The sequence below is a fragment of the Ornithorhynchus anatinus genome, chromosome 1, assembly GCF_004115215.2.
Source record: "Ornithorhynchus anatinus isolate Pmale09 chromosome 1, mOrnAna1.pri.v4, whole genome shotgun sequence".
Lineage (NCBI taxonomy): Eukaryota > Metazoa > Chordata > Mammalia > Monotremata > Ornithorhynchidae > Ornithorhynchus > Ornithorhynchus anatinus.
In genome coordinates this window covers 125,110,939-125,255,117 of record NC_041728.1, presented here as the reverse complement: position 1 = coordinate 125,255,117, position 144,179 = coordinate 125,110,939, and the positions used below count along the sequence as shown (strand labels likewise).

Here is a 144,179-nt window from a genome sequence, read left to right as displayed (position 1 = left end):
GGAGGAAATGTGAAACTGCAGAGCGGGAGAGAGAGATCAGGGTTGTGGTGTTGATTTGGGAATCATCTGCATAAAGGTGGTAGTTGAAGCCATGTGAGAGAATGAGTTCTTCAAGGAAGTGTGTGTAGGTGGAGAATAGAAGGAGACCCAGAACTGAACTTTAGGGGACTCCCACATTTAGAGGGTGGGAGGTAGAGGAGGAGGCCTCAAAAGAGACTGAGGATGAGCAGCCAGATCGGTAGCAAAAAAACCAGTAGAGGACAGTCAGTGAAGCCAAGCTATGTAATGGTTTCTAGAAGAGAGAGATGGTTGACAGTGTCGAAGGCAGGAGGAGGATTAGGATGGAGGAGAGGCCACTGGATTTGGCGAGAAGAAGATCATTTGTGACCTTTGAGAGGGAGGTTTCTATGAAGTGAAGGGGACAGAAGCCAGATTGGAGGGGGTCAAGGAGAGAATTGGAGGAAAGGAACTTGAGGCAGTGGGTGTAGACAACTCACTCAGGGAGTTTGGAGACGAATGATAGGAGGGAGGTAGGCAATACCTGGAGTGAGCCACAGGGTCAAGAAAGGGGGTTTTTTAGGATAAGAGAAAAACAGGCATGTTTGATTTTAGTTTTGAGTCTGACATCTGGTTTTCAGTCATTAAAGGAAAATGCAAGACAGTAACATCTACCTTAATGGTGGTATCGATAGAGTTTCTATCTTAGCCAAATCCTGTTACTTCCACAGATGGTTAGCTGTACCCAGTGCAAAAGTAGGCTCGCCAACTATTATAATAATAATAATGGTATTTGTTAAGCACTTACTGTGTGCCAAGCAATGTTCTAAGCACTGGGGTAGATTCAAGGTAATCAGGTTGTCCCACGTGGGGCTTACAGTCTTAATCCCCATTTGACAGATGAGGTAACTGAGGTAACTTGTCCAAGGTCACACAGCAGACAAGTGGTGGAAGCAGAATTAGAACCCACATCCTCTGATTCCTAAGCCCATGTACTTGCTGTTAGGCCACACTGGTTCTCTATGTGAATTGGGCACTATATACAAACAGCTGGGACGTCTGAGATCTAAGCCCCTACATTTTTTCTCCATAGTCTGAGGAAGAAAAGTGATTTGTTGCTAATGCTGGCCTATATTAAATAGATTATTTCCATTGCATGGTCCTGGTTTCTGGCAGTTCGCTTCAAAAGCAAGTGGAGTCAAGTGGAAAGATTCCACAGATTCAATAATCTCAGTTAAATTACTTGGGTAATTTGGATCCAAGAAATTCCCTTTGGCATCAATTATCCATGACCAAAGAACCCAAGCAATTGAAGAATAATTAAGGCTTGTAACTAAGGACTGTTTGCCTGGAGCTGTAAGGAATTCTTCCTTCCAAATACTATTAATTGACTTTTCTCAACATATTTGTCTTGGTTTGTTGATTCTGTTATATAGATTGTTGTTAATTTATTGTTTTCATTCCCTCTATCTATCAACTCCACTTAGACTGTGTACCATGTGCAAGAGAATACAACATATTGCACGGTATGCCACTCAGAGCTAGCATCTTAAAAATAACATAACAGACCTGTTTTCCTCCTGGCACTCAAACTCTATGCCAAATTATTTGGTAAATTTTGAGAAAAAGACACTAATAGGTATGGCATAATACACAAACACAGCTCCTTCAACACCTGAGCCCTGAGGCCCTTCACTCTGGAGCAAGCCCATTTAGATTGTGAGTCCGTTACTGGGCAGATATTGTCTCTATCTGTTGCTGAATTGTACACTCCAAGCGCTTAGTACAGTGCTCTGCACATAGTAAGTGCTCAATAAATATTATTGAATGAATAGCCTCAACACCAACTGGGCTCCCAGAAGTCTTTTCTCCAGCTTGGCAGATGACGAATGAAGAGGCAGTAAGGTCTTTCCAACTTTTGGAGAAAGAGGAAACCCATGACTTGGGCTCTATCCTCCCCAGTACTGCAGGAAAACACCTGATAGAAGTCCCATTCCTTGCATGGAAGGGAATTCACAGATATTGAGTCTCTCAGGGCTCAGAGCTCCCTTAAGACCAGGAGTTCAAGATCTGCTCCTGCTTCCTGAACCAACCTGCCCCAGTAATAATAATGTTGGTATTTGTTAAGCGCTTACTATGTGCCGAGCACTGTTCTAAGCGCTGGGGTAGACACAGGGGAATCAGGTTGTCCCACGTGGGGCTCACAGTCTTAATCCCCATTTTACAGATGAGGGAACTGAGGCACAGAGAAGTTAAGTGACTTGCCCACAGTCACACAGCTGACAAGTGGCAGAGCTGGGATTTGAACTCATGAGCCCTGACTCCAAAGCCCGTGCTCTTTCCACTGCGCCACGCTGCTTCTCTGTATCACAGGTGAGGTGTGACAGAAGGCAACAGGGAAGCAGCATGGTCTAGTGGATAGAGGACAGGACTAGGAGTCAGAAGGAGCTGGATTCTAATCCCAACGCCTCCACTTGTCTGTTGTAAAATGGGGATTAAGACTGTGAGCCCCATGTGGGACAGGGACTGTGTCCAATCTGCTTAGCTTGTACCTACCCCAGCACTTAGAACAGTGCTTGACACATAATAAGTGCTTAACAAATACCATAATCATCATCATCAAGAAGTAGCATGGCGTAATGGTTAGAGCATCTGCCTGGGAGTCAGAGGTTATGGGTTCTAATCCTGGCTCCACTACTTGTCTGCTATGTGACCTTGGGAAAATCACTTAAGTTCTCTAGGCATCAGTTACCTCAACTGTAAAATGGGGAGTGAGACTGTGAGCTTCTTGTGAGACAGAGACTGTGTCCAACCTAATTTACTTGTATCCACCCCACTGCTTAGTACAGTGCCTGGCACATAGTAAGTGCTTAACAAATACCATAAGTATTATTATTACTATTAGAACCCTAATGATACCACTGAAGGTTGGTAACTAAGGACTGTTTCTTGGGAGTATTGGGGAGTCTAAGGCTCGCCTGATCCAGGTCCCATCATTTTATTTTTCTAGACAAGATCCTTTTGGTTTGTTGACTTTTTGCTTGCAATCAATTGTCACCATTTCCTTTATTTGTTTACCCCCAAATAGATTGTGAGCTCCATGTCAGTCATTTTGTCTGATCTGTTATGTTTGTGTCCACTCCAGTTAATGGTGTTTACTGAGTACCTACTGTATGAGAACTGTTCTAAGTGTGTGGGAGAGTACAATACAAGAGAGGTGGTAGAAATGGTCCCTGCCCACCAAGATCTTACAGTCTAGAAGGGGAGACAGATAGTTTAATAAATTATGGATATTTACCTAAGTGTTGTGAGGCTGCGGTAGGGTGAATATAAAGAGTTTATAGAGTAGAGTTCCAAGTGAATAGGTAATGAAGAGAGGAGGGCTTAGACTGTGAAGTGACAGCTTAGTTAGGAAAGTCCTCTTGGAGATGGGATTTGAAGGTGGGGAGAATGGTGTTCAGCAGTATATGAAAGAGGAAGGAGTTCCAAGTCAGAGGCAGAACAACAACAAAGGATCAGTGGTGAGGTAGACAGTATAAAGGAGCTGGGAGTAGGTAGGCATTAGAGGAGTGAAGGTTGCCAGGCCTAGGTGTTAGAAGGCCGATTAGAACCCGGTTAGAACCCCGATTAGACTGTAAGCCCGTCAAACGGCAGGGACTGTCTCTATCTGTTGCCGACTTGTTCATTCCAAGAGCTTAGTACAGTGCTCTGCACATAGTAAGCGCTCAATAAATACTATTGAATGAATGAATGAAAAGAAGGAAATTAACAAGGTAATTAGGAGGAGGTGAGATGTTTCACTGCTTTAAAGCCAATATTTGGGAGTTTCTGTCTGATGCAGAGGTAAATGAGCAACCTTTGGAGGTGTAGAGGAATAGGAAGACTGAAATGAACTTATTTTTTTTTTTAGAAAAATGATCCAGGCAGCCGAGTGAAGTATGGACTGGAGTTGGTAGAGACAGGAGGCAGGGAGAGGAGTGAGGAGGCCTAGGTCAAGGAGGGATATGATAAGGGCTTTGGTCAGAGTAGAAGCAGTTTGAATGGAGAGGAAAGGGCAGATTTTAATGATAGTAGATAGAACTGACAGGATTTGGTGACAGATTGAATATGTGGTTTTAATAGAAGAGATGAGTGGGGTAATGCCAAGGTTACAGGCTTGTGAGATGGGGAAGATAATGATGTTGTCTACAGTGATAGGAAAGACAAGACAGGGGAAGGACAGGGATTGGATGGGAGATTAGGAGCTCTGATTTGGACATATTAAGCTTGAATTATTGGTGGAACATCCAAGTAAAGATGTTCTGAAAGCAGCAAGAAAAGTGAGGCTGCAGAGAAGTCAGGGATAGACAGATAGAATTGGGAATCACTCACGTAGCTGGTAGTTAAATGTACAAAAGTGAATGAGTTCCCTAGGAGAATAGAAGAAGACCCAGAATTGAGCCTTGAGGGACTCCCACAGATAGAGAGTGGAAGGCAGAGGAGGAGGCTGTAAAGGAGACTGAGAAGGAGCATCCAAGAAATAAGAGGAGAATTAGGAGAAGACAACGTTAGTGAAGCCAACGATAAATAGTGTTTCCAGGAGGAGGAGGTGGTCTGCAGTGTTGAAAGCAGTTGAGAGGTCAAGGAGGATTAGGATGGAGTTGAGGCCACAAGATTTGTTAAGAAGGAGATCATTAGTGACTTTTGAGAGGGCAGTTTCCCTGGAGTGAAGGAGTGGAAGTCAGATTGGAGTGGGTCAAGCAGAGAATTAGAGGAGAGGATATGGAGGCAGTTGATGAAGACAATTTACTTTAGGATTTTGAAGAGGAATGGTAGTAGGGAGCTGGGGTGGTAATTGAAGGGGGATGCAGAATCAAGGAAGGGATTTTTAGGATAGAGATTCATGACCATTTTTGAAAGCAGTGGAGAAGAAACCACTGGAAAATGAACGGTTGAAGGTTGCGGTCAGGTAGGGCACAGGTGAAGCGGGTAAAATTTGAGAGAAGGCAGACCTCCGTTTGAGATACTGCTGGGAAAGACGTGAGAGTCAAAGATGGAACAGAAGGAAGAAATACCTGGAAAGAAGCAGGGGTGATTTTAGGGAAATCATGCTTTAGGGCTTAAGTTTTATCAGTAAGGTAGGCAACCAACTGGAGAGTTTCCAATACCCTACCAGTCTTGTTTATAGGCAGGAGAGCCAAGCAGAGGCATACCCACTCCATTCCTAGCTTGGGCTAGCTAGCTAGCTAGCGAGTGGAAGGCAATCTGCTACAAGTCAAAACTCACCTGTGCTGGGCAGCAGTGCCAAGGGAGAGAGTTGTGGGCAGAGACTCAAGCTTACTGCACGGAGGAAGGCAATGGTAAACCACTTCTGGACTTTTACCCAGAGAATTCTATGGATACACTACCAGAACGATTGCAGAAGGTTGGGGGGGCACTCTGGGAGAGATGTGTCCACGGAGTCACTATGGGTCTGAGCTGACTGGACAGCATAAGACAAGAGAAGGTAGCGAGGTCATTGGGAAAGAGGGTGGTTGGGTAGAGGGGGCTTAAGGACAGACTTAAACATATGAAATGGCTGGCATGGGTAATAGGCATGAGAGTCAATAAAGATGGAGAAATGGTGCTGCCAGCTAAAGGAGAAGGCAGAATTAGAGCAGTTGAGGAAAAATTGAAAATAGACCAGTTTGTCCAGTTATCTGGATTGCCGCCAGCAATGCCCTGCTTTAATATGCCATAACACAATTAATGAAAGTTTGCCTTGACATGAGTTTTGTCAAAAACCTAACCACCCTCAGTGCTGTTCTCTCTACCTCTTAGACTGTAAGACCCCTGTGGGACAAGGATAATCTGATTATCTTGTATCCACCCTATTCTCAGTACAGTGCTTGGAACAAAGGAAGCTCTTTACCTCAATTAATAATATTATTATTAATAAATTGAACCAGAACTCCATTAACTCCCTGACTCCTCTTCACAGCAGTGTGTCTAGTAGTCATTCAATACATATTTGACTAAGTCGATAAAAATATTAGAGTATTGAATTTATAAAGTTTGCCCCTCAAATAACACTGATGAGGTTGACAAAGCCAAAATAAACAGAAGGTTGAATAATTACCAGATAAATTCAGAGCAGAGGTAGCATACAATCTAAATAAATCAAACAGAAGTAAACCTTTAGTTGCCATTTAATCTGAAAAGGCTATGGTATCCAGCCTGAATCCATTGAATTATTTTCAATTATCAACTTCATCTTTAGGTTTGTCAACATGATCTGAATACAAAGAGATAGTTGGCTAATGTATTAATTTCTGAAAGTTAATATTTATTCATTCATTTCACTCATATTTATTGAGTGCTTACTATGTGCAGAGCACTGTACTAAGCACTTGGGAGAGTGCAGTGTAACAACAGACACATTCCCTGCCCACAACAAGCATACAGTCTATGTGATTTGCCTCACTCCTAATATAATTTAGAAAATAATAATAAGATTTTACCACAAAATTCACTCAAAATAATTTCAGTAAGTCTCAACCGAGTACAGATAGCCTGGTATGACACCAACAAAGTTTTTCTTTCAGTAAACAGATGTTTTTCTTATAAAAAATATTGGATTTTATTGTTTTAATTCTTCCGGCCAAAAAATTCTGGAGAAACAGAAAATGGTTAGACAAGATCAGAACATTAAAAATAGAAAATGAGACACCAATTGTGTAATTGACACACACAAAAAATGAGGCTCTAAGGTAGTGAGAGTCTGCCCACAAATTCTATAGTCCAGATTTATTAAGAATTGAAGGTTTTTCTCAGCTATTTAGTTGGAGTCAGCTGCATCAACAGAGTCAATCAAGACAAGTGTTTCCACAGAGAAGGAAAATCCAAGCATATTAAATAAGTCACTTCTTCTAGCACATTAACTGACACCCTAATGACCCTAACAAGTTAGTGCCCCTGTAGAGAGTGAACAAATTTACTGCGTTCACTTCGACAGGGATCTGATACTATAAAACACAATCTTTGCTTTACCTTGAGTAAATGTTATTTTCCAAGGCAGCCTGTCAGCCCTCTGAGATAATGCAGACTTTTTTCCTCTTCATCTCAGTGTTTGTTCAACACCCTTCTTCCTGTGGCATTTCAGCACTGGTTCTCTACAATGTTAGAGGTGTGTTCTTAATTAGCTCTCACCAAATGCTTATACATTTGCCCAGAGGCCAGGGGTTGGACACCTGAAGTTAAATTGATCCTGTTAATAGCCTAACTGTCCCTTTCAAGTTAAGTCTGGTTTGCCTGGATAATCTCATCTCTTAAAGATGCAAGTCATCTTACATGGCTCCTCAACTATATCTTAAAATTCTTGCTCCAAATGTGCTTCACGTTTGAGTTACCTCTTACAGAAGATGTGAATTTGTTCTGATGAACTGCTCAAAGAACAAAGAATAACTCATTCCTTTGAAGCTCAAATTGAATCATAGGATCACCAGTGTGAAAACACACACATGCCCCTCCCCCTCCCACATATGTAAATACACACCCTTGATTAATTGAATCCTAGGAACGGAATCTAATTCCATAGTATAGTGTTTATATGGCAATGATAGTTTTGTCTCTTTTAAAAGACTATCTGGTGCCTAAAAGAAGGGGTTGCATGGAAGTGGCAGGAAAAAGTATAGATGAATTATCAAAATAGTGAAAAGTTTACAAGCATAAGGGACCCATGCTTTATCAATGAATCAAGAGTTCCTGTAATAATAATAATAATGTTGGTATTTGTTAAGCACTTACTATGTGCAAAGCAGTGTTCTAAGCGCTGGGGGGATACAAGGTGATCAGGTTGTCCCTCATTGGACTCAGAGTCTTCATCTCCATTTTACAGATGAAGTAACTGAGGCCCAGAGAAGTTATGTGACTTGCTCAAAGTCACACAGTTGACAAGTGGTGGAGCCGGAATTAGAACCCATGATCTCTGACTCCCAAGGTCGTGCTCTTTCCACTGAGCCACGCTGCTTTTCATTTGTAAATCAGGTATAAAGCTATTTAGCTACTTGTGTTTCAGGCCATTTGTCTCCTAGGTGGCTACAGATAAAAGGCTTTTAGTGTCTGGGATTGGAGTGACCAGTCACCCATATTGATTTAGGCAACTCTCCTGAAGGCCAAAAGACAAGTATAGAGGGAGGAAATCTGGATCCTTAAATCACAGGCATGAAAAGAAAAATTTCAGTATCTCCCATCAGATTGGATTTTTTTTATTAAACCATGTTACAGCCACAAAAGTCATTAGTGCTCCGAATACTTTGCAATTAATCTCGAGGAGCCAATGAATCATTGATTTAACATTAAAAAAACTCTTTTTTTTTACTTTTACAGTGAATTCTCCTGCCCACTTATGTTTCAGTAACCATTCAACAAGTAATAAAACACTTAATAGATTTAGTCAACCTGTCTATTTGAAAATATCTACATCCTGCTCTTCATATAACGATAAGCATGTCTCGGCCAACTTGGCTATTTATTTGTCAGCTGGCATATAGCTTAATGATAGAATAAACTGTATATCTCTGGTCTACCTTAGGCCTGAATTATTCCCATGCTGCCCAAATAATTCAATCTGTGGTTTCAACTTCTGTGTCATTCATTTGTTGCCTTTATTTGTGGTCAGTGATTATGCATGTGTGAAATCACTCTCTCACCTGAAAAACATTAACTGGAGATTGAATTTATTGTTGGTGGATAAGGAGAAGCATTCTCGCCCACTCTCATCTTCCCAAAACACTGTGCCATGTCTTCTCCTTGAAACTTTCAGCAAAAGCAAAACAGATCTGATCTAAGAGCTCCAGGATTTGCTACAAAGGTTTCATCCCTGTCTTCAGATGCTGTTTCATTGATTGAATCTGCCCGCGGCAAAACAAACACTTGATTGAAAAAGTCACTTTGGTATCCTTGTTTCTCTTAGCAGAACAAATACTAGCAGGCTTCGTTCCTATGCAACAAATTGAGGATTTGCAACAGCCATTTTAGTTGATTTTTATATAGAACGGCTGAAAGCGTCAGTTGCTGGAGGTTCGCTCAGCTTTCCTTTATTTATCCTCTTTGTAAGTTTTAGGAAAACAGAAGATTAGATGGCTCTAGTGTAGATCTGAGTCAAAACCAACTATTTTCAGTGAGCTAATACCCTCCAAAAGTCTGCTTGCCTGGTATAGACATGGCCACTGATATATCCAAAGATTTCCTAGAGCATAAACTCTCTATATTTAGTCATCTAGAACAATTTCCCCACATCTGTAAACTCCTTGAGGGCAGGCATCATGTCTTCCAATTCTATTGTACTGTACTCTTCCAAGCACTTATTTTTATTATTATTATTATTATATTTGTCAAGCACTTACTATTTGTCAAGCACTAAGTGCTGGAATAGATACAAGTTAATTGAGGTGAACTCAGTCCCTGTCCTACCTGAGGCTCAATCTAAGTATGAAGGAGAACAAATACTGAACGCTCCCTTGACAGTGCTCTACCCAGTAACAACTCAGTAAATATTACTAATCTGGGTAAAGTCAGAAAAGGAAAGGATTGGGGGGGGGGGGGGGCTGGATCAGGATTATATCCACACTGACTCAGTTCCCTGGAAAACCATTCAACTCAGAGATACACTGAACATGGCTGAATAAATTCAAGCACTCAGGTCTCATTGTATTTCTCATTGTCTAGATCTGCATAGAATCAACATGTGCTTTAGAAAGAGATTTTCAGAAGAAAATTTCACAAAATTTGCGCAGAGAAAGTGTCTCACAATAAGTATCTAGCTAAGTTTAATGAGAAGCAGCATGGCTTAGTGGAAAGAGGGGCTTGGGAGTCAGAGGACCTAGGTTCTAATCCCTACTCTGCCATTCGTCTTCTGTGGTACCTTGGGCTTGTCACTTAACTTCTCTGAGCCTCAGTTACCTCATCTGTAAAATGGGGATGAAGACCATGAGCCCTGTGTGGGAAAGGGACTGTGTTTGACCTAATTATCTTGTATCTATCCCGGTGCTACTAAGCACTTTACTGTTAGTAAGCTCTTAAGCAAATATGATAATTATTATTATGATAGATTAGTTAATAATAATAATGTTGGTATTTGTTAAGTGCTTACTATGTGCAGAGCACTGTTCTAAGCACTGGGGTATACAGGGTAATCAGGTTGTCCCACGTGAGGCTTACAGTCTTAATCCCCATTGTACAGATGAGGAAACTGAGGCACAGAGAAGTTAAGTGACTTGTCCACAGTCACACAGCATTAGTTGAGGATAGTGCCAAGATTATGGGCTTTTGAAATAAGGAGTGTAGTCGTGTTTTCTACATTAGTGGGAAAGACAGAGCAAGGACAAGATTTAGGAGGGAAGATGAGGAGTTCTGTTTTGGACATGTTATTTTGAGGTGTTAGTGGGCATACAGGAAGAGATGTACTGAAGGGAAGAGGAAATATGAGACTGGAGAGAGGGAGAGAGATCAGGGAAGGGGATGTAGATTTGAGATTTCTCCACATAAAGATGGTAGTTGAAGTCATGGATGTGAATGGGTTCCACAAGAGTCCAGTGAGTATAGAGGGGAAAAAAAGGGGACGCAGAACAGAGCCTTGAGGGGGCCCTCCACTATAAGAGGAAGGCAGAGGAGGAGACTGAAAAAAGACAAAAAAGGAGTGGTGAGAGAGAAAGGAGGAAAACCAGGAAAGAACAGTGCTAGAAAAGTCAAGTTTGGCTAATATTTCAAGGAGAAGGTTGTGGCCCCCAGAGACAGATGCAACTGAGATGTGGAGGAAGAGGATTAAGATGGATTAAAACTGTCATATTTGGCAAGAAGAAGGTTATTGGTAACCATAGAGAGGGCAGTTTCCTTGGAGTGAATGGCACAAACCAGAATGCCAGGGGGTCTAGGAGAGAGTTGGAGTAGAGGAAGTGGAGTCAGTAAGAATAGATAATGTGCTCAAGATATTTGGAGAGGAATGGTAAGAAGGAGTTTGGGCGATAACTGTAGGGTTCTGTGGGGTAAAGGAAGGGGTTGTTTTTTTTAGCATAGGGGAGATATGAGTATGTTTGAAAGCAATGGGGAAGAAGCCAAGCAGTATGGCTTAGTGGAAAGATCATGGGCTTGGGAGTCAGAGGTCATGGGTTCTAAACTCAGCTCTGCCACTTGTCAGCTGTGTGACTTTGGGCAAGTCACTTAACTTCTCTGTACTTCAGTTGCCTCAACTGTAAATAGGGATTAAGACTGTGATCCCCAAGTGGGACAACCTGTTTACTTATATCTATCCTAGCACTTAGAAAAGTGCTTGGCATGTAGTAAGCACTTAACAAATAACATCATTATAAGCACTTAACAAATACCATCATTATTATTATTATTATAATTTTTAAGTGAGCTGCTGAAGATGGAGATCTGGGAGGGAAGACGGGAGGGGGAAATTGCTTTAATAAGGTGAGAAGGGATTGGGTAAAAAAGCACTGTTAGAAGGATAAAATTTGAGAGGAGATGGGAGATATCCCCTTAAAATACTGCTTGATAGAATAGACAAATCAAAGAGTGGGCAGGAGGAGGAAGAAAAACCCCAGCTACTATTATGTCGTACATTCCAGTATACAGCGTGGCTCAGTGGAGCACGGGCTGGGGAGTCAGAGGTCATGGGTTCAAATCTCGGCTCCACCACTTGTGAGCTGTGTGACTTTAGGCAAGTCACTTAACTTCTCTGGGCCTCAGCTACCTCAACTGTAAAATGGGGATTAAGACCGTGAGCCCCACGTGGGCCAACCTGATCACCTTGTATCCTCCCCAGCACTTATAGCTATGCTTTGCACAAAGTAAGCACTTAACAAATGCCATCATTATTTATTTATCATTTATTATTACTTTGTTCTTTTGCATCCTAGCAACAAAACTCAAAGGCAAATCAGGACACAATAGGAAAACCAATTAAGGTAACAATGAATCCCATTCTATTCTCCATCTACACTCACTCCCTTGGAGAACTCATTCACTCCCACAGCTTCAACCATCGTCTCTGTGCCTTTGTGACACCTAAATCTATATCTCTTCCCCTCTTCTCTCTTCCTCCCTCCAGGCTTGCATCTCCTCCTTCAGGACATCTCTATTTGGATATCCTCCCGCCACCTCAAACTCAAACATGTCCAAGACAGAGCTCCTTATCTACCCTCCCAACCCCGTCTTCTCCCTGACTTTCCTGTCACTGAGGATGGCACTATCATCCTTCCCGTCTCACAAATCCCGCAACTTTGAGGTCATCCTTGACTCCGTTCTCTCATTCACCCCACATATCCAATCCATCACCAAAGCCTGCTGGTCTCATCTTCACATCGCCAAGATCCGCCCTTTCCTCTCCATCCAAACCGCTTCCAAGTTAGTACAGTCACTCATCCTATCCCGGCTGGATTACTGCATCAGCATCCTTTCTGACCTCCCAACCTCCTGTCTCTCCCCACTTCAGTCCATACTTCACTTTGCTGCCAAGATTATCTTTCTACAGAAGCCTCCTGGAAATGTCACCCCTCTCTTCAAAAATCTCCAGTGGTTGCCTTTGCTCTACCACCCCCCCACCCCACAGCACTTATGTATATATGCATATATCTATACTTCTATTTATTTATATTGATGCCTGTTTATTTGTTTTGATGTGCATATATCTATAATTCTACTTATTTATATTGATGCCTGTTTACTTGTTTTTATATCTGTCTTCCCCCTTCTAGACTGTAAGCCAGGTGTGGGCAGGGATTGTCTCTATTGCTGAATTGTACTTTTCAAGTGCTTAGTACAGTGCTCTGTACACAGTAAGCGCTCCATAAATACAATTGAATGAATGGATGAATGAATGAATCAATCAGGTAATTGCACATGAAGTTGCATTTACCATTGGACCAAGCCTGTGGATGTTCCCGATAAGTTAGCTCTCCTTTCCTAACTTCATCCACCCAATAAACATAGACCTCACCTCATTTAAGATGGCTATTAAATGAGCTGAAAATCACTTTGAGATGTAAAATGTTCAACAAAATTACTGTCTTTTGCCAAAGAGAATTAAATGTGGCTCATAAAAAAGTACTTGAAAAATGACGGGATTCTTTTTTCCCTCCATAAAAATTAAAGTTCCAAAAGATATATAGCTTTAATTCTGAAAGATACTTTTTTTAAGGATATTGCATTTTCTAGGCCACCCATGAACTCAAAAAAAGGTAAAAAGGTAAAAAATTATTGTGAGAAGGAAGTAAAATTTATTTCTTCTTTCTCTGACTTTTCATTGGCCATCATGCTGAAACTAGAGGTCAACTAATAAGTAATACCTCAACTAAATTTGCCTCCTGGACCTATTTTGAGATCTGCCAGCCTCCACCAACCCTTCACTATGGGCCACTAGTGCAAAATTTTACAAATGAACTCTACACCTCCAATCCGGGTCATGTAAACTCGTACTCTAGCTTCCTTCACACTACTGACCTGAGAGATCAGTTCCTGCCTAAGAGGACCCAGGAAATATCTCCAGATTTGCAGCCTATGAGAAAAGATATGGGGTAGGAGACCTGCAGCTCTGATGTCCACATAAATTTATAATAATTATTATTATGGTATTAGTTAAGCACTTTCTATGTTTCAAGCACTGTTCTAAGCACTGGGGTAAATACTGTTAATCAGGTTGGAGAAGATCCCTGTCCCATATGGAGCCACGGTCTAAATAGGAGGAAGAACAGGTATTGAATCCCCATTTTAGAGTTGAGGAAATTGAAGCACAGAGAAGTGAAGTGACTTGTCCAAGGTCACCCAGCAAGCAAGTGGCAGAGCCAGAAGTAGAAGCTGGGTTCTCTGACTCCCAGGCCCGTGTTCTTTCCACTAGGCAACACTGCTTCTTAAATCTTAGATCTTAAACTGTCTCCTCACAAATAATTATTTAAAAAGGAAGCTGGGAAAGTCATTGTGTAAAGAGATCATGGATCTGCTTTATAATTCTAGCCTGATTTGTGACCTTGGACAATACACTTAAACTCAATGCCTGAGTTTCCTCCCTAATAATATGGATTTAAGATTCCTGCCACTATCCCCCAACCAAGATGGTTTGGAGGATAAAAATGTATTTATTTAATCCCCTTGTACCATGCTTTCACTAGCAAATTATACTATATTATGAAAAAGATAAATGGAATTTCAACAGACCTCTGATCACATCAATCAGATAGGTCAGTAGTATTTACAGAAATACCTACTTATTACAAACACTCTAACACTGCTTTGGACAGTACAAAAAATAGCACACATGATCCCTCCCCTAAAAGAGCTTAAATCTAGTGGGGGCAATAGATATTTAAGTAAATTACAAATAGGAGGAAGAGTTATAATATTCTCAGCTTTTTTTTCAAACTAACCAAAGTGGTGGTTGTAATTGATGTACACTCTGAAACTTTTGTTACGGATTTTGTTAAGCACTATGTGCCAGGCACTGTACTAAGTACTGGGGTAGATAAAAGCTAATTGGGTTGGACACAGTCCACATCCCACATTGGTTCACGACCTTAATCCCCATTTTACAGATGAGGTAACTGAGGCCCAGACAAGTGAAGTGACTTGTCCAAGGTCACACTATGGACAAGGGGAGGAGCTGGGATTAGAACCCAGGTCCTCTGGCATCCAGGCCTGTGCTCTTTCCATTAGGCCATGCTGCTTCTAGGTTAGAACTGAGTAGATAAAACGACAGAGTTGGGATATAGTAACTAGCTTGAGAATGCAAGTACACATGATTGACAATAGATTCCTAGGGGTGTTGTCAGTCCTGCCTTCTTCCTTTCACTCTCCTAACCAGCTAAAATAAGCATACTCATTCATTCATTCAATCATATTTATTGAGCACTTACTGTATGCAGAGCACTGTACTAAGCGCTTGGAAAGTACGATTCAGCAATAAAGAGAGACAATCCCTGCCCACACCAGGCTCTTAGGTAGCATCAATCTGATTTGGGAAAAGCCTTATTCAGGGGAAATACGTATGCAGATATCTTATATAGGAGAATTTCCAAGGTTTGGTTTTAGCCTCAGGAGTCTTGACAGAGTTAGTTTTGGAAAGGGTCTGATTTATCCAGATAATTGTTTTGACTTTTTACTCTGTCTGTGACAGCCTCAGAGACAGTGTTGCATTTGATGGTGTTCAAATGCATTTCTTTACTTTGTAATTTTAAATGATTGCAGATATAGATATATAGATAGACAATATATTTATACTTGTCCAGACTGTAAGCTCCTTGAGGGCAGGGAATGTGTCTGCCAACTCTATTGCAGTGTACTCTACCACTCAGCAAACACTCAATAAATGCTACTGATAGATCGATTGAGCTTCTGCAATTCCATTTCCTCAATTTAGAAAAGTTTAGAATCTTCAGAACCTGGGGTCCTAAAAGAAAAATAATTCCTGAAATCAACAGGTTAAATAACCCATTTCAGAATCATCAATTCATTTAAAATGATGCTGTCACCCACAGTCGAACTAAAATGTCAAACCTATAAAAATATCAAAAAATTGAAAACAGATATATATAGATAGATCTATAAATCCATATAAATAGAATCTGTGATGGATGAGTCCTTCATAATTTTGGTACCATATTTCTCCTGACTTATTGGAGGTAGCAACCCATTAGTCACTTGAGAAGCTACCTCTTATGAATTATAGTCCCCTCTGTCATTTAAAAACTATTTTATCTTTCACAGATGATCTCTAGCTACTCTAACCTAAGCCTGGCATTTTTCTATTTCCCCTTGATTTGCTTTAGAATACTTTGCACTACATGGAGCAGTGTTTCTCACTGGAGGTTTCCTCCTTGTTTGTTTAAAGTGGAAAATTCAGGCATGATGTAATAATGGTAATAATAATAATAATGTTACTTGTTTAGCCAAGCACCTTTCTAAGATCTGGGGTAGATACAAGGTTATCAGGTTGGACACAGTCTCTGGTCCACATGGGGCTCACAGTCTCAATTCCCATTTTACAGATAAGTAACTGAGGTCCAGAGAAGTAAAGTGATTTGCCCAAGGTCACACAGCAGATGTGTGGCAGAATCAGGATTGGAACTCAGGTCCAACGGACTCCCAGGCCAGTGTTCTATCCACTGAACCGCAATCACAACCTCCTATTATCTTTTCCATCCTTGGGCAGTCCCCCATCTCCCCAGATGATTGGCCCCGACAAGCACTCCACATTTCCATAAGCCCAGAACCCTGGAGAAGAGGACACAATGATGAAGTTCAACCACTGACAGATTCTTTTTTTGAAGAACTATATGCATTTCCATGCAGCCAGTTGAGAACATTAAACTAGTTATTACAGGGAAAACTCCCTAAACCTTCTACCTAAACAGATGTGCAATTCCCATGGAAGATATAAGGTTTTTTGAAATAGGAAGTAGTCCCATGAATGAGCAGCTAAATTCAGAAACTCTTGTTATTCCTTACAAGTTGACCCGTGACCTACTAGAAAATGTAAAATCATCAAGCGCTTAGTATAGTGCTCTGCACACAGTAAGTGCTCAAACAATACTATTGAATGAATATACTCCTCCAAGAGGCCTTCTTTTTCCCAACCCTCTCTCCCTTCTGCTTTGTCTATGCACTTAGATCTACACCCTTTAAACGCTTAATGTTCAGTCCATCCTCTGCCCCAGAGCACTTATATAATGTCGATATCTTCTCCCCCTCAGGACTCTAAGTTTGCTGTGGGTAGGGTCCATGTCTAATGGCACTTAATTTTTGCCCCACTAGATCGCGAATGCTCTCTCAGGGTCGTCCCGAGAAAGTTTCCAATACTCTACCAGTCTTGACTACAGGAGTCAAGCAGAGGCCTACCCATACCATTCCTAGCTGGGGCAGTGGCTAGCGAGTGGAAGGCAATGGCTACAAGTCAAAACTCACCTGTGCTGGGCAGCAGCGGCACAGGAGAGAGTCAAGGGCAGAGACTCAGGTTTGCTGCGTGGAAGGAGGCAGTGGTAAACCACATCCATATTTTTTAACATGAAAACTCTACGGTTACATTACCAGAATGACTACAGATGGAAGTGGGCGTTCTGGGAGAGATGTGTCCATGGCATCACAATGGGTCAGACATGACTCGAAGCATAAGACAACAGAGTGTGAACTCTGTGAGGGAAGGGATAATGTCTACCAACTCCTTGGCACTACACTCTCCCACATCCTTAGTATGGCATTCTATATAAAATAAGTGTGAAAGAAATAGGATTGGTCGATTATTTTGCTTGGGATGTCTCAGGCTCCTGGGCCTGAAACGAGCCTGAGAATTTCTGCTGAAGCTGTGGCATCTTCGAGCAGAAGTGTGGCTCAGTGGAAAGAGCACGGGCTTGGAAGCCAGAAGGTTCTAGGTTCGAATCCCAGCTCCGCCACTTGTCAGGTGTGTGACCTTGGGCAAGCCACTTCACTTCTCTGTGTCTCAGTGACCTCATCTGTAAAATGGGGATTAAGACTGTGAGCCCCACCTGGGACAAACTGATTACCTTTTAGGGAAGCAGCATGGCTCAGTGGAAAGAGGCCAGGCTTGGGAGTCAAAGGTCAGGGTTAGAATTCCGACTTTGCCACTTCTCAGCTGTGTGACTTTGGGCAAGTCACTTAACTTCTCTGTGCCTCATTACCTCATCTGTAAAATGGGGATGAAGACGTGAGCCTGTGGGACAACCTGATTACCCTGTATCTACCCCAGCGTTTAAAACAGTGCTCTGCACATAGTAAGCGCTTAACAAATATCAACATTATTATTATTATACTCAAGGAGAGGAAAAGCCACCACGACTTTTCCTCTTCCAGCAACTATCCAAGGGAGCTTATCTATCTTTATAAAAATCAGGTCGACTCTTGATTGAGGACAGGGAACATTCTACAGTGTGGGACACAGATCAGTGTCCCTTCAGTGGAGACGTTTCGATGCTACTCCACCCCTCCACCTCCTCGAACATTGTTTGTACAGTGTTATGCACACAGTAAGTACTCAGTAAACTCCATTGATGGTAGGCATAATGATGGAGTATCGGAGAAGTGCAGATTCATAGAGGCCACCAACAGCACCCAAGAATTCTGACATCTTTGCCAACTCCCCGATCCATTTTTTTCATTTAAATAGCGATGGTTTAACTTTTTTTTTACCATATTTATCTTGTTGGATGACTAGTTTTGTAGGTCTGTCCTTTCCTAGTGACATCCGTAATTGATTTTCTTTGAAACGAATGACAACTGCTCTCACAGTAATTGCAGGACAAACATGTTACATTAGCCCAGTAGGGCATCACAAGGACATTTTTATGAAAAGGTTCTTTGGGGGATTTTGCAGAACACATATAGTTACTGGAAATTTAGAAAAAAGGAAATTCTAATCATAAAAGAGCGGTGTTGCCTAGTGGAAAGAGCATGGGCCTGCGAGTCAGAGGACTCAAGTTCTAATCCATGCTCCGCTACTTACTTGTTGTGTGACCTTGAGTAAGTCACTTAAGTCACTTACTCCTCTGTGACTCAGTTTCCCTATCTATAAAGTGGGGATTCAATACCTGTTCTCCTTCCTACTTAAACTATGAGCCCCTTATGGGACAGGACCTGTGTCTGTCGTGATTAAATTGTTTCTATCCCAGTGCTTAGAACAGTGCTTGATGCATAGTAAATGCTGAACAAATGCCATACAAATAAAATTCATAATGGTGTCCAGTGTCAATCAAACAATCAATTGTATTTATTGAATGCTTATTAGGAGGTTGGCTTAGTGGCTAGAGCACTGGGATGGGAGTCAGAATGACCTGGATTCTAATCCCAGCTCTGCCACATGTCTGCTGTGTGACTTTGGACAAGTCACTTAACTCTTCTGGGCCTTAGTTACCTCATCTGTAAAATGGGGATGAAGACTGTGAGCCCGCATGTGGGGACAGAGACTGTGTCCAACCTGACTAACTTGTATCTATCCCAGTGCTTAGAACAGTGCCTGGCACAAAGTAAGTGCTTAACAAATACCATGATTATGATTATGATATGCAGAACACTGTACTAAGCTTTTGGGAGAGTACAATACAACAGATTTAGCAAACAGGTTTCCTGCCCATAATAAGCTTACAGTCTAGAGGGGATCTTACAGTGTGACCACCAGTATTAGACAAAAAAGGGAGCAGATGAAGAATGGACTGGCAGAAAACCAAATAAATGGCTGAGCTCCGGCCTGCATCACTTTGCCCAGTACCAGTTTGGGCATGGGTCTGTGGAAAAGAGCGGAAGAGGCAGTAACAAAGGGAAACAGAAATAGAGGCAAAGAAGGCTAATCCGAGCAGCACAGCCTAATGAATAGAGCATGGGCCTGGGAGTCAAAAGGACCCGGGTTCTAATCCCAGCTCCGCCTCCTGTCTGCTGTGTGACCTTGTGCAAGTCAGTTCACTTCTCTGGGCCTCAGTTACCTCATCTGGAAAATGGGGATTAAGACCGTGAACTCCACATGGGACAACCAGACAACCTTGTACCTACCCCAGTGCTTAGAACACACAGCAAGAACTTAATAAAAATAATAATAATAATAATGTTGGTATTTGTTAAGCACTTACCATGTGCAGAGCACTGTTCTAAGCACTGGGGGAGATACAGGGGAATCAGATTGTCCTACGTGAGGCTCACAGTTAATCCCCATTTTACAGATGAGGTAACTGAGGCACAGAGAAGTGAAGTGACTTGCCCATAGTCACACAGCTGACAAGTGGCAGAGCCGGGTGTCGAACTCATGACCTCTGACTCCGAAGCCCAGGCTCTTTCCACTGAGCCATGCTGCTTCCCTAACAAACTTAACAAATACTATAATTATTATTATGAATTATTATGAGGGACATGGACTGTACCCAAACTGATTAGCTTGTATCCACAGTGCCTGACACATAGTAAGGGCTTAATAAATAAAATGTTAAAAAAAAAACATATTTAGGCAGTCCATCATATATTTACATACACGCTCACAGAGCCTGGTAGGACTACCCATTCAAACTGGAGCAGCAAGTAACAGTGAAAGAACGTGAAAGAGCTAAGACTGAACCAGCTGCCCTTGATAATAATAATGATGGTATTTGTTAAGCGCTAGCTATGTGCCAATCACTGATCTAAGCACTGGGGGGATACAAGGTAAACAGGTTATCCCACATGGGGCTCACAATCTCAATCCCCATTTTCCAGATGAGGTAACTGAGACACAGAGAAGTGAAGTGAGTTGCCCAAAATCACACAGATGACAAGTGGCAGAGCCAGGATTAGAACCATGACTTCTGGCTCCCAAGCCTGGGCTCTTTCCACTGAGCCACAGTGCTTCTCCCATCCCTCAGTGCTCAGTGGAAAGAGCACAGGCTTGGAAGTCAGTGGTCATGGTTTCAAATCCTGACTCCGCCACTTGTCAGCTTTGTGACTGTGGGCAAGTCACTTAACTTCTTTGCATCCCAGTTCCCTCATCTGTAAAATGGGAATGAAGACTGTGAGCTTCGCATAGGACAAGCTGATTACCCTGTATCTCCCCGTGCTTAGAACAGTGCTTTGCACATAGTAAGTGCTTAACAAATACCAACATCATTAGTAGTAGTAGTAGTAGTAGTAGTATTATCCTTGCTACTATTTCTCTGTGCAGCAATTTCCTGCACCAGCTCAATCAATCAATAGTATTTACTGAGCTCTTATTATGTGCAAAACACCGTGCTAAGTGCTCGGAAGGGTACAACACAACATAGTTGGTCCACATGTCCCCTGCCCACATCAAAGTTACAGTCTAGAAGGGGAGAGAGTCCTTATTATTATTAATTATAATAATTATAGTTTGAAGCTCTATGTGCCAAGCACTGGGCTGAGCTCGAGGGTAAATACAAGATAATACAAGATAATCAGGTACTACATGGGGCTCGCAGTCCAAGTAGGAGGGGCTCCCAGTCTTCATTCCCATTTGACAGATGAGGCCCAGAGAAGTCAAGTGACTTAATAATAATAATGTTGGTATTTGTTAAGCGCTTACTATGTGCAGAGCACTGTACTGAGCGCTGGGGGAGATATAGGTTCATCAGGTGGTCCCACGGGAGGCTCCCAGTCTTCATCCCCATTTGGCAGATGAGGCCCAGAGAAGTGAAGTGACTTAATGATAATAATGTTGGTATTTGTTAAGCGCTTACTATGTGCAGAGCACTGTTCTAAGCGTTGGGGTAGATACAGGGTAATCAGGTTGTCCCACATGAGGCTCACAATTAATCCCCATTTTACAGACGAGGTAAGTGAGGCACAGAGAAGTTAAGTGACTTGTCCACAGTCACACAGCTGCCAAGTGACAGAGCAGGGATTCGAACCCATGACCTCTGACTCCCAAGCCCGGGCTCCTTCTACTGAGCCACACTGCTTCTCTAAATGAGGATACTGAATTCTCATTTTTGCAGACGAGGCCACTGAAGTGCAGAGAAGTTAAGTGACTTGCTCACATTCACGCGGCAGGCAGGTGGCCGAGCTGGGATTAGAACCCAAGTCCTCCCACTCCCACGGCTGTGCTCTTTCCAGTAGGCCACGCTGCTCCCAGATGGATTCCCAGGGAATACCATTAATAGTGGCAGCTAGGACAGTGGTAAGTTTTTTCACCTATCTTTTCCTGGGGCCACTGCCGCTCCAAGTTTCTCCTTGGAGGCTGCTGTTAGGTGGATAAGGTGATCAGCCTGTGTGAGTGGGTAAGAGCACTCAGAAACAGGAGCCAGGCAATCTTTCCATACTCATTCCTTCATTTATTCATTTAATTGTATTTATTGAGAGCTTACTAGGTGCAGAGCACTCTACTAAGCGTTTGGGATGGACAATTCGGCAGCAGATAAGAGACAATCCCTGCCCAACGACGGGTTCGCCGTCTAAACGGGGGAGACAGACAACAAAACAAAACTAAACAAAACAAGTAGCCTGGCGTCAATATTCATAGTACCCCACAATGTTGCACATATTGGAGCAGGTTCTAATAATAATAATAATAATAATAATAAATTTGGTATTCGTTAAGCGCTTACTTTGTACCAAGCTCTGTTCTAAGTACTGGGATAGGTAAGAGGTTTATTCATTCAATGGTATTTATTGAGTGCTTACTGTATGCAGAGCACTGTACTAAGCATTTGGAAAGTATAATTTGGCAACAAATAGAGACAATCCCTACCCAACAAAGGGCTTACAGTCTAGAAGGCGGGGAGACAGACAACAAAACAAAAAAAGTACAAGTAAACAGGCATCAGTAGCATCAATAGAAATAAATAGAATTATAGATAATAATAATAGTAATAATAATGGTATTTGTTAAGCGCTTACTACCTGCCAAGCACTGTTCTAAGCGCTGGGGTAGATACAAATTGATCAGGTTGTCCCATGTGGGTCTTACAGGCTCAATCCCCATTTTACAGATGAGGTAACTGAGGTCCAGAGAAGCTAAGCGACTTGCCCAAGGTCACACAGCAGACAAGTGGCAGAGGCGAGATTAGAACCCATGACCTCTGACTCCCAAGTCCGGGCTTTTGCCACTAGGCCATGCTGCACATAGATATATACACATCAGTAATAAAATAAATGAAATAATAAATATATACTCAAGTGCTGTGGGGTGGGGAGGGGAGTAGAGCAGAGGGGGGCTATCAGTTTGGACACGATCCCTGTGACACATGGGGTTCACATTCTTAATCCCCATTTTACAGATGAGGTGCTCTACTTGATCTTGCCTAGAATAGGTAGGCTTTCTGCAACTCCTGCCAACATTCTGTCCATTTGTTAGAGGTAAGTCAATTTCTCCCCTGTTCCTTTCTCCCCTCACCTGGACCCCTTGCAGCTCTCTCTTATTCCCAATGAGGTTTCTGCCTTCCTCCCACATTCCAAACGCAGGCCTTTTCCTCCTCTGGCTCCCTCGGGGCTCCAATATTGTATTTTCTTTTTACACATTATTGACACAACATGCCGCTGCCTCAAGATGCTACATACCACCCCCAATTTCCCTTCCTGCTTGAAGCCCTGGCAGTGAAATTAATCCAAAGTGTTTAACATAGAAAGAGTGTCATTTGCTGAGCTGTAGCACCTATATTTTGAATGAGTAAACTGAGTGACTGTTCCCAAGCATCTAGTACATCACTACAGGGGAATAAAACACAGTTTCCTGCCCTCAAAGATATTATAATAACAATAACATAATAATTATGGTACTTGTTAAACATTGTTCTAAGAGCTGGGGTAGATACAAGATAATCAGGTTGAACACAGTTCCTGTCCCACATAGAGCTCATGCTCTTAATCCCCATTCTATAGATGAGGTAATCTAAGCCAGAGAAGTGAAGTGACTTGCTCAAGGTTACACAGCATACATGTGACGGGGCCAGGATTAGAACCCATGACCTTCTGACTCCCAGGCCCTTGCTCTATCCATTGAGCCATGCTGCTTCTCTACATAGAAAATTGAATGTTGATGTAGTTCCTTGAATTTCCCATGAATGTGACATGCAGCAAAAGAGCTTATTGTTCTTGTCTGTCCGTCTCCCCCGATTAGACTGTAAGCCCATCAAACGGCAGGGACTGTCTCTATCTGTTGCCGACTTGTTCATTCCAAGCGCTTAGTACAGTGCTCTGCACATAGTAAGCGCTCAATAAATACTATTGAATGAATGAATGAATGAGCATATCTACTATTCAGGATTCTGATCCAAAGCCAGATTGGATTTCCAACAGATTGAAAGGTCTCTCTGCATTTCTCATGACTAAGTCTCATCCGTCATTCTCGAAGAGAGATAGCGTTACTCTATTTCATAGGCTCTCTTCCTGCTTCTTGTTCGCTGGAAAGAAAGGAATTAGTAATTATGTATTAGCTGTTCAGTAAACGCTCTGAGGAGGAAGAGCCCTCTGCCATTGAGTCTTCCAATCCCTTGGTGCCCTATAATTCCCTGCTATTTAGGATGACTAGGCAGTAGTTCATTCTTCCCACAGATTTTTGCCCATTAGCATCTGTAAAGGTTTCTGAACATTAGATAGTTACAAGACATCCTTATCATTACAAGAAGATTCCAGTTTTGATAGACAAGTGACCTTTATTTTGTAATTTCCCAAAGCAGAACATGTTGTGTTACTGATAAACCTAACTCTTTGTATGTCTAGGTAACTGACATGGTGTGTATTTTTCCCCATGCACTTTCTTTGGCCCTGCCAAGGCTGCCCCTTATTTTTTCAGTTTAAAGAAATGGACTGGACTTGAAGACTTCATTAAGGCAAACAAGGGAGGCCCAAGGAAAATAAAAGGAGAGATTTGTTGAAATCCAGAACCATGGAGTCAAGTATATAGAGTCCTAGTTAAAAAATATTTTATCTGTGCCTAATGAGTATTTTTTCCTCTGAAAGTCATATATTTTGGTGGCTTCTAAAGTTAATCAATCAAGCAATGAAATTTATTGAGCATTTGCTCTATGTAGAGCACTGTACTAAGTGCTTTTATCCTCTTATCTTCATCTTCCCATCCAAACCATTTCCTCCCCTTGACTTTCCCATCTCTGTAAATGGCAACACCATCCTTCCGGTCTCACAAGTCTGTTACCTTGCCATTAACCTTGACTCCTCTCTCTTATTCAACTCACATATTGGATCCATCACTAAATTCTGTCAGTTCCACCTTCATGACAACATTAAAATCCTCCCTTTTCCCTCCATCCCAAATGCTTCCTTGTTAAGACAATCACTTCTCCTATCCCTCCTGGATTACTGCATCAGCCTCCTTGCTGACATTCCAGCCTCCTGCCTCTCCCCACTCCAGTCCATACTTCATTCTGCTTTGATCATTTTTCTATAATAACGTTCAGGACATGCCACCCAACTCCCCAAAAAACTCCAGTGGTTGCCCATCCACCTCCACATCAAACAAAAACTCCTCGCTATTGGCTTTAAAGCAGTCCATCACCTTGCCCCATCCTACCTCACCTTGCTAATCTCCTACTACAACCCAACGTGACTCAGTGGAAAGAGCATGGGTTTGGGAGACAGAGTTCATATGTTCTAATCCCTGCTCTGCCACTTGACAGCTGTATAACTTTGGGCAAGTCACTTAACTTCTCTGTGCCTCCATTACCTCATCTGTCAAATGGGGATTAAGACTGTGGGCTCCACGTGGGACAATCTGATTGCCTTGTATCTACCCCAGCACTTAGGGCAGTACTTGGCACAAAATAAGAGCTTAACAAATACCATCATCATCATCACACACTTTGCTCCTCTAATGCTAATCTTCTCACTGTGCCTCGATCTCCCCTATCTCACCGCCAAACCCTCGCCCACGTCCTGAATCTGGCCTGGAACATCCTCCCTCCTCAAATCCAACAGACTATTACGATCCCCAACTTCAAAGCCTTATTGAAGGCACATCTCCTCCAGGAGGCTATTCCTGACTAAGCTCTCCCTTTCCTCTTCTCCCACTACCTTCTGCGTCACCCTGACTTGCTCCCTTTGCTCTTCCCTTCTCCCAGCCCCACAGCACTTATGAACATATCTGTAATTTAATTGTATTTATTTGTATTGACGTCTGTCTCAGCCCCTCTAGACTGTAAGCTCATTGTGGGCAGGGAATCTGTTTGTTGTTGTATTATACTCTCCTAAGTACTTAGTGCTCTGCCCACAGTAAGTGCTCAGTGAATACGATTGAATGAATGAATGAATGCTTGGGAGAGTACAACATTCATTCATTCATTCAATGGAGAAGCAGCGTGGCTCAGTGGAAAGAGCATGGGCTTTGGAGTCAGGGCTCATGAGTTCGAATCCCAGCTCTGCCACTTGTCGGCTGTGTGACTGTGGGCAAGTCACTTAACTTCTCTGTGCCTCAGTTCCCTCATCTGTAAAATGGGGATTAAGACTGTGAGCCCCACATGGGACAACCTGATTCCCCTATGTCTACCCCAGCGCTTAGAACAGTGCTTGGCACATAGTAAGCGCTTAACAAATACCAACATTATTATTATTAGTAGTAGTATTTATTGAGCGCTTACTATGTGCAGAGCACTGTACTAAGTGCTTGGAATGTACTTTTTGGCAACAGATAAAGACAATCCCTGCCCAATAATGGGCTCACAGTCTAAACGTACAGAGTTGGTAGACATGTGCCCTGCCCACAACAAGCTTCTACTCTACATTGCATTTAATAGAAAAAATTTGTAATATATGATTTACAGATATAGTGTTTCAAATTTCAACATGATTTCTCTTTAGTTAAATCCTAGATGTTTGTTTTTGTCCATAAATTAATATATATATGGATAGATGTGTGTATGTGTAAGAGTGTGTGTGTGTGTGTGTGTGTGTGTTCACACATAAGATACACACTGTAAAATAATAGCTATAGATCATGTTCAGAAGACCCAACTTGAACAGAATGGAAAAAAGTCAATCCATCGATAGTATCTGTTGAATGCTTACTGTGTGCAGAACACTCCACTAAGCACCTGGGAGAGATCAAAAGAATTAATAGACATGATCTTGGCCCTCAAGGGACATACAGTCTAGCGGAGGGAGACAGACTCTTTTGCAACATTAGCTGTATCCAGTTTCATCTGATTTCATTACCCTTCATGTTTTGCTTTTATTTTATTTTTTCCAGAGATAATTGATGAGAGAGATACCTATGAGAAGCAGTGGGGCTTAGTGGATAGAGTATGGGCCTGGGAGTCAGAAGGACATGGGTTCTAATCCAGACTCTGCAACTTGTCTGCTGCGTGACCTTGGGAAAATCCCTTAACTTCTCTGGGCCTCAGTTACCTCATTTGTTCAACGGGGATTAAGTGCGTGAGCCCCATGTGGGACAGAGATTTTGTCAAACCCAATTAACTTGTATCTACCCCACGGCTTAGAAGAGTGCTTGGCACATAGTAAACACTTAACAAATACCTTTATTATTGTTATTATTTTTATTATTATATAAATAACTATTAGCAGCAATAAGCAGCTGAACGGATTGCCCAATCAGTTGTGAATATCAAATCCGAAGCCTCTGCTTCTACTCCTCTTTCCCCAGAGAGCCAAGGCCTGTCGTTCTTTCTGATAACATTGGACATTCGATTATCCCTAGGTCCCTGATTGATCAGTGGATAAAAACAAATGGGTTGCTTCCTTTCTTAATAAGTAAAGCTTACTTTAAAGAGATCAATTCCAAAAAGAATTCTGGGGACATTTACACTTTAGCACAAAATGAATGAACAGTGAATAATGAAACTTGCCTTGTTGATGGATGACTTGCTACCTTGATACTCTACTTCCCTCTGTCATTGTCAGCCGAAGCATTTTCTTCCTCTATTTGGGCATCTTTTTTTTAACCAAATGTATTTACAGGTTATCTGAAGGCACTTCATATTAAAAAGGAACTTAGATACTAGAACAAACTTTTAAAAATGCCAGATTGGGACAGGAACCTGCTTGGTATACCTTGCTTTGCTTGCTCTATTTGTTAATGATGGAAGATCGTGGTTTAGAAAGTAGGGATGCTCACCTTTTTCTTTTTTTACTACATCATGAGGGTATGATGCTCAGATTGAAACACCTTGTTAATCAACTACAGCTGTCACCCTCATTAAAGACTATTTCACTGCTTGTGTGACTCTGAGTCCCACTGTGAAGCAAATGTTTATATTTTATCAGAAGATAATAATAATAATAATAGTAATAATGTTTTTTGTTAAGTACTTACTATGTGCCAGACACTGTACTAAGCACTGGGGTGGAAACCAGCAAATCAAGTTGAAAACAGTCCCTGTCTGACAAGAGGCTCACAGTTTCAATCCCCATTTTACAGTGAGGTAACTGAGGCCCAGAGAGGTTAAGGAATTTGCCCAAGGTCACAGAGCACACAAGTTGACAGAACTGGGATTAGAACCCAGGTCCTTCTGACTCCTGGGCCCATGCTCTATCCACTAGGCCATGCTGCTCTAATTCAAGTACCTCAGTGATGCTAGAATTGCATTTTCTTTAAAAAAAAAATGGTATTTGTTAAGCATTCATTATGTGCCATGCACCATTCTAAACCTGGGGTATTTATAAGATAATCAGGTTGGACACAGTCCAAGTCCTACATGGACTCACAGTCTTAATCCCCATTTTATAGATGAGGTATTGAGGCACAGAGAAGTGACTTGTCCAAGGTCATTCAGCTGATAAGTGATGGAGCTGAGACTAAAACGCTGGTCTTCTGACTCCCAAGCCAGTGGACTTTCCACTAGGCTATGTTGTTTCCCTTCTGAGAAGCAGCGTGGCTCAGTGGAAAGAGCCCGGGCTTGGGAGTCAGAGATCATGGGTTCAAATTCCAGCTCTGCCAATTGTCAGCTGTGTGTCTGTGGGCAAGTCACTGAACTTCTCTGGGTCTCAGTTACTTCATCTGTCAAATGGGGATTAAGACTGTGAGCTTCACGTGGGACAACCTGATTACCCTGTATCTACCCCAGTGCTTAGAACAGTGCTCTGCACATAGTAAGCACTTAACAAATACCAACATTATTATTATTATTCTGACAGTAATATTTCATAGTTAACAGCACAATTAAAGGAATTTGAGGCAAATATTCTTAAATTTTTGCCTCTGGCATGTAAGATCACCCTCATCAAGTCATTTTATTTTGCGGGGCTTCAACTTTTCACCTGTAACACTCGCTCACACTTAATTGATATAAACAAAATTATGGGCATTAATAGTCCAATTCTGAAAAAAGCAATTTGATCCTTCTCAGAAAAGGGACAGGGGGAGTAGGTGAATTCAACTTCCAGGTCCCAGATTTGAAAGACCAGAGGGAGGGCTTTCTCTATGAAGGAACCTTCATTCTTCCTTGCAGTGGTTGAACGGCCTATTAATTTTCAGATAGAGTCAGATTAGTTGTGCTCAACAAGTCAAGCCAATAGCCAAGATGCCAGACCCATGGGCAGAGTTTTCGTGGTGTGGTTGATCTCTGAGGTATGGGATTGGTGACCCAGAAATTGGGGAGCTCCCAAGTAACATCACTACAATAATAATAATTGTTATTGTATTTGTTAAGCACTTACTACGTGCCAAAATCAGCGGTATTTATTGAGTGCTTACTATGTGCAGATCACTCTTCTAAGCTCTTGGGAGAGTACAGCATGACAGAATTAGTAGACATATCACCTGATGAGCTTACTGCCTAGGGGTGATGACAGACATTAATATGAATAAATAATTTATATGATACGATTTAAAAATATGTACGTAAGTGCTGTGGGGTTGGAGTGGAGCAAATATCAAATGTCCAAGGGTCAGAGGTCCAAGTGCATAGACAAGGCAGAAGGGAGAGTGAGTTGGAGAAAAGAGGGCTTAATCGGGGAAGGTCTCTTGGAGGAGATGTGACCTAAATTAATCAGGTCAGACATAGTCCCTGTTCCCCAGGGAGCTCACTGAGTGGTTTAATGGAAAGTGCCTGGGCTTGAGAGTCAGAGGTCATGGGTTCTTATCCTGGCTCCACTACTTTGCTGTGTGACCTTGGGCAAGTCACTTCTCTTCTCTCTAACTGAGGCAGAGATATAGCTCATCTAACTGATATATTAGGCCTCATATTATATATATATATACAGTTATCTCATCTGTAAAATGGGGATTAAGAATGTGAGCCTCATGTGGGTCAACCTCATTACCTTGTATCTATCCCAGAGCTTAGGTCAGTTTTTGGCACATAGTAAGTGCTTAACAAATACTAACATTATTATTTTTATTATTATTATGACTAGAAAGTGGAGTGGGCTACCACAACTTAGCCAGCCCACTTTGCTCATCTAATGCTAAACTTCTCACAACCTCGATCTCATCTATCTCGCCAACAGCCCCTCACCCACATCCTACCTCTGACCTGTAACGACCTCCATCCTCATATCCGACAGACAATTACTCTCCCCGCCTTCAAAGCCTTACTGAAGGCACATCTCCTACAAGAGGCCTTCCCTGACTAAACCCTGTTTTTCTTCTCTCCAACTCCCTTCTGCATCACTCTGACTTGCTCCCTTTATTCATCCCCCTTCCCAGCCCCTCAGCACTTATGTTCAGATCTGTAATTTATTTATATTAATGTCTGTCTCTGCCTCTAGACTGTAAGCTCGTTGTAGCCAGGGAATGTGTCTGTCTTATTCTTATATTGTACTCGCCCAAGCACTTAGTACAGTGTTCTGCACGCAGTAAGTGCTCAGTAAATATGATTGACTGACTGACTAAAGGAAGAGAAAGGGTGAAGATCGGAGGCTGGTTGTTGTTAACTCCTCCCCCCAGCCCCCACAGTCTTCCTCTGGAATAAGTGTGAGCTAGCCCAAGGTCCAGTAGGGTCATCTATTATTGTCTTCCATGAGCTGACCTTAACTATTCATTCAGTGTCCAGAGGTTGCATAGGAATGTATGTGGAGGTTCAGACCATTGCAGAGCAAAGTGTCGCATCGAGTTGATCTCCAGCAGTTGAGATTATGGCACAGCAACAAACACCAAAAAGTAGAGAGAGGGCAAAGTAGTTGGACTAAGGAAATCTGTCAGCCTCTGTGAACAACCGAGCACAACTTAATCATTACTGAAAATCAATGGGATGAAAGCAGTCTGCTAGCAAAATCGACAAGGCACTGAACTGCTGCCAAATAGTATCCCGGGTCACATTCACAGCTAACATAGTAATAATGATAACAATAATAATAATAACTGTGTTTTTTGCTAAGTGCTTACTAGATGCCAGGCACTATACTGAGCACTGGGGTGGATACAAGTAAATTGGGTTGGGCACAGTCCCTATCCCACATAGAGCTCACAGTCTTAATCCCTTTTAAGCAGCGTGGCTCGGTGGAAAGAGCCCAGGCTTGGGAGTCAGAGGTCATGGGTTTGAGTTCCGGCTCTGCCACTTGTCAGTTGTGTGACTGTGGGCAAGTCACTTTACTTCTCTGGGCCTCAGTTACCTCATCTGTAAAATGGGGATTAACTGTGAGCCTCAAGTGGGACAACCTGATTACCCTGTATCTACCCCAGCACTTAGAACAGTGCTGAGCACGCTTAACAAATACCAACATTATTATGAGGTAACTGAGGCACAGAGAAATGAAGTGACTTGCCCAAAGTCACACAGCATATCACTGGTGGAGCCAGATTTATAATCCATGACCTTCTGATTTGCAGGCCTGTGGTCTTTCCACTAAACCATGCTGCTTCCCATAACCAGGTTCCCATGATTTGGCTGACCAGGATGGCCAAATCACCTTCCAAATATCTTTGCATTAATCAATCAATAGTATTTACTAGATGCTTACTGTGTGTAAAGTAGGACAGTATGCACTTGGGAGAGTACAATTTAACAGAGTTGGTAGACACTTTCCCTGCCCACAAGGACTTTACCGTCTAGAGGATGCTACCTGAACTGCTCTACCACGTTCGCCTTGATTGTTGTGAGCCTCTTGAGAGCTGGGAAGCTTGTCTAGTTTTAATCCATACACTTAATATGAGAAGCAGCGTGGCTTAGTGGAAAGAGCACAGGCTTGGAAGTCAGAAGTCGTGGGTTCTAATCTCAGCTCTGCCACTCGTCAGCTGTGTGACTTTGGCCAAGTCACTTAACTTCTCTGAGCCTCAGCAGCCTCATCTATAAAATGGGAATTAAGACTGTGAGCCCACATGAGACAACCTGATTACCTTGTATCTATACCAGTGCTTAGAACAGTGTTCGGCACCTATTTATTCATTCATTCATTCACTGTCATTTTTATTGAGTGCTTACTGTGTGCAGAACACTTTACTAAGCACTTGGAAAGTACAATTCAGCAATAAATAGAGACAATCCCTGCCCACACCAGGTTTACAAACGAGAAGGGGGAAGACAGACATCAAAACAAGTAAACAGGCATCAATATAAATATACTTATAGATATATACACATCAAAACAAATAGAATTATAGATATATACATATATGTATAAGTGCTGTAGGGTGGAAGGGAGAGCAAAGGAAGTGATTGGAGGTGACTTAGAAGGGAGGAGGAGCTGAGGAAAAGGGGGGCTTAGTCTGGGAAGGCATCTTGGAGGAGGTGAGCCTTCAACAAGGCTTTGAAGGGGGATAAGAGTGATTGTTTGGTGGAATTGAGAAGGAAGGGCATTCCAGGACAGAGGCAGGATGTGGACCAAGGGTCGACGGTGGGATAGGTGAGAATGAAGCACAATGAGAAGGTTAGCACTGGAGGAGTGGAGTGTGCGGGCTGGGATGTAGAAGGACACAATGGAGGTGAGGTAAGAAGGAGCAAGGTGATGGAGACCTTTGAAGCCAATAGTGAGAAATTTTTGTTTGCTATCGAGGTTGATAGGCAACCACTGTAGATTTGTAGCAGGGAGCGAGGGTGATGGACTCTAAACATTTCTATAGAAATGTTCTGTAGAAACATAGTAAGCACTTAGAAAATACTATCAATATTATTATTATTTGTTCCAGCACTTAATACAGTACTTTGCATGTAGTGTGCACTTACTAAATACTATTAATGAATTAATAGTATCATTCCATTTTTTTATGGCTTTTCTGAAGTGCTTTCTATGTGTCAGGCACTGTACTAAGAACTGGGGTAGATACAAGATAATCGAGTTGGACACAGTCCACGTTTCATCTGGGGATCATGGCATTTTTTATCCCCATTTTATAAATGAGGGAACTGAAGCCCAGAGAAGTTAAGCGACTTGGCCAAAGTTACACTGCAGTCAAGTGGGTGAGCCGGAATTAAAACCCACGTCCTCTGACTCCCAGGCCTGTGCTTCTTCCATTAGACCACGCTGCATCTAATAATATTCCGTTTCTGTTAATAATTTGAACATACTAATTTGAGCATACATCAGCAGCAGGAGGAGCAGCAGCAGGGTGAGCTTTTCCTGACTCCCCTTGTGCCCAGGTTTCAGAGCCCATCCCCATGCCTCAAACCTCTGCACTATTAGAACGCTGAGCAGATCATCATTGTAACCTCAGCTGGGATGTCTCCGACAGCTCACGCCTGGGCTGTGAGGAGCCTGAAGTCGTGCTGCATGTCCCAGTGGTAAAAGCACAGACTTGGGAGTCAAAGGCCGTGGATTCTAATCCCGACTCCGCCACTCGTCTGCTGTGTGACCTTGGGCAAGTCACGTAACTTCTCCGTGCCTCGGTTCTGTAAAATGGGTGTTGAGATTATGAGCCCTACATGGGACAGGGACTTTGTCCAACCTGATTACCTTATATCTACCCCACGCTGAGAAGAGTACTTGGCACATAGTAAGCGCTTAACAAATACCAAAATTATCTATATTATTTTTATTATGCTGCTTCTTTAATGTTTACTATCATCTTTTTCATTTCTGGTCCTTTGTCCTTCCAAGTCTGTCACCAACCACTGCCCCTTCTCTTCTAAGTCTCAGCTTGTGAACCTGTTTGGGGCCAGTGACCAGCAGCACGGTAGAGTGGTTAGAGCACGGGCCTGGAAGTCAGAAGGTCATGGGTTCGAATCCCAGCTCCTCCACCTGTCTGCTGTGTGACCTTGGGCAAGTCACTTCACTTCTCTGGGTCTCAGTTACCTCGTCTGCAAAGTGGGGATTGAGACTGTGAGTCCCAAATGGGACCAATGTGATTTGCTGGTATCCACCCCAGTGCTTAATAAGGTGCCTGGCATGTAGTAAGCACTTGACAAATACCAAAAGTATTATTATTATATCTCTAGCTCATCTGTGTATTGTTTCCTATTGTTTATTTCCGGGCTCTGCATCTAGTGTTTTCACATTTCTATCAATGAATCCATCAATCAGTGGTATTTTTTGAGTTCTTACTGGGTGCACAGTACTGTACAAGGATGTCACAGTGCAAAAGAGAAGGTAGACAATCCCTCCTTACAGTGAGTTTATGATCTAGACAGGGAGACAGATATTAAACTAAATTACAGATAGGTGAAGCAACAGAATGTAAGGCTATGTATGTAATGTGGGCCCAGGGGTGGGTTGAATATAAAGTGCGTAGAGGGTGGATTGACTATCAAGTGCTTAAGAGGTACAGATCCAAAGGCATAGACAAAATAGAAAGGAGGGCAAGTAGGGAAAATCTGTCTTTTTGCCTCAGAAACCCAACCACCTTTCCTGACTTTCCTACACTCCCACCTTCAACTCTGTCATCACCCAGAATTCCTTGTTCATCTTTCTGGCGCTTTCTTTGACCTGTAAAATGTCTTCAGGATCTCAAAAACTCTCTCTTGGCCATTCAATCATTTTCTTTCCTAAAGTAAACCTACCATAGTTCCATATTCTAATCATCATTTCTGCATTTTCCCTAACCTCTAAAGCCTACTCTACCCTAGCCAAAGATGTCAAATTGTCCTGAGAGGACTAAACATTCTAAGAAGGTGTGCAATAGCAAGTAATGAATAAACGAACAAAAGGAGCGAACATAGGAGGGACTAGTGAAAGGAATCTGGTCTAACCTTACCTTGCTAATTTTTGCTACTAATTGAGAAAAGGAATGGCATCTATTTTACTGAAGACTGAGTGGTGTTAGCCAGCAATTTTTGATAAGTGCATAATTGTTTATTGTCTAAAATCACAACTGACAGCATTCAAGGCTGTGCAGGCCTAGGTCTTCACAGGGCAAGATCCATCTTTTCCAACTTATCTAGAGTGGAAGCTCGTTGTGGGCAGACAATGTGCCTGCTTATCATTGTATTGTACTCCCACCAGCACTTAGTAAAGTGCTGAGCACACAGTAAGTACTCAATGAAAATGATGGAACTGCTTGTCCGGCTCTCTTGCTGAGGCCTGTTCTCCCTGTGGGGAATGGAAATGCAGGACAACCAACAACTACAATCTCACTACCCCATCTTAGCCAGGTTCAAGGAAGTTCCCGACATCTCTTTATGTGCTACCAGTGAGCCCTGCCTTTTCAGGTCTGGGATGGGAGCGGGTCTGAGAGGTAATAAAAATAATAATAATAGTAATAATAATAATATTGGTATTTGTTAAGCTCTTACTATGTGTTAATCTCTGTTCTAAGCACTAGGGTAGGTACAAGCTAATCAGGTCAGACACAGCCCCTGTCCCACCTGAAGCTCACAGTTGTATTGGAATGGCTATTAAAAAATCACTCCCACCATGGCAGCACCTTTCCAATCACTCCTTCTTCTTGGTCTTAGGCCAGACCCCTGCCTGCTTCAAATGCAGAATGAGGAAAGGGGCTTTGTGGCACCTTCCCAAGTGTCTCAGTAGGAGCATGCTCCCAGTGATTCTTAGAGATGACATTTACATTTTTTAAAGTACACATATGATTTGATTGCTGATTATTCCAGGTAAATCACCCATGATCCACTTATTCCTTCTACCTTTTGGACATTCTTCTGATCATTTGTTTCTCCACCAGAGAGTGAACAGAGGAAAAGTTACAAAACAGAAATCCCAATACGTCCATTCCAAGTGTCAACTCGTGGACTATATCCAGCTTATTATAACCCAAGACTGTACTGATACAGCCAGGAGTGTTTAGGAAAGTGTCTTGATATCCCCAGGAGAAAAATGATACCGAAATCAAATAAACCAATTTACCAATACATATTAAACTGATAAGGAAGATCCCTTAAGTCTGCCTATCTCTTGTGCTTATTATATATCTTAATGGTAGCTCAATCAATCATTCATAATTTTGAGCACTTACTGTGTGCAGAGCACTATACTAAGCACATTCCCTACTCACAGATTTTGCAAATAAGCACTTTATACATGTTCAAAGCTGTGTACCTTTAACAGAGCAAGGAAAAGAAGTAATTCAGGTATGCGTAATTTAAAGTAATTTAGCTTAAGTCCTCCCTTTTCTATCCTGATTAATTAAGTATGGACTATGTGTAATTTTTCATGTTTGTATATGTAACCTTGGGAAATACTAGACACATGTTTTTAAATTAGTTAAATAAATCAAGTGAACATAAAACATAATTACATATTTTCCATTTGGACCCTGAGCTGGTTAGATTCCCAACTTTCATTCCATGTGAGGCTTCAGTTTAATGTTGGCATTCAGGAATTTTTTTATACTTTTTCCACAAAATAGTGCCCAAACCTCTAGCCAGGGAAATGGCTGTTCCTTCAATTCTATTATATAAGTTAGATCTGGCTTATATTTTCATTGAATTTTCCGCAGTACTCTTCAAGTCAGTCAGACGAAACTGAGCACTCCATCTACTTTAATGGAGGAAGCTTCTAGAATTTCATATTCTTCTTATTTTGTAAAGCAGCTTTTCCTATGCTAATGAATCTCAGACAGGGAAAGAATGAGTGATTGATGTAGTTTTTTTTTTCTCTCCTTAAATGTGTCCTAAAATATAACTTCGCATATATAGTACTTTCTAATAGCCTTTCTTTCCTCATGCAGTTTATTGGTAGTGATTTTCATGCAAAGTAGCCAAGGTGTCCTCAATATCATTTTAATAGCTAAGGAATGCCAAACAGTTTTTTTCATAGAGATGTGGGTTGTAAATGTGAATGAATCAAGAAGTAAACAAAATGAAACCTATATATTAACCAGGATTTCTCCCACAATCTCAAAAGCATCCTATGCTGCAGGATCTAGAAATACATTTCAAGTCAGAGTCCCAGGAGCCAAAAATCTTTGAAACTATTTTATAGAGAAATGAACAGAGCAAGCAATTGAATGTCCAGCTGTTCTGGATTAGGACACTTCCTGTAACAACCTCCTATATGCATGTTAATCAGCTTTTTAAGGGAAAAGCTAAAGGTGAATTGTAGCAGAAGTTCACTGCTTTTCACCTCACTAATTGACACACCTGTCATTTCACCCATGATCTGGCCATTTCTTTCTACTCCTAGACCAAAGCCAAGACCCAACAGCAGGTAGTGATTGTGAAGGTCATATCAGAGTAACTTCAACAAAACAGGTCAGCTTCGCCTCTTCCACCCCAGCTACGGGAATTCTCAGAGGCCCTGAATGTTATAGGAATCCATTTACTCACCTCCTAAACCTGGACCAATCTTCAGTGAAGAAAGGTTCTAGCCCTGCCCTCCCTAGCTACCCTGTGACTTGGAGATTGATGGGTTTTCTACTACTTCCATTAATTCCCCTATACCTAATTTAGTATAATGTCAGTCTCCCTCTCTTCACCCTAAGCTCTTTGTGAGCTAGGATCACATGTACCAACTGTGTTGTGTTGTACTCTCCCAAGCACTTAGCACAGTGCTCCGCATGCGGTAAGCGCTCCATAAATACCACTGATTGATTCACTGAGTCATCCTGGAAACAAGGAGGTCAAAAGGGGTTTCTAAGCTCCAAGCAGTCCAGAACCTGAGTGTTAGCCTAGCTTTCCCCAAACAGGGATAAATCCAATGATGCATTTTATCTTTCCTAAGGAGGCATGTAGCCTGCCTTCTTTCAAGCTCAGAAGATTGATACTCCTTACGTATGGTTAATTCCCAAATTTGGCAATATATCTTTTGGCCTAGGAAAGAGAGGTTGTTTTTCATTAATCTAGACAACAGATTTCCAGTTATATTCCTGTTCCCTTCATGCCAAATTGTACATTCCAAGCACTTAGTAAGTGCTCTGCACACAGTGAGCTTCAATAAATACAATTGAACAAATTAATTTATCCTTAAACAGTGACAAAATTGAGTCACATCCAAAGTGAGTTTAGGATGGTGGTCTGCACACAATAAGAAGAGATGAGGAAAATGATAATGATGTGTCCGTTTAAACTATGAGCCCGTTGCTGGGCAGGGATTATCTCTATCTGTTGCGGAATTGTACATTCCAAGCATTTAATATAGTGTTCTGCACATAGTAAGCACTCAATAAATACGATTGAATGAATGTGTCTTAAACAGCAGGAAGGAGACTCGACCTGGTAGCCGATTAGCAAAATAGAGAATCAGAACCTTGCCTTTACCACATCCATCCTTTGAGCAACCCCAAGACTAATCAGTGCTCTCTGTTTCCAAGTTGGCGTTGAATTCCTAAGGAGGAACCTCTAAGATGGTCAACCTGGTCCTTCATGATGAAGAGAGGGTGATAGTCCAAAAGTTGCAGCCTTGTAACACAGGTTAAATCCAGAATATGGTTGACAGTAACCAAGCTCACACAATTAGCTTTGTTTTAAAAGGGCTTGTGAGGCTTTTGTTTCGTAACAACAAATTAGATTGTTCCAGATCTGTGGAATTTCTGTACAAGCATCTTTATAATACTTCTAAAGGTATCCTTTGTGGCATCTGATTGAACTTGGTTCTTCCAATTTCCGGTCCAATCTTTAAATTTCCTTCTGAGTTGATGTCTCTGACTGATAGATATTTTTAAATGAAAGTTCACTTAAAACTAGACAATGGAAGGTTTCGTACGGAACATTTGAGGAGTTGAGCAACTCAATCCCTGTTATTGTAGATTATTTTGTATCAAATTTTCCACTAATTTTATGAGTGATCTCTTACCTCTGGTTCTGGGAAACATTCAGAAGATTAGTACTGTCAGTAATTAGGAAATGCATTATTAGATTCTGCTTTGAGAGATTTGGGTTGGAACAGGTTAGAATGAGGTGATAAAATTAATCTGAAGGGATCAAGAGAGTTTACTGAAAATTTATTTATCTTTAAAAAACAACTCCACCAACAAGTCCTGGATATCGCAGGTATAATTGAAGTGCCTCAGCAATAGAGTGAACAGGGAGCTAAAGGGAAATTGCTCACTCAAACATTATCAATCAGGGTTAGTTGAAAGAAAGAAAGTGTTGTCCTTCATTTTCCAAGATCATGACCAATACTGTGATCCTATCAAGGTCTGTGAACATCACTAAAAAAAATTGATGGATGCATGACTGGCTCTTCACTAGGCCAAGAAGCAGCTTGGCCTAGTGGGTAGAGCATGGGCTTGGGAGTCAGAAAGTCATGGGTTCTGGTCCCCGCTCTGCCACTTATCTGCTGTGTGACCTTGGGCAAGTCACTTAAGTTCCCTGTGCCTCGGTTCCCTCACCTGTAAAATGGGGATTAAGGCTGTGAGCCCCGTGTGGGACAGGGATTGTGTCCAACCCAATTATCTTGTATCTACCCCAGTGATTAGAACAGTGCCTGGCACCCAGTAAGCGCTTAACAAGTACCATAATTATTAATAGTTATCTTCTTCCTGAACTGTATAGGAGCAAGTCTTTGTTTTTGAGTCTGCCCCTTTTCATCTCCATATTTTCAAAACCTTTGCCCAGGGGAAGCAATACCTCTCTTAATTGTTACCACACCACTTGGTCTGTTCACTGCAGGGGTAGCCTAATAATCCGCTGCTCTGTTGCACTGTTTGAAAGTGGACTTTACCATGTCTTTAAATTATTTCTTTCACCCTCCATTCTGGCTTGCCTGTGCCTCCTTTCAGCTTGTCATAACAGTAGCTGATTAGATGTCCTACAGTCATCCATTCTCTGCACTCGAGAGGCAGCTAGTGGAAAGAACAAGGGCATGGGAGTCAGAGGACCTGGGTTCTAATTCTGATTCTGCCTCGAATCTGCTGTGTGATATTGGCCAAGTCACTTCACTTCTCTAAATCAATCAATCGTATTTATTGAGTGCTTACTATGTGCACAGCACTGTACTAAGCATTTGGGGGAGTACAATAAAACTGAATTAGCAGTGGCATTTCCTGCCCATAAAGAGCTTAGAGTCTAGAGGAGACAGACATTAATATGAATAAATCATTTATAACATATAATTTAAAGATATGTATATAAGTGCTGTGGGGTTGGGGGCAGGGAGAATATCAAGTGTCTAAAGGTCACAGGTTGAAGCGCGTAGATGATGCAAAAGGGAGAGGGAGCCAGGGAAAAGGGGGCTTAATCAGGGAAGCTCTCTTGCTGTGCTTCAGTTCCCTCATCTGTGAAATGGAGATTAAGACTGTGAGTCCCATATGGGCCATGGACCGTGTCCAACCCGATCAGCGTGTATCTACCCCAGTGCTTAGTGCCTGACACTTAGTAAGCGCTTAACAAATATCATAAAATATATAAAAAAACTGCCTACCTAATAATAATAATGTTGGCATTTGTTAAGCGCTTATTATGTGCAGAGCACAGTTCTAAGCGCTGGGGTAGATACAGGATAATCAGGTTGTCCCACGTGAGGCTAACAGTTAATCCCCATTTTCCAGATGAGGTAACTGAGGCACAGAGAAGTGAAGTGACTTGCCCACAGTCACACAGCTGACAAGTGGCAGAGCCGGGAGTTGAACTCATGACCTCTGACTCCAAAGCCCAGGCTCTTTCCACTGAGCCACGCTGCTTCTCCCAAGCACCTAGCGTGACTGTGTTGCATTCAGCATTGCTTCATTGCCAGACTGCACTCAGGAACTCAAAGTTCCATTTTCAGAGCCAACCGCACCCCAGAGAATGCTGCTACTGTGCCACCAGAAATAATCTACCTCCTCCTCGATCCCTCCTCAATCTCCTCCTCGATCCCTCTTCTCTATCCCCCTCTCTCCCTGGGACCATCTGTTCCAGTGAGGCAGCAAACCTACTCGATGATGTCATTAAGCAATGTGCAAGAAGCAGCGTGGCTTAGCGGAAAGAGCTTGGGTTTGGGAGGACATGGTTCTAATCTGGACTTCACCACTTATCAGCTGCATGACTTTGGGCAAGTCACTTAACTACTCTGAGCCTCAGTTACCTCATCTGTAAAATGAGGATTAAGACTGTGAGCCCCAGGTGGGACAACCTGATTACCTTGTATCTTCCCCAGTGCTTAGAACAGTGCTTGGCACATAGCACTTAACAAATACCATTATTATTATTATTATTATTATTCAGCCTGTAACATAGGGAGCTCCATAATAATCAGTGTTATCAATCAGTGATACTTATTGAGTGCTTACTGCGTGCCAAGCATTGTGCTAAATTCTTGGGAGAGTACAGTAAAATGAGAATTAAGGCTGTGAGCCCCACATGAGACAAGCTGATTACCTTGCATCTCCCCCAGTGCTTAAAACAATGCTTGGTACATAATAAGTGTTTAACAAATACTGTCATTTTAAATGAAAAGCAGCATAGCTCAGTGGAAAGAGCAGGGACTTGGGAGTCAGAGGTCATGGGTCCTAATCCCAGCTCCGCCGCTTGTCAGCTGTGTGACTTTGGGCAACTCAATTAACTTCTCTGGGGCTTCAGTTGCCTCATCTGTAAAATAGGGATGAAGACTGTGAGCCCCACGTGGGACAACCTGCTCACCTTGTATCACCTCCAGTGCTTAGAACAGTGCTTTGCACCTAGTAAGTGCTTAACAAATACCATCATTATTATTATTACAGTACAATAGAGCTAGTAGATCAGGCTGTCCCCTGATCAAAATGAGATTACAGACTAGAGAGGCAGATGGACATAGAAATGTATTTATAAATAAATAAAACTAAGAAACTCTGGGCCTAGGAGAGGGAAGGATGATAAGATAGAGCAGCCTCTACCAGTGGCCCTTATGAGGGGGTAGGGAGGGAGACCAGGCATTTATTAGATTCATGCTCATTCGTTCACTCAATCATATTTATTGAGCGTTTACTACTTGCAGAACACTGTACTAAGCACTTGGAAAGTACAATTCAGCAACAGAGACAATCCCTGCCCACAACGAGCTCACAGTTTAGAAGGGGGAAGATAGACATGAAAATTGAAGTATTGTGTGTTTAAACTCTATGATTGGCTCTTTGTGCACCATCTTCTCAAAACTTTCATTTTGTGCTCTTCTGCACAAAAAATGTTGCCGACCACCGCACTACTCCCGCGTCAAGAATTACTACAGTAGCATCCAATAATACTTTGGACTTTCACTACTGAAAGTCTTGTTACATTTGGAAGTATTTTCAGCTCTTCCAGAATACTTGTTTGAACTACTTGACTTGGGGATTGAACACCAATAGAGGCTTATGGAACGTCCTACTCTCAAAGTATGTCTAGTGGGACAAAAAAGATGTCGGAAGAAATAGCTGGACACTTGCTTGTGCCATTGGTCCCAGCTCAAAGATTCTAATGCACTTTTTCCTTAACACGAGGTTCAGTAGGATCGTAGCCCTCGTGCTATAGGAAAACTGAGGGTATATTGGGAGAGTTCTTCCTTAGTTACCAAGGAAGAGAGAGAGCATAAGTTTCTTTCTGGCTACTTTAAAATGAGTTATAACTTAAAAAGAGGTTGAAGTGAAAAATCTTTAAGGTGCCACCACCTTTCTTTCTCAGGAAATCAAGAACATGCATTTGGAACATAATTTAAGAACTTACTATCTATGGATTGCTCTTGCTCACCCAGTTGTTCCATCTGCCGTGGCCACACATTTAGCCTTCAGAGAGCTGTACTTCAGCAATGAAGCTGGTTTCAAGCAGTTCCTATTTCAGTCGGCACAAGCAATATTTCCAAGGAATGCAGCCTAGCCCAAGATAGGGCCTTGCGCAACTCCGAAAGAGTTGTACGGCTCTTTTCTCCTTCCCATTAATCTATGTTTTGAGGTCTGGGGATCTTTCCAATAATACTAAGACTGCCTATTTCCTTCAGAATGGAGCAGTAGAGGAGTCTGAGGTGGCAGAACAGGCTAGCACAGTGACATCACCCTGGGGGCACTCAAAACATATTAACCAAATGGCTTCTGGTCCATTTCATTTCATTTTCCTGAAGTCTTAAGTTATCTACAGCTCAAGTTTATTTTCTTTTCAGAATAACAGTGCGTGAAACAGGAAAAGGAGGCGGTGGCAGCGGTCAGGAAATTCTTTTCCAACAAGCCGGAGGGAATGATGGATGGCATTAGCACTCTGGCGTATATTTTGAGAAAACATTCTTACAAAGAATTTCTCCATGAACTAGAGGGAGCGTGTTTTTTTTTTCTTCTCATTGCTTGCCTTGACCTCCTTGCCCTGCTCCTAAGTGAATGGTGCTTCTCCTCCACCTTCTCCCATTTCTCTTAGTTATTATAAAATTAAAACTGCATAACGCAGCAGTCCTGGGTGGGTCTCAGACTTGTGAAATAGGAGCAGATACACAGACTTTTGTGTATTATTGAGCTCCGTATCATGTTTATTTAATTACCGGAATTAGGCCAATAATGAACTGGTTGTAGTTGTTTTTGTGTTTTGTTTTTTAACCTGGTATAGAAGACTGTTCTTGATTATATTTAATTTTCTTACAAGTGACCTGCCATTTTCCCTGCTCATGTCCACCTCAAGCCTGGCAGGATTTAGGGGGTGCTGAGGACCATTCCAAACAAAAAGGTTTGCTTTTTTCTGAGGGAACCAGTGAGCCTCACTACATGAGGTCTCTTTGGGTTGTTCATTTCTGCTTAGTAAGAAAACCCTGATTTTTTAGTAACTCTCCTTTATTTTGTCTGTTTTCAGCTTAGTTTGGTTTATTTTTCCCTTTTTCACAATCAGGTTTTTATCCCGGCTCGGTCACTTGTCAGCTGTGTGACTTTGGGCAAGTCACTTAACTTCTCGGTGCCTCAGTTACCTCATCTGTAAAATGGGGATGCAGACTGTGAACCCCACATGGGACAACCTGATTCCCGTGTCTACCCCAGCGCTTAGAACAGTGCTCGGCACATAGTAAGCTCTTAACAAATACCAACATTATTATTATTATTATTATTATTACCATGAAGAAAGAGGGTTACTCATCCCTTCCCACCTCAGCGTCATGTCTTATCCAGAAGGTATGGCAATCACAGATCCTGTAACTCCCCTCTCGGGTATGTCCTCCTATCTCCCCCAAATCTCCGAGATGGATCCTTGTGGTCACTTCTCACTTAAACCTCCTTCCGACCTCAGTGTCCATCCCCTCTGGGACCAGCAGCGGCTCACTTGCCCACACCTGGCAACCTCTCCCTTTATCATTCGCAGCAGCATCGGCTCTGTTCTTAGCCTGGCCCCAGGACTCCGCTCCTTCCCTCCTCAATCTTACAGCTGTCCGGCCCAGGCTCCCACTTTTGTGTCACACGACAGGCAGCTCTGGAAGGGTTTTTTGACAAAGGTTTCCGATGCATGTAAACGCTGAATACAGCGATCCACGCCCCATGCCAAGATGGCGTGGGGTCTCTTTCTTTGGAATACTGTATTATCTGCTGCTATTACGCGGCTCTCCCTCGGTGAAAATAGCATTCTGTGTGGGAAAAGGGCTGCCGCTTGCCAGCATTCACCCACTACATTTGGTGCCCATTTCTTCACATCTTAATGAATTGTGTGAACTGAAAGCATTAGCCCAAACCCTGCATTTCAGTGCAGCAGGGAAAGCGGAGCAGAAAAACTGCTTTATCCTCCTTCCTCACTAACTCCACACAGTCTCCTTCCCTCTCCCCTTCCCACCCAGAGGGGAGACAATGGCATTCCGAGCAGGTGTTTGCAGTTTTGGGTTTGTTTGTTTTTTGTTTTCAATGGTATTTGGTAAGCACTTATTATGTGACAGGCACTGAACTAAACCCTGGGGTAGATACAAGCTGTAGAAGCAGCCTGGCCTAGTGGATAGAGCACTGGTCTGGGAGTCAGAAGGACCTGGGTTCTAATACCAGCTCCTCCACATGTCTGCTCTGTGGCCTTGGGCAAGTCATTTCACTTCTCTGTGTTTCAGTTACCTCATCCGTAAAATGGAGATTAAAAATATGCACCCAATGTAGGATAGGGACCGTGTCCAACCTGATTAACTTGTATCTACCCCAATGTTTGGAACAGTGTGAGGCACATCGTAAGCACTAAACATGTACCGTAATTATTATTATTAAGCTAATCAGGTTGACCACATTCCATGTCCCCCTTTGGGCTTTGAGTCTAAATCCTCATTTTACAGATGCATTGAATGAGGCACAGAGAAGTTAAGTGATCTGTCCAAGGTCACACAGCAGACAGGTGGTAGAGACAGGACTAGAAGCCAAGTCCTTCTGACTCCCAAGCCCATGCTTTATCCACTAGACCATGCTGCTTCTCATCACCCTCTCCCAACATACCAAATGCAGCTGAGGATGAGCCTCTTTCAGAAAATACTAAAAGCTCCCTAATGCAACCAGGTCACCCGCAAGGGGTCCCAGGAGAAATGCAAATTGGAATACTCCTGTCTGTAAGCTCCTTGTTGGCAGAGTAAGCATTTATCAACTCCAAGCACTTAGTACAGTACTCTGAACACAGTAAGCACTCAATAAGTTCTAGAAGCTCACGATCAAGTTGTGCTTATTAGGTAGGGGGACACCCATCTGACCTGTGCAAGAAGTGTCACTTTAACTGTAAACCCCATGTGAGATAGGGACTGTATCCGATCAGATTACCTTGTATCTACCCCAGGGCTTACCCCTCTCAGAGACACCTGGAGAGTTTCCATTCCTCTACCAGTTTCGATTACGGGAGGGAGAGTCAAGGAGAGATATACCCATTCCATTCCTAGCTTGGGCACTTGCTACTGAATGGAAGACAATCTGCTACAAGTCCAAACTCACCTGTGCTGGGCAGCAGCGGCACGGGAGAGAGTCAAGGGTGGAGACTCACATTTACTGTGCAGAAGGAGGCAGTGGTAAGCCTCTTCTGTATTTTTACCAAAAAAACTCTATGGGTACACTAATAGAACAATTGCAGATGGAGGTGGGGCATTCTGGGAGAGATGGGTCCTTGACGTCGCTATGGGTCAGAGACAATTAGACAGCATAAGACAAGACATAAGTGCTTAGTATAGTGCTTGGCACATAGTTTAGTTGCCATTGTTTTTACGAGGTGTTCTTCCCCTTGACTCTATTTATTGCCATTGTTCTTGTCTGTCCGTCTCCCCCGATTAGACTGTAAGCCCGACAAACGGCAGGGACTGTCTCTATCTGTTGCCGACTTGTTCATTCCAAGCGCTTAGTACAGTGCTCTGAACATAGTAAGCGCTCAATAAATACTATTGAATGAATATTGAATAGTAAACACTTCTCTCTCTTGAATGCTGTCCAGTTGTGTCCGATTCATAGCCACCTCATGGATACATCTCTTCCAGAGTGTTCCGTCCTCTACCCTAATCCACAGCCCTGCTACTGACTCGTTCACCATCGTTGTCATGGTCTCCATCCATCTAGCTGCTGGTCTACCCCTTCCACATTCTGGAATGTATATCCACAGAGTTTTCTTGGTAAAAAATACAGAACTGATTTACCATTGTCTTCTTTCATGAAGTAAAAACTTCAGTCTCTGCCATTGTTTTTGATCAACACTTGATCACTTGATCATCCTCCTTTGACTCTTTCCCACGCCACTGTTGTGCAGCAGAGGTGAATCAACTCTGACTGATGCTTCAGCTTAGACCTTGCCATTATGGGTAACCCTGATGAGAAAATCTTTCTCAATGGCATACCTCTAAGCTTCATTGGCATAAGCAAAATCTCTTGCCAAGATAAGGCAATGCAGCGTGGCTCAATGGAAAGAGCATGGGCTTGGGAGTCCGAGATCACGGGTTTGAATCCCAGATCTGCCACTTGTCAGCTGTTTGACTATGGGCAAGTCACTTAATTTCTCGGTGCCTCAGTTACCTCATCTGTAAACTGGGGATTAAGACTGTGAGCCTCACGTGGGACAACCTGATTACCCTGTATCTACCCCAGCACTTAGAACAGTGCTGAGCACATAATAAGTGCTTAACAAATACCAACATTATTATTCATAGGACACAGTAGGCACTTAACAAATACCATTATTATCATCATTATCATTATTGGTGCTCCATGAGTTTGTTTGGGGCTAGTGGCAACATTTCCTGTGAAACTGCATGCCTAGTGGATAGAGCATGGGACTGGGAGTCAGAAGGACTTGGGTTCTAATTCCAGCTCCACCACTTCTCTGCTTTGTGACCTTGTGCAAGTCACTTTATTTCTCTGTGCCTCAGTTACCTCATCTGTGAAATGGGGACTAAGACTTTGAGCCCCATGTGGGACAAGGACTGTATCCAACCCAATCACTTAGCATCTACCCCAGGGCTTAGTACAGTGCCTGGCACATAGTAAGCACTTAACAGATATCACAATCATTATTATTTTGATTCCTAGTGAATTGTAGTGGCCACCATTCCTTCCCACACCAACAAAAAGGCAGCATCTTGTTAGCACTGTCACAGAGAGTGCGGCCTACGAAACCTATCAAGACGTCACTCACGTCAACATGCAGTTTGTGTTTATCCTCAGTCATTCAATTTGGTCTTGGAAATAATAATAGTAATTATGGTGTTTGTTAAACGTTTACTAAGTGTCAAGCACTATTCTAAGTTAATCAGGTGGGACACAGTCCCTGTCTGACGTGGGGCTTACAATTTTAATCCAGATGAGGTAACTGTGCCACTGAGAAGTTAAGTGACTTGCCCACAGTCACAGAGCAGACAAGTGACAGAGCTAGTATTAGAACCCAGGTCCATCTGGCTTCCAGGCTCACGGTCAATCCACTAGGCCATACTGCCTTATGAGACCCCCACAAATGGAAACTTTTCCAACATGACACAGTAGGTGATGAGGCTTAGGGTGGCAGTGTTTAGTGAAATCTGACAGGAAAGGGAGCAAGAATAAGAATCAAAGAGGAATCCTAGGGGCAAAGGCGCAGAGACTGAGAGCCTAGTAGGCAAGGAGAAAGAGCAAAAGATTGTTCTTCATTTACATCTGAGAAACAAAGGACATGCAAAATAATTCCCAAATAGCATCTTTATATCTTTACATTAATGGCTTTGAAATCTGTTGAAAGAGTATTATTATTATTAAATGTCGTAGAGTTGTTTCCGATTCATAGCAACTCCATGGATATACTTTCTCCAGAACATCCCGTCCTCTGCCATAACCCGCAACCTTTCTAATGGTTCTTCCATTATCATTGTTATGGTCTCTATCCATCTAGCAACTGACCTGCCTCTTCCACCTTCGGCCTGGACTTTTCCTACCATTAGTGTCTTCTCCAGAGAATTAGTTCTCTTGATTATGTGTCCAAAATATGCTAATCTAAGTCGAGTTATTTGGCCTTCCAAAGACCACTTTGGCTTAATTTGCTCTAAAATCCATTTGTTCATTTTTCAGGAAGTTCACAGTATTCACAAAAGCCTTCTCCAACACCTCATTTCAAAGGAATCAGTGTTCTTTCTATCCTGTTTTTTCACTATACAGCTTTTGGATCCATACATTGTCACTGGAAACACCGTAGCATTGACAATTTGCATTTTTCTGACAATTGTTACATCAGCACATTTCATGATTTTTCCAGGCTCTTCATAGGAAGTCTTTCTAACATTTATCTTTGGCGTATTGCTTGGCTACTAGCTCCTTTATTATTGATTATCGAACCCAGGAGAGAAAAACTGACAACTATTTCAATCTTCTCTCCATAGCTCATCATTAATATGTTTAATTTTCTAAACCACCATTGTTCTTACACTACCTTAACCTTGAACAGGGCTTTTAGTTTTTCCAAGGGGTTTTGACATTATTTATCTCACTTTGTCTTAACAGCATCCCGGCAAGAGAGGGAGAAGAATATCAATCAATCAATCAATCGTATTTATTGAACTCTGGCTGTGTGCAAAGAACTGTACTAAGCACCTGTTTGAGTACAACACAGCAGAGTTGGCACACACATTCCCTGCCCACAAAGAACTTAAATCACTATTATCCCTATTTTACAGATGAGGAAACTGGCGATCGGAGAGATTAAGTCATTTGTGCAAGTTTAACACAGCTGGTCAGAGGCAGAGTTGGGTTTAGAGCCCAGGTCCACTCATTCCCAGTATGGCATTCTTCCTACTAAAATCACATCTCCTCCAAGAGGCCTTCCCAGACTAAGCTTCTATTTCCTCCCATCTACTCTCCCATCTGCATCCACTATGCACTTGGCTGCAGACCCCCTACTCACTCCAGTCCCATGATACTTAGGTAAATACACTTATATTATCATTTCCTCTGCCCCTAATATATTTTAACGCCTACCTCTGCCAGTAGAATCTAAGCTCCTTGTGGGCAGGGATTGCTTCTATCAACTCTGTTGTACATTCCCAAGTGCTTAGTACTAATAATAAAAATAATAGTGGTGTTTCTTAAGCGCTTACTATATGCCAAACACTATATTAAACACTGGGATGGACACAAGTAAATAGAGTTGGACACAGTCCCTGTCCCACATGGGGCTCACAGTCTCAATCCCCATTTTACAGATGAGGTTACTGAGGCCCAGAGAAGTGAAATGACTTGCCCAAGGTCACAGGGCAGTCATGTGGCAGAGCAGGGATTAGATCCCATGGTTTTCTGACTACAAGACCCATGTTCTATCCATTATGCCATGCTGCTCCTCTTAGTACAGTGCTCTGCACACAGATTTATTGAGGGTTGACTACAGTGCTTCCATTTCCCAGATCCTAATAATGTGATTTCAAAATTCACTGTGTCCTGAAATGTGATACTTATTATGTACCAAATATTGTACTGAGCACTGGGATAGGTACAAGTAAATAGAGTTGGACACAGTCCCAGTCCCACATGGGTCTCTCAGTCTAAGTAGGTGGAAGAATAATTGAATCTCCATTTTACAGATGAGGAAACTGAGGCAAAGGGAAGTTAAGTGTCTTGCCTAAGGTCACATATCCAACCTGAGTAGCTTGTGTCTACCCAGCACTTAGTACAGTGCCTGCCACATAGTAAGCTGTTAATGAATATCATTTTTAAAAAATGGCAAAGCTGGTAATAGAACCCAGGGTTTCTGTCTCCTAGACCTGCCTGTTGTCCTCTTTCCACTAGGTCACATTGCTTCTTTTATCATCTCACTGAATCACTTGAGGCCAAAAGTTTGGATTTCTTCTCATCTTTTCTTCTAAAGGTGTAAACACCCCTATGCCTATGCACTCCTTGACACCCATTGAATTAACAGTCCACAAATGAGTACATACCTAAGACTGCTTATAACTCATCCCCAAGGCCATTTCCAGGAAAATATTCAGAAATCATATAGAAATCATATTCCTACATCCCAAGACATCTGCAAAGTCGATTAACTCAAGAGGCAAAAAATGGTTGCCAGCGGTTTTTTAACTAGGTTTTCAGTTAGCCTGCTGTGTTGGCTGCTTATTTTGTATTTTAAGTATGAAAGGTCCCATGAAGAACAAGCTACTAAATCAAGCACGAGACCACACCAGTAAGGACATGCAGAGAGAATGTAATGTGAAACAAAATACGATGAAATAGAATCCATTATATCTTTTATCATACTGCTCCTGACTAAAACCCGGCTGGAATGTATAAAAACTGAATCAGCATTCTGGATGTTTGATCTATAATTTTTTTTTTAAAAGTCATAAGTTATTGTGCCTCCCCAACCAAGCACTGCTTTGTGATGGCTGAAATCTCAGCTATTGGGGACGCCAGGTCATGTTTCCTTTTAAGTCTTTATTTATTTCAGTTGTATGCCATTAAATTGTTTGGATAAAACTCCATCATCAATTCTCCCTGAACAAATGCTTTATGAATTAGACTCAAAATTCCAATCAACTTTCAGGGCGGCCAAATTTTCACAGGAATCACCAGAGTTCAGATTCAACAGTGATACTGACCTGGTCATATATCTCACTACAGTTAATTAATTTAAGCAGCATAGAAGCTTTGATGTTCCTTGTTCATCCTAAAGGATTAGTCATAACCCAACTATGTCAGCTGAGGCAGTCTTTGATCTGATTCCAACCAGCGTCTATAATAACCAAGGATTGATAGGAGTATAGGGGAGGTAGTCCATGAATTCCCTCTCAGGGTCGCACCTGGAGAGTTTCCAGTACTCTACCAGTCTCGGCTACGGGAGGGAGAGTCAAGCAGAGGCCTATCCATTCCACTCCTAGCTTGGGCAGTGGCTAGTGAGTGGAAGGCAATCTGCTACAAGTCAAAACTCAACCATGCTGGGCAGCAGCGGCACGGGAGAGTCGAGGGCGGAGATTCAAGTTTACTGTGTGGAAAGAAGCAATGGTAAACCACTTCCGTATTTTTACCAAGAAACTCTATGGATCCACTGCCAGAACAATTGCAGATGAGAGCGGGGCATTCTGGGAGAGATGTGTCCTTGGTGTCGCTATGAGTCGGAAACGCGTCGATGGCATAAGACAAGCAAGACAAGTTCATGAATACCCTGGGGCAAGATCCAATCAGGACCAAAGAAGAGAGAAAGTCATGACCTCTGTCAGAATTTTCTTCCAAACCTTCAGTTCTTCCCCTTTCCCCACCATCCTAAATCTTTCATTTTTGTCTCTCTCTCCCACTCTTTAACCATGAACAACTCCCACACTCGAAATAGCAAAATCCAGTAGATAACAATGCCCTATTTTTTTTTTGGTATGTGTTGTTGATAACTCCACTCTAGAAAGGATTTTAAAACAGTGCATGACCTCAGAGAACTATAGGTGCCCTGAAGGATGTCACCTTGGCTGAAGGAAAGAAACACCTCTCTTCCTATGGGAGATAAACCATTAAGAGCAGCATGTGGTTACAGCTATATACGAGCAAATCCAGTTGGACACGATCCCTGCCCTATGTGAGGCTCACAGTCTCAATCTCCGTTTTACAGATGAGGTAACTGATGCATAGGGAGGCACAGTGACTTGCCCAAGATGAGACAACAAACAAGTGGGGAGCCAGGCTTAGAATCCATGACCTTCTGACTCCCAGGCCCATGCTCTATTCACTATACCGTGCTACTTCTTGAAGTGACAGCAGAGTTGTCTTCTCAAAGTTTAGAACGTTCAGAAGGGTTTGGCTGTGAAGGTTTGTGATTAAGGACTCCGAATAGCCCTTACTAAACAGAAAGGAGTTTGAAAATAGCGCCTTTAACTTCAATAATAAAAGTAAGAATAAGAATTATGGTGTTTGTTTAGTGTTTACTATGTGTCAAGCATTGTTCTAAGCACTGAAGTAGATGCAAGTTGATCAGGTTAGACACAGTTCTTGTCCCACATAGGGTCACTGTCTAATTAGGAGGGAGAACGGGTATCAAATTATCATTTCATAGTTAAGAAACAAGCACAGAGAATTTAAGCCATTTGTCCAAGGTCACAAAGCAGGCAAGTGGTGAAGCCAGGATTAGAACTCCAGTCCTCTGATTCCCAGGCTTGTGCTCTTTCTTCTTGGTGGTACTGCTCCCTTAAGGTTCTACAACTCTTCTTGTTCTAGTGTTCACCTGTTGTTTTACCTGCATCACTTCAGTCTTTCTTCATGTGCCCATTACCAACCTCACTGGCCCCCTTCACGATTGTGAACCCCTTGAAGGCTAAGGATCTTGTTTAATTAAACCTCCATTGAATTCTTCCCCAGCACTTAGTTCAGTCTCATTCTTGCTGAATGAATTCATGAACAATCACCTGCTTGGTTAGCAGTTCCAGTGATCAAAATGGTAATAGGAAAGGGAAAATAATATAGGGGTATTAGCCAAAGGTACCTAACTTACTTCTGGGGTGACCCTAAGGGTTCTGGAAGATGCCAGCTTCAGGGTAGCTATTTCATTCATTAATGGAGTCACTTCCAAATAGCACCAGTGGCTTGAAAAAACTGTCATTCATTCATTCTATTGCATTTATTGAGCTCTGACTGTGTGCAGAGCACTGTACTAAGTGATTGAAAGAGTACAATATAACAACAGACAGACATTCCTACCCAAAGTGAGCTCACAGCCTAGAGTAGGAGACAGTCATTAATATAAAGAAAAAAATGGGTGTCTGGGATAATTCCTACACTGGATTATCTTCAGCACACTTAGGAGTAAATAAGAATATTCTTTATTACCCCATCTTAGTTGTCCTAACTGTATATCACCCAACATGGTGGAATGCCAAGCCTCTCCATTCAGTACACTTGCCAAATGGTTTAAACATTATTTACATAACACTCCTATAAAACTTACATGATGAGCACATTAAAAGTAATAGCAGAAATCAATGAAGTGGCTGATTTGTTTAGGGCTGTTAACTGACAGAAACTCTCATTAGAACAGTTCTTGGAAGGAAGTACCTGAGTCTTAAAAATTATCTCATGCCAGAGCTTTAATTTTATTTCCAGAAGATCCCAAATGCCACTTCGCATTTGAAGACAGAGAGAAAAGAGCTGAAAAAATGAGAGAATAAGACTCAAAAAAAAAAGATGCTCCTCAGAATTATCTGGAACTCTGCCAATAGCACAAGTTAAAAATACAGATCTGACACCTCAATAGACCTATATAACATTCATAACCTGTTACCTGGGATACAGGAAAAATCTGTTAGCAGAAATCTGACCCCTCCCATTTAACCCTGATTGCACATATTCAATCTGTCACCAAATCCTGTCTTTTTTACCTTCACAACATCGCTAAAATCCATTCGTTCCTTTCCATCCAAACTGCTACTGCATTTATCCAAGCATTTATTCTATCCCGCCTTGACTACTGCATCAGCTTCATCACTGACTTCCCTGCCTCCTGTCTCTTCCCACTCCAGTTCTTAGTTTACTCTTCTGTCCAGATGATTTTTTCAAAAAATGTTCAACCAGCGTCTCCCCACTCCTAAAGAACCTTCAATGGTTGGTTGTCCATCCACCTCCACATCAAATTGAAACTCTCTTCTATTAGCGTTAAAGCGCTCTGTCAACTTGCCTCCTCCTATCTCAGCTTGCAATTTCTTACTAAAACCCAGCCCACACACTATTCCTCAACGTCAATTTACTCACTCTAACTCCATGTCAGGTCTCTCACCAAGGGCCCCTTTGCCCATGTCCTCCCTCTGTCCTGGAACTCCCTCCCTCTACGTAAACAACAGACACACCACTCTTCCCCACTTCAAAGTCTTACTAAAATCACTTTTCCACCATAGGTCAGCAAGTCACTTCCCTTCTCTGTGCCTCAATAACCTCATTTGAAAAATGGAGATTAAGACTGTGAACCCCATGGGCTGTGTCTAAGCTGACTTGCTTGTATCAGCTTGTATCAGCTACCCCAGCGCTTAGTACAATGTCTGGCACATAATGAGCACTTAGCAAATGCTACTAAAAAAAATAGAGGCCTTCCTCAACTAAGTTCTCATTTATTCTACTCCCTCTTCTTCTGTGTCACCTATGTGCACTTGGATCTGTGACTTTTAGGCATTTGATATCCACCCCACCCTCCACCCTCAAAGCCCCTAGTAACGTATCTATGAATTATATATTATAAATGATTTAATGATATTTATGTCTGTCTCTCACTCTAGACTGTAAACTCACTGTGGGCTGGGCATTTGTATATCAACATTGTTATACTACACTCTCCTAAGTGCTTAGTACAGTGCTCTTCACTTGGTAAGTACTTAGTAAATACCATTGATGATCAATCCATCAATGGTATTTACTGAGAGCTTACTGTGTGCAGAGCACTGTACTAAGCATTTTGGAGAGTACGATATAATGAAATAACAGACACATTCCCTGCCCACAGCGAGCTTACAGTCTAGATGGGGAGACAGACATTAATATAAAGAAATAAATTACCGATATGTACATAAGTGCTGTGAGGCTGGGATGGGGGATGAATAAAATGAGCAAGTCAGGGTGCTGCAGAAGGGAGTAGGAGAAGAGGAAGAGAGCTTAGTCAAGGGAAGGCCTCTTGAAGGAAATGTCCCTTCATTAAGGCTTTAAAGAGGGGGAAAGTAATTGTCTGATTTGGAGAGGGAGGGGGTTCCGGGACAGAGACAGGATGTGGGCAAGAAGTCAGCAGTGAGATAGGAGAGATCAAGGTACAATGAGTAGGTTGGCATTAGAGGAGTGAAGTGTGCAGGCTGGGTTGTAGTAGGAGAGTTAGTAAGGTGAGGTAGGAGGGGGCGAGCTGATGGACTGCTTTGAAGCCGATGGTGAAGAGTTTTTGCTTGATGTGGAGGTGGATGGGCAACCACTGGAGTATTTTGAGGAGCGGGCAGACATGTCCTGAACATTTTTGTAGAAAAATGATCCAGGCAGCAGAATGAAGTATGGACTGGAGAGGGGAGAGACAGGAGGATGGGAGGTCAGCAAGGAGGCTGATGCTGTAATCCAGGCAGGATTGGAATAAGTGATTGTTGCAATTTGGATGGAGAGGAAAGGGCAGATTTTAGCGATGTTGTGAAGGTGGAACCGACAGAATTTGGTGATGGGTTGAATGTGTGGGTTGAATGAGAGAGAGGAATCAAGGATAATGCCAAGGTTACAGCCTTGAGAGACAGGAAGGATGGTGGTGCTGTCAACAGTGATGGGAAAGTCAGGTGGAGGACAAGATTTGGGTGGGAAGATAAGGAGTTCTATTTTGGACATGGTAAGTTTGAGGTGATGGCAGGACAGCCAAACAGAGATGTCTTGAAGGCAGGAGGAAATATGAGACTGCAGAGAGGGTGCAAGATCAGGGCTGGAGATGTAGATTTAGGAATGATTCGCATAGTGGTGGTAGCTGAAGTCATGTGAATAAATGAGTTCTCCAAGGGAATGGGTATAGATAATGATGAGGACAAACTCTTCGTGCACAGGGAATGTCCTCTCCCAAGCACTTAGCGCAGTGCTCTACACATAGTAAATACTCAGTAAATATCACTGACTGATTGATATTAATCTGAGCTAAAGGAATAGATGACCTTAATGGAGTCAACGAAGTTCCTCAACCACATATAAACACAAGAGTCACAGGGAAACATTCTGGTCATTTTCTATGTAATTTCACCCTTCCCAAAATCAAGTGACGAAGCCACATACCTGACCCAGATGTAGAAACCCATTTTCCATTTCCCAAGTCCCATGATGAAATGTGCATTACTGAAATTGATGCTTTGCAATCGATAATAATAATAATAACTGGTATTAAATGCCTAATATGTACCTGGTACTGTACTAAGCCCTGGGGTGGATACAAATTAATCAGGTTGGACACACTCCCTGTCCCACATGGGGCTCACAGTCTCAATCCCTGTTTTACAGATGAGGTATCTGAGGCTCAGAGAAGTAAAGTGACTTGCCCAAGGTCACACAGCAGACGAGTGGTGGATCAGGGATTAGAGAATCTCCAATCAGGGATTGGAGAAGCAGCGTGGTTCAGTGGAAAGAGTATGGGCTTTGGAGTCAGAGGTCATGGGTTCAAATCCCGGCTCTGCCACTAGTCAGCTGTGTGACTGTGGGCAAGTCACTTAACTTTTCTGTGCCTCAGTTACCTCATCTGTAAAATGGGGATTAACTGTGAGCCCCACGTGGGACAACCTGATTCCCCTGTGTCTACCCAGCGCTTAGAACAGTGCTCTGCACATAGTAAGCGCTTAACAAATACCAACATTATTATTATTATTATAGAACCCATCACCTTCTGACTCCCAGGCCCGTGCTCTATCAATTAGATCATGTACACAGGATTTTCCTGATGGTTTCCTTGGGAATGCCAAAGTAGGCAGGGACCTATGGAAGGAGCTGCCGCAGCCAGTAGGAGTTTGAGTTACTGTCATCATGATCAATATTTACTGAGCACCTACTGGGCCTAGAATACACTACTAAGCACTTAGAAATATACACAAAAAGTAAGAGATGTGAAGCAGTGTAGCCTAGTGGAAAGAACACTGGCCTGGGAGTCAAAAGGTCATGCCAATTACTTGCTGGGTGACCCTGGGCAAATCACTTAACTTCTCTGTACCTCAGTTTCCTCAAGTGCAAAATGGGGATTCAATATTTGTTCTCCCGCTTTGCATTGTAAGCCATATGTGGGACAGACTATCCAACTTGATTGATTTGTGCCTACTCCAGCAATTAGAACAGGGCTGGACACATTGTAAGCATTTAACAAGTATAACAATAATAATAGTAATAATAATAATAAATAGTATCACTGGCTCCCATTTAGAGGTGGGTGGAAATTTGCACATACATACCTTTGGCTGGTTCTCATACTAGACATATATGGCACCTTTCATATCCTTTGCACAACAAAGAAAACAATTCCAGCAAAGGAAGTTGTGCCAAACATCAGTTTCATGGAACTCATGAAGTTTGCTCCATAACACAAAAGCCACCCACTCTGAACCATCAAGCCAGTCTAGCTTCCATAGCTATGGTGCTCAGGGTTCATCTCCACTCCCAGCCCCACACTACTATGTACATATCTGTAATTTATTTATTTATATTAATGCTGGTCTCCCTCTCTAGACTGTAAGCTTGTTGGGGGCAGGGAATGTGTCTGCAGGATTAGATACAAGTTTATCAGGTTGGACTTAGCCCCTGTTCCACATGAGGCTCACAGTCTCAATCTCCCTTTTACAGAAGAGGTAACTGGGGCACAGGGAAATGAAGTGACTTGCCCAAGGTCACACAGCAGACAAGTGGCCGAGCCGGGATTAGAACCCATGACCTTCTGACTCCCAAGCCTGTGCTCTATCCACTATACCATGCTACTTACTCTCCCGAGCGCTTAATACAGTGCTCTGCAACTCAGTAAGTGCTCAATAAATACGACTGCCTGACTTACTAAGGAGTGCCTCTAAGAACATGGAAAGAGCTAGTGAGAGCTGGGCCATCAATCAATCAATCAATCAATTGTATTTATTGATCATTTAGTATGTGCAGAACACTGTACTAAACACTTGGGAGGGTGCAATCCAATAGAATTAGCAGATACATTCCCTGCTCATAACAAGCTTACGTATCCATTGAATCGGAATGTTTCACTTGCCACTTAGGTTTAAAAAAAGCAAATATAGCCCCGCACGTCTACTGAAGCGGGCACAGCTTCAGCCACAATTAGTTGGGCTGATAGGTTATCTGAATAGTTGTACAGCTGCCACAGCAAATCGATCAGAACAAAAAGCTTTTCAGGATGGTGACATCTGAAACAACTAGTTTTCAAACACTCAGAAATAGAACTATTGATTTATCAGGGATGGTTTTGTCCTCTCAGCATCCACTTTTGCTTTCTTAACCTGTCAGGACTTTGCAAGCACCCGGGGCTTTGGGGACAATGAACACGGAAAGGTTACAAAAAGAAATCAACAAACAACAGCGATGGCATTTTGGGGCCTTTCTGGAGCTGATTGGCTGCCTTTGTGAGAAGAAAGGCTGGCTACGAGGGTGATTGCCAGGGCTTTAGTAATCAAAGTAAAGGTGCCATATCCTAACCCCCACAGAGCAAGTGCAGAGGGCGTAGTCTAGCCCCTGGTCCCCCTTCTGTTCGATTTCCTTTTTTAAAAGCTACTAAATCTCGGCAGCATTTAGCACCACAATGTACACACTCCATCACCCATTTTTTTTTTTATTCTGTAGCAGTGTAACAGTGAGGAGGGGTCCCAGGAGTGGGACCCTCTAGATCCCACTAGTCTGTAAACTCATCATGGGCAGGAAATGCATCTGTTCATTCATTCATTCAATTCAATCATATTTATTGAGTGTTTACTGTGTGTAGAGCACTGTACTATGTGTTTGGAAAGTACAGTTTGGCAACAGAGACAATCCCTACCCAACAAAGAGCTCACAGTCTAGAAGCGGGGGGATACAGACAACAAAACAAAACAAGGAGACAGGCATCAATAGCATCAATATAAATAAATAAAATTATATATACATATCAATAAAATAAATAGAATAATAAATATGTACACATACACAAGTGCTGTGGGATGGGGAGGTGGGTAGAGCAGAGGGAGGGATTCAGGGCAACAAGGAGGAGAGGAGGAGCAGGGGAAAAGGGGGGCTCAGTCTGGGAAGGCCTCTTGGAGGAGGTGAGCTTTCAGTAGGACTTTGAAAGGAGGAAGTGTGCTAGTTTGGCGGATGTGAAGAAGGAGGATATTCCAGGCCAGAGGTAGGATGTGGACCAGGGGTCAACGACGGGACAGGTGAGAATGAGGCACAGTGAGGAGATGAGCGGCAGAGGAGTGGAGTGTGCAGGGTGGGCTGTAGAAGGAGAGAAGGGAGGTGAGGAAGGAGGGGTCAAGGTGATAGAGACCTTTGAAGCCAATAGTGAAGAGTTCTTGCTTCATGCGAAGGTTGCTAGGCAACCACTGGAGATTTTTTTGATGAGGGGAGTGAGGATTTCTGTAGAAAGATAATCCGTGCAGCAGAGTGAAGTATAGAAATCAATTTTGATGCCTGTCTCCCCCCTTCTAGACTCTAAGCCCGTTGTTGGGTAGGGATTGTCTCTATTTGTTGCCAAATTGCATTTTCCAAGTGCTTAGTAGATTGCTCTGCACACAGTAAGCACTCAATAAATACGATAGAATGGTAAAGTTCTGGAAACTCTCTAGGTGTGACTCTGAGAGGGGAAAAATTTCAAGTCCCATCCCTTCTGCACAAAAAGGCACTGAATCCCCATTTTAAAGATGAAGCAACTAAGGAACTGAGAGAATGAGTGACTTGTCCAAGGCCACGCATCGGGCAAGAGGCTGATCTGGAATTAGAAATCCAGGTCTCCTGACACAGTTCTTTTCTCTTTCCATTTGACCACACCTCTTCCCGTTACTCTGAGATCCCGTGAGATTCTGTTAAATTTAACCCTGGAAGGGGGATAAAAGAGGACATAACATCATTCATTTCTCTACCTGAACCCATCTGTGAAAATGAACAGGTGCCTATAGTCTTTGAGTCCCTGGTTGGGCTGGTAACTTTAATCTACCTCTTTACTGCTCTGTAGGGTAGGAGAATGGATTTGGTCTGGATTAACATTAACTGATTTGTATATTTGTGTGACTTTGGGTGAGTCATTTAACTTTTCTGTGCTTCAACTACCTCATCTGTAAAATGGGGATTAAGACTGTGAGCCTCACGTGGGACAACCTGATGACCCTGCATCTACCCCAGCGCTTAGAACAGTGCACTGCGCATAGTAAGCGCTTAACAAATACCAAAATCATTATTATTGTTATTACCTTGTATCTTCCCCACTGCTTAGAACAGTGCTTGGCATATAGTAAGCTCTTAACAAATACCATTATTATTATATAAAAGAGAACTCAGTGAAAAGCCAAGTATCTAAATCTTGGTTATGCAAATGCTGGGGCTATCTAGACAGGGATAATGTATTATTATTAATAATAATATTAATCATAATTTTCGTATTTGTCAAGTGTTTACTATGGAACTGTACTAACCACTGGGGTAGATACAAGCGTAGTGGATAAAACATGGACCTGGGAGTCAGAAGGTCATGGGTTCTAATGCCAGCTCTGCACTTGTCTGCTGTGTGACCTTGGGCAAGTCACATCACTTCTCTATGGCTCCAGTTACCTCATCTGTAAAATGGGGAATGAGAATGTGACTATGGGACTATGACTAGACTAGAGAATGTGATTAGAATGGGACTATGTCCAACTCGATTTGCTTGTATCTCCCCCCACCCAGTGCTTAGTACAGTGCCTGGTACTCAGTAAACGCTTAACAAATGCCACAGTTATTATTATTATTATTATAAGGTAACTGGATTGGATACAGTCCCAATCCCACATAGGACTCACAGTCTTGGTCTCCACTTTACAGATGAGGTAACTGAGGCATGGAGAAGTCAAGTGACTTGCCCAAGATCACACAGCAGACACAGGGAAGAGCCAGGATTAGGAATTTATGACTCCCAGGCCCGTGCTCTATCCACCAGGTCATGCTGCTTAATAATAATGATGATGATCATAGTAATAATAATAAAATAGTATTTGTTAAGCACTTACTCTGTGCAGAGCACTATCCTGAGCACTTGGGAGAGTATAATATAACAGAGTCAGTGGACACAATGAGCCCCACCCACAACGAGTTTATACTCTTAGCAAATGGAGCCAAGGAGCTCAGCTCCGCTGTGGCCATGAGAAAGGGATCATGTTCCCAGATTTGCATTGCTACGAATCACTTAGCTCACCAGCAGGTGGTCTTTGCAGGATTTTTAAAAGCCCCAGAAACAGTCTTGATATTTCTCCAAACCTCCTGAGTCTGCAAATGTTGGCAGGAATTTTCTAAAACAGCTTTCTTCCCAGCGGTTGGACACTCCTGGAGCTTGTTCTTCAGGAAGCCAGGAAGGCAGATGAGTCAAGGATTCACAGCTGTGAGAGATAAAGAGCACCCAAGTAAATTAAAACCTTCAACTTGGGCAGCACTTTTTCTTTCCAAAAATGGGGCATTCCCTATCTTGGTTTTTTGTGACTCTACTAATTGTTGACATTTAAAGAGGCAACATAATCTCATGGACAGAATTGGAGGTCAGAAGACATTAGTGCTAATTCCAGCTCTACCTTTAGCTTGCTGTGAGACCTGGAGCAAGTCATTTGAACAAAACGGAATGTCATTAGGAGCAGGTGTTTTTATTTAGTTTTGTTTTTAAATGATAATTGTTAAGAGCTTACTATGTGCCAAGCTCTGTACTAAGCGCTGGGGTAAATGCAACCTAATCATGTTCTTTCATTCAATAGTATTTATTGAATGCTTACTATGTGCCTAGAGCACTGTACTAAGCGCTTGGAATGTACAATTGGGTGACAGATAGAGACAATCCCTTCCCATCAAGGGGCTTACAACTAAGCCTAAGTCTTACAGTCTACAGTCTACCTATAACCTACAGTCTAAGATTGGACAAAGTCCCTGTTCCACAAAGGACTCACAGTCTTAATCCCCATTTTATTTATTTAAATTCATTTAATCATATTTACTGAGCACTTGCTGTGTGCAAAGCATTAATATCTGTCTCCCCCTGTAGACTCTAAGCTCATTTTGGGTCTGTTTATTGCTATATTGAACTCTCCCAAGTGCTTAGTACAGTGCTCTGCACACAGTAAGTGCTCAACAGATATAACTGAATTGAACTGAATTTTACAGATGAGGTAACTGAGCCCCAGAGAAGTTAAATGACTTGTCCCAAGTCACACAGCAGACTTGTGGAGGAGTCGGCATCAGAACCCAGGTCCTTCTGACTCCCAGGCTCCTATTCTATTTTGTAGGCCACGCTGCTTCTCAAGGTGTTCTATCATTCTTCAAGGCTCTGTCGGATGCAGTGACTTCTTCAGGAGTTGGGGCAAGTGCTATGTCCTGACATTTTAGAGGACTTTCTGTCCTCATCCTTTCAACTTCAATAGCAGAAGGTGTGTGGAGGAAATCACTGAAGTACATGTTCTTTCCACCTCTTCAGGATTCCCGTTTTGTCTGTGATGAGACTGGATCTGTCTTCACTTTTTGAAGGTGTTATGACAACATTATCAGATCTTTATAACTCTTCAGTGATGTAATAGATGTTCTTGGTAGTAGATGGGTTGGGTGGCTGAAGGAATAGTCATCCTTCCTGTATCACAAACCCATTACACTACCCTTACTCTTAATGCATCTCTTTCCTTCAATTTTCATGACAAATGTTGAAAAATAGCAAGGATTAGTAATAGTGGCATTTGTTAAGTGCTTAATATGTGCCAGGGACTGTACTAAGCACTGGGTAAGGTACAAGATAATCGGATCAGACACAGTGTCCCTGCCCCACATACAGCTCACAGCCTTAATCCCAAATTTTACAAATGAGGTAACTGAGGCAAAGAGAAGTTAAGTGATTTGCCCAAGGTCACACAGAAGACACGTGGAGGTGCCGGAATTAGAACCCAGGTTCGCTGACTCCCTAGCCCGTGCTCTTTCTACTAGGCCATACTGCTTCTCTTAACAATTTCAGCTCCATAACATCGCTAGAATTTGCTACTTCGTCTTCATTCTAACTGCTGCTGCTCTGGTCCAAGGTCTTGCCATATCCCCTTTTGATAACTGGATTAGCCTTCTCCCTGACCTCCTTATCACTCCTGTCCACATTTCACTCTGCTGCCCAGATCATTTTTCTAAAAAGTAATTCTGTACATGTCTTCTCGCTCTTCAAGTGCCTCTATTGGTTGCCCATCCATCTCCACATCAAGCAGGAACTCCTCACCTCTCACTTCAACCCTGGCAGCACTCCTCACTCCCCTCATTCCAACCTTTCTCACTGTTCCTCGTTCTCATTATACCCACCATTGACCCCTTGCTTACTCCAGAAACTCCCTCCCACTACATATCTGATAAACCAGCACTCTCCCAGTTTTCAAAGCCCTACTGAAGTAATATCTCCTGACTAAACTCTCAACTCCCCCATCTTACTTTCCTTTTCTACTGCCTCATCCCTGCACTTAGTCCCATCCATTAAGAATTTAGGAACTCTCCTCTCCCCCACAGCACTTGCTTACCTAACTGTATACTCCGTGGCTTCTCATACCTGTAATTTATTTCACGTCTGTCTTCCCTATTAGATTGTAAGCTCCTTAAGGGCAGCGATTGTGTCTACTTTATTGTACTCTGTCAAGAGTTTAGTACAGTAAGGAGAAGAAGTATAGCCTAGTGGATAGAGCAGGGACCTAATCCTGGCTCTGCCCCTTGTCTACTGTGTGACGTTGATCAAGTCACTTAACTTTTCTGGGCCTCAGTTTCCTCACCTGTAAAATATGGGGATTAAGACTGTTAGCCCCATGTGGGACAGGAACCGTGTCCAACCTAATTATCTTGTCTAGATCCCAGCACTTAGAACAGTGCCTGGCACATAGTAATCACTTAACAAATACCACAAAATTATCATTATTACAGTCCTCTGGAGAAAGTACTCAGTGAATATGAGTGATTGATTTATCCCTTCCTCACTGACATCCGATAGCCTGTTGAGTATATTCTCTGGCCTGCATTCTGTGACACTTGTTTTCTGTGAGCCTCAATTTGTCTAAGCCATGAGGTAATAATAATAATAATAATAATGGTATTTCTTAATGTTGGTATTTGTTGGTATTTGTTAAGCGCTTACTATGGGCCGAGCCCTGTTCTAAGCGCTGGGGTAGACAGAGGGGAATCAGGTTGTCCCAAGTGGGGCTCACAGTCTTAATCCCCATTTTACAGATGAGGTCACTGAGGCACCGAGAAGTTAAGTGACTTGCCCACAGTCACACAGCTGACAAGTGGCCGAGCCGGGATTCGAACCCATGACCTCTGACTCCAAAGCCCGTGCTCTTTCCACTGAGCCACGCTGCTTCTCCGAATTTCTTAAGCACTTACTATGTGCCAAGCACTGTTCTAAGCTCTGGGGGATACAAGCTGATCAGATTGCCCTACGTGGGGCTCACAGTCTTCATTCCCATTTTACAGATGAGGAAACTGAGGCACAGAGAAGTGAAGTGACTTGCCCAGAGTCACACAGCTGACAAGTGGCAAAGCCAGGATTAGAACCCACGACCTCTGACTCCCAAGCCCTGGCTCTTTCCACTGAGCCATCCCTTCCCAGGTGCTGTCCAAATATTGTTAGGGTGGTTCTGGCTTTTCTGTGAGCACATTTTTCATCTCTGAGCCATTTACATTAAGCCAGTCTTGGTGATCATGGTTGACCATGCCCATTGTCTTGGGGGCTGCCTAGCAGACAGAAAAATACCCCGAAGTGAAATTTACAGCCAACCTCCCATTCATTCATCCGTATATATTGAGCACTTATTGTATTCATTTATTGATTTATAATGGTATTTAAGCACTTACTGTGTGCCAGGCACTGTACTAAGCCCTGGAGTGGATACAAATGAACTGGGTAGGACACAGTACCTGTCATAACAGTGAACACATACATCCCAGCCCACCATGAGCTGACAGTCCGTCCAACCACTACCCTGAAAAAGCAATTCCAAATGCACAAAAGCTCTCATTCAATGCAACGATAGCCCTGAAAACCAAGGTCAATATCTCAGTTGTCCTGTGCAATAAGGCACTTAACTTATCTGGGAGTCAGTTCCTCTTACTGGTGAAAGTGGACAGAATGGACAATAGCTGAGAAGTCACAGGCAGGCTGTGCTCAGAGTACAACACTCCCTGGACAGACCTGGTTGTGAATAATGAATTAAGGTATTTGTTAAGTGCTCACTGTGTGTGTCAAGCCCTGTTCTAAGTGTTGGGGTAGATACAAATTAATCAGGTTGGATCCAGACCCTGTCCCACATGGAGCTCCCAGTCTAAATAGGAGGGAGAACCTAATTTTACAGATGATGAAACTGAAACACAGAAAAATTAAGTCATTTCCCCAAGGTCACACAGCAGGCAATCGATAGAGCGGGGATTAGAACCTAGCTACTCTGACACCCAGGCCCAGGCTCTTTCTGCTAGGCAATGCTGCTTCTCATGTTGCTTCTACCCCAATTGTTGGGACTCTGAGTCCGGTTGGTTATTCAATAGCAAGGTCATCTGTCATAATAACAAACACCATATTTTTTAAACATTAAGTGCTTGCTATGTGCCAACTACTATGCTAAGTGCTGGGGTGGTACTGCCAAGATCTACTCAAGATCCACCTCTTACCACAGTAGTTTTTGAGCTCTGGGGCCCACCATTTTGGGAAATTCTCCCTCTACCTCTCCACTACAAAATGTTTGTGGAAGAGTACGTCACCTACAGAGGACCTTCAGTCCAACCACTGCCCTTCCAGGCAGAGAACCAGGTTCAGAGAGTCTCAAATCCTTTCTCTAAGGCGGCATGAAAATTCACACTCAGAGAATTTTTTCCAGCTTGCCACTCCTGGGTATTAGGAGCAGAACTCTCTCTTGTTTGGCCTGGGAACGTCCTGGGGAAAGCAGAGAGGAACCTGCTTTAACTTCCTCCAATTGTCGGTTTAAAACAATATGTGGTTATATTTATTTTAGTTTTTCTTTATAAATTATTCATGTCGAGTTAGGCTGCCTAGAGCCAAAATCCCCATTTGCTTATATCTTTTGTAGCAATTAGGAGCACATTTCTCACATCCCTTCCCCAGACCCTCTGCCCTTCCTTCAACACACCCCTCTTCACCCTGGGAGCTATCCATCACCACAACCTGTTCTAAATTCTCCTAGGCAGGCAAGAGGCTGGTCTGGGATTTACAATAAAGACCACAAACCTTCTGTTCGCATCAAGTAGGCTGACTGCATGGACAATCCAGAAAAGGTCATGAACAAAGATATAGCTCCGTGGTTTCATCCAAGTTTAGTTTCCCAGGAGACCCCACAGGGAAAGTCAGGGACAGGGCTTGGATTATTTCAAGACAGTCCTTCCTCTGCTATCATTCATATGTATGGCAACCTTGCAAAGATTCAAACTTGCTCGGTCATTTGACCAAGTTAGCTCTCCATGCTGCCTCCAGTGCCCATCAATTCTTTATGAACCCTGTCTTCCCATTTGGACATTTGGCTAACCGCAAGTCCGAACATTCCTCGAGGATGGATTAAATTGGTATGAAGCTTGGCATAACAGTGTCCTCGTGTGAATCGCCATTGTCAGTAGGACCCCCCTAATTCAGATGGTGATAATTTTCTCACGAAATTATCAGCTGGTTTGACAGCAAATTGTGAGATAACTCTGTCTCCATTTGGAAACCTGGCAGACTGTGAAATACACAAAACAGTATATCCTTGTTCTCCGTATCTCAGTGGTACGTATCGATGACTAACTGCGTGCAGACCACCATACTAAGTGCTTGAGAGAACACAATACAGTAAAGTTGGTAGAGAGTTTCCTACCCACAATGATATTTGGGGTAATTAGAGTCATCAGGCCCCTCTCTGTAGCATGCTATAGGGTAGGGAGTGGGGGTGAGGGGAAAGCACCAAATTGTCCAATCTGCAGGATTCAGGAGAGGAAGAAATCAATCCTTCCAACTGCCCACAGCTTGAGTCAGTCAGTCAATCATACTTATTCAGTGCTTACAGTGTGCAGAGCACTGTACTAAGCAGTCGGGAGAATGCAATATAATAATATAACAGACAAGTCCCCTGCCCACAGTGAGCTCACAAACCTAGAGGGAGAGACAGAAAATAATATAAATAAATAAATTACAGCTACGTATATAAGTGCTGTGGGACTGGGAAGGGAGATGAATAAAGGGATCAAGTCAGTGTGATGCAAACGGGAGTGGAAAAAAAGGAAAAGAGGGCTTGTGGACAGTAAGCAGTTGAGGTCTCTCACCCCGAGGCCCCAGAGACATTCAAGATTAGCTGGGAGATTTTTCAGTCCCTCCTCTGCTTCCCAGTGAATATTGGATAGAAGACAGATTCCAGCACTGACCTTTTCCTTGGCTACAAATAAAAATGCTCAGAGAGGAGTTTTGAGATAGCAAATCAAACAGGAGCCCTAAAATTCAGGGTTTTTTGACCGTGTCACAAATGGTACAAATCCTCTTGGCTCTGGTTCTAGAATCAGACCCAGAAATCCAATAGAGAGCATCGATCAGTGGATCAATCATATTTATTGAATCTTACTGTGTTCAGAGGGGCTATTAGTTTATTCTCCAGAAAACAGAAGAGCTGTAGACTCTCAAACCCAACAAAGGCCAAGAAAAGAGGCAGAGTAGGGGATCAGTGAGCCTGAAATTCTCTGTCTCCAATACCACACTTTGTTTCTACCAATTCACCCACCTCCGGTTCCCTTTTCTTGATAGAAATCTCCCAGTCGGGAGAATAAAGACCACAGTCATTTTACACCCTGAATAGCGATGATATTTGATCCATTCTTCTGAGGGAAGTGTTCTCTCTTTGTGCTAAATCGTTGAATACATTAATCAGCACTTACAGTGCAGGAACTTTAAAGTTAAAAAAAAAAAAGAAAATAGAGCTGAGCTAATTGAATGGGAAATATTTCTTATGCTTGCTCGCCATCTAGTGGTTTGACTTGGAATCCAGCTAAATCCACTCCCGAGAAATGGACAATTTCAACGTTTGTCTGTGAAAAAGACATTCTTTAAGAGATAATCCACTCAAAATCCAGACATTCGGGGTTCAGAAATGAAGCAGGGACTACTTGTGTTGGTCCATTCAACCGAATTTCTTCAAAACCCAACATTCCAGGGGAAAATGGGCAACTGTCCATCTTCCCTAGTTTTCAGACATTTTGGGCTCATCCAAACTTGAGATGAGCTCCAATTCAATTCGATTCAATCATATTTATTGAGGACTTACTGTGTGCAGAGCACTTTACTAAGCACTTGGGAGAATACAGTGCAACAACAGACACATTCCCTGCCCACAGTGAACTCACACAAAGTCTCTTTCATCCTCCAGTTTAAATCCACGGATTAACTTTTCAGAAAGTCCAGCCAGAAGATGCTGATCCGTTTTCATTTAGATCGCCACGGTGAATTTTCATTTTCAGCTGATGTCCTTCGATGATTATGTTCCAAGTGTCCCCTGGGACTCTCCCATGCTCAAGACATCGAAACACTGCCTTTACTTCAGTGAGTCTTAAACTTTTTCATCCTGTGGATTCCCACAGCCCCTTGCTCTCCTATTGCAGCTTCTTCGGCAACATAAAACTGCAGTCCATCTCTCCGTCTGTCTTGTGGCATGTCAACCACCCAAGATGGAGAGGGAGGGAGTGTAAGGGGAGGAGGCCCAAGTCAACCTATCGCAAGACACAAATAGTCCAAAGCTCCCCCAAGAAATGATTAATAACAGGTATTCGTAAAGCACGTACTAGGTGCCGAGCACTATACCAAGTACTGGGGTAGATACAAGATCCCACGTGGAGCTCACTCTCTATGTAGGAGGTATCGAATCCCCATTGTGGCAGATGGGGGAACTGAGGCACCAAGAAGTTAAATGACTTGCCCAAGATTACACAGAAGTTAAGTGGGGGAGCTGGGAAGAGAATTCAGGTTCTCAGACTCCCAAGCCCGAAGTTCTGCAGAGCCAGTCTCCATGGATCTCCATGAGCCACTTCCAACTCTCTGCCCCCTGCTTGGTGTCCTGATCCATTCATTCATTCAGTCGTATTTACTGAGTGCTTACTGTGTGCAGAGCACTGTACTAAGCACTTGGGAGAGTACGATATAGCAATAAACAGACACAACAAGCTTACAGTCTAGGCTGAGACACACCTTACACTAAAAGTTAAGGAACCTGATGTGAACTCAGTAGTCATGAACAACAACTCCTAATGAAGACATGCGAATCCTATTATTCATCTCTACAAACATCTCTGTGGCTGCAGCACTTCTCTGAGCACCCCGAATAATTTTCCCCTGACCCCTTTTCCTAGCATCCCCACCCAATATAGTCCTGCCAGCTTAGATCGATGTCCTCGAGATCCATCCCACAATCCCCCAGAGATACCAGCCTTGATGCATGACCTCTTCCTTAATGGCATTATTCTTGATTTCTGCAGACTCAGGATCGGACTGGTCAATAAAGGACCAATTCAAGAGCAGGGAAAAACAAGCCTTGAAGTAAAAGAACAAAGAAGCTAAGTATCCTCTCTCTTTTTCGGTCTCAAGCCATCTGTTATGGTGTTAACCGATAAATTGAATATCAGTTCACGAGAATAAAAAGATTAGGATTCTATTTAAATTTGAAGAGGGTTTTCTGGACAAGGCTGACAGCTCACTGTGGTCAAGAACCATGTCTGCTAACTCTGTTGCATTGCACTCCCAAGCACTTAGGGCAGTGTTCTACATACAATAAGCACTGGAATACCATTTATTGATTGATTTTTATGGGAGAACATTCTATAAAAAGCTATTCCTTTCCAATGAGTTACATGTAAATGACTAAATGATTCTAACCTAAGGTGGTTTATTCAGCATTTTTCTCCATAGAACTCCCCAGGGATTTTCAAGGGAAGCAGCATTCTTACAGCTTCTGTTCTGAAGTTCTAGTCAAATTCAACCAGGCTTTTCAACCAGAAGAGTCTGTGAGGGGGCAGATATTCAGTCTGTACCTATTTCTTATTTTTGTCCCATGACCCTGCTATGGTAGAACATCAGTTAACTTCAGAGAAAGCTCCAAGTGAAAGTGACCCTACAGATGAACAAACTAGTGGAGAAATGGAATGGATATAAACAGAATTATGTGATGATTATGAGCTAACCTGATTAAAGGCTAATAATGGACACTAAACAAAACAGATATGGTGCCATATTTGTCTGGAAGATGTTTACTGTAAAACACTTTATCTTATTCCTAGTTTTTAATGCTTCATCCCAAATTCAATATTTTCCTTTAACTTTAATATTTAATCCCAACACTCATGGACAGTACTTTGAACCTCTCACATCTCTCCTCCATAATAAACATAAAAACATAAGAGCCATTATTCGATCATTCTGATGGTTCATTCAGCCTTGTATTCTGCATCTGTAAGGGGCAATAGCCTGGTTGGCTGAATCATATGATGGTTGCTCTCCTTGGCAAATATTCTAGTGTTTCTATAGGGTACCATCTAACATCGTGAAATTTTGTTTCTTATACATATAGAGAAGCAGCATGACCTAGTGGCAAGAGCACAGGCTTGGGAGTCAGAGGACGTGTGTTCTAATTCTGTCTCTGCCACTTGTCAGCTGTGTGACCTTGGGCAAGCAGTTTCACTTCTCTGGGCCTCAGTTACCTCATCTGTAAAATGGAGATTATTCATTCATTCATTCAATAGTATTTATTGAGCGCTTACTATGTGCAGAGCACTGTACTAAGCGCTTGGAATGAACAAGTCGGCAACAGATAGAGACAGTCCCTGCCCTTTGACGAGCTTACAATCTAATCGGGGGAGACAGGCAGACAAGAACAATAGCAATAGAGTCAAGGGGAAGAACATCTCATAAAACAATGGCAAATAAATAGAATCAGGGTAATGTACATCTCATTAAACAATATATACAAAATAAATAGGGTGATGAAGATATATAGTTGAGCAGACAAGTACAGTGCTGAGAAGGTGGGACGGGAGGGGGGAGGAGGAGAGGGAAAGGGGGGAGAAGAGAGTTTAGCTGCGGAGAGGTGAAGGGGGGGGTTAGAGGGAGCAGAGGGAAAAATGGGGGAGCTCAGTCTGGGAAGGCCTCTTGGAGGAGGTGAGCTTTAAGTAGGGATTTGAAGAGGAGAAGAGAATTAGATTGTCGGAGGTGAGGAGGGAAGGCATTCCAGGACCCTGGGAGGACGTGGCCCAGAGGTCGACGGCGGGATAGGGGAGACCGAGGGACGGTGAGGAGGTGGGCGGCAGAGGAGCGGAGCGTGTGGGGTGGGCAGTAGAAAGAGAGAAGGGAGGAGAGGTAGGAAGGGGCAAGGTATGGAGAGCCTCAAAGCCTAGAGTGAGGAGTTTTTGTTTGGAGTGGAGGTTAATAGGCAACCACTGGAGGTGTTTAAGAAGGGGAGTGACATGCCCAGAGTGTTTCTGCAGGAAGATGAGCCAGGCAGCGGAGTGAAGAATAGACTGGAGCAGGGCGAGAGAGGAGGAAGGGAGATCAGAGAGAAGGCTGACACCGTAGTGTAGCCGGGATATTACAAGAGCCTGTAGCAGTAAGGTAGTCATTTGGGTGGAGAGGAAAGGGCGGTTCTTGGCGATATTGTAAAGGTGAGACCGGCAGGTCTTGGTAACAGATCGGATGTGTGGGGTGAACGAGAGAGCCGAGTCAAAGATGACACCAAGGTTGTGGGCCTGAGAGACAGGAAGGATGGTCGTACCATCCACGGCGATAGGGAAGTCTGGGAGAGGACTGGGCTTGGGAGGGAAGATGAGGAGCTCAGTTTTGCTCATGTTGAGTTTTAGGTGGCTGGCCGACATCCAGGTGGAGAAGTCCTGGAGGCAGGAGGAGATGCGAGCCTGAAGGGAGGGGGAGAGGACAGGGGCGGAGATGTAGATCTGCGTGGCATCTGCGTAGAGATGGTAGTGAAAGCCGTAAGAGCGAATGAGTTCACCGAGGGAGTGAGTGTAAATGGAGAACAGAAGAGGGCCAAGAACTGACCCTTGAGGAACTCCAACAGTTAAAGGATGGGAGGGGGTGGAGGCGCCTGCGAAGGAGACCGGGAATGACTGGCCAGAGAGATAAGAGGAGAACCGAGAGAGGACAGAGTCCGTGAAGCCAAGGTGAGATAAGGTGATGGTCGACAGTGTCAAAGGCAGCTGAGAAGTCAAGGAGGATTAGAATGGAGTAGGAGCCACTGGCATTAAGACTGTGAACCCCCAGTGGGACAATCTGATTACCTTGTATCTACCCCAGCATTTAGAACAGTGTTTGGCATGTAGTAAGGGCTTAACAAATACCATAATAATAATAATACATTTTATGTTTCCTCTAATAACCCAATGCAGACCTCTTGTTCATGGAGTTCTCGAAACCCTTCTTGAAACGTCTGATATTTCAACATGTCCAGCTTCCTATGATAACAAATTTCATGTCTTTATCATCCGCTATGGGAAGATGTTTGTCCTTTAGTTTTTTGAAATTTACCACTCTCACATTTCAATGGGAGTGGCTTCATCCTAGTGAAAGAAGCGGCCTGATCTAGTGGAAAGAGAACAGGATTGGAAGTTAGAGGATCTGGGTTCCGATCCTCAATCTATCACTTGTCTGCTACTTGATATCGGGCAAGACATTTAACTCCTCTGAGACTCTATTTCTTCATCTGCAAAATGGGGATTAACTATCTGATTCCACTCCTCCCATCCTCTTTGACTGTGAGTCCCATGTGAGAAAGGGACTGCGTCCAATGTGATTAGCTTGCATCTACCCAGCTCTTAATTCACTGTTCGGTACATAGGTAAGCACTTAACAAATGCTACAATTAATGTTATTAATGTTGTGAGATTTAATGACTTCTAATTCTTTCTTCACTTTATCCAAGACCCTCATAATTGTATAGATTTCAATTATGCCCCCACTTCACCTATAGTCATTCCAAAACCGGAAAAATCCTAATTTCTTTATTCTCTCCTCAAACAGAAACATCTGATCACCTCTGTCAAGCATTTTTTTCCCTTCAGAATTATATCAATCAATCCATGATATTTATTTGGTGCTTACTGTGGGCTGAGTATTGTACGGTTGGGACAGTACAAAAATCCATAGGCCCGTTCCCTGCCCAGAGGGAGCTTGTATTCTAGAGGAGGAGTTTACCAGCCTAGTAGGAGCATACAGTCTGCTTATTGTTATATTGTACTCTCCCAAGTGCTTAGTCCATTGTTCTGCACACAGTCAGTGCTCAATAAATACGACTGAATGAATGAATGAATAAATGAACAGTCTAGAGGCACTTTGTTTTGCTTAAAATGTAGTGTCCAGAACTCTACAGGGATGTCCTCCTGCAGACTCTTCAGTTAGCACTCTTTCATGATAATGATACTGAATTTTAATGCTGATATATCTTTAGAGGGCTCTTTCACTTCATGATAAAGCTTGGTTTTACAGCACATTCAACATCTATCTTGACTCAAACCCCTCCCTCCTTTCACTCTCTGTCTCCCTCAACCTTTCAAGTCCTTGAGTAACTCCCCTAGAAAGTCTACAGAATCATTTCAAAGGCTATTTGTCTTCTGTTTGACTTTAGAAAATAATCGTTAGTGTCTGTTTGCTAAAGGGGGTGGTGAAAGATAACACTCTGGAAGTTAAATATTTACATTTGCATGTATAAAAATATGTAATTTATATTTTATAATTGACATATATGTTGTTAATTGATCATGTAACAATATTTATGTTTGTTCATTTTTAATACGTTTATATTGTTTGGTTCATTTTTTTGGATTTGGGGAATGTATTCATTAACTTTTTATTACTTTCTAGGGGAACTAGGCTTTGCTTATGGTTTGTATGCCTAATACTTCATTTTAAGGAACTTTGAGAAATAATTAAGAGCACCAACCAGAAAATCCCTGTGGGTGGTATTCTATGGGCTGACATACCATAGTTTTATCTGCACACAAAATGATGCATTGTATTTTATTTTTTATTCCTTCTCAAACAGTGCCCAGCTTTTGGTTGGATTTTGGAGTCCATAAGACCAAACCCTTACATGAATTCATTCTTATGTGCAAATTTGTTGCTCACAAAACCCTCTTCCTATTCCTTAATCAACAAGACTCTTTTCTTTAACTCCCGAACTGGTATCCTCGGGTAGTCAGGAAGTCTCAGGTGTTCCTGTCATTTTGGGGAATCATCTGACTTTGGTTTAGGAACCTGCTGAGTTGAGCTTTGAGTTCTGTCACAGGAGGAGCCCTTTATTCCTCCTCCAGTATGCTCTCATGTTCCCTTTCCCCCAGCCAGAAATGTGAGAGGGATAGAACCTGGGTTCTAATTCCAGCTCTACCACTTGTGTCTGGGTGACCTTGGGTGAGTCATTTCACTTCTCTGGGCCTCAGTTACCTCAACTGTAAAATGGGTATTAAGAGTATGAGCCCCATGTGGTACAGTGACTTTGTGCAATCTGATTTGCTTGTATCCACCCCAGTGCTTAGTAGTGTGTAGGCACATAGTAAGTGCTTAACAAAAACCACAATTATCATCATCATTGTTATTATCAGAACAGCTCTACTCCCTCTTCTTGGCCCTGGCTGAAGCTACAACAACTCTCGCCATTGCTCCCCAGGAGTCCTGCCTCTTTTGCCAACAGCGCTTACAGCAGAAGTGCTGTAAATAAATCCCTTGATCTGTCCCAAGACAAAGATAGCCAACCCAACTGAAATGGTCTCACATCACTTAACGGCAAACCAGAAATCAGCCTCTATGAAACTTGTTCCATCTTGTTCCCTCCGGGAACTGGGACTTGGCCTCTCCCTCCTGGTCTCTGCTAGGACGACCTTCCTCTAGCTGATCTTGTGGGGTCATTTTGTCCTCATATGTAAGACCTGCAAAAAGCAGCCTCTGATTCATAACCAGTGGCTGTGGGAATGGGAAAGAGTGTAGAAGACTATGATGATGATAATGATGGCACTTGTTAAGCACTTACTATGTGTCAAGTTAGTCAGTCAATCATATTTATTAAGCTCTTACCATGTTCAGAGCACTCTACTATGTGCTTGGAAGAGTACAATATAACAATAAGCAGACACATTTCCTGCCGCAATGAGTGTACAATCCAGCACTGTTCTAAGCACTGGGGTAGATAAAGGTAGTCTGTTTGGACATAGACCTTGTTCCACATGGGACTCACAGACTAGGTAGGAGGGAGAACATTTTACAGTTGAGGAAACTGAGTCATAGAGAAGTTAAGTGACTTGCCCAAGGTCATATTGCAAGCAACTGATGGAGCTGGGATTAGAGCCCAGGTCTTCTGAATTTCCGGCCTGGCTCTTTCCACTAGGCCATGCTGCTTCTATGAGATGCTGCTTCTCAGAAGAAGCAGATCGATTCAATCAGACACATCCTGTCCACCTGCCCAACCCTCTGAGAGGGTTCTGGGCTTTCTGAAAAAAGGAACGGACACCAGGTAGATAGTACTAACTCAGGGGGACTACTTGGCACATAGAAAGCCCTTAATAAGAAACCACTAGTAGTGGTAGCACAATTGATTGAATAATTTATTGAGTGTCTATTATATAATAATGTTGGTATTTGTTAAGCGCTTACTATGTGCCGAGCACTGTTCTAAGCGCTGGGGTAGACATAGGGGAATCAGGTTGTCCCACGTGGGGCTCACAGTCTTAATCCCCATTTTACAGATGAGGGAACTGAGGCACAGAGAAGTTAAGTGACTTGCCCACAGTCACACAGCCGACAAGTGGCAGAGCTGGGATTCGAACTCATGAGCCCTGACTCCAAAGCCCATGCTCTTTCCACTGAGCCACGCTGCTTCTACTGTTATATGTAGAACTGCCCCCAGTATGCGCTCAATAAATACAATTGAAAGATTGAATAATAATAATAATAATGGCATTTAAGTGATTATTATGTGCCAAGCCCTGTTCCAAGTACTGGGATAGATACAAGGTAATCAGGTTGTCCCATGGGGGGCTCACAATCTTTCATCTCCATTTTACAGATGAGGTAACTGAGGCACAGAGAAGTGAAGTGACTTGCCCAAAGTCACACAGCTGACATGTGGCGGAGACGGGATTAGAACCCACGATCTCCGACTCTCAAACACGTGCTCTTGCCACTAAGCCACACTGCTTCAGGCAATGCACTGAATCAAGTCCTTGGCAAGTGCAGAACAAAGACACATCATTCCCTTGCCCGCAGAGAGCTTGCATTCTGAGTGTTCACCCAAATATTAGACCTATCTTGTAGATTTCAAAATCCTTTTGCCCACAAAAATTCTCTACGATCACGCCTGCCCTCAAACTCTGTTTCTACCCTCCACCTGTCATTTATTTTAATATCTGTCTCCCCTGACAGATTGTAACCTCCTTGAAGACAGGGGTCACGTCTACTAAGCATTAGTAGTTCAGTTGTAGAATTCTCGTCTCCCACGTGGGAGGCCCAGGCTCGATTCCCAGCCAATGCAAGTACGTTAAGGAAACAGCATGTCTTAGTGGATAGAGCCTCGGCCTGGGATTCAAAGGCCCTGGGTTTTAAACCGACTCTACCCCTTGTCTGCTGTGTGACCTGGGGCAAGTCACTGAACTTCTCCGTGCATCGGTTCCCTCAAATGTAAAAGGGGGATTAAGACCGTAAGCCCCATGTGGGACAGAGGCTCTGTCCAACCTAATTTGCTTGTATCCATCCCAGTGCTTAGTATAGTGCCTGGCACATTGTAAGTGCTTTACAAATACCATTATTATTATTATTATCACTAACTCTACTGTACTCTCCAAAGTGTTTACTACAGGGCTCTGCATATAGTAAATGCTCAATAAAAATTATCCGTTGATTAATATTTTCCCCGCTCACATTTAACAAATCCACTTCTAGCCTCTCCTCTTCCTCCCTCCACCCTTTTAAAATAAAAGAATCCAGCATCTTCCTGCAGTAAACTGAGTTTTCCACACCTAGTGCCCCAGCAGAGCTAATGAAAATGAAAGGGGGAGGATATTCCAACTCTTTTATGCTGAATGGCTGATTTTCCCTCAGACTACCCCGAACCCAAGGGTCTTTGCTTATTTTAATGGCTAGAGCAGACATTAATGTCAATTGAGATTTGTGGCACGAGTTCATGCATATATCATATCCTCTACAATATACTTGGTATTGATTTGCAGAAATAGCATGACCTTCAGGGTCCCAATTAAAAAAAAAAAACAGGCACTTACAGTTTAATATATGCATACTAAACCTGTCCGAGTTTAGCCTAAGCAATCACCCGCTAAACTGAGGACAAAGCATTTTGTATGCACTATTGCATGTTTTCACACCTGACTACACATCCGGCATGTAAAAATCAGGTACTCCAATGGAAAAGTCATCTGAGCCTCAGAAATTAGAGTGTGACCAACTGCTGGGGGATGCCAATGAAATTTGAAATGCTCACTTGAGACCCCGTTCTTCTCTTTCCTTTCTCTTCTTCCTCCTGCATCCTGCCAACCTCGTTTTTCAACTCCACTTTAGCAGAGGGACACTTTTGTGGTGTAGAATCCCAGAAATTAAACTCAACAATGATTTTGCAACATACTTCAGATGAGTGAAAGCAACTTCTTTCTAAGGAGAAAACTTTTCCCTTTAGAATCCTAGTACTATTTTTTTTTGCCTGCAGTTCTTTGGAAAAAGAAATTCTCTCCCAGTCCAGCGTTTCCCTCAGAAATTCTCAATGTTTCCCTATTTTTCTTCTCATCTATCTTTATCAGTAATACACACTGAAGAGACACAAACAGCCTTGGAAGTCAGGGAACCTGGATTCTAATTCCAGCTCTGCCACTTGTCTGTCACGTGACCTTGGGGAAATCACTAAATGCCTCTGTGTCTCAGTTTCCTCATCTGTAAAATGGGGATGAAATACCTCTCTGCCTCCTATTTTGACTCTGAGCTCCATGTGGGACAGGGACTGGGTTCAACCAACTCTGTTGAATTTTACTCTCCCAAATACTTAGTAGTAGCACATTAGTACAATCACTCATCCTATCCTGCTGTTTCCACATCGGCCTCACTGCTGACCTCCCAGTCTCCTGCCTCTCCCCACTCCAGTCCATGCTTCACTCTGCTGCCTGGATCATTTTTTCTAGAAAAACATTCAGGACATGTCACCCCACTCCTCAAAAAACTCCAGTGATTGCCCATCCACTTCCATATCAAACAAAAACTCCTCCTCAGTGGCTTTAAAGCAGTCCATCACCTTGCCCCCTTCCTAGCTCACCTCACTTCTCTCCTACTACAACCCAGCCCGCACACTTGGCTCCTCTAATGCAAATGTTTTCACTGTGCTTCCATCTCTCTGCCGACCCACTGCCCACATCCTGCCTCTGGCCTGAAACGCCCTCCTTCGTCAAATCTGCCAGACAATGACTCTCCTCTCCTTCAAAGCCTTATTGAAGGCACATCTCCAGATGGCCTTCCCCAAGCCCCCCCTTTCCTCTTCTCCCACTCCCTTCTGCATCACCCCGACTTGCTCCCTCTGTTCCTCCCCCCTCCCAACCGCACAACACTTATTTCCCCATTTATAATTTATTTTTATTTTCTGTCTTCTAGACTGTAAGCTCGTTGTGGACAGGGAATGTGTCTGTTTATTGTTGCATTGTACTCTCCCAAGCGCTTAGTACGCTGCTCTGCACACAGTAAGCACTCAATAAATAACATTGATTGATTAATTGCATCTACCCCGTTGCATAGTACAGTGTTTTGAACATAGTAAATGGTTAGCAAATCCATAGTTGCTATTAACAGTGCCCATCTGTCACACATCACATCGGGAAGAAGCAGGCCTTTTCAAGCAATGATATTTATCAAGCATCTCCAATCTTCCCAATCCACGATGTCTATCGTCAGTAATCCCCCCTACCCCACTCTCAGACTTCCCCAAGCCGCGCCGGGCCCGGAGAGAGAGGGGCAGCAGCCGGGGCTGTGCCAACCCATGGTCTTCAACGATTTAGAAGATTGGGCAGGCTGTTGTGGCTACTGACTGTGAATCATGGGCCTCCTGAAACTCTGCTTCTCTAGCCACAGTACCCTACTGCCCTTTAAGTTTTTATCTTTTGAATGTAACTTTGTCTTTTATATTGTTCTTATGGTTTTTTATCATTTCATCTTTCCTCATATGCCCGCTGCCATTCTCCTCTCCCTACTTTATCCTTAGATTGTGTATCCCTGTCCTTGGTCAGAGACTATGTCTAATTGTCACCAGTGTCTTTTTTCCCCAGTACTTAGAGCAGTACTTTGCCCACAGTAGGTATACAATTATTATTATTATCATCATTATTAGGGTATTTGCTCAGTGTTTACTATGTGACAAGTACCGTACTAGGCACTGGGGCAGATGTGGGCAAGTCACTTAACTTCTCTGTGCCTCAGTTACCTCATCTATAAAATGGGGATTAAGATTGTGAGCCTTACATGGGACAACCTGATTACCCTGTATTTCCCCCAGTGCTTAGAACAGGGTTCTGCACATAGTAAGCTCTTAACAAATACCAACATTATTATTATTATTATTACTATTATTACTAAAACCTCGGGACAATATAATAGAGGAAGAAGACCTGAACCTTGAGTTCTAAGAGTTTACTGTCCCACTGGCGAGAAAGACATAAAATAGTTTACAGAAAGGAGGAAGAAGAAGATGTAAAATCGTGTGTTTACAGTACTACAAGTGACTGTAAACACTAAGTGCAGTAGTGAGGAAAAAGGACTAAGGCAGTAGTTTGGAAGGTAAGGCCTAGGGAGGAGAAGAATTAATCTAGGAAAGCTTCCTGGAGCAAGTGGAGTTTCAAAAGGATTTTTGAAGATGGGGAGAGCTGTGGTCTGGTGAACTTGAAGGAGGAGACAATTCTAGGCACGAGAAAGGACACTAAGCAATGGGGCAAGAATAGAGATTTGAGAAGAAAGCACAGTGAGAAGATGAGTTTTGGTGGAATCAAGTGGATTAAACTGGGGCATAAAGGAGAGAACAGAGTGGATAAGAGGGACAGAGCAGGTGGAGGGCCTTCAAACTGATGTTGGGAGTTTTTCCCTAATACAGAAGGAATGGGTGACCATTGAAGATGTTTGAGCAATTGAGGTACGAGTAGAGTGGTGCAATAAGCGCTGAATAAATGATTGATCGATTGATGCCATTTTAGAAAAACAATCTGAGAGGCAGAGTGAAGTAGGCTAGAGAAAAGCTGATGTAGCACACACGTGGCTGACTTCAGACATTCTGCCACCCTGAGGTGGCCCCTCAGCCACCAATCAATCAGTCAAATTAATTGAGCTCTTACTGTGTGCAGAGCACTATATTAAGCACTTGGGAGAGTACAACATAACAGAGTTGGTAGACGTGTTCCCTGCCCACAGGGAACTTACAATCTAGAGGGAAAGACGGTCATTAAAGTGCAAGACTCCTTGTAAGGACTGAAAGAGAGAATGAGGACTCATGGATAAAACCAAAGTTCCTCACTTCAGAGACACGATGATACAGCAGGAAAGTTAGGTAGAAAAGTGGATTGGGGAAGGAAATCGAGGCGTTCACTTTCAGACCTATTGAGTTTGAGGTCCAGCGGAGACAGCCCGGTGGTGAAGTCCTAAGGGCAAAAGGAAATGCAACAGTGCAGAGGAGAGAGATCACTGCTGGTTAGGTAGATTTTCAGTCTTGCTCTTTTATGAAATTACTTTTCATAATATTTGATGTCCTTCAAAGAGTTCCCTACCAAATGATGGAGATTATTTGAGAGGACATCTCTTCAAAGTACCTTTTATATTGACCTTTTAAAAGTTTGCACTTACTCACTTTTATAGAGCTGAATTCAGGCTTTCATCAGGGAGTTATAGGATATAAAACGCCTCTAGAACGCCTTAATTTCTTCAGTGGTGCTTCCAACATTATCCTTATCATCATTTGGGGTGGTAATGCCATGCGTTTTTGTATCACTTATCTCTCAGCAGTTCAAAGTAGTTTGAGGTTTTTCTCAGTCTTTTTTTCCCCAAGGGAATTGGTGGGAGTTTGGGGCGAGGAAGGCAATTTTCTTATTTCAACATCTTAAAAATGATTTTAATTAGCTTTTAATTATTTATGTTTAATGGTACTATTTTTATATGATGTTAATGCACCATGAGCCCAATTGCTTATTATTGATCAAACGATTTCATTAGCCAGTTTTAAATGACTCTGGTAACTATTCTATCTGGGAAGCAGCATGGTCTAGTGGAAAGAGCATGGGCCTGGGAGTCAGAAGACATGGGTTCTAATGGCTGGCCCCACCACATATCTGCTGTGTGACCCTTGGCAAGTCACGTCACTTCTCTGTGCCTCAGTTGCCTCGTCTGTAAAATGGGGATTAAGACTGTGAACCCCATGTGGAACAGGGACTGTGCCAACCTGATTATTTTGTACATACCCCAGCGCTTAGAACAGTGCTTAGCACATTGTAAGTGCTTAACAGATACCAAAATTATTGTTACTTTTATTTGGGCTGTAAATTCCTGCACATTGGTTCTTGAGTAGGAGGTTTTTCACCTGCAGGGCCCAGAATTAACCCAGATCAGAATACATGACCAGGAAAAACATAGGGTTGTCTGGGATCCTGACAAGGACCAGCACAGATTTAGAAATAGTAAGTAAAGGAGCATACAGGTGGTCTATGAAAGAGTATGGGCCTGGGAGTCAAGGTTCTCCATTGGCTGTGGCTTGCTTCCATTCCCCTCGTGCTCACATTCTTCCCTTCTCCCACTCTAATCTTCCACTGTCCCTCGCTCATGACTCTCCGTTCTCTGACTCGCTGCTCACACCTTTCCCAGTGCGTGGAACTCCCACCCCCTCTAAATCATTTAACCCATAGGATCAGTGCTTGTCAAAAAGTAGAAAAGAAGATAGGCCACCCCCCTCTCTTTAAGAACATTCTGGGGAAACCCTGCAGGCTAAATAAGCACCCAGAAGTTATGTAGAACCAAGCCAATGGTTTTGTTCTTTAACAAAACCCACTGTAACCATAATTATGGTATTAGTTAAGCACTTACTATGTGCCAGGCAGGGCACTAAGCCCTGGGGTGGACACAAGCAAATCAGGGTGAGCACAGTCCCTGTGCCACTGTGGGGTTCACAGTCTCAATCCCCATTTTACGGATGAACTAACCGAGGCCCAGAGAAGTGAAGTGACTTGCCCCAGGTCTCTCAGCAGACAAGTAGCAGAGCCAGGTTTAGAACCCATGACCTTCTGATGGCCAGGGCCAGCTCTATCCACTAGGCCACGCTGCTTCTCTAGAGTATGCAGATTGATAGCCTAACAAGAAAGATGCAGACAGATACCTAAACACTTAAAGCAAGTGTCATCAGATGAGAAATGTCTCCCTTATCTTTGGTATGACCAATCCATCCCAAGTAATCCTCAACCTGGAAAAGTGAAGTCTACTCAGCACGTAGCCTACTTTAACCTTTTTGAATCTGCCCCTTCTTTCTCACCCCCAGTTTCCTGGAACACTACTTCTAGAGGGGAAGAACTTGGATCGTGAGTGGAGTAAATAAGGTTTTTTCCAAACTATTTGCATGACTTAAATAGAGGGTGCCCAGGGGAGAGCCAGAACTAGAATGCTAATCCAATGACATTGATTGTGCCAGTCCTGATGTTGGATCAAATACCTGCCCCCAAAATCAATCAACAATATTTACTGAGTACATACCGTGTGCGGAGGACTGTACCAAGCGCTTGGGAGAGCACAACAGAGCTAGCAGACATATTCTCGATTCACAACGAGCTCACGGTCCACAGCAGGAGACATACTTCAATATAAATAAATAAATTATGGATATGTACCCAAATTCCGGGCTGAGGATGGGGTGAACCAAGGATGCAAATACAAATGCAAAAGTGACACAGAAGAGTGAGAGAAGAGGAAATGATGGCTTGGTTGAAAAGGGCTCTTGGAGGAGATGTGCTTTTAACAGGGCTTAGAAGGTGGGAAGATTGGTCATCTATTAGATATGAAGGGGAAATTCCAAGCCGGAGGCTGGATGCGGGTGAGGAGTTGGCAGAGGGGAAGGTGATTTTGAGGTAGAGTGAGTAGGTTGGCTAGAGGAGTAACGTGAGCATGCTGGACTGTAGTAGGAAATCGGCAAGGTAAGAGGAATGGGCAAGGTGGTTAAGTGCTTAAAAGTCAACGGTAAGAAGTTTCTGTTATACGCAGAGGTGGATGGACAACCACCGGAGGTTTTCGAGGAGCAGGAAAACATGGATTGAAGAGTTTTGTCAAAAAAATGATCCAGGCAGCAGAGTGGGGAGAGAGACAGGAGGCAGAGAGATCAGCAAGGAGGTTGATGCAGTAATCCAGGCAGGATAGGATAAATGCATGGGTTAACCGTGGTAGCATTTTGGATGGAGAGGGAAGGGCAGATTTTAGTGATGTTGTGAAGGTACAACTGACAAGATTTGGTGGCAGATTGACTGTGTGGGTTGAATGAGAGAAAGATTTGAGGATAATGGCAAGGTATGAACTGGCCAGACAGGGAGGATAGCAGTGCTATCTACAGTGATAAGAAAGTCAAGGAGACGACTGGGTTTGGGTGAGAAGATGAGGAGTTCACTACCATTTTTAACTCTAGAGAGATTTTTCTACTCACCTGAAATACATTCTGTTCCATAACCAGTATGAAAAAACTGCTGGGAATTCCCACAGGGAGTCACTGCCCCAGTCCAGGAAGCTCACAAGTAGACACTTGTAGGGATATACAGAAAGTATCTTGCTCTTAAAATGGTTTATGGTCTGCTACAAATTACACAGTAGTTTAACTAGAGTACATTCACTCAGCTGTATAATGGCACTTACCAACTAGCCTTCTGATCTTGCTTCCAATAATAATGGTGTAGAAAACCACTTAGTAGTAAGAGAAGCTGTAACTGTTTTAGAATCTGTCTTTACTGATGAGTACAGCCAGAGTCCAGCAAATACAACTAGAATTTCCAATTTACAGCAGAACTGTTATATTGTACTCTAAAAAGCACTTAGTACAGTGCTCTGCTCAGTGAGCACTCTATGGATATGACTGATCGGTTTATTTTTTCATTTACTCAACTGGCTACTTTTACATTTATCATTTGTATCTATTCTCCTACTCTTTATCTTTTGAAAATTTGTGATCTGTGTCCACTCATCTCACCCAATTAATCAGCTACAATTATTGAGCATGATCTGTGTTCAGAGTTCTTACTAAGTGCTTGGGAGAGAACAATAGAACTGGTAGACTTAGCATGGCTCAGTGGAAAGAGCACGGGCTTTGGAGTCAGGGGTCATGAGTTCGAATCCCAGCTCTGCCACTTGTCAGCTATGTGACTGTGGGCAAGTCACCTAACTTCTCTGGGCCTCAGTTACCTCATCTGTAAAATGGGGATGAAGACTGTGAGCCCCACGTGGGACAACCTGATTCCCCTGTGCCTACCCCAGCGCTTAGAACAGTACTCTGCAATATAGTAAGCGCTTAACAAATACCAACATTATTAGACACTACACCTGCTCACAAGGGTTAAAAGTCTAGAGTACAGGGATAATAATAATAATGATAATAATGGCATTTAAGCGCTTACTACATGCCAGGCACTGTACTAAGCACTGGGGTGGATGAAAGCAAATCAGGTTGTATACAGTCCCTGTCCCCCATGGGGTGCTCAGTCTCAATCCCCATTTTACAGATTATATAACTGAGGCCCAGAGAGAAGAAGTGACTCGTCCAAGGTCTCACATCTGACAATTAGCAGAGGCAGGATTAGTACCCATGACCTTCTGACTTCCAGGCCTATGCTCTATCCACTAGGCCATGCTGCTTCCCTAAAACAGGATGTATAATTAGTGCTAGGGGTGGAGTGTCAGTGAATATCAAGTACTTGAGGGGATTAAATTAGGAGCTTCCCATTAGATTGAAAATTCCTCAAGGGCAGGGACTAAGTCTTGTACTTCCGTGGAATGTAATCAAGTCCCTCGTTGAGTGCTCGGTCCACACTAGATGCTTAAGAAATGCTGGTGATGGTAACAGTGACAGAAAACCACGAGTGGACCACTGGTTCAGTATTCCGATGTTTTCTTGATGATTACTTGGGTCTTTAAAAATATACAACAGAACTAGCAAATAAATATTTGAATTCTTATGTACTATCCATCAGCTGATCCATCGATGGTACCTCTCGAGTGTTTACTGGGTGCAGAGCGCTGCACTAAGTACTTGGTAGAGTACAATGCCTTTAGTAGATACATTTCATACCCCCAAGGAGTTTACACTCTAGAGGGGTAGACAGACACTAAAATAAATTACAGATGGGGGGAAGCAACAGAGTTGAGGTATATGGATATGAGTGCTGCGGGGGTAAGGTGAGAATCTAAATGTTTCAGATGTACAGAGCCAAATGCAAAGGGGACAAACAGATCTTCAGGTAACAAAATGAAAGTGTGGATGTGGATGAGACAGGATGAGAAGGAAAGGCTGGATGACTGTTCTGAAACCGTGTGGCCTAGTGAAGAGAGAATGGGCCTGCGAGTCAGAAGGACCTGGGTTTTAATTCCAGTTCTACCACTTGAATGTTGTGTGACCTTGGCCCAGTTATTTCACTTCTCTGGGCCTCAATTACCTCATCTGTAAAATGGGGATTTAGACAATGAGCCCCACATGGGACAGGGCTGTGTCCAACCTAATATGCTTGTATCCACCCCAGCTCTTAGAACAGTGCCTGGCACATAATAAGAGTAATAATAATAATAATGGTATTTATCGAGAAGCAGCGTGGCTCAGTGGAAAGAGCACAGGCTGGGGAGTCAGAGGTCATGGGTTCGAATCCCAGCTCCGCCGCTTGTCAGCTGTGTGACTTTGGGCAAGTCACTTAACTTCTCTATGCCTCAGTTACCTCATCTGTAAAATGGGGATTAACTGTGTGCCTCACGTGGGACGACCTGATTACCCTGTATCTCCCCCAGCGCTTAGAACAGTGCTCTGCACATAGTAAGCGATTAACAAATACCAACATTATTATTATTCTCTGGGCTTCAGTTCCCTCATCTGTAAAATGGGGATGAAGACTGTGAGCCCCACATAGGACAACCTGATCACCTTGTATCCCCTCAGCGCTTATAACAGTGCTTTGCACATAGTAAGCACTTAAATGCCATAATTATTATTATTATTATTAAGTGCTTATTATGTGCCAAGCACTGTTCTAAGCACTGGAGTAGATACAAGGTAATCAGGTTGTCCCATGTGGGGTCACAGTCTTAATTCCCATTTGACAGATGAGGGAACTGAGGTACAGAGAAATGAAGTGGCTCGCCCAAGGTCACACAGCAGACAAGTGGAGCCGGGATTAGAACCCACATCCTCTGACTCCCAAACCTGTGCTCTTTCCACTGAGCCACACTGCTTCTCTACCACAATTATTATTATTAATAGCATGAACAACATTTTGGGCTGGGTTGAAATCTCAACAGAAGTTTCATCAGACGTTGTGCTTTGGTCTTGGCTATACTCTGTACTGCCTACTGAATGGATGCCACAAAAAAAGCCTTGCCCTTGGTCTGGGGTCACCTGGGCAGCTCCTAACCTTAGACAGAGACGACACGGCGATTGGGTCTTAGAGGGCAGTGATCTGTTGTCACCCATCCCTGGGAGTCTTTCATCTGGCTCTAAACCTTGGACACAGGGAGATGAGGAGAGCCCAAGATCCATCTCAGTCATTTAAATAAGGGACCAAAGCCCAGGGCCCTCAAAAAAAAAATTACTCAAATAAATTCATTCAATACTATTTATTGAGCACTTAGTATGGGCAGAGCACAGTACTAAGCGCTTGGAATGTAAATCAGAGCAATGATTTGGTCTAGAGGAAAGAGCATGGACCCAAGAGTCGGATGACCTAGGTTCCAATTCTCACTCTGCCACTTGCCTGTGTGACCTTGGGCAAGTCACTTAACTTCTTTGAGTTTCAACTTCCTCATCTGTAAAATAGAAATTCAATTCTTCTCCTTCCTCCTTAGACTGTGAGCCCCATGCAGGGCAGAGACTGTGTCCACTTTGAACATCTTGCATCTAGCTCAGCACTTGGTAGTGTTTGGCAGAGAGTAACCACTTCAAAGAGCACAATTACTACTTGTTATCAAGCTTTTGACAAGAAAAAATTTAATATCGCTCATCATACATAGTGAATTTCCCCAGGCTACTGTTCTTTACTATCAGCTGCCAGTAAACAAGGAAAGAGTGGATGAAAACATTGCTGTCATGAGATAATTAAATTCACTGCTACTTGCTCTCTTCGCCTTCTTATTCTCCATTTAAAATATGGGCTAGCAAATGAGTTTCATTGTAATTGTGATGTGTTTGTTAGGGGCTGTGGGTGAACATACCTCTTGCTTTGTGTCACCTTGATCATCCAAGATTGTTTATTAAGTGCCCTCAGTACAATGTAGTAGTGACTTCTTGACACCAAATTAGTGAAAAAGTCAAGTGATGAGCACATCCAATACGGAAACAATAAATGGTAAGCAATGGATAAATAGCATTATTGATTGTTACAATAAAACAGCTGTCTCGTGGGCTATAAATTAATGATACCACCAGAATTATATTGGCATTTACATTAAAAAGAAAATTGAAATTTTAATTGATCTCATACATTATGTAAACTTCTTAAACTCATTTACACACATTTGCATAGCACTTGCTGATTAACAAAGTCATAGGGTTAAGAAATACGCGTAAATTGATAGTCCACATGCCCGAGAAAATGTCATTTACGTTGCTCGGTTTATTGAGAGCTACTGACTGCTAATAAGGCATAGTCCATCAAGGACTGGACAATGAGAGAGGTTAAATTAAGATAACTGATGAGAAGGGGGCATTACTTTTTCAGGTACTGAAATCTTTCCACTTAATGTAGTTAAAGAAAGAAGAGAAGTATGCAACATAAAATTTACTGCAATTCGTAAGTAGCTATACCTGTCTCTAAAGCAGTGACACTTGACTACCATTACTACTATAATAATGATGATGATGGCATTTGTTAAGCACTTACTATGTGCCAAGCACTGTTCTAATCACTGGGGTAGATACGAGGTTATCAGGTTGTCCCACGTGGGGCTCACAGTCTTAATCTCCTTTTTATAGATGAGGTCACTGAGACACAGAGAAGTTAAGTGAGTTGCCCAAAGTCACCCAGCTGACAAGCAGCAGAGCTGGGATTAGAACCCACGACCTCTGACTCCCAAACCTGAGCCCTTTCCACGAAATGGCAACAAAATGAATAATTCTATAAGGATCTGGAAAGACTCAGACACACTTCCCATCTTCAAAGCCTTACCAAAATCCTCCAAGAGCCCTTCCCCAACTAAATGCTCATCTCTCTGCTTCCCTCTCCCTTTTTGTGTTGCCTGTACGCTTAGAGGTTTATCCTTTAAATACTTGATATTCACCCCACCTTCAGCCCCACAGCTTCTATACATAATTTAATGTTTGTCTCTCCTCTCTGTTTTGCTGTACTCTCCCAAGCACTTAGTACGGTGGTAAGCATTTATTATATGCCAAGCACTATTCTAAGTGCTGGGAAGATACAAAATGATCAGGTCAGAGTTCCTCTTTCACATGGCACTTGATTGGAGAGGAGGAATAGGTATTTAATCTTCATTTTGAAGATGAGGAAACTGAGGCATAACAAAGATAAATGACTTTCCCAAGGTTACAGAGCCAGCAAGTCGGGGAACGGGGATTAGAACCCAGGTCTCCTGACTCCCAGGTCCATGCTCCTTCCACTAGGCTATGTTGCACTCTCTCTCGCTCTGTGTCACATACACACACACGCATGGCATCCAAAACATGCCAAGTTCTAATTTTATATGCTTCCTCTGAAGAAAGAGGTGGATAAAGGTTTACTTATTGTTCTGTAAATAGAGAATGATTCATGACCCAGGAAAGAGAAACGTGTTATTTGAGTCATATAATCTAGGAAAGCTCAGCCTGGCCCCAAAAGGCTAGTTGTCAGGCAAGCACGTAGGCAGGACTCTAATGTAAGGAGAATACAAAGAGAAAAATCTCCCAAGGATTAACACCTGGGAAGATTACTCATAGTCAAGTGCATCGATATTTACAGTGACTGAGACTTGCTTTGTCCTCCTATGTCAGTCCTGAGGGGGGAAAAATACCACATTAATCTAAATTGATTTATCACTCCAACCCCAAACATTCCTGCAGCTTGTCCAAGACATGATTGTTTCTTCATGAACAGGTGTAATCAATCATATTTATTGAGTGCTTACTGTGTGCAGAGTACGGTACTAAGTGTCTGGGAGAGTATGATACAGAGTTGGCAGATGTATTCCCTGCCCACAACTGGTTTACATTCTAGAGGAAGGTGCAGTGATCTCCTGGTGCAAAATGACAAGTAAACCGGAATTAACAGTCAACCCAGACACCCCGGTAGTCAGAACAGGGTCTAGTTATTCAATTCATCCCGGTCAGGTAAGGTTAACATGTAGAAAGAGCTTGGGCCTGGGAGTCAGAGGATCTGGGTGCTAATCCTGGCTCCACCATTCATCAGCTGTATGATCTTGGACAAGTCACTAAACTTCTCTTTGGTTCAGTAACCTCATCTGTGATAAAGGGATTAAATCCTGGTCCCTCCTACTTAAACTATAAGCCCCATTGTAGGACATGGAATGTGTCCAACCTGTCTTCATCTAGCCCCAGCATATAGTACAGTGCTTGGCACAAAGTATGCGCTTAACGGATATCAGTAAAAAAAAAGGGGAGGGAGGGGAGAGCCACATTGTACCGCAAGACAACCCAACTAGTAGTGAATGGTGAAACAAATGAGAGGATAAAGTAATACTAATGATAATAATAATTGTGGTATTTAAGTGCTTACTATGTGCTAGGCACTGTACTAAGTGCTGGGGTGTACAAGCAAATAAGGTTGGACACAGGCCCTCTCCCACAATAAATCCTTTCCAGAATAAATCCTTCTTCTCCACTCCGCCCTCCCATCTGCATCTGCCCCGTACTTGGCTGTGTACCTTAAGCACGTTGATACTCAACCCAGATCCACAACACTTTGGGTAAAAACCCTAATAACCTACTCTTTCCTTTATCCCTAATCTATTTTAACGTCTGCTTGCCCCCCCCCCCCCATAGAACGGAGGCTCCTTGTGAAGGATTGTGTCTACAAACTCTACTGTACTGTACTTTTCCAAAGTACTCACCGCAGTGCTCTTCACACAGTAAGTACTCAATAACTACAATGATTGATTGATAGCCATGCTAGGAACCAATGCCTGATCTAAGAGCAGGCAAACAGGCATTGGCCTAGTGGATAGAGCACAGGTCTGAGGGTCAGAAGGACTGGGTTCTAATCTTTGCTCCTCCAAGCTGCACTTGGTTGCTGTGTGACCTTGGGCAAATTGCTTAATGTCTCTGTGCATCAACTACCTCATCTGTAAAATGGGGACTAAGACTGTGAGCCCCATGTGAGACAGGGACTGTGTCCAACCTGATTTGCTTTTATCTACCCCAGTGCTTAATACAGTACCTGGCACATAGTAAGCACTTCAATACCATAATTTATTATTATTTATTATTATTGCATTAAGCCTATCACTCCTAATAATCATCATATTTGTTAAACGCTTACTTTGTGCCAGGCACTGTTCTAAATGTTGGGATGAATACAAGCGCAATCAGGTTGGACACAGTTCCTGTCCCACGTTGGGATCACAGTCTCAATCCCCATTTTACAGATGAGGTCACTGAAGCTCAGAGAAGTGAAGTGACTTGTCCAAGGTCACACAGCAGACACGTGGGGGAGGAGGGATTAGAACCCATGTCTCATTAAGTGTGGTTTGCGTTGCCTTTGTGGGAAGAGAATGTCCCAGGCCCCATCCTCCCCACAAACTCCCAGGAAGCCGAGGGCCTACCAGAACTGCCCCAGATGTCTGCTCAAATAAAGGGTGGGTGATGGCTGGGGTGGGACAGATCTCAGAATAAAGGGGGAAAAAAAAAGAGAAAAAAGACAGATGGTATTGGAAGCCGAATAATAATAATAATGTTGGTATTTGTTGAGCGCTTACTATGTGCAGAGCACTGTTCTAAGCGCTGGGGTAGATACAGGGTAATCAGGCTGTCCCACGTGGAGCTCACAGTCCTAATCCCCATTTTACAGATGAGGTCACTGAGGCATAGAGGAAGTGAAGTGACTTGCCCACAGTCACACAGCTGACAAGTGGCAGAGCCGTGATTCGAACCCATGATCTCTGACTCCCAAGCCCAGGCTCTTTCCACTGAGCCACGCTGCTTCCCCAGGATAAGGGAGGAAAGAAAACATAAAAGGATATAGGAATCAAAAAAGGAGAGAAAACATGAAACCCAGCAATGATAAAGTGAATAAAATGAATCAAAAGAGACAGGATCGTCAATAGTGGCCAGAAAAGCACACCCAGAAATGAAGGCTAGAACCCAAGTAACCATGAAAGAAAAGGAAGAAGAGGGAATGAACGAAGATTAGGAAGATTACAGATTACAAGCTCCTCTAGAATGTAAACTTGTTGGGAACATGCCCACCATCTCTGCTGTATTGTATGCTCCCAAGGATTTAGCACAGTGCACTCCACACTGGCACTCAATAAATATCATTTATTGATTGGCAATGAACAGACTGGCAAATGTGGAAATGGATAGGTGAAAATGAACAGATGATAATGTGATAACAATAATAGTCATACTTAAGTGCTCACTATGTGCCAAGCACTGTACTTAGGACTGGAGTGATACAAGGTAATTGAGCTGAAAACAGTCCCTGTCCCACAGCGTTTACAGTCTTAATCTCCATTTTACAGATGAGATAACTGAGACTTAGAGAATTACTTGCCCAAGGTCACAGAGCAGACAAGCAGTGGAGTCAGAGTTAGAAACCAAGTCCTTCTGACTTCCAGGCCCATACTCTTTCCGTTAAGCTATGCCGCTTCTCTAACAGAGGGATACACGAGAGAGAGTGGGGATAAAGAAATTCTGTGGGTTGGTGGGCGGGTTTTTCTGAACTTTAAAAACACTAATCCTCCATGTCAATGTGTTTTTTATCAATAAATAAGACTGAATGAATGCATGAATGAATGAATACTAAGCGCTGGGGTAATAATAATAATGTTGGTATTTGTTAAGCGCTTACTATGTGCAGAGCACTGTTCTAAGTGCTGGGGTAGATACAGGGTCATCAGGTTGTCCCACATGAGGCTCACAGTCTTCATCCCCATTTTACAGATGAGGGAACTAAGGCACAGAGAAGTAAAGTGACTTGCCCACAGTCACACAGCTGACAGGTGGCAGAGCTGGGATACGAGCCCATGACCTCTGGCTCTTTCCACTGAGCCACGCTGCTTTTCATAAATTATGGTATTTGTTAAGCGCTTCCTATGTGCAGAGCACTGTTCTAAGCACTGGGGTAGACACAGTATAATCAGAGTGTCCCATGTGGGGCTCACATTTTTTAATCCCCATTATTACAGATGAGGTAACTGAGGCACAGAGAAGTTAAATGACTTGCCCAAGGTCACACAGCAGACAAGTGGCAGAGCTGGCATTAGAACCCACGACTTCTGACTCCCAAGCCCGGGCTCTTTCCACTAAGCCACGCTGCTTCTCGTGCTTGTAGATAACAAGATCATCAGGTCCCACGTGGGGCTCCGTCTAAACAGGAGTGAGAATAGGTATTGAATCCCCATTTTCCAGATGACATAACTGAGGCACAGAGAAGCTGAGTGACTTACTCAAGGCCACACAGCAGGCCAATGGCAGAGCTGGGATTAGAACCCAGGTCCTCTGACTCTCAAGCCCACGCTCTTTCCACTAGGCCACGCTGCTTCTCGTGCTTGTTATGCTTCAGTATCAAATTGCTCTAATCCAGCTCCGCCACCCAATTCCCGGTCCTCCCTACAACCTCTGTCCTGGAGCCTTGGAAACCAGTAGTCGTTTCTCTAGATATCTGCCCAATTTTTGCAGTTCGCAGGTTTTGTCTTCCTACAAGTCCTGGGAACACAATCGATGGTGAGAATATGGTAATTTAGCAGCGATTGTTCTCTAAGGTACCGCCAGCTCTATACTGAAGTGGAAGAGGTAGCACTTTCAGATACATCGTTAGAGGTTTACTGAAGGAAAGTGAGTAAAAGGAGCGATGAGGCCTAGACTGCGGTTTAACAATAACTTTATTAAAGAACATTTTCACTATAAATGTAGATTTGTATTGAGACAAAAAATGGACACAGCATTTAGGAAAAAGCAGGAGATGGAAACAACAGTCACAAATAAAAATTATATCGACTGCTTATTCAAGCTCTGCAGGAGAATTAGAGTGGAGAGCTGAGCAATTATCTGGATAGTCTGGTCAATGGAGCCAGCCAATCTTGGTCAATTAGGCCCTCAAAAGCTCTTTTTTTTCCCCTCTATAGCCTGAATTATCCAAATAATTGCTTCGATTCTCCACTTCCGTTTGCTTGAGTTGATACGGCCTAAAACAGACATTTTGCCTTGTGGGTAAGCATTTTCACCATTTAGATCATTTACTGTCTATTCTACGGGAAAAAGAAGGAAGTCTAAAAATACAGTGAGTAATTTTTCCTTCACTCACTCAACTTTATCAGCTAGCTGAAGACAACCAAAGAGCCAGAGTATCAGAGCAAACAATAAAGCAGCATAGATTGTTACAGATGAGACAGATCATCCTAGGCATAATTCTTAAATAAAAAGAAAAAAAGTAAACGAAAAAGAACCCTTTTAAGCACCTAAACTTCACATTCCTGGACCATCAATACCTCTAATTTTTCATCCTTTTGGAAAGAAAACCTCGGAGATGCAGCATCTCACGATGCATTAGAGGCTACTGTTTTAGAGATGGTAGTCTTTAAAGCTACTGAATGAGTTGTCCATTTTACGAATTTTTTGCACATTCAATTCTGATCACACAATTACCACAACAGTCAGGCCACGCCTCCTCACAATACCATCACAATCTCTACTATTCTAAGAAACTCCCACAGAGCAGATGAGACTGGGTGTGAGCCCAGACACTAAATCAACCAAAAAAAAAAAAGGCTCACTCGCTCTGGGAGGAACCAGATGACACTTTTGGGGCAACTCATCCCTAGATTTATCAAAAAGCTTCACACCAGTGTTCTCAGATTGAGGTGATAATCCAGATCTAGTCTAGATCACTGGATATTCTTCCAACTAGGTCCAGAAGGGATTAGAAAGGGTTTGACGTGATCTCTCTCTGGAGTGGTGTAACTATAAAGATCTAGTGATTATTTAGGGTCATTTGAGTCATATACCTCCAACATTAGGGCAATAATATGGGGTCCAATTCTACTTCATAATACAAAAATCCCTTCAACCTTGTTTCAAACTCTAGGGTCTATGTTAACTCTTTTGAGTGATCAAATGATTATCCCTTTAGAGGCGTTATTCTCTGCTACGGTTGTTAAATTGTAAGGATGAACAACAATATTTTCTAAGCAACCAAAACATGCTAGGTAATAGCCTAGAACACTCCGCTTCTAAATGATTGGTATTCTTCATTAGAGAAAAATTTACATGGCAGCTTGTATTTCCTTTTAGCACTAAGTATTCATTTAAAGGGGATCTGACCCTGCAAACGCTTGTGGGAGGTAGCAAATTAGCAAATTTTGAGGTTTGGTTGGAGTTCAGTTGCCCAAGTGCTTTTTGCATCAGATATGAATTAGCTGGTAGAAAAATCATGGGACATTTTGCCACATAAAGTAGAAAAGAATCATGAATGGATCTGAATGTGACTCTGGGAAATATGATACCTTATACTTCTCCAGACTATTTGAAAGAATGCTTTACAGAAAACAGGACAGATTAGCAGGTTTGATACATTTCTAAAAGTGTGGCCCTCAGGATCACGGAATAGCTGAATATTAACAATGCTAGTCATATCACAGAGCTAAGAAGAAAACACGGGGCTGCTATCATAATGAAAATCAATCATATATAAAGAGTAGGCAAGTAGGCATATCGTGGAAAATGGAGATAAATAGGTGTTTGAGCAATTTAATGAATTAAAATATATCCTGGGCTTATTTTCTATCACTTAGGCATTTTATTCCTTTAAGTCCTTTCCCCATCCATATTCTAGTGGAGCACTACTCTCGTTATAATACTTTACCCTTAAGGAAGAATTCATCACAGAATTCCAAGCTCCTCAGTCTTTCAATTGCTAACTATAGGTATGTTAAACTAACATTCGACTAACATCATTCTAATGGAGTCAAGAAAGTTGTAATCATCTCATCAACTTGTTTAAATCTTTCAGAAAGATAGAAAAATCCATAACACTTCCATATGCACAAAATAATGCTTCAAAGAGCCCCAGAAAGCCTTCAGTTGCTTTCATTTTCCAAACATGCCTCCAATTCCATCTACTTGAATATTTTCTGCCACAGTTCAGCTTTCCCAACTCGTGGATTTTGATTAGGCTGCAAGTGAAAGCACAAACTCGCCAAAAAAATTAAGACTAGAGTTAACACCCGAAATAGAAAAATAGAAGTGTCTTCTATACACGAGGCAATTCTACCATTGTAAAAGGTACAATAAATATTGCTAAATGACAATGCATATCTCACTGGTGGCTTCCCTTCCTCAGTCAAAATACGAGCGAAGGAATAAAATTGAGCTTTCAAGCACATCGGGTTGCCATTTGGAAGCGAAGAATATGCTGCAGAGTGGCAAGTCATTAGGAGAACCCCTAAAAATCTTCTGTCAAAGAAATTCAAAAGGGATTAAACAAGACCACTTTGGACAAGGCTATGCTCAAGTATGTCAGCTGCTAGAATGCGAAGGCAGCTGGCAGGAAGTTCCATAGAGGGCCGCCTTCTTTTTCACTCATTTTTCCCGCCTCCTCCATTTTTCCAATTAACCTTGTCCTCCCACCCAAACTCAACTCTCTAGACTGAGCAAGCTCCTAACCCCCTAACTGGTAACCTGACCAAGGACTCACATGCTTCTCCCAACCTGCCGTGAACTGAGGGGTTTCTGTTCTTTTTCCTACTGAGGAATGGAGAAGCCAATGGCCGTATCCTATCCCGGCCCTACGAAAAGGTCAGGGAGCAAAAGGCAAAACCCAAGTCCGCCAACGTTTCTTTTCCTCTATCTCAGCACAGAACGGGTGGCTTTAACTGACTCAGGAGCAGAACAGCCAAATCAGCCTGGACTTTTAATATGATCTACCCTAAAGGTGACAAACCAATTAAGTGAGTCTGTCATCTTTCACATGCCCTGAAAATACCTGCTGCAGTTTTTCAGGTCTCCGAGGTTTCTTCTTAGGTGCAGTTCCCTAATCCCTATTAAGGGATTCCCCTCAATAAAAACATTCGTTCTGCAAGGAATCCCCGACCCTTAGAATTCATAAATTCACTCGCATTTAGGGAGGAAACAGGGTCACCAGTTCAATGACACTGGATACCGGAGGTGCAGGCTACTGGATTCTGTGGGATGCTTTCAGAATAACTCCACCACCAAGGGACTTCAGTAATGTGCACAGTTTACCTCACTTCATCTGTTCTGCACTTAACACGTAAGCTTGAGAGTTAACCGTTGGATTAAGTGGGCCCTCCGTTGCTGGAAATAACCACTTGTACGAGGATCATTCCATTAGCAGTATATTCCTAAAACGGGTGACAAAGTCGTACCACTTAACGCTCTGCGTTGAACACTACAATGATAATGCTCTTCATAATGGATGAGATCATATAAGTCGTTCTTATGTAACCGAGCTTCATAAAAGAGCTCTCCTGAAATGAGCAAGTGCCCCTTTCAACCATATTTCACCTAAACGGTGCACTTAAATTCCTTCCTTGTGATATTTATCACCGGTTAATTACAATTGAGATGTCACTAATAAAAAACTACTATTGGAATTGTCTTATTAAAAATCTTTACAATAAAACAGGAGTACTTTGCAAAATATATTATTATTGCACACGCACACACACAAAAAAAAATAAATAAAGGTTTTTGGAGCTACGAAGACAGAGGTTGCAAGAAACCTAGAAGACCCAGAAAAGCGATCCCAGCGCCATGCCGGTTGCTGCTCCAGCAAGCATGCCCAGAGCCAGGTCTCCATCGTTGTCGCGATAGCGCTCTCTGATGATCACGTGATTGGCAGGGGGTTGCCCATACGGTCCTACGACAGGGATGCAAATAGAGGTGGTGATTATGTCCATATCTACAAATCATCCATTATAGGTTATTTATTTATATTCATATCTGTCCCACCGTCTAGTCTGCAAGCTTGTTGTGGGCAGCTGTCCACCAACTCTGCTGCAGTGCACTTTCCCAAGAGCTTAACACAGTGTTCTGCAGGGAGTAAGTGCTGAATAAATACCATTATTCATTCATCCTATCGTATTTAGCGAGCGCTTTTTGTGTGCAAGGCAGTGTACTAAGCGGTTGGGAGAGTCCAGTGCTTAGAACAGTGCTTGGCACAGAGTAAGCACTTAACAAATCCCATTTTATTATTACAATAATGTTGTTGATAGGTGACTGAGGAATATGAAATAAAACAGTCATTTGATTTTAGAAACCAGACTGAGGTTTCAGTTTAGGGTCTACTTTCTAGTCCTGAAATAGATTTTATCTCATTTCTAATCCTGGACTGAAGGAGCATTACCCCTCATTTTTCAATTTAATATGGTGAATGATGGCATATTCTCTTTAGGCATATATCAGTGCCATTCTGTGAATTATTCATTTTAAGAGAAGATGTTGCCCCAGTCCCCAATCTAGCCATGCTAATAGACATCATCTATTCACCACAAGTAGATACTACAGACGGAATGCAGGCATTCTGGAGCTTGAGGTCCCAATGACCATGTTTAGGCATTAAAGGAGAAGCCAATACAGTACCAGAGTCTCCATGGTTCCTTGCCTCCATTTTCCAAGGCACTGGAACCCCTTCCTACACCCACTGTGGTCCTGGACCCCTCAGCAGGTAAGGATGTGTCCAATCTGAATGCCAAAATAACCTAATCCCAAGTTTGTCAGTTCTTCGGAAGCATAATCAACCAATCGTATTTACTGAGCGCTTACAGTGTGCACAGCACTGTACTAAGCTCTTGGAAGAGTGCAATAAATGAGCTGAAACACACATTCTCTGCCCATAAGGAGCTAACATGTTTCTAACCCTGAACTACCTCAGAGTTTCATTTTCCCATTGATAAACTGCTATTCCCAGATCCAGTGCAACCACAAATAGAATAATGAATGATAAGTGAGCAAAGAAAGAGAGAGAGAAAGAGAAAGACACAGAGGAGAAAAAGAGAGCTGCGGGTTGTGGTGAATGGGGAGTTCAGGGATTCCCAGGGAAAAATCTAACGATGAAACAGTAGCTAGAAGCTAATTAGCTTACTGGCAATATAACATAAGGAAAGGGGAGGACAAACTCATTAAACTTTCAGCCATTATTACCTAAGAATTACTCTTTAATAGGGGAGTTATGAAATTTAAAACAGAAACTTTCCATCATGCAAATGAGATTTTAAATTAAAGCTGAAGTTTCTCATATAAAACTTGCCCTCGATGTTTAACCATTAAGTGGAAGTGGATTACTATATTTCAGAGTACGGAAGGTGCCACATTTTTCTTGGCTTTATTTTCATGTGTCAGTGTGTTTTCTAGAGAAGACTACTGCTGCCGGCATATGCTTAACCAACATTTCCACCTCTCCCAGTACTGATTTAATGTTTCTGCCTCTGGGTGGGAGAAGATTAAAAGCTAGCCAGCAAACACACGCATGAGTAAAGGTAGGTTTGGAGCTAAGGTGGAAGGAGAGAGGAGGCTTGGAGAAGCAGCAGCGATCAGCCGAAAAGTACGGCCAATAACAAGCAAGTGAATTACTAGATTGTAATTCTCCCGGAGGGCACTGTATCGTAGTCTTCCAAGCACTTGGCATGATGCCCTGAAGAGGGTCAGTGCTCAATAAATATCACTGATTGAATATAGGCGATAAAGAGCACGATGACATTTGGAAATCTACCACAGGAGGGACACTCACCAGCCACTTCTTAAATACATGTGCTCTTTCTTTGGTGAGTTTTGGCTTCTAGGTAATCCGACGGTCTTGGCAGAACTCCCCACTGACTGTATTCTCCTTCCAGATTAATCAGCTAATAAGACTGCAAAGGCAATCCTCTAGAGCGGTGCAAATTTGAATTTAGGGATGGTCAGGGATCAAGGCAAATGGAGGTGTCCTTCCACAAACACATCAGGGGAAAAGAGCGGGACTGAATCTGAAGGAGAGAAAGGCACTGGCAGGACCAGAGCCGTCTCCGAGAGGAAGAGAACGAGCAAAAAGAGATCCAGAAACAGAAGGAGCAACATGATGGCAGAATTCTCTGCTGCAATAGTAAGCTAGCTGCTGAAACCAAGCGGCCAGATAAGTTTGAGATGTTCTTACAACTTCTTTCTATCTTCCAGGGCAAAAGCAGAGTGGCAGGATAGGCTCAGTCCTCGCTCCAGAGGTCGGCCAGTCAATCGTATTTATTGAGCGCTTACTGTGTGCAGACCACTGTACTAAGCGCTCGGGGTATAACACAACAAAAACGTATACATTCCCTGCCCACAATGAGTTTACAGTCTAGAGGAGGAGTCAGACAGTAATATAAATTAATGAATTACAAATATGTACATAAGTGCTGCGGCGGAGAGGGAAGGAATGAACAAAGGGCGCAAGTCAGGATGACACAGAAGGGAGTGGGAGAAGAGGAAAGGAGGGCTTAGTCGGAGAAGGCCTCTTGGAGAAGATGTGCCTTGAATAGGGCTTTATTGTCCTGGTGACAACCAGGACTGGACTGCAGAATAGCCCTTCAACTGTCAGAGCGGCCAAGGATGCTGCTACTGCAGGGAGTAGAAGAGTGAGATAGCCAATGCACCATTTTCTTCTTTTATCTGCTCCTGCATTTTGGATTAATCTATCACACTGGATGAGCCTTACCTACTAATAATATCCACCCTTTGTGATGTAACTAGTGTCTGCTGGTGAAGTTATACGTTTAAACTCTACCTACTCGACCATTCTACAGAACTTTCAAAAAATAATCCAGGCTGATATAAATGCTTAAAATGAAGATGGCTCTCTGTCCTGCATACATAAAACACATTAATGTACAAAAGCAGTTTTCGTATGGCTGTGACATGTAATTACTGGATAATGGGATAGACAGGGCTTACCTGGATATGGGTATTGGTATGGTACGGCATATGCCTGTCCATTAGAGGCATAGATGACTTGGGTTCCTGGAGGGTATACGCCATTATACTGACCATAACCAAGCACCTGATTAAATAAAATATACTCATTAGAAATACTGACATTTCAAAACCTTTCCTGGAATTCCTGAGAGGACTGGAGTGTGATTTACAATCAACACAAACAGCCGGACATCAAATTGTCATTTGTTGAATGCCGGCCTTCCAAATGTCACCCATGGGCAGTGGAGGAAGGATAGGTAGTAATCCACTGCCTAAGACTTGAAGAAACCCGGAAGACCAGAAATGGGTGACCATGGTTTTGCCCCATTTAGTCCCCCTGGTCTTCCTTCCTTCAAGCAGCAGCGTGGCTTAGTGGAAAAAGCACAGGCTTGGGAGTCAGAGGTCTTGAGTTCTAATCCTGGCTCTGCCACTTGTCAGCTGTGTGACTTTGGGCAAGTCACTTCACTTCTCTGTGCCTCAGTTTCGACTGTGAGCCCCACATGGGACAACCTGATTACCTTGTATCTACCCCAGTGCTTAGAACAGTACTTGACACATAGTAAGCGCTTAACAAATACAATTATAATTCCCCTTCCGCCATCTCACCCATTCCTTGACCAATAAAATTTCAGGCCCTCCCAAGTCCCCTCAGCTTTCCTCTGTTCTCCATGGATAAGGTTTAAAGGATGAAGACTTACTACTTGTTCAGCAGAAATAAAGACAATACATCATGGTAATGACAAACATGCTGATCACAAAGGAAATCAAAAGCGACAGCCCTGGTCCTATGTTTAACCGACGATTACTTCAGGGGATGGATAACCGAGTGGTTCAATCCGGAAATAGATGCTTCCGAGTGGCTTCCTCAAAGGAGGCCAAAACCTTCCTGAAATGCCTGGTGCCGGTAAATATAGTGTTGAATTGGCAGCTAGGGAATTACCTTTCTCTTCTTCTCACCCTCTTTCACTCAATCATATTTACTGAGCGCTTACTGTGTACTATACTAAGCTGTGGGAGTCCTATAGGGCTCTGTTCTGCTTCACCTATTCTTCTTGCTTTACACTCACTCCCTTGGGCAGCTCACCTGCTCGCACGGTTTCAGCTCTCTTCACCCCGTTTCCTAACTCACTGTCCTAGTTTCCAGCTGGACCTCGTGCTCGACTCGCCTGCCTCCGTCCTTTCGCTTCCCACTGTTTCTCAAGCTTGGGACTTCCACATCAGAAAGACCAGAGCTCTCCCTATTCAAGGGTTTCTTAAAATCCCACCATTCCCAGTGAGCTTTCCCCAACTCATTTCCCAGCACCCTCAGCCATAACGTCCCATCAGTCAACCCTAACGCTTATGAACTTATTAACGCCCTCCTTAAAACTTAGGTATGTAGGTGTACTCATTTTATTTGCTCTAGCTGTAAATATGTTTATGACTGCCTGTTAGAGTATATGGCTCCTTGTGGGCAGGAAATGAGTCACTTCAGTATTCTGCACTTCCCCGGGGCAAGTAAAGGGTACCATATCAAGTGGGTGCTCAATAAATGCTGAGCCCTGGAGGACCCCCAGAGTTGCCTCAGAGCAGCCAAGGGGAATCTGCTCCAGGCAGTCCCACCTATGGGGTCAGGGATCCTCACAGAGTCAGGATAGTTCCAGGAACCCTATTATTACTCAAATGGGAGCTTAAAGCTGAGAAGCCGCATGGCTAGTGGATAGAGCACGGGCCTTGGAGTCACAAAGACCTGGGTTCTAATCCCAGCTCTGCCACATGTCCGCTCTGTGACCTTGGACAAGTCACTTAACTTCTCCACACCTCAGTTACCTCATCTGTAAAATGGGGATGAGAGTGTGAGCCCCAAGTGGGACAAGGATTGTGTCCAACCTGATTACCTGTAATTACTTCAGTGCTTAGAACAGTGCTTGGCACAAGTACTATTATCATTATTAATAAAGGTTTGGCCATGAAAAAATGATGGAAAGCTGGAGCACGCCATCACCCATCAAAAGTTCCTTAACCAAAAGCTACACGTGGATTCTACAGGGACTATCTGAAACAAGTTTCCCAGAGTCACCTCCAACTCGCATAGTGGTGCCAGGACAGTGCCACAGACACCGCCAGCACGCTGGGGGGGGCGGGAAACGCAGGATGATGCAACATCAATCTGCCATTTTCTCATAATACCTTCACTAGGGTTCAATTAGAGACGAGTGTAGGTGAGAAAGTAAAAACTAGATTCCAACCACAATTCTGACTTGACTTAATAGAACCTTTTAATATATTCACTTACCTCAGTGGACGGTGGGGCATAAGCTGTGTACGGAGGAGGAGAGGAAGCTACGGCAGTCTCATCGTACATGGCTTCTGAACCGGCATATCCCTGCACATTAAGGGAAAATGGGAAAATAATGGGTCAGTCACTGCACAGTGAAAAGCTTGGTCAACTGTAAATATCCTTTTTTATGATCTCGCTTGGTTAAAATGGCAGGTGAATGACCGAGAGACCACTCTCCTAAATAATACTAATAATGAATGATTATTGTATTTGTTCATTCATTCATTCAATGGTATTTATTGAGCGCTATGTGCAGACCACTGTACTAAGCGCTTGAAATGTACAAATAAGGCAACAGATAGAGACAGTCCCTGCCCTTTGACGGGCTCAAAGTCTAATCAGGGGAGATAGACAGACAGAAACAATAGCAATAAATAGAATCAAGGTGATGTACATCTCATTAAAAAAATAAATAGGGTAATGAAAATATATGCATTGAGCGGACAAGTACAGTGCTGAAGGGAGGGGAAGGGAGAGGGGGAGAAGCAGAGGAAAAGGGGGGACAAAAGGGCTTAGCTGAGGAGAGGTGAAGGGGGGGGTAGAGGGGGAGCAGAGGGAGCAGAGGGAAAAGGGGAGCTCAGTCTGGGAAGGCCTCTTGGAGGAGGTGAGCTCTAAGTAGAGTTTTGAAGAGAGGAAGAGAATGAGTTTGGCGGAGGTGAGGAGGGAGGGCATTCCAGGACTGCGGGAGGACGTGGCCCAGGGGTCGACAGTGGGATAGGCGAGAACGGGGGACGGTGAGGAGGTGGGCGGCAGAGGAGCGGAGCGTGTGGGGTGGGCAGTGGAAAGAGAGAAGGGAGGAGAGGTAGGAGGGGGCAAGGGGATGGAGAGCCTTGAAGCCTGGGGTGAGAAGTTTTTGTTTCGTGCAGAGGCTGATAGGCAACCACTGGAGGTGTTTAAGAAGGGGAGTGACGTGCCCAGAGCGTTTCTGCAGGAAGATGAGTCGGGTAGCGGAGTGAAGAATAGACTGGAGCGGAGAGAGGAGGAAGGGAGATCAGAGAGAAGGCTGACACAATAATCCAGCCAGGAAATTATGAGAGCCTGTAACAGTAAGATAGCCATTAAGGGCTTAATACATGCCTGGCACTGTACTAGGCACTGGCGTAAATACAAGATAATTAGGTTTGACACAATCTCTGTCCCACCTGGGCTCACAGTCTCTATCCCCAGTTGACAGATGAGGTAACTGAGCCAGAGAGAGGTAAAATGACTTGCCCAAGATCACACAGCAGTCTAATCAGCGGAGTCGGGTTTAGATCCCATGACCTACTGACTCCCATAGTTAACACAGGAGTGAAACCTTCCAGTACAAAGGAAAAGCTGAACCAAACCTAACCCAGTCATCAGAGCTTTGGATGGAGTCATGAAGAATCCCACAATTCCCTCTCTTCTATACTTTCCCAAGTTCAGTGTTCAGCACACCACAGGAGCTCAATTCTTCATTCAATTGTATTTATTGAGTGTTTACTGTGTGCAGAGCACTGTATTAATAATAATAATAATAATAATAATGTTGGTATTTGTTAAGCACTTACTATGTGCAGAGCAACGTTCTAAGCGCTGGGGTAGAGGGTAATCAGGTTGTCCCTCGTGGGGCTCACAGTCTTAATCCCCATTTTACAGATGAGGTAACTGAGGCACAGAGAAGTGACTTGCCCACAGTCACAGAGCTGACAAGTGGGAGGGCCGGAATTCGAACCCATGACCTCTGACTCCCAAGCCCGTGCTCCTTCCACTGAGCCACGCTGCTTCTTCAAGCACTTGGAAAGCATAATTCGATAAATGCAATCGTTTCACTGATCCTTCACCTGCAAAATATCCTGCAGCCTAAAATGCTCTGCCCTCCAGGATTGAGTATTGGAAATGTCAGGATGTTTGCAGAAGTTACTTTTTATAATTGCCCCAACTGAAACTGCTCCTTTGTTAAAAATGGAGGAAAAAAAGGAACAGCAACTTCTTAAAAAGCTATAAATAATTCACCAAACCACTTTGGACTCCAGCCACTTACTATTGGATTAACTAGGATCAGATTTTCCATAAAGAAAAGGGTAATTACCATTGCACTGTTCTCATAAACTCGGAACATGAGATTTCCTTGAGCCAAAATGGGTGCGTCACAGAAAATCTCTGGAAATCAAGTGGTTGGCTTTCCACCTCACGGTAGGGCTTTTACTGCTGTTCTCACAAAGCACACGCACTCGAGCTGGGTGACATGCCTTTTACATCCTTTCCAAAAGGAGCAGCGATTTCACATTTTGCTTCACCTGAAGAAGTAAAGCTTTAGGACTAGGCAACTTACTCCTCGGGGTTTGACCTTCAGAAGTAATGATTCAATCTGTTCAACTGATGTTTGCAAGGATGGTATTCTCCACAGTGATACTGACCTTTACCAAAATTGGATATGTGGTATCAATTATCTCTCAAGGTCAAATGAAGGACTAAAGAAGCCCAGTGGCACCTAATACACTTCTAAAGTTCTTTGGCATTTGTTCTTGGAAACTGGAGCATGGGCTGTTGCCTGATGTTTTCAGATTCCCATGCCAAGCATCATAACCCCATGGGGTGGCAATGCCTGGGTATCCTATCACCATACTGGTTTCCACCTTAACATTTACATTAAAATTTTTTAAAAATAATGAATGGTGGCATTTTTTAAGCGCTTACTATGTGTGAAGCACTGTTCTAAGCGCCGGGGGGGAGGGGGCAGATACAAAGTGATCAGGTTGTCCCACATGGGGCTCACAGTTTTAATCCCCATTTTACAGATGAGGTAACTGCAGCAGAGAGAAGTGAAGTGACTTGCCCAAAGTCACAGAGCTGGCAAGCGGCAGAGCTGGGATTAGAACCCATGACCTCTGACTCCCAAGCCCGGGCTCTTCCCACTGAGCCATGCTTACATTGGCATTTGTTAAGCGTTTACTATGTGCCAAGCACTGTACTAAGTGCTGGGATACATACAAGGTACCCAATCGGGTTGTCCCACGTAGGGCTCACAGTCTTCATCCCCAATTTACAGATGAGGTAACTGAGGCACAGAGAACTGAAGTGACTTGCCCAAGGTCACACAGCTGACAAGTGGCGGAGCCGGGATTAGAACCCATGACCTTCTGACTCCCAGGCCCGTGCTCTTTTCACTACGCCATTCATTCATTCATTCATTCAATAGTATTTATTGAGCGCTTACTATGTGCAGAGCACTGTACTAAGCGCTTGGGATGAACAAGTCGGCAACAGATAGAGACGGTCCCTGCCGTTTGACGGGCTTACAGTCTAATCGGGGGAGACGGACAGACGAGAACAATGGCACTAAACAGCGTCAAGGGGAAGAACATCTCGTAAAAACAATGGCAACTAAATAGAATCAAGGCGATGTACAATTCATTAACAAAATAAATAGGGTAACGAAAATATATACAGTTGAGCGGACGAGTACAGTGCTGTGGGGATGGGAAAGGAGAGGTGGAGGAGCAGAGGGAAAAGGGGAAAATGAGGCTTTAGCTGCGGAGAGGTAAAGGGGGGGATGGCAGAGGGAGTAGAGGGGGAAGAGGAGCTCAGTCTGGGAACGCCTCTTGGAGGAGGTGATTTTTAAGTAGGGTTTTGAAGAGGGAAAGAGAATCAGTTTGGCGGAGGTGAGGAGGGAGGGCGTTCCAGGACCGCGGGAGGACGTGACCCGGGGGTCGACGGCGGGATAGGCGAGACCGAGGGACGGTGAGGAGGTGGGCGGCGGAGGAGCGGAGCGTGCGGGGTGGGCGGTAGAAAGAGAGAAGGGAGGAGAGGTAGGAAGGGGCAAGGTGATGGAGAGCCTCGAAGCCTAGAGTGAGGAGTTTTTGTTTGGAGCGGAGGTCGATAGGCAACCACTGGAGTTGTTTAAGAAGGGGAGTGACATGCCCAGATCGTTTCTGCAGGAAGATGAGCCGGGCAGCGGAGTGAAGAATAGACTGGAGCGGGGCGAGAGAGGAGGAAGGGAGGTCAGAGAGAAGACTGACACAGTAGTCTAGCCGGAATATAACGACAGCCCGTAACAGTAAGGTAGCCGTTTGGGTGGAGAGGAAAGGGCGGACCTTGGCGATATTGTAGAGGTGAAACCGGCAGGTCTTGGTAACAGATAGGATGTGTGGGGTGAACGAGAGAGACGAGTCAAGGATGACACCGAGATTGCGGGCCTGAGAGACGGGAAGGATGGTCGTGCCATCCACGGTGATAGAGAAGTCTGGTAGAGGACCGGGTTTGGGAGGGAAGATGAGGAGCTCAGTCTTGCTCATGTTGAGTTTTAGGTGGCGGGCCGACATCCAGGTGGAGACGTCCCGGAGGCAGGAGGAGATGCGAGCCTGAAGGGAGGGGGAGAGGACAGGGGCGGAGATGTAGATCTGCGTGTCATCTGCGTAGAGATGGTAGTCAAAGCCGTGAGAGCGGATGAGTTCACCGAGGGAGTGAGTGTAAATGGAGAACAGAAGAGGGCCAAGAACTGACCCTTGAGGAACTCCAACAGTTAAAGGATGGGAGGGGGAGGAGGCTCCAGCGAAGGAGCCCGAGAATGATCGGCCAGAGAGGTAAGAGGAGAACCAGGAGAGGACAGAGTCCATGAAGCCAAGGTGAGATAAGGTATGGAAGAGAAGGGGATGGTCGACAGTGTCAAAGGCAGCGGAGAGGTCAAGGAGGATCAGAATGGAGTAGGAGCCATTGGATTTGGCAAGAAGGAGGTCATGGGTGACCTTAGAGAGAGTAGTCTCGGTAGAGTGGAGGGGACGGAAGCCAGATTGGAGGGGGTCTAGGAGAGAATGGGAGTTAAGGAATTCTAGGCATCGATTGTAGACGACTCGTTCTAGGATTTTGGAAAGGAAGGGTAGTAGGGAGATAGGACGATAACTGGAGGGGGAAGTGGGGTCAAGAACGGGTTTTTTTAGGATGGGGGAGACGTGGGCATGTTTGAAGGCAGAGGGGAAGGAGCCCTTGGAGATTGAGTGGTTAAAAATAGAAGTTAAGGAAGGGAGGAGGGCAGGGGCGATGGTTTTAAGGAGGTGATAGGGAATGGGGTCCGAGGCGCAGGTGGAGGGGGTGGCACTTGCGAGGAGGGAGATCTCCTCTGAGGATACTGCAGGGAAGGATGGGAAAGTAGGGGAGGGGGTTGGTGGAGGGGAGGGGAGAGGTGGAGGGGTGACTGGGGAGCTCAGACCTGATCGTGTTGATTTTCGTGAGGAAATAGGTGGCCAGATCATTGGGGGTGAGAGATGGGGGAGGGGGAGGAACAGGGGGCCTAAGGAGAGAGTTAAAGGTCCGGAACAATCGGGGGGCTGCTTCTATCGTCCCACTAAGACTATAAGCTCACTGTAGGCAGGGAACATGTCTACCCACCCTACTGTAGTCTCCTCTCCCACATGCTTAGTACGGTGCTCTGCACATGGTAAGCGCTCAATAAATATCATTAATTAACATATCGTAAACACCGCTACTTACTGTATTTGTTCTGGCATCTTGAAGGGCAAATCGCCAAGCCCTACCAGGAAAAAAAAATGGGAGTTTAGCCACCTTCTTGGTGAAACAGTTCTGCAGACAGCTAGTACTTGTTTCAGCAGACAAGGTTCCAAATTCAGCGATGAAATACACTACAGATGGAATTGCCATTTATCGAGGGATGATTTCCCCACACTTAAGGAACAGTACACTACATCGTACGTAGGTTTCAACTGAAAATCCGTGTCAACGATCACTGTTCCATCATCTCAGTAAAGTGATATAACCGACTTGATTATTCTCTGGAGGACTGTTAGTGGCAGGTTTTACAACCTTACTACATGCTGGTCTTCCTTCCTTCTGACTTTTGCCCATCCTGGGTTGTTCATTATCCAGGAAATGCCTATGCTGATTCAAGTCATTCCCCTCCTCTTCATCCAAACTCCACCAGCCACTGGCCCCAAAGCCACATCTTGCCTGGCTGCTTAGAAGGAATTCATGCCACCTCTCCTGCTTTCAATTATCTGTTTCCACTTCTGGACTGTTCAGAATGTGACACTGTGGGTATAACAGCATCAACAGAACAATTTCCACATGTGGAATTCCAAACAAACCCAAAGAAAGGTGATCAACAAGGTGAAAACATGTGCTGTGCTAAAAAACAGTGCATGTTCATTTTTTTGCTTAGCAAAGACACATCAGGACTTACATGTATTCATCCTAGACTTTTCCTAATTCTTCCTCTCCCTGATCCATGTGTTGGCTTATCCCATATTTACTCGGCTTTTGTTTTCTAAAACAGTAATCTGACCTACATTTTGCAATGCTCCTAGAGCTCTACGTTCATTTCCGTTAGCATCTCCTTTTGCTTTTTTCCAAAATCTCCACTAGCTCCAACACACCCAAACATCAGAGGGTCGAAGGGCAGGGAGGGAAATGAGCGAAGGGAGAAGTGCGTTGGCTCCATCCCCTAGCTAGGACAAGGGGATCTTCCCTTCTTTCCCGCTAGTGCCTGGAGCCACCTGCTTCCATAGGGTAGGAGAGGGTGGCTGACGAAGCAGGGAAAGAAGGAAACTCACAAGCAGTCATCAGCGCTTTCTGCACAGAGATTGATAGTCTTCCCGTCTCGGCAAACGATCTGCAGCATACGGTCCTTCGGTTTCCCTTCAGGAGGATGGAGATCTACGCCAAAAATAAAGAGGGTAAGAGGCTATGGAAACATCTTTCCCAGGCTAATTTGGGCTCCAATAAATGGGTGCTTTTGTCTTGGGAGAGGAAATTTCATAGCAGGCCAACGAGGGGCCCTCAGGAAGGGAGAAGGAAGAGTTCACTTTATTGCTTAAATGATAATGATCATTGTGGTAGTTGATAAGCGCCAACTATGTGCCAAGCACTGTACTAAGTGCTGGGGTAGATACAAGATCATCAGGTCCCACACGGGGCTTCCCAGTCTAAATGGAATGAATAATGTTGGTATTTGTTAAGCGCTTACTATGTGCCGAGCACTGTTCTAAGCGCTGGGGTAGACATAGGGGAATCAGGTTGTCCCACGTGGGGCTCACAGTCTTAATGCCCATTTTACAGATGAGGGAACTGAGGCACAGAAAAGTGAAGTGACTTGCCCACAGTCACACAGCCGACAAGTGGCAGAGCTGGGCCACTCAGCAAATGGAATCTGCTGTGGACGTATGGCTTTCAGGTTGACTTTCACTAACCCCGGATCAAAGTTCAAAAATTATCAGCTTCCGGTGGCTTAGCTGGAAAAAAAAGTCTTCCTTTGAGCGCAAAGAGCCACTAATTCTGAAAATGAGGACACTGACTCTACAGCTGAAGCAAAGAAGAGTTTAACTAATGGGTAAAAGAGGAAGGCAACCTATATTGGAGATGCTGGTTAGGTACCTGAGAGCAGCCACTTCATGGCTTGGAACATCTTAATAATAACAATAATAATAATAATAGTATTTGCTGAGTTCTTATTATATGCCAAGCACTATTCGAAGCACAAGGTAATCAGATCCCACATGGGGCTCACAGTCTTAGTCCCCATTTTACAGATAAGGTAAATGAGGCACAGAAAAGTGAAGCAACTAGTCCAAGGGCAAACAGCAGGCAAGTGGCAGAGCTGGGATTAGAACCCACATCCTCTGACTTCCAGGCCCATGCTCTTTCCACTAGGCCATGCTGCTTCTCCGTTCCATGATGGACTGGAACAAAGGAAACCGAGCTAAGCTTGGGTGAGATATGGATGGCATCCTGCTCCCCTACTGTGAGCCATTGTTGGGTAGGGATTGTCTCTATCTTGCTGAACTGTACTTTCCAAACGCTTAGTACAGTGCTCTGTACACAGTAAACACTCAATAAATACGACTGAATGAATGAATTTCAGGCCAAAACCTGAAGTAGCACTGAGAAGCAGCAGACTTAAGTGGAAAAGAGCACAGGCTGGGAGTCAGGAGACCTGACTTCTATACCCAGCTTCATAATCGATCATCAGTCAATTGCATTTTATTGAGGACTTGCTCTATGCAGGGCACTCTACTATGTAGTTGGGAGAGTACAGTGTAACAGAGTTGGTAGACATGTTCCCTGCCCACAAAGAGCTGAGAGTTTAGAGTGGGAGGCAGACATTAAAATAAATTACAAATATGGGAAAGGGCAGAGAATCATGATATGTACATAGTGCTAATAATACTATTAATAATTGTGGTATTTAAGTGCTTTCTATGTGCCAAGCACTGTTAAAACAGTGCTGGAGTAGATACAAGGTAGGTAGGTTGGACTTAGTCCCTGTCCCACATAAGGCTCACACTCTTAATCCTCCATTTTACAAATGAGGGAACTGAGGCACTGAGAAGTGATGTGACTTGCCCAAGGTCACAGAGCAGACAAGAGGTGGAGCCAGAATTAGAACGGAGGTCCTTCTGGCGCCTGTGCTCTAACCACTGGGCCAGGATGTGGGGCTGGAGTTTCAAAGGGCTTAAGGAGTACGGCTCCAAGTGCATAGACGATGAAGGGAGGAAAGTAAACACACTTGGGACCAGAGGCATTAGTCCAGGGAGGCTTCTTGGAGAAGATGTGAAGTTTTATTAGGGCTCTGAAGATGGGGAGAGTGATGGTCTGTCTGATACAGGGAGAGGGAGTTCCAAACAAGAAGGAGGATGTGGGCAAGGGTCTGGCAGCGAGAAAAAAGAGATTGAGGTAGAGTAAATCGGGATTAGAGTGCAGTGAATTGTAACAGGAAATTAGTGAGGTAGGGCAGGAGGGAGAGATCTGATCGAGTGCCTTATAGGAGTTTCTGTTTCATGTGTAAGTGGATAATAATAATAATGGTGGTATTTGTTAAGTGCTTACTATGAGCCAAACACTAAGCCCTGGGGTAGATACAAGGTAATCTGGTTGTCCCACGTGGGGCTCACAGTCTCAATCCCCATTTTACAGATGAGGTAACTGAGGGACAGAGAAGTGAAGTGACTTGCCTAATGTCACACAGCTGACAAGTTGTGCAGCCAGGATCAGAACCCACGACCTCTGACTCTCAAGCCCATGCTCCTTCCCCTAAGACACGCTGCTTAAGTGGAAGATACACAACAACTGGAAGTTTATGAGGGGAGGGGAGAAATGGACTGAATTTTTTTTTTTTTTAAGAAAATGATCTGAATAGCAGAGTGAAGTATGGGCTGGAGAGGAGACAGAGAGGAGGCAGGGAGGTCAGCGAGGAGGCTGATGTAGTAGCCAAGGTGCTTGGATCAGCATAGGGAGCAGATTGGATGGAGAGAAAAGGGTGGATTCTAGAGATGTTGTAAACATAGAATCGACAGAGATGTTGTAAACATAGAATCGACAGGGTTTGGTAACAGACTGAATATGCAGTTTGAATGCAAAAGATAAGTCGAGGATAATGCCAAAGTTATGCGCTTCTAAGACATGGCAGGTGGTGATGTCTACAGTGATGAAAAACCCAGGTGGTGGACAGGGTTTGGGTGGGAAGATACAGAGCTCTGTTTTGGACACATTGAGTTTGATGTGTTAGCGGGGCATTCAAGTAGAGATGTCCTGAAGGCACGAGGAAATGAGAAATGGAAGGAAAAAGAGATCGGGGCTGGAAAGGGAGATGTGGGATCACCCACCAAGAGAGGATAATTGAAGCCATGAGAGCAAATGAGTTCTCCAAGGGAGTGGATGAAGATGGAGGTGGAGAATAGAAGGAGACCCAGAAATAAGCCTTGAGGGACTCCCACAGTTAGGGTGTAGGAGGGAGAAGAGCCAGCCAAAGACATCTAGAAGGAGCGGCTAGAAAGATGAGAGGAGAACTAGGAGAGGGCAATAACAGTGAAGCCAAGGTTAGTGTTTCCAGAAAGGGGGGCAGTCCACGTGTCAAAGAGGACCAGGTTGGACTAGAGGCCATTAGATTCGGAAAGAAGGGGGTCACTGGTAACCTTAGAAAGGTCAGTTTCCTTGGAGTGAAGGATGCAGTAACGTCTTAAGGAACTAAAGGAGAGGAAGTAGAGGCAGCGGGTGTAAACAATTCACTAGAGTAGTTTAGAAAGGAAAGACAGAAGGGAGATGGGGAGATAATAGAAGGGAGCCGTGGGGTTAAGGGACGGTTGTTTTAGGACATACTGCTGATTGATAGTGGAAAATGACCATTCTTTAAAGTATTGGGGGAGGTGCCGGTGAAGAGTGAGTGGCTGAAGATGGTGGTCAGGAATGAAAGATGGGAAGGGGCAAGTGTTTCATTAAGTTGCGAAGGAATGGGGTGAGAGGTGGAAGGCTTAGGTTTTAAGAGGAGAAAGGGGATCGCCTCCTGAAAAACAGCTGGGAAGAATGGGAAAGGGAGGAGGAAGGGATTGGAGAGGTTCAAGGGAGATTTTAGGGAGATGACACCTGATGGTTTCAATGTGATCAATGAAAGAGGTGGCAAGGTAATTAGGGAAATGAGATAGGCAAGTTGGGGGAGGGAGGTTTGAGAGTTAAAAGGCTGAAACAGCTGGCATAGCAAGGGGCTTGGGAGTAGATAAGGATGGAGATTTACTGCTGCTGGCTGAAGGAAAGGGCAGAGTTACAGCAGGTGAGGAGGAGTTTGGGATAAACAAACTCAACCTGATTTCTGTATTTCCACCAGCAGTTGCTCTGTAGCTCGGCCAGATAGTGGAGGGAGTATTCTGTGGAGGTGATCCAGGGCTGCTGGCCCATTCATTCATTCATACAATCACATTTATTGAGTGCTCACTGGGTGCAGAGCACTGTACTAAGCACTTGGGAGAGTACAATACAACAATAAAAAGACACATTCCTTGCCTACAACAAGTTTACATTCTAGGGGGATGGAGACAGACATTAATATAAATAAATTACAGATATGTACTTAAGTGCTGTGAGGGTGGGAGGGGGGATAAACAAAGGGAGCAAGTCAGGGTGATGCAGAAAGGAGAGGGAGAAGAGGAAAGGAGGACTTAGGGAAGGCCTCTTAGAGGAGATGTGCCTTCAATAAGAATTTGAAGGAGAGGAGAGTAATTGTCTGTCAGTTTTGAGAAGGGAGGGCATTCCAAGCCAGAGGCAGGGCATGGAGTCGGCAGTGAGATAGAGGAGATCGAGGCAGAGTGAGAAGGTTAGCATTAGAGGAGCCAAGTGTGCAGGCTGGGTGGTAGTAGAAGAGTAGCGAGGTGAGGTAAGAGGGAGCAAGGTGATGGAGTGCTTTAACGCCAATGGTGAGGAGTTTTTGCTTGATGTGGAGGTGGATGGGCAATCACTGGAGTTTAAGGAGTGGGGAGATGTGTCCTGAACGTTTCTGTAGAAAAATGACTCACGTAGCAGAGTGAAGTATAGACAGGAGTGGAGAGAGACAGGAAGCTGATGCAGTAATCCAGATGAGATGGGATGAGTGATTGTACTAACATGGCACCAATTTAGATGGAGAGGAAAGGGCGGATTTTAGCGATGTTGTGAAGGTGGAAACACCAGGATTTAGTGATGGATTGAATATGTGGGTTGAATGATAGAGAAATCAAGGATAAAAACAAGGTTACAGGCTTGTGAGAAAGGAAGGATGGTGGTGCCGTCTACAGTGATGGGAAAGTCAGAGGGAAGAGAGGGTTTGGGTGGGAAGATAAGGAGTTCTGTTTCGGACATGTTAAGCTTGAGGTGATGCAAGGACATCCAAGTAGACATGTCTTGAGGGCAGGATGAAATGCGAGACTGCCGAGGAGAGAGATCAGGGCTGGAGATGTAGATCTGGGTACCATTCGCGTAGAGGTTGCTGGTTGGTAGTACGAGATCGATAGAGGGATGGGGAGCGAGGAAGTTGAGTACAGGGAACAGAGCAGAGTTGAGGGGGTGGCTTTGTGTGTCAAGAGAAATGAGGTTGGGTATAGAGATCAAATAGAACACACTGACTAGAAAATTGGAGGGTGGTGTCAAAAGATGAGAAGTCTCCTTGGAGAAAGTGTAGTTTTCTGTGGAGGGGTTATGAGGGAGAGGAGGCAAATGAGGAGGTTGTGGTTGGAGCGTGGAACTTCAGCTATGTGACCTCGGGCAAGTCACTTAACTTCTCTGTTCTTAGTTTCCTCATCCACAAACTGGGATAAAACACCTGTGCTTTATCACTCTTAAACTATGAGCCCCACGAGGAATAGTGACTGTTTCTGATCTGACAGCACTGTACCTACTCCGGCACTTATTTACAGTGTTTGGCACATAGTAAACATTTAAATACCACTATCATTAGCAATAACAAGTCTCGTGCTGAACCAGAAATGATCTGCATCCAAGGGACTTGGCAAATTTTCTTCATGGTGTTGCCAAGAACTTCCGGTTAAGGGCCACTTGCCCTGCAGGAGGTCAGCACCCAATTTGCTGGCTATTTGAGGGTCTACATCACAGCACCACTTTGCCAGTTGGTGATTTCAGTAGTTCTTTCCTGATAGGGCATTTCCACATACTGGAATACGGGGAAAAGAATTCGGACAATGTCCGGCTCTGCTCAGGATGATCAGTACAGTGCAATTCCTCTCATGATACGAGGCGATGCGCACAACTACTATCTTTCTACATGAGTGAGCATAAACCCAGGACTCATAGCTTTAATAGAAAAGGGAATTTGAATATTCTTGTGTACCACAGGTGGAATCAGAGATAGGGTACCCGATTTGGTAGAAATTTCAAAAGCTATTTTCTTTAGACTCGAATACCTGGAAAATACAGGGTCAGGCAAGCAGAGCCACAGCTCACTGCTAGTGCCTCTGCTTTTAAAGCGTTATAACCCTTCCTGGGGTAAGGCAGAATGAGTGGGGGATTCCTCTAGGTTCCCATTTTGTTGGGGAACAGAAAAAATAACTTTTCAAAAGGAAGTTGGAGCGGGCAAGGCGACTGAATAATTGTGACAACAGAGGTGAAATGAGGATGAAGTGAATAATAATGAGAATGATGGTATTTGTTAAGCGCTTACTATGTGCCAAGCACTGTTCTAAGCGCTGATGGGAAATGGTGTCCACAGAGCCCCAGGACCTGGAGACAAACAGCAGAGTTACTGAGCTGGCACCCCGGATGTCTAGCAAGGGCCTAGAAGTGGCACCAGAGGCCCTTTTGAGGTGGCTAAAGTGTTAGTGGTGGGGATACGTGACCCAGAGCAGCAGGGTGTGAATGACTCCACTCTGGAAATATAATGGGGAGAGTGGGGGAAAGGGGTAGCCATTTGACCTTCACCCCTTACTAACTACGGCATGGCCAGGGTTTGGGACAAGAATGGATAAAAAGACTGTGGAGGTTAGGAAGAAGGAAGGAATACCTGTACCCTTCGCCCACTTGATATTCAACCAGCCCTCTCAGTCCTACAGCACTTATATTCACATCCGCAATTTATTTACATTAATGACCGTCTCCCCCTCTAATAATGATGGCATGTGTTAAACGCTATGTGCTTAGAACAGTGCTTTGCACATGGTAAGCACTTAACAAATACCATTATGTCCCAGGAAGGGTACTAAGCACTGGGATGGATACAAGCAAATAGGGCTGGAGACGGTCCCTGTCCCACATCACAGTCTCAATCCCCATTTTCCCAAGGTCACACAGCTAAAATCCTTGTGGGCAGGGAACACGGCTACTAACTCTGTTGTATTATACTCTCAAGTGCTTAGTACAGTCCTCTGTGCCCAGTAAGCATTCAGTAAATACCACTGACTGATTGCTGGATTGGTACCTGCAAAGCTGAATGCCATGGGTGGGGGTGTAAAGTACCTAAGTTCAGCTCTGCTGGAGGGGCTCACTGTTTATAAATGTTTTGAGAAAGGGCTGTGTGCTAAACCAAGTAAGAAATGAAGACAAACTGTCCCTGACCTCTACAGAGTCGTATACTAAGGGTTCGAATCCCACCTCTGCCACTTGTCAGCTGTGTGACTGTGGGCAAGTCACTTAACTTCACTGTGCCTCAATTCCCTCATCTGGAAAATGGGGATTAAGACTGTGAGCCTCATGTGGGACAACCTGATTACCCTGTATGTACCCCAGTGCTTAGAACAGTGCTCTGCACATAGTAAGCGCTTAACAGATACCAACATTACTGAACAACTTTTGAATCAGTCGTATTTACTGAGCGCTTACTATGGGCAGAGCACTGTACTATGCACTATCAACACAACTGAATTTGCAGACATATTCCCTGCCCACATGATCTTATAGTCTAGGTAGGGAGACAGATATTAATATGAATAAATAATTTATAATATATAATAGATATATGATAGATATACTATATAATATATGATGATGAATTTATAATATGTAATAATATATCATATATAATATGTAATAATGTATAATATATAATCATAAGTGCTGTGGGGTTGGGGTGAGGTAAATATACAATGTCTGAAAGTGACAGATCAAAGTGCAGTTTAGATGCAGTCCCTTTCTTCTGAGGAGCTCCAAGTTCTTGGTCTCATTAATTCTCACAATAAGGACAGGGAAACTAGTTTTACACCCATTTTCTATCTGGAGTGACTGACATGCCTAAAGCAATATGGGAAATCAGCAATGAAGGAGCAGCTTGGGCTAATGGATACAGCATGGGCCTGGGAATCAGAATGACCTGGGTTCTAATACAGGCTCCACAACATTTCTGCTTTGTAACCTTGGGCAAATCACCTAACTTCATTGAGCCTCGATTACTTCATCTGTAAACTGGGGATTAGGACTGTAGCCCCGTGTGGGACACGGGCCATGTCCAATCTGATTAGTTTCTATGTACCCCAGTGATTAGTACAGTATCTGGCACAGAGTAAGCACTTAACAACTACATAAAAAAAGGAGGCAGGAAACCTCAGATCTTTGGCTATGAAGGGAAAGCTCTATCTGGGCTATCCTCATGTGAAAATCCTCAGAGCTTTCTTTCGCTTCAACAATGAAGTACAATCCAAGAGCACCAATGTGTCAAAAATTTTCTCACTCCCATCAGGAAGAGAATAAAGGGTGGGCAAGAGAGTATCAGAAAGAAAACAAGAGACCAAATACTCAACCCCGGCATTCGTTTCCTATTCGGATGTTGATGCAGTCGACCGGAATGTGGATCTTATCCTCCATGTCCTGCCGCAGCTGGTCATCGTAATAGATGAGGTGACCGTCAGACCACAGATCAAACCAGTTCTTCTTCCAACGTCTCAAAATAGTGCCTGGAAGAGAAATGTTGACTTTTGGCTAAGCAATTGAGTCAAGTGCCCCTTTTCTCTGATAGTTATTAAAAACCAAAGGGGGTTTTGCAATTCAATCCCTTCTGCGGGACTGAAAATGTACCTTTCATTAGTCAATCAAAGCAAGAAGGTAGTAAAGCACTGCCTAAGAAGGGCTCGGAGCTTAAGACTCGACACATAAAATAAGTGACCTGTAGGTCCTTGATTTGAGATAAAAGGATGGGTTGCGATCATTTCCCCTTCTCCGCCAATCCTGGCGGATCTCATTGTGCACTGATTCAGAGGAATAATGTAGGTAGAGGAAGAAGACTGGAGACAGACAACAGGAGCAATGAGAAGCGGCATGCTTAGATCATGGGCTTGGGAGTCAGAGAGACCTGGGTTTGCCATTTTTCTTTGTGACCTTGGGCAAGTCGCTTAACTTCTCTGGGCCTCAATTACCTCCTCTGTAAAATGGGGACTAAGACTTTTAGCCCCATGTAGGACATGGACTGTGGCCAATCTGGTTATCCTATATCTACCCTGGCACTTAGTACAGTGTCTGGCCACATAGTAAGTGCTGAACAAATAAATATACCCAAAAAAATATATATTTTATATCGAGTTTTGTGTTTCTGAGGTGTGTCGGGTACTCTCTCCAATTTACCCACCTTCTGTCTTCCTGAAGGCAAAACTGATCAATTCAGGAACAAGGGAGACGCCTGAAACTGTGAGTACGCTTAAGCCCAGGAGCAAAGTCGAGTCTCCCAACCACTGACCTTAGTCTCTCCTTGTGTGACTACTGCCCAGTACTTGCAGTATAATAGTCCCCACCTCGCTTAATCTTACCAGGTCTCAGTGTCCCTGTTTAGCAAATGGGGCTGATCTGCCATCCCAACATTATTAAGGCAAGATTTTAAATGTCTATAATATTCAAACAATCTGAAGTCATATAACATTGAAACTCTTAAGGAGGATAGCAAGAGTCCTTTTGTTCTTGTCTGCTTTACTACACAGTAAGACAGCAAGTATTGTGTGTTTTCATTTTTCAATGCTATACGCAGTTCCTCCACATTGAGAAGTGGTCAGAATACAGCAAGTACTCCATTGGGTTCAATTACTCAATCAATCATATTTACTGAACATCTACTGGATGCTGAGCACTGTACTAAGCACTCAGGAAAGCGCATTAGTGATTTAAGGTCCTTGCGCTTAGGGAGTTTATAATCTCACAAATGACTTGGTGCCTAAAACAGCCATTAAAACTACGTTGAAGTAAAAACTGGCACGGAAAGTTCCTGCCCCCACTGTTCAAATCTTCCAAAGGCGATTGGACTATTGAGGAAATAAACAAAAAGAACAGAACATTAGTGTAAAATACCCTGCTTAGAAACATACCTTAGGCTTCTCTACCTTCAGTTGTTTGAGAAAACTCTTAGGGATGAAACTTATCTTCCGCCTGGCACTAAAAAATTAGGAACAAGCAGTATTTGAACCAATCCTCACTTCACTAAAAGAGCTCGCATCCAGTGAAGGGGGTCTGCTGTGTTCTTAAAAAGTCAATATTTCAGCTCAGCATTTATCAATTAAAAATAAAAATGAAAAATATGAGAAAAGGGGCTTGAAGTTTCTAAAAATGCTGCTCGGTCTTTAAGATATAGTCTTGGGGTCAGTCGCTGATCTATTCCACTTCCTCAATCACTGGGCACAGTACTCTGCCGATAGTAAGCATTCAATAAATACCATCGGTTGATCTCACTGTCCTTGTAAGATGGGTGAAGACCTTGGAGAGCCCGTTGTAATAAAACGGTTGGCTTGGTCCAGCTCTAAAATGGAAAATATCTTGACATAGTGCTGCAGGGCTGAGAGATAAGCATGCATCTGATGAGAGCTCAAACTACAAAAAGATAAAGCCAAGAGGAAGTGACTCTGCTTTTTGTTGAATTAGGCCTGTTTTCATTAGAGGAAGTTTGGGGAATGAGTTCAAGTGCTATCTGCCCTTTAGAGGTTCAATAAGTACTCACTGATAGTGAAAATTTGGTTTTGCATTTCCATAAACTCCATCAATTCCTCTTAGTGTTCAGAAATGAGTGGCTCCCAGCCCAGCCGTTTCCAAAACTTATTCTCTTTCACCTCTGAATTGGCCTGGCTCTTGTAATCTTTGGTACGACACTGTTTCCAGGCCAGAAACTCTTCCAACTGCAAAGAAAGCTAAAATAGAGCTCCATGTGGCTGTTCAATCGCATGACTGAAGCAAAGATGAACACTGTTTCTCTAGCATTGGATGAAGGCCACAACATGTTAGGAAGGAAAAAAGACTAAGAAAGACCAGGTCTCTGTCCCACTGAGACCACTCTGTGCCACTCTGGTATCCAGGGACCTTAGCAGTAAAGGAGAAAACACTCTGGTGAGGGTAGGAGGGAGGGAGGGAGGGGATAATCTCCTGAGGATGGGGTTCCAGTAGAGATGTTTATGATGTGTTTCTGAAAAGGGAGATGTCTGCCCGACAGTTCAGCTGTAAAGATTAATAGAGCGACTCACTTTGCCGAAGCAACCACCCGCTCTTCACAAACGCCATCTCTTCGCTCTGGGGAGAGAAAACAGGCGGGTTTAGGGAGTCTTGTTACCAAAACGCAAAAAGGCCAATAAGAAGCTTAGTGTATGATCAGCATCGGGGACAAGAAGGTCACGGGACAGGTGTACGGCAAAAAGACAATCTCCCTCTGTCTTTAGAGAAGTCCTAGGCAAAGACCACCTCTGCAGGAAGGGTCCAACCTGCTGCTGCTACCCAGCAAACTGAATACTGTCAGCCGAAGCCAAGAAAAGAAATATCCTTAATAAAGTTGTAATTTGAGCTATCGCTGCCTCATTATCTGTGGGTGTACTCTCCCAAGCACTTAGTACAGTGCTCTGAACACACAATAAGCACTAAATAAATAGGAGTGACTGACTGAAAAGATTTCCCCTCCATTAAAAATACCTTCATTTCCCACAGTGTTTTTATTCCTAAAGCTCTCTCACATGGATGACTCCTTTCTGCCCTCCCAACCCTGCAAGGAACATAGGAAAGGCAAGAATTATCATCCCCATTGTGCAGATGAGGAAACTGAGATACAGAGAAGTTAAGTGGTTTGCTCACAGTCATAAAGCAGGTTAGTAGCAGAGTTTGGACTCAAATTCAGGTCCTCCAGGTATATATGAGCACTTACTGTGTGCACAGCACTGTACTAAGAATTTGAGAGAGTACAATATAACAATAAACAGGCACATTCCCTACCCACAACGAGCTTACAGTCTAGAAGCATTGTGGCTTAGTGGAAAAAACCTGGGATTGGGAGTCAGAAGTCGTGGGTTCTAATCCCACCTCCGCCACTTGTCGGCTGTGTGACTTTGGGCAAATCACTTAACTTCTCTGGGCCTCAGTGACCTCATCTGTAAAATGGGGATGAAGACCGTAAGCCCCACATGGGGAAACCTGATCACCTTGTATCTCCCGCAATGCTTAAAACAGTGCTTGACACATAGTAAGCGCTTAACAAATACCGACATTATTATTAGACCGGCTTTCACCACATTAAGTAAAATACAGCCCTCTAGACTGTAAACTCATTGTGGGCAGGGAATGGTATCTGTTCACTTTTGTATTGTCATCTCCCAAAAGCTTACTACACTGCTCTGCACTTAATTAATATTGTATTTGTTAAGCACTTACTATGTGCAGAGCACTGTTCTAAGCACTGGGGTAGATACAGGGTAATCAGGTTGTCCCACGTGAGGCTCACAGTTAATCCCCATTTTACAGATGAGGTCACTGAGGCACACAGAAGTGAAGTGCCTTGCCCACAGTCACACAGCTGACAAGCAGCAGAGCCTGGATTCGAACCCATGACCTCTGACTCCCAAGCCCGGGATCTTTCCACTGAGCCAAGCTGCTTCTCTTAGTAAGCACTCAATAAATATGACTAACTCATCCCCCACCAACAAATAAAAAGATGCCAAGATACCACTGCAGAGGCTCTTCATTCATTCATTGAGTAGCATTTATTGAGCACTTACTGTTTGCAAAGCACTGTAATAACTGTTTGGGAGAGCAGACAGACAGATATAACAACAGACAGATTCCAGCCCATAACGAGCTCACGGTCTAGAGGGGGAGACAGACATTGCTGTAAATGAATAAATAAATTACTAACATATACAAACATATGCATATGTGCTGGGGGGAAGGCAGGGAGGAAGACTGAAGGAGCAAGTAAGAGCAGCGCAGAAGGCAGTGGGAGGAGAGGAGAGAAGGGCTTAATCAGGGAAGGCTTCCTGGAGGAGCTGTGCCTTCAATAAGGCTTTGAAGGTGGGGAGAGCAATTATCTGTCTGACATGAGGAAGGAGGATGTTCCAAGTCAGAGTCAGGATGTGGGCAAGAGGTCGGCGGCGAGATAAACGGGACTGAGGTACCTTAAAGCCTAGGCAGAATATATTAAGACACCTTCCTTTTCTAAATGACTAACAGGAATCGAGAGAAATGGACTCCTGTAATCCCGTCTTTGGAGTGACGGTGACTGTTTCCACAGTTCTACTATTACTGGTGTTCAATGCATTGTTTCGGTCATTCTCACAGCATCTGGAAGAGTGGCCAGTTTCCCATCTCCCCAATAAAGAGAACGGAACAAGTCTTGGGTTCAATGATTCCCTTACTTATTCAGCAAGGGGAAGAGTAGGGCAGAGAACACAATTCAGGTCTCTGAATTCTGAATCTAGGGCTCTGCTCTACTGGAGGCCCATTTATGAAAACCTTCCTTGCTCTCTTAATTCTCCAATCACATTTTACAAATCCAATTTCCACGCGAACATAAGTAATACCACCTTTAGATTAATGGTCTTCCAACACAGTATTCTAACAGAGAATGGCAACAAGAGGATGGTTGCCCTTCTTGACAACCACAATTTCTTACCAAGAACAATAAAATTTGTGGGTATTTCTTAAGTGCTTACAGAGAAGCAGCGTGGCTCAGTGTAAAGAACCCCTGTCCCACTTGGGGCTCCCAGGTATTTAGTGTCCCTTTTATAGGTAAGGAAACAGAGGCAGGGGTAGGTGAAGGAACGTGTCCCAGGCCACAGCAGGCAAGGCAGGCAGGGGTCACCTGACTTCCAGGCCCATGTTTTTTCCACTAGGCTACACTGTTTCTACTTAATCAGGCATCTGAAAAGTAAAGCTATGATCTGTCTCAAGGCTTAGCAATACTAGAACTATGAAATAATATTTAAACTCTCCATTTTGTTACTCCGTAAATCACTCTACCCTACATTCTGATCAGCTGTAACTTAGCTTTCCTATTGTCAAGTCAGAGTCTTTTCGGCCAGATGTTAGGCAAGCCGGCAAAACATGCTTCCGATAGTGTTAACTATTAACAGCAGCAAGCGTATGGCAAGAAGAAAAGTATGCCTAGTGGAAAGAGCAAGGGCCTGGGAGTCAAGGCCTGGGTTTCAAGCCCAAATCTGCCACGTCTGTTGTGTGACCTGGGGCAAGTCACTTAACTTCTCTGTGCCTCAGTTAATACTAATAATAAGGGTGCTATTTGTTAAGTGCCTACTATGTGCTTCTCTGGGCCTCAGTTTCCTCATCTGAAAATGAGGATTAAATCCTACTCCCTCCTACTTGGACTGAGAGCCCTATGTGGGACCGGGACTGTGTCCAACTTGCTTATCTTGTTGTATTTACCCCAGCACTGAGGGCTGTGACAGCACATAGCAAATGCTTAACAAATACCATTAAAAAAAAAAAAATCAATCGCCAAAGTAGAAGGAATGACATCTGTTTGATCTGGACTATGGAATATGCAGCCAATTAACAGACAGATGGCTTTCCAGGAAGATTGGAAAGATGCGATCACATTTATTCATATCCTGAGATATATTAATATAGATGCATCCTTTTAGTTGGGTCCAACTTTTGATCTCTTAAAAGTCCTTTAAATCTTCTGCTTCATTTACCTAATCTCCTTCCAGTGTCAAAGGACCCTCTCTGCCGCTATATAGCAAGGCGTAATGAATAGAGGGAGGACCCGGGAGTCAGGAAGTCATGGGTTCTAATCCCGGCTCTGCCATTAGTCTGCTGTGTGACCTTGGGCAAGCCACTTTCCTTCTCTGTGCCTCAGTTACTTCATCTGTAAAATGGGGATTCATGCTGTGAATCCTATGTGAAACAAGGACTGTGTCCAACCTGATTATCTACCCCAGTGCTTAGTACAGTGCTTGGCACGTGGTAAGCGCTTAACAGATATCATCTATTATTATTGCACCTGAAAGACGGGAGACATGTGAGACAGGGGCTGTTTTTAACCCAATTAACTTTTAACTGCCTCAATGCTTAGAACAGTGTTTGACACACTGTAAGTGCTTAAATACCATTAAAATAGAATCAGGGATTACTTCCTCTTATGATCACTACCATAGCTGGAGTGACAATTTCAGGGGTAATGAGGCTCCTTTTCCTCTGCTGCCCTTTCCCTTTCCTTCCTATGTCAGTTATGAATATGCATAACACGCACCGACATACCATTTCAAAGTTTTCGCTGCTACTAGCATGAAAACTCTTTCTTTCTCTTAACTTTCATTAAGTGCCCAGGGGCTAGTTGAAAAGATTTTACCAATAAACCTTAGAATTCAAATATAGACAATTTCAGAACACTGCATAACTACAATTTCCGAAGCATAGTATAATCTAACGTGGTATTTTTTTTAAAAATACCTGCTCCAGCCCTGACCTCTCTCCTTCCCGCATTTTCTCCTGTCTTGGGGGCACCTCTACCTGGATGTTCTGCCTCAAACTAAACATGCCTCAAACTGAACTCCTTATCTTGCCACCCAAACCCTGTCCTTCCCTTGTTTTCCTATCACTGTAGACAACACCACTATCTTCCCTATCTCTCAAGCCCGTAACCTTGGCGTTGTCCTCGACTCACCTCTCTCATTCCACCCACGTATTCAGTCCGTCACCAAATCAAGGCAGTTCTACCTTCACGAAACTGCTAAAAGGCTGCTCTTTCCTCTCCATCTGAAGTACGACTGTGCTGATCCAAGCCCTTCTCCTGTCTCTACTTGACTACTAGGAGAAGCAGCGTGGCTCAATGGAAAGAGCCCGGGCTTGGGAGTCAGAGGTTGTGGGTTCTAATCCTGACTCTGCCGCTTGTCAGCTCTGTGACCTTGAGCAAGTCACTTCACTTCTCTGTGCTTCGGTCACCTCATCTGTAAAATGGGGATGAAGACTGTGAGCCCTATGTGGGACAGCCTGATTACCTTGTATCTATCCCAAGGCTTAGAACAGTGCTTGGCACATGGTAAGCACTTAAATACCAACATTATTATTATTATTACTGCATCAGCCTCCTCTCTGATCTTGCGGCCTCCTGCGTCCCTACTACAGTCCCCCCCCTTCACTCTGCTTCATGGATCGTTTCTCACCCAAAATGTTCATTCCATGACTCTCCACTCCTCAAGAACCACCAGTGACTGCCCATCCACCTGCACAACAAAGAGAAACTCCTTACCATTGGCTTTAAGGCCTTCGATCAGCTCGCCTCACTCCATCTCACTCACTGATCTCCTCCTCCAGCCCAGCCCACACACTATGCTCCTCTAGCACCAGCTTACTCACCGTGCCCCGATCTCATCTAGCTGGCCACTGACCCCTTTTCCAGGGCCTCTCCCTACTCTGAAATTCCTTCCACCTCCAAATACGCCAAACCACCACTCACCCTCCTGTCAAAGTATTATGAAGATCACATCTCCTCCAAGAGGCCTTTCCTAAGCCCTCTTTTCCCCAGCTCACTGTCCCTTCTGCGTCATCTATGCCCTTGGATCTGTGACCTTTGGACATCTGATATTTGCCCCACCTCCAACCCCACAACACTAATGTACACATCTTTGCACACAGTAAACGTTCAATAAATACGATTACCTCTCCCCTAATTAGAGTGTAAGCCCGTCAATGGGCAGGGACTGTTTCTATCTGTTGCCGATTTGTACATTCCAAGTGCTTAGTGCAGTGCTCTGCACATAGTAAGCGCTCAATAAATACTGTTGAATGAATGAATATTATAAATTATTTATTTATATTGATGGACGTGTCCCCCGCTAGATTGTAAGCTCATTATGGGCAGGAAACATGTCTGCTCATTCTGTTGGATTGCACTCTCCCGTGCACTTAGTACAGTACTCTGCACGTTGTAAGCGCTCAATAAATACTAGTGATTCACTGATTGAACTGACCTGGTTTTAATCCCGTTTCTGCCACTTGTCTGCTCTGTGAGTCTGGGCAAGTCACAACTTCTGCATGCCTCAGAATGGTCATGAAATCCTTCCTCTGACTCGGACTGTGGGGGCCATATGGTAGGACAGGGACTGACCAACCCAATTAACTTGTATCTATCCAAGTGCTTAGAGAAGCAGCACGGTGTAGTGGACAGAGCACGGACCTGTGGGAATCACAGGGTCATGGGTTTTAATCCCAGCTCCTTCACTTGTCGGGTGTGTGACCTTGAGCAAGTCACTTCACTTCTCTTTGCCTCAGTTACCTCTTCTGTAAAATGAGGATTGAGAGAGTGAGCCCCTAGTGGGACAGGGACTGTGTCCAATCAAATCATTCATTCATATATTCAATGGTATTTATTGGGCGTTTACTGTGTGCAGAGCACTGTACTAAGCACTTCGGAAGTACAATTCAGCAACAAATAGAGACAATCCCTACCCATAACGGGTTCACAGTCTAGAAGGGGGGAGATCTAGAAGGGGGGAGACAGACGTCAAAACAAGTAAACAGGCATCAATAGCATCAATCCAGTTTGCATGTATCCACTCCAGAGATTAGTACAGTGCCTGGAGCATAGTAAACACTTAAATACCAAAATTATTATTTATTATTACAGTGTCCGGCACGTACTAAGCAATTAACAAAATTCCATAAAAAACCAAAAAAAAAACCCAGCATTATGCTGAAGCTCTAGAATAATGAGGCTTGCAATATAGATCTTGGCATACTGAGTGGCAGAAACTATTGAAGTATGTCCCTGACACAGGATCTCCTAGGAACGAAAAAGGCAACTTTTACATATAAAGGACCTTTAGAATAGAAAGCTTTTGTTTCTCTGCCCCAGAGCTCAGCTCCAATTCTTCACCACGTTTTCAACATCTCACTTAATAAAACTCCTTCCATTTCAATGCACTTTTCCAATTTCCAATTCCCCATCCATCCTTTGCAAAAATAAATGTCAAAATTCACAGACCATGGACCTCAAACAAAATATGCTGGCTTCCTTCTGAGCTACAGGAGCTTTCCCTTACTAAATCTCACTTTCTGGAAAGACTTACTTTTTTTTCTTTCCACTTATCACCAATGTCTGATACTGTATCCAATGAAAAATACTACGTTTCATAAAATAAATAAAATAAACTGCAGCATCACTTTGACCTCCCCATTTGGATTTACTGGTAAAAAGGAGACCAGTAGGGCAAAGCAATTTGTGTGTCAATGGTTAAATGTACAGAGCAGCTACCGGTTAGATTTTATATTAAACAGCAAAGTAAAAAGGCCAAGAATGAAGCTTCAATTTCCTCAAACTGAATATGACCTACTTAGAGTTGGTAAGTGAAAAACTAAACTTGATTCCGAATATTCTGACAAAATATACATTTCTTTCCCATTTTCACAGCATTGTTATGCTAGTGAAGATGGAGGTGTACATAAGTAAAAATTTGGCCACTAAGGTGATGCACAAAATACACCACCTGTTTATATTTTTAAAGTTATAAATATTAAAACATGATCTCATAGGATCCTATATATTGCTTTCTCAATTCTTCCTTAGCACAATGTCTTATTCTTGGGTAAATGACTCAAAGAACAGAGGCTCTGAGAAACAATGGAAGAAACAGATCTAAATGAAAACGCGGCCAGGGATTGTGCAAATGATAAACACAACAGTCCAGCAAATGGCAATCTTGACAATCAGACAACTTTTTTTTTAATGTTATTTGTTAAGAATTTACTATGTGCCAGGCCCTGTATTAAGCACTGGAGTAGATACAAGCTGATCGGGTTGGATACAGTCCAGGTCTCTCTTGTCTTAATCCCCATTTTACGGATGAGGTGATTGTGGCTTAGTTACCTCTTCTGCAAAATCACACAGGAGACAAGTGGCGGAGCGGAGATTAGAATTCAGGTCGTTCAGATTCCCTAGGCCCATGCGAATAATTTCATAAGTTACACTACCTTTGAACCCAAAGAATATCTGCACACAATACCAACACACAATTTTAGAAAGAATCCGAGTGTTCAACAGAAGACTCCCAATTACAACTGTCCTTCCAAAAAAAGATACAGGTGGTTTATAGAAATTCTCAGTATTGACTCAAGTCGACTGGGGCAATTTACAAAAAAAAATTTCTGGATGAGTGTCTTTAAATGATCAGTCCAACATGGAACAAGTGAATGTATACAAATGTCCCTTTGAAACCTGATATTTTGGACGATTAACCACAGAACCCAGGGTCTGACAAATTCCATGTTTTGTGTAGCAGATGGCTTGTGTGGGTCCTCCATAATTATAATACTTTTGAAAAATGTAAACAAAGCATCTTTAAAAATCCCTTAGGGATAGGCTAGCAGAAAAAGCACTAGACTTTCGGTACAAGCTCTTCAAATGACTATGTGACTGTAGCTAAATCATTTAATTTGTCCATGCCACAGTTTCTTAAACTGCAAAATGGGGGACAACAACATAGGAGCCTACTTATTCCAATGGGATTTGTGAAGACAAATAGGTCTATAAGCAAAAGGTCCCGTATTAATCATTCAATCAAGGATGTTTCATCCATTCAACCGTATTTATTGAGCACTGTGCTAAGCATTTGGGAGAGTACAATATAACCATAAACAGAAACATTCCCTGTCCACATTGAGTTTACAGTCTAGAAGGGGAGATAGAAATATAAATGAATAAATGGCAGATCTGTACACAAGTGCTGGGGGACTGGGAGGGGGGATGAATGAAGAGGGCAAGTCAGGGCGACGCAGAAGGGAGTGGGATAATAGGAAAGCGTGGGCTTAGTCGGGAAAGGCCTCTTGGAGGAGATGTGCCTTCAATAAGTCTATGAAAAGGGGAAGAAACTGTCAGATTTGAGGAGGAGGGGCGGTCTGAGTGCAGAGCGCTGCAGTAAATGCTTGGCAGTGTACCACAGATAAAATTCCTGCCCTCAAGAAGCTTACCATCTAGTGGGGGAAACACACAAAAACATACTGACAAATAAGGAAAGCAACAGAATAAAAGGATATGTACTTAAGTGCTGTGGGGATGGGAGAAGTGTCAAAGTGATGATGATGATGGTATTTGTTAAGCGCTTACTATATGCCAAGCACTATTCTAGGTGCTGGGGTAGATACAAGGTAATCAGGTGGTCCCACGGGCTCACAGTCAATCCCCATTTTACGTATAAAGTAACTGAGGCACAGAGAATGGCATTTGTTAAGCACTTACTATGTGCAGAGCACTGTTCTAAGCGCTAGGGTAGAAATAGGGTAATCAGGTTGTCCCACGTGAGGCTCACAGTTAAATCCCCATTTTCCAGATGAGGTAACTGAGGCACAGAGAAGTTAAGTGATTTGCCCACAGTCACACAGCTGACAAGTGGTATGGGATTCGAACCCATGACCTCTGTCTCCCAAGTCCGGGCTCTTTCCACTGAGCCACGACGGAGCCGGGATTACAATCCACGACTTCTCTCTCCCAAGCCCATGCTCTTTCCACTTTTTCCACTAAGCCACTCTGCTTCTCTCCTAAAGTGTTCAGAAGATACAGACTTAAGTGCATAGGGAATACAAAAATGATGGAAACTTCGGTGGGGAGATGAGAGATTTGTCAGGAAAGGCTTCCTGGAAAAGATAGGATTCATTCATTCATTTATTCCATAGTATTTATGGAGCACTTACTATGTGCACAGCACTGTATGAAGTGCTTGGAATGTACAATTGTGCTTGGAATGTACAATTTGGCAACTGATAGAAACAATCCCTGCCCCAAAATGGGATTTTAGTACGTCTTTGGAGGAGGAGAGCGGAGTGGTCTGTCAGATGCGATAAGAGAGGCAGTTTCAGATAGGAGGAATCGCTTGAGCAAGGGGTCGATGGGCGAGAGAGATGAGAGTGAGGCACGGTAAGTAGCCTGGTGTTAGAGGGACGAAATGATATGGCTGGGTTGGAGTAGGGGAGAAGTGAGGAGAGGTAGGAGGGAGAGAGCTGACAGTGTCAGAAAGGTGACAGTGAGAAGTTTCTGTTTGATGCAGAGAGGGATGGGGAGAAAGCCTAGAAATTTCCTTCAGGAAAATTTAACTCATGAAAAAAACCCCATCTAAGAGAAGATAATCAAAATTTCGGGTCAGAATTTAGATTATCAGTCATTGATAAAATCTGTTAAAAAAGGTTTTTGCATGTGTGCGCAGGGAAAGGTCCAAGGACAGAGAGAGACAACCCAGCTAGAGATAAAAGTCTACCAGATCAAAGATAGAGATTTGTGTGGTTGGCAGTCCACTTTGAGACTGCCAAGAGAGGAAGAGATAAAGAGGCTATTATTCACACTGGCATTTGACAAAAAAAATCAAGGCTCCGATACCAATTAAACACACCTCCTGTTAGTTTTTGTCAGTTTGAATTCCTCCAACCTCCACTTGTGAGAAATAGAACCAGGGAAGATCAGTGCCTAGCTAGATATGAAAGAAAACCACCCATTACCCTCATCTAAACTTAAGGGTTCTATACAGATCCACAGAGAGAAGTCTCTCCTGAATATCCAATCCAAATAAGAAACTACATGAAATGTGGGGTTTTTTTGAAATCTAGTTTCCACTTAGATGAGGGCCAGGAAATTAAATATTAACAACCTAAGAATTTACAAAGAAAAAAACAGCAATATTAGCTAAATCGGGGAGCATATTTTGTGTCTTTCTCTCCCACTAGATTGTAAGCTTCTTGACAGCAGAAATTGTAACTAACTCTACTGAGCTTTTTTTTTTTATTTTTTATGGTACTTGTTGGGCATTTATTGTGTGTCAGGCACTACAACCACTGGGGTAGAAATAAGATAATCAGGTAGGACTCAGTCCATGTCCCATTTGAGGCTTGTGTGGATCCTCAATAATTATAATAGCACTTTGCAAAAATGTAAACAAAACATCTTGAAAAACCTCTTATGGACACAGTCTAGCAGAAGAAGTAGACTTTCTGTACAAGCTCTGCAAATGACTATGTGACTCTGGCTAAAAATCATTGATTGATTAATCTTTCCACAAAAGGAACTCAATACGTACTATCCAATGCTTGAAAAAAGCAGCCAAAAACACTCCTGATAATGCCTGGCATTGATTATTGTCCAGTTATTCATCTGAAATAATCACTCTCAACTCCCCATCTGCAGGGCTGGGGCATTCACTGTCTATCCCTATAACTGGGGCAACAGGTTCGTTCTTCTTTACCGAATACTCAGTTTCAACGCAAGTGAAGCTTCAAACCTGACATTTCCTATTCCTGAAACGGCAGACACAGTTAACAGAGCAGTCCGGGTGCAACAGAATGTTAGCACCGTTATACTCAAAGATTTCAAGGTGGTTTCAAGGTGGTCTGATTTCCTGGTGATTTTTAAAGTTGCAAGGCTAATGTTTAATAATAATGATAATAATGTTGGTATTTGTTAAGCGCTTACTATGTGCAGAGCACTGTTCTAAGCGCTGCGGTAGATATAGGGTAATCAGGTTGTCCCACGTGAGGCTCACAGTCTTAATCTCCATTTTACAGATGAGGTAACTGAGGCACAGAGAAGTTAAGTGACTTGCCCACAGTCATACAGCTGACAAGTGGCAGAGTCAGAATTCAAACCCATAACCTCCAACTCCCAAGCCCGGGCTCATTCCACTGAGCCGCGCTGCTTCTTAAATGTTGCAAGTTGCTCCTTGTATTTTTGTGGAGCAGGGAAATCAGAGACTCTACGATCTACCTAATGTGGAGCTTTGCTGTTAACCCGTACTGTGTCTGACCTGGGGCAGAAGGCTTTACCTTCTGCATTGTGTTTTCACCATGTGCAAAAGAGGGCTAAGTATTACGTGAACCACCAGGCCCCTGGAGGAAGTCGAAAGGGTTAATAAGTAGCCGTGGTATATCGCTGTGCAAATATCAAGTGCTACAGAAGTGATTCATCACCTGTGACAAATCTGTTAACCATCAAGGGCAGAACTTGTTTCCTTCCTTGCATTCCTATCCTGTTTTCTCCAACCATCACTGGGAACGCTGCAGAGCATATTGTACTAAGGACTTCATTAACTTGGGTTTATTTCATTTCCGTGTTTGCCCGAAAATCAACGTTTGACAGCAAACATCTTGAGAAAAATTTGGTGTTTTGATGAAATCATCTTTTTTCGGTTTTAATTGGAACGTCTTTATTCATCACATCTGGGTTCATTTCCAGCCCGAAGCCATAGGCATGGCTAACTCCTTATTTCAACATTCAGATGGGGCTAACCCAGTAACTCTCACACCCTGAGTCACATTTTATTGTACTCAAGCCTTTAAAATGTCATGTTCGCAAATCATCTAACATTGGCAGATGTGAATATGGGGACAAAAGCCCAGAGAGAGAAACGCTACATTTCCAGATCCCCATTACTCAGAAAATATTCTTTTGTCACCTAGCCAAAACCATCTTATATATGCCAAAGAAGCCTCTGGGCCTAAGGCAGTGTTCCCCTCTAGCCCAGGGTGGAGCCCTCTGCCATACACTACAAAGACAAGATAATCTGGGTCAATAATAGGGGGTAGGCAAAAATGAATTGAGAACAGAGAAATGAAAAATAAAAATCAATGGCATTTGTTGAGTATTTGCTATGTGCAAAGCACTGTACTAAGCTCTTGGGAGAGTAAAACACAACAGAATTAGCAGAAAAAATAATAAATGAAAACGTTCGGGGAAGCAAAATACCTAAGACTAGAAAAAGTCATGAAACAGCGTGGCCTACTAGGAAGAGCACAGAGTAAGGAGCCAGAGGACCTGGGTTCTAATCCCAACTCTGCCGTTTATCAGCTGTGTGACCTTGAGCAAGCCACTTAACTTCTCTGGGCCTCAGTTTCCTCTGTAAAATGGGGATTAAATATCCATTCTCTCTCCGATTTAGACGATGAGTGCCCTATTGGATAGAGGCTGTGTCCAACCTGACGACCTTGTATCTATTCCAGTGCTTAGAACAGTGGTTGACAATAAGTGCTTAGCAAATACAATTATTATCATTACTATTACTGAGTGTTAGGCATATAGATCTGTGTCTGCGGACACTGTTCTATTCATCAGGATGTGGTCTTTAAGAAAATCTTTATGAAAACCATTAGGCGATGGTTCCCTAAAAGTAGTTCCTCAAAAAATGTAAATATAAATTTAGTAGAGGGACTTATCAAAATAACTTCATTCCCCTTATCAGACATCTGATCTTAGATGCATGCTTTTTAATTTTTAACTCAGATGCACATATTCACAGAAACATCATTCAGTTTAAGCTGCAGCCAAGTAAGAAGCAAAAGACAATAAACAGTTGGAGATGAAATGTGTGGGTATTTGGCAAAAGAACATCTATAAATTCCTCAACCCCACATACTGGAGCCAATAAAAGAGTCCAGGGCTGTTTTCATGAATTTCTTCTACATTTTTACTTTCTTAGGGAATTTTACTTTCAAAATCCTAGCAACATCAGCAATTAGCCATTTGTTTCCATATTTAAAATGTCCAAAGTTCACCATGCTAATGATATCTGATCTATAAGAGGGACGGTACTCTCATTCAAAAAGTATAGGAGTCCCTACAGAACAACAGTAATGATGATAATAATAATGATAATAGTATTTACTAAACATCTACTATCTGCCACACACTTTACTAAGTGCTAGGAGAGATAAAACATAAGCGGGTCAGGCGCAGTGCCTGTTCCACATGCAGTTTACAGTCTAAGAGGGAGAGGGAGCAGATATTTAATCCCCATTTTACAGAGGAGGAAACTGAGGCAAAGAGAAGTGACACGCCCAAGGTCACATGGCAGGCAAGTGGCTGAGCTCAAATTTGAACTCAGGTCCGTTCCACTAAGCGATGCTGCTTTCCAAGGGATCTGTTCTTTGAAAGGAAGAATCAGCGTACTCTAAGTCTGGGAACGGTTGTTGAGGCCGGAGCCAGGTGGAGTTAGTCTGGGAAGGCTTCAAGGAGCAGGTGAGTTTTTAACTGTTTGAACAATAAGTCAGTGAGTTCAGGCAAAAAAACCTCTACTTGATACCCAATAAAATGCCACTAATGATGGGGGAAATGATATTTTTAGGTGAATATCGAAGCAGTTAGGAATTATCTGCATCATAGGGATGGACAACTGGAACTGAAAGAAATTTTACAAGGTCTATTGAAAAGGATCTAACACATCCTCAAGACAGAAGCAACGTTGTGCTAGTTGGTTAGCTAACCTTACAAGTTAGATGTATTATAAACATGCTTTATGAAACGATATGCAAAGCCGCCAGGACAAAAGCCAAAGTTGCTACTGTATTTGTTAGTAAAAGCCTGTACCATGGCTAGTTTGGCCGGATGGTATATATTTTTTCCAAAGAAACTGTGAAACTCCCAAATACCTTACTTTAATAGCATTACATCTCAATAGAGACAAAGGCGATATACTGAAGTTAGACTAGAGAGCTATGGTTCCCTAAAATTCTTATTATTTCCTGTTTCCCTATGGTCTCTCGCTACATGTCATAATAATACTAATAAAAATTGTGGTAACTTAAGCGCTTTCTACGTGCCAAGCACTGTACTAAACACTGGGGTGGATACCAGATAATCAGGTTCCACATGGGGCTCAGCGTCTAAGTAAGAGGGAGAATAGATTTTGAATCCCCATTTTGCAGAGGAAGGACCTGCGGCACAGAGAAGTCAATTACTTGCCCCAGGTCACACAGCAGACCAGCGGCAGAGCCAGGATTCGAACTTCCAGGCCCATGCTCTTTTCACTATAATAATAACGTTGGTATTTGTTAAGCGCTTCCTATGTGCAGAGCACTGTTCTAAGCGCTGGGGGAGATACTGGGTAATCAGGTTGTCCCACGTGAGGCTCACAGTCTTCATCCCCATTTTACAGATGCGGTCACTGAGGCACAGAGAAGCGAAGTGACTCGCCCAGTCACCCAGCTGCCAAGTGGCAGAGCTGGGATTCGAACCCATGACCTCTGACTCCCAAGCCCGGGCTCTTTCCACTGAGCCAAGCTGCTTCTGCTTCCACATCGTGCACGCGCGCACACGCACGCAGACCGATTCCTCCTCACAGCCCCTACCCCAGCCCGGCCCCGTTCCTCTCTGCAGGCTGCCGTCCGTTGCCATCTGATGTGTGCACGGCAGAGGGATTTGTCTGAAGCAGCTGGAGGCCCAGCGGGACAGAGGTCACAAATGAAGCGATCTCTTAAATCCTGATCATCCTCAGGTCAGTCATCAGCTCACTCTGTCCTAAGTCTATTCCTTTCGGGGGCGGTTGATTTAGGATTCGAGCTCTCTTCAAAGTCGTCATTAAGGATCGTGGCATACATCTGAGGGGTTTAATCCTACTTTCAATTCATTAGGTTGTGAAATTTACAAATGGGAAGCCGTTGGCCTAGTAGAAAGAGCTGGGGCCTGGGAGCCAGAGGACCTGGGTTCTAATGCCGACTCAGTCACTTGTCCGTTGGTCACCTAACTTCTCTGTGACTCAGTTCCCTCATCTGGAAAACTGGAACTAAATACCAACTGTCTCTATCCGCTGCCGACTTGTTCATTCCAAGCGCTTAGTACAGTGCTCTGCACATAGTAAGCGCTCAATAAATACTATTGAATGAATGAAAACTCTTACAGTCCCGATTAGACTGTAAGCCCGGCAATGGGCAGGGACTGTCTCTATTTGTTGCCGATCTGTACATTTCAAGCGCTTAGTACAGTGCTCTGCACATAGTAAGCGCTCAATAAATACTATTGAATGAAACAATTCCTTCCCCACTTAGACTCTTAGCCCCCTGTGAAAAGGGAACCGTATCTAACTCGGGGCTCAACGGTTCTTGTGGCACATGGTAATAATAATGTTGGTATTTGTTAAGCACTTACTATGTGCAGAGCACTGTTCTAAGCGCTGGGGTAGCTCTCCTACTGAGAGCTCACCTCCTCCAAGAGGGCTTCCCAGACTGAGCTTCCCCTTCTCCCTCTGCTGCCTCACTACCCTGCCCCTTCACCTCCCCTCAGCTAAGCCCCCTCTTTCCCCCCCTTTCCCTCTGCTCCTTCCCCTCTCCCCTCCCCTCAGCACTCTGCTCATCTGCTCATTTGTATATATTTTTATTACCCGATTTATTATGTTTATGAGATGTACATCCCCTTGATTCTATTTATTGCTATTGTTTTTGTCTGTCTCCCCTGATTAGACTGTAAGCCTGTCAATGGGCAGGGATTGTGTCTATCCTTTGCCGAACTGTCCATTCCAAGTGCTTAGTACAGTGCTCTGCACATAGTAAGCGCTCAATAAATACTATTGAATGAATTAATCAATGGATACAGGGTAATCAGGTTATCCCACATGAGGTTCACAGTCTTCATCCCCATTTTACAGATGAGGTAACTGAGGCACAGAGAAGCTAAGTGACTTGCCCAAACTCACACAGATGACAAGTGGCAGAGCCAGAATTCGAACCCATGCCCCGACTCTCAAGTCCGGGCTCTTTCCACTGAGCCACGCTGCTTCTCAATGCTTAACAAATGCCATAGTTATTATTCTCACTGTTAAGGACAAACCTTCATTATGTCTTGTAAAAGAGTGAAACTCCTTATGGATTAAGGTTTAAAACCGCAAGGATGAATCTGTTATTTCAAAGACTGTGACTTCTTTCTCTCCTGCAAGGACAGGTCTACCCACGTTTCCGAAGGAGGAAGGTGAAACACAGTAATTCCCTGTAGCTTGATACCTAAGAGGCTCGCAAGGAAAAAAACATTTATTCTCCATGAAGTAACAATTTTTCAGAGACACAGGAGCTTAACCCGAAAGCCACCCTGACATGAGTAATTACCATTTTAATCGAGGGTTTCTTGCTAATCAAACACAGCTTGCACAGACTAAGTTCCTTGTGGGCAGGAAGTATGTCTACCAACTCTGTTATATCATAACTTCCCAAGCCTTTAGTACAGTGCTCTGCGCAGAGTAAGAGCTGAATAACTACCATCGATGATGCTGATGACGGATCTGTACTCTCCCTTAACTCTTGATAGTCATTCCACAGCACTTATATACATATACTTACAGGTTCCCATTTCCCCTATCTGCAATTCATTCAATCGCATTTATTGAGCACTTACTATATGCACAGCACTGTACTAAGCGCTTGTGATGTACAATTCAGCAACAGATAGAGACAATCCCTGCCCAATCACGGGGTCATGGTCTTTAAGGTTTTATAGATTAAAATGCCTCTACCTCTAGACTGTGACATGGATTGCATCTACCAATTCTATTGCATTGTAATCCCCCAAGTGCTTAGTACAGTCCTCCACAGACGGTAAGAGCTCAATAAATACCATTGAGTGATTCAAACTGAGGGCCTTTTAGGAAATACACTTGGGCCTCTTCTCAGGAAGGAAACTATAAAGTTAAAACACACAGTGCTGTTACAGCGATGTACATTCTAGTAAGGAAAATATACACTCGTTCCATCAATTGGAATGAAAAAAAGTGTAAGAAAATATTGTTTTCCTCTAATTTCCTCAAAAGCACATTCTAGTATGGAAAATATACCCTCGCTCCATTAATTTGAATGAAAAAAAGTGTAAGAAAATATTGTTTTCCTCTAATTACCAAAACAACTAAGGATTTTTAAGACCTTTCGATTCCTTTTAAATGTTCTGAGATGCCTCTTACGAGTTACCTGATATCAGGTGAGTTTCCTAACCTGTCATTCAAGATTATATTTGCCTCGGGAAATGAAGAGCTCAGAAAAGTTAGGGAAGGAAAAAAGGAAAAACAAGTACTCTGTTTCCTTGGGGATATTATTGCAGTTCTGTCACAGACCAGCTGTGAACATTAGCAAATAACTCTGGGCCCTTAGATCTTAGTTTCTTCTTCCATAAATAAAGATATCCATCAATCAACGATATTTATTGAGCACTTACTGTGTGCACAATACATGAACTAAGGGCTTGGAAGAGTCCAATACAATAGGAGTTGTATTAGTAATATCTATTAGGAACTTTCTGTGTGCAGAGCACTGTACTAAGCACTGAGAGAGAATATACAGTAAAAGTGGTAGGCATGATCTCAGGCTGATTTTTTTATGGTATTTGTTAAGTGCTCACTATGTGTTAGGCACTGTACTAAACGCTGGAGTAGACAATAATAATAATGTTGGTATTTATTTAGCACTTACTATGTGCCAAGCACTGTTCTAAGCGTTGGGGGAGATTCAAGGTAATCAGGTTGTCCCACATGGGGCTCACAGTATATGTCAGGTCACTGTGGCCCTGGGAAGTGATGTGATTTACCCAAGGTCATGCAGCAGACAAGTGACAGGGTCACATTAGAACCCAGGTCCTTCTGACTCCCAGGCCCATGCTCTATCCACCCGGCTGTTCTTTCTCGTGGAGAATTTGCAAAGGGCCATGAAATTGGAAATGGAATACTTTGCAAAGCAATCAATCAGTGGTATTTATTCAGCACTTACTGTGTGCAGAGCACTGTATTGAACTCTTGGAAAAGTACAACAGAGTAGGTCGACATGTTCCCTGCCCACAGTGATCTTACAGTCCAGAGATGAGCACTTTGTACATTATCTGTATTAAAAGAACTCATTACCCATGCTAGAATTATTGAAAATTGACCTAGGAGCCTTGATTTAAGTCGATAAGAAAACCACTAACTTCTCTTCCCACACAACAAGTTCTCACAGCATTCCCACCCCAGCCAGCTGTTCCAGGTTTTCTTTAATGCCCTTGCTGGCATCACCTAACGCAAATATTTATGTTTTATACTGGGCTTCTTTTATTCTCACTGGGAGGAAAAGAAAATAAAAAAATAAACCACCACCACTCCTCCTTCCCTCCTCTGGTGCACTGACCCAAGTATTAAAGTCCCTTCTCCTGAACCCCTCCAAATGCAAAATGTAATTTCAACCACTGAAAGCGCTCCCCTAGGGACACTTAACTGTACGTGACGACTCCAAAACAACGGTAATTTTCCCCACGAAAATGAAGTCCTCCCCCGCAACCCCTTGCATTTATGAGTCTTGTTACATAACCCAGTGCTTGCCCCTCCACTTTGGGGAATCATTCTTTGTCTCAGTCGTATTTATTGAGCGCTCACTGTGCACAGAGCACGGTACTAAGCACTTACAACACTTCCAGCCAGTCAGCCAGCCTGCCAGCATTGCTTTGCACATAGTAAGCGCTTAAATACCATCCTTATATTGCTTCTACGGGGCAGCCTGCAAGGGGCATTAAAGACAGCCCTAAATCCCGGGGCAAAAGGGCACGGGCCTGGCGTTCCCGGCTGACGATTACAAAACCAGCTTGGATCAAGGTCCCCGCTGACCTGGTTCTCTGTCGGAGCTCCCGCTCGGCTGGCACAACGCCAACCCCATCAGGCGACCCGGGCGGCAGGGTCCAATTCCCGATTTCGGCCAGCCTGCGCTGAGCTCTTCCTGTGTCTGGCCCATCACGCAGAGCCCCCGCAACTTCTCTAAGCCAAACGACGACCGTCTTATAAGCTTTTTAGGGGCAGGAAACGTGCCTGCTCATTCTTTGAATCGTACTCTCCCAGGCACTTGGAGCAGTGCTCTGCACATAGTAATAATAACAGCTGTTATTGTTTCTGTATTTGTTAAGCACTTACTATTATTATTATTATGGTATTTAAGCACTATGTGCCATGCACTGTTCTAAGCGCCGGGGTAGATACAAGGTTATCAGGATGTCCCACGTGGGGCTCACAGTCTTAATCCCCATTTTACACGAGGTAACTGAGGCACAGAGAAGAGAAGTGACTTGCCCAAAATCCCAGAGCTGACAAGTGGCAGAGCCGGGATTAGAACCCACGACCTCTGATTCCCAAGACCGCGCTCTTTCCACTAAGCCGCACTGCTTCTACTATGTGCCGAGCACTGTTCTAAGCGCTGGGGTAAATACAAGGCAATCAGGTTGGCCACGGCTCCTGTCCCCCACGGGGCTCACAGTCTCAATCCCCATTTTACGGATGAGGTAACTGGGGCACAAGCGTGGCTCAGTGGAAAGAACACGGGCTTTGGAGTCAGAGGTCATGAGTTCGAATCCCAGCTCTGCCACTTGTCAGCTGTGTGACCGTGGGCAAGTCACTTCACTTCTCTGTGCCTCAGTTACCTCATCTGTAAAAGGGGGATGAAGACTGTGAGCCCCACGTGGGACATCCTGATTCCCCTGTGTCTACCCCAGCGCTTAGAACAGTGCTCGGCACATAGTAAGCGCTTAACAAATACCAACATTATTATTAAGTGAAGTGGCGTGGCTTAGTAGAAACAGCATGGGGTTGGGAGTCAGAGGTCGTGGGTTCTAATCCCCACTCTGACACTTGTCAGCTGTGGGATTTTGGGAAAGTCACTTCACTTCTCTGTGCCTCATTTACCTCATCTGTAAAACTGCGATTAAGACAATGAGCCCCACATGGGACAACCTGATTACCTTGTAATTGCCCACAACTTAGAACAGAGCTTGACAAATAATAAGCGCTTAAATACCATCACTGCTATTATTATTACTATTACTTGCCTAAGGTCACTCAGCAGACAAGTGGCGGAGCCGGGATTAAAACCCACAACCTCTGACTCCCAAATCCCCAGCTCTTGCCACTAGGCCATGCTGCTCCTAGGAAGAGCTCAGTAAATACCACTGATTGATTGCAGGGTAGGAATCAATGGTACTTAATGAGCACTTACCATGGGCAGAGCACTGTAGTAAGCGCTTGGGAGAGCCCTAAGGCCATGGGTGGGGAAAGAAAGTTACAGTTAGGACAGTAATTCTATTTACTTATACTAATGCCTGTTTACTTGTATTGATGCCTATCTCCCCACCAACGTCTAGACTGTGAGTCCGGTGTGGGCAGGGATTGTTTCTCTTTATTCCTATATTGTACTTCCCAAGAGCTTAGCACAGTGCTCTGCACACAGCAAGCACTCAATAAATGCGATTGAATGAATGATTAGCATTGGGGGGAAGGCACAGGGAGGGCGTTGAAAAGAAAAATAGAATAAAAACTGAAAAGCGGAGGAGGAGGAGGAGCAGGGGGACTGGGCACTGCCGGAGACATTAAGCACTGGAGGTAGCCAGTGGCCACTGCAGGGGTAGGAGGGAGAACTAGAGGTCAGCTCATTGTGGGCAAGAATTTTCACTTTATTCTTGTTCTGTTCCTTCCTAAGCGCTTAGCACAGTGCTCTGCACACTGTGAGCGCTTCATAAATACGACTGACTGAATAAATTGGGCAGGGAGGCAGGTGGGAGTGGGGCAAGCGGGGGTAAATTAGGATTCATGAGAAGCAGCCGGGCTTAGTGGAAAGAGCCTGACTTGGGAGTCAGAATATGTGGGTACTAATAATAATAATGTGGGTATTTTGTTAAGAGCTTTCAATGTGCCAAGCACTGTTCTAAGCACTGGGGGAGATACAAGTAATCAGGGTGACCCAGGTGGGGCTCACAGTCATCATCCCCGTTTTACAGATGAGGTCACTGAGGCCCAGAGAAGTGAAGTGACTTGCCCAAAGTCACAGCTGATTAAGTGGCAGAGCCGGGATCAGAACCCATGACCTCTGATTTCCCAGCCCGGGCTCTTTCCACGAAGCCACCTCCACCACTTGTCTACTGGGTGACCTTGGGCAAGCCAATTCCCTTCTCTGCTCCTCATCTGTAAAATGGGGATTAAGGCGGTGAGCCCCAGGTGGGGCAAACTGATGACCCTGTAATAATCATCATAGTAATGTTGGTATTTGTTAAGCGCTCTGTGCCCAGCACTGTTCTAAGCACTGGGGGGGAGATAAAGCGCTGGAAAAGCAGCGTGGCTCAGTGGAAAGAGCCCGGGCTTGGGAGTCAGAGGTCATGGGTTCGAATCCCGGCTCTGCCACTTGTCTGCTGTGTGACTGTGGGCAAGTCACTTCACTTCTCTGGGCCTCATCTGTAAAATGGGGATGAAGACGGGACAATCCGATTACCCTGTATCTACCCCAGCGCTTAGAACAGTGCTCTGCAAATAGTAAGCGCTTAACAAATACCAACATTATTATTAGCAGCGTGGCTCAGTGGAAAGAGCCTGGGCTTCGGAGTCCGAGGTCATGGGTTCGACTTCCAGCTCTACCACTTGTCAGCTGTGTGACAGTGGGCAAGTCACTTCACTGCAGCGTGGCTCAGTGGAAAAAGCACGGGCTTTAGAGTCAGAGGTCATGAGTTCGAATTCCAGCTCTGCCACTTGTCAGCTGTGTGACTGTGGGCAAGTCATTTAACTTCTCGGGGCCTCAGTTACCTCATCTGTAAAATGGGGACTAAGACTGTGAGCCCCACGTGGGACAACCTGATTCCCCTATGTCTACCCCAGCGCTTAGAACAGTGCTCGGCACATAGTAAGCGCTTAACAGCTACCAACATTATTATTATTCTCTGTGCCTCAGTTCCCTCATTGGTAAAATGGGGATTAACTGTGAGCCTCACGTGGGACAAACTGATGACCCTGTATCTCCTCCAGCGCTTAGAACAGTGCTCTGCACATTCATTCATTCAATAGTATTTATTGAGCACTTACTATGTGCAGAGCACTGTACTAAGCGCTTGGGATGGACAAATCGGCAACAGCTAGAGACGGCCCCTGCCCTTTGACGGGCCTACAGTCTAATCGGGGGAGACGGACAGACAAGAACAAGGGCAATAAATAGAGTCAAGGGGATGAGCATCTCATTAAACCCTAGCAGATAAAAAGAATCAAAGCGATGGCCATTTCATGACCAAAAGAAAACAGTGCATCGCACCTAGTAAGCGCTTAACAAATACCAACATTATTACCATAAGCGCTTGGAACAGGGGTGGGGATATAGAAAGAGCTTCAGAAATGTCATCGTTGTTATTATTCTTAACCAATACTAGAATGATAACCATTGAGCCAAGCGGCCTGGAGCGCTTCCCGGGTGCAGAACAGGGCACTAAGCGCTGGGGAGAGCATGAAGAGGCCCCCTGCCTGCTCGGCGTGCAGGAGCGACAGGCCCCGGGGACGAGGCTGGGGGGGTGCGGGGAGACTGACCTGGGGGTGCGTCCGGAGCCCTTCTGGAGCGGCCTGAGTGCGCAGCGCAAGGTGTAGGCCCCGCTCTCCGCTCCCCGGCGCTTCCGGGTCGGTCCTTGGGGCGGCTCCTCCCCGTCAATCTGCCCGGGGCCCGGCAGGGGGCGCCCCCGAGAAGGCCGCCGACGCGCATGCCCGCGGGCGCACAGCCTGCTGGGGGTTGTAGTTTCCCAACGCGCTGCCCCTAAGGGGCGGCCTGCAAAAGGGAACAGCCTCCATCCCTCCATCCCTCCATCCCTCCATCCCTCCATCCCTCCATCCCTCCATCCCTCCATCCCTCCATCCACTCATCCCTCCATCCATCCATCCATTCACTCATCCATCCATCCATCCATCCATCCATCCATCCATCCATCCATCCATCCATCCATCCCTCCATCCATCCATCCCTCCATCCATAATAATAATAATAATGCTGATATTTGTTAAGCGCTTACTATGTGCAGAGCACTGTTCATTCATTCATCCATCCATCCATTCATAATAATAATAATGCTGGTATTTGTTAAGCGCTTACTATGTGCAGAGCACTGTTCATTCATTCATCCATCCATCCATTCATAATAATGCTGGTATTTGTTAAGTGCTTACTATGTGCAGAGCGCTGTGCATTCACTCATCCATCCATCCATTCATAATAATAATAATGTTGGTATTTGTTAAGCGCTTACTATGTGCAGAGCACTGTGCATTCATTCATGCATGCATTCATGCATCCATTCATCCATCCATCCATTCAAAATAATAATAATAATAATAATAATGTTGGTATTTGTTAAGCGCTTACTATCTGCAGAGCACTGTTCATTCATTCAGTCATGCATGCATGCATGCATCCATTCATGCATCCATTCATCCATCCATCCATCCATTCAAAATAATAATAATAATAATAATAATGTTGGTATTTGTTAAGCGCTTACTATCTGCAGAGCACTGTTCATTCATTCAGTCATGCATGCATGCATGCATCCATTCATGCATCCATTCATCCATCCATCCATTCAAAATAATAATAATAATAATAATGTTGGTATTTGTTAAGCGCTTACTATGTGCAGAGCATTGTTCATTCATTCATGCATTCATGCATTCATTCATGCATCCATTCATCTATCCACTCATAATAATAATAATAATGTTGATATTTGTTAAACTTCTCTGTGCCTCAGTTCCCTCATCTGTAAAATGGGGATTAAGACTGTGAGCCCCACGTGGGACAACCTGATTCCCCTGTGTCTACCCCAGCGCTTAGAACAGTGCTCTGCACATAGTAAGCGCTTAACAAATACCAACATTAAGCGGTTACTATGTGCAGAGCATTGTTCATTCATTCATTCATTCATTCATTCATTAATGCATTCATGCATTCATGCATT

At 43.5% G+C, this 144,179-nt stretch overlaps 1 protein-coding gene and 1 non-coding gene across 3 annotated transcripts; one reads left to right on the top strand and one right to left on the bottom strand.

Moving 5' to 3' along the window:
• Window positions 1-50,730: 50,730 nt before the first annotated feature.
• On the top strand, window positions 50,731-50,868 carry LOC114815649. Its single transcript, XR_003763448.1, has one exon. It is a non-coding gene; the product is annotated as a small nucleolar RNA SNORA7 (small nucleolar RNA).
• Window positions 50,869-92,891: 42,023 nt separating this feature from the next.
• PLEKHB2 (pleckstrin homology domain containing B2) lies at window positions 92,892-142,892 on the bottom strand. Of its 2 annotated transcripts, none has more exons than XM_029061854.2 (8): window positions 142,765-142,892; window positions 119,941-119,986; window positions 117,250-117,402; window positions 108,817-108,919; window positions 107,741-107,780; window positions 102,245-102,334; window positions 99,949-100,054; window positions 92,892-96,904 (listed from the first exon to the last, which is right to left on the bottom strand). In XM_029061854.2, exons 2-8 carry the CDS (start codon window positions 119,975-119,977, stop codon window positions 96,768-96,770), a joined length of 666 nt encoding a protein of 221 aa, XP_028917687.1. In that variant the 5' UTR covers window positions 119,978-119,986; window positions 142,765-142,892; the 3' UTR covers window positions 92,892-96,767. The 2 variants fall into 2 exon arrangements, with proteins under 2 accessions (XP_028917687.1, XP_028917686.1); XM_029061853.2 differs by lacking the exon at window positions 142,765-142,892 and adding an exon at window positions 124,944-124,966.
• Window positions 142,893-144,179: the final 1,287 nt, after the last annotated feature.

Excerpts from the sequence above, each read along its gene's own strand:
- PLEKHB2 (XM_029061853.2), bottom strand. Across the intron at positions 107,781-108,816 it reads GAAAGCGCTGATGACTGCTT|GGCTTGGCGATTTGCCCTTC; the intron begins GTGAGTTTCCTT and ends TTTTCCTGGTAG. Across the intron at positions 102,335-107,740 it reads AAGATGCCAGAACAAATACA|GGATATGCCGGTTCAGAAGC; the intron begins GTAAGTAGCGGT and ends CTTAATGTGCAG.